Raw genomic sequence first — 131706 nt, 5'->3', positions numbered from 1 at the left:
TGTAAATTGTTCCTGATATGATAAATCTGCTCCTCCATGAATAAAGCCTTTGAACTCCAGAAACTGTAAGTGATTACACTAGTACCTCAGTTTTTGAACGTCTCCATTGACGAACATTTCGGTTTTCAAATGCCATAAACCCGGAAGGAAATGCTTCAGTTTTCGAATGCGCCTTGGAAGTTGAACCAGAAATGCAGCTTCCATATTGAGTTTTCGGTTTTGAGGCTTCTGAACTGAGTTTTCAGTTTTCAAACATTTCAGAACTTGAACGGTCTTCTGGAATGGATTACATTCGAAAACCGAGGTACCACTGTATTCCAATCCAATTCACCTAAGTTGCAAGGTCTGCTAACACAAATTTGGTAGGTTCAGCTTTACATTTGAACTGATTTAAGTTTCTTTCCCATCTCTGATGATATTCTTGCGCTTTGGGGGAGTCCCAATATTTCCTCCCAGACATGAATGAAGGAGGTAGTATATAGCCAGCATTTTACTTCTTCATTCCCTGCTTCCTTGATCTCCCTTAAGCCTCCTGTATTGCTGCTTAACCTTGGCTTCCTTTATATATTATCTGTATCTGTGCTAACACAGCAATATGTCCTGGAGCAGATTTCAGCAAGGAAGGAGCGAGGCTCTGGATACCAGCCAGCAAAAGACGGATTTATTGCTGATGGGAATGGCCATTGTTGGATAGGGGGTAGATTTTATGAAATGATAAATGCATCTGTGAAATGCATTATCTGATGGTTATGTGAAATCATTGGAATGCAAGGCAACAGTATTCCCTAAATATGGGAAGTGGGTGTTCTCTTGCACCCTTCAGCTGATTTTCATAAGTACCCTATGGCCTTTTTAAAGGCTATCAGTTCCCCACTGCTGGTGTAGACAATACTGACCTTTATGGACCAATGGTCTGGCTCTGTATAAGGCAGCTTCCTGTGTTCCTATGAAAATAATGCACATTGTGATGGGCAGTGGCAAGCACACAGGTCACCTTTGTCACAGTCAGGACGCCTATGTCCTGGCCAGGCCTGCACCCAACCTTGTTTTTGTACAATCTTGTTTGTCCTCAGTAACCAAAATTGTATTATCAACATGTACAAGCAGAAAGGTTGTTTTCCTTCATTTGCAAGGAATTGTACAAAAAAAGTGGCACTAATAAAGAAAAGTTCCAGGGTGGCAACAGAAAGCAAACTAAAAATGCTTTTGCAGTTCATCAAAAATATCCAGCAATATCAAGTTATAGGAAAACTGGTGCTATTAACAGTAATCCTTCTAGTTGGTTAATTGGTTCAGCAACTTCCATGCATATGGTAAAGGTAAAGGTACCATTAGGTACCATTAGGTCCAGTCGCGGACGACTCTGGGGTTGCGGCGCTCATCTCGCTCCGAGGGAGTCAGCGTACAGCTTCCGGGTCATGTGGCCAGCATGACTAAGCCACTTCTGGCGAACCAGAGCAGCACACGGAAACGCCGTTTATCTTCCCGCCGGAGTGGTACCTATTTATCTACTTGCACTTTGACACGCTTTCGAACTGCTAGGTTGGCAGGAGCAGGGAGTGAGCAACGGGAGCTCACCTCATTGTGGGGATTCGAACCGACGACCTTCTGATCGGCAAGTCCTAGGCTCTGTGATTTAACCCACAGCGCCACCTGCGTCCCATTTATGCATATGGTATGTGATGCTCATTATTTCTCCCAAGAGTTAAATGATAACTGGTATCTGGCGGGCAGACCAAAGCACTTGTCAGGAGAGCTGAGTTTCAGGTGAGAGTCAGATGCCTTGTCAATCCCAGCAGGTATATTAAAGGACAACCCGGCCTGCCCAGGCCGCAAAAGGTTTACAAAGTTCAGGTATTGCAAAAGTTTTTCAGTGTTAATTTTATGCATTTTTTAAAAATCACCATGGTATTTAACAATAATATCTTACGTCCTTTAGAGGAGAAATTGTGAATTGTAGAATTTTAAATACCCATCATCATCCTTGGGTTCACTCAATTTTGTTTATAACACTCTCCCATCTTCTTCTAGTTGTGAGGGTGGGGAGTAGCCTAGGGCCTCTCTTCATCTAAATCTGGCCCTGCTTCCTGCCTGTGTTAGGTGGGTAGCTTTATAAAGTGTGGGGAGCTTCCTCCTCCTTTAAAGGCAGCCTTTCCCAACAGGAGGCCCTCCAGATGTTCTGGACTACAATACCCATCAGCCCCAGACAGTTGCAGGCCAAAGCATTTGGAAGGCACCAGGCTGGGGAAGGATGTGTTAAGTCATCAAATTGGTCTGGGTGGGCTCCAGCCTCTCCCTCTCCCTACCCCCCCCCACAGTATCTCTGTGCCTTACCATGTGTAAGAAAACAACATTAACATTAATTAACAAACTTATTAATCACATTGAAACCAGCAACACAGGGGTAGAGAATGAAGACCTTAAAGGAGCAGCTGTCCAATTAGCAACGAGGCGTCTTTGATGTGCTCTGTCTGAGTTATTATACCACCGCTGCTGCTGTCATGAGCAATCCTCTAAAAGCTTTAAAACTGAAGCCAAGGGCTGGTTATTTGATTATCCTGATGAAATTCTGCACACTTCCCTCCCTCCTGTCTCAAGCCAATTCCTCTGTGTCAGCTCTGCAGCCTCCCCCCCCCCCTTTCTTTCCTTCTTGCTGTGGGGCCAAAACAGCAGGTCAGATCCTCCGCCTTCCTCTTCCCCTGCTGGGACGCCCCCCCCCCCCAAGACTCGTCATTAACATGCAGCGCCAGGCAGGACTGCAACACGGTATGGAGTGGAGATTCCGTTCCCGTGGTGCCTCCTGTTCCTTGAAATTCAGAAGGTGAGCAGCAGGGATTGCTTCAGCAGCAACATTTAACTTCTCTTGCCAGGTAAGAAGTTTTTAAACCTGTCCCCCTCAATTCTTCTTTGCTATGGTCCAGATGGACCAGTCGTATTTCTCAAGGTCTAACAGCAAAATGTTCAGTCTCCAAAATGCCCATTTATTTTGGGGGAGACCACCTTAAGCCTCCCTAAAACATGAATCCTCAACCTTTGCACCCGCAACACAAACTCCATCCCTTTCCCTGCCTTGGCAGGAGACATTTCAGGGTGCTCTGTCTGTTGGTCCCCAGCTATGCTCATGATTTACCGCAACGCATTGTAGAAATGGAACTCTAAAATTCAAAACGAGGAGGTGATCATCTGTGGCTTTTGCAGTCCAGCTGGATCAATGCTTTTCACAACCTCAAGGGACTTTAAACAACCATTTCGTTCAGATCAGGGTTGCCAAAACCCCAATGATTTAATCTGAAGTGGATTTGTCTTCTGCAGGTCTATGCGTACAACGGGTTTGTGCAATTTGAAGTAGATGTTTGAAGTATTAGGGTGACTCTGGAAAGAGTCAATAGGGGAAACTATGTTTTGGCAGGCTGTGCAATTGGTGTAAAAATGTGTCAGGACGGGATATTGTTTAGGGGTTGTTGCTGGAGTCAAGATTTATTTTGGAGGTGCATTATTTCTGCTCCATTATGCCATTGTATTAATATTATCAATTATCAATGGATTCGCTAATTGAACGGTATGTCTATTTGTAGAAGATGTCTTCATTAGCCTATTATATAAATGTTGTCATATCTTGCAACTGTGGATCATGCAAGCTTTTTGATGTTGCAAGCTGCCTGGAGCATGGCTTACGATGGAAGGGTAGAATGCAAGTAAATGTTGTTGATGATGATGGATGTGAGGCTACTGCACATGTGCTCAGGTGCATTCTGCTTGGTTGTGTGCCAGTGGAGGTTGGTCCATCAGGGTGAATGTGTCACTGCTCACCAACCTCAGCCTGCTCCAGCCTGTGTTCTTTATTCCATCCAGTCACTCATCAGCAAGGAAGAAATTCACTGCTCCATCCAGGTCAAATTCCCACAAGGGATGGGGGAGAGATCTGATTCAGTTCCTATTTAAAGGCAAACCTACCTAAGCTGCACTTTCCAAAACAATACGCAAAGCGAAACACAGCCATCCTGTGAAATTGGCACTTGGCTGAACTTTGCGATGCAATTTTTCAGTCAAGTAATGTGCACAAAAATGTATATACTGAAGTGGAGTGTGCATAGAAATGCATATATTTCTGAAAACAATATAAGACAAAATGCGTTAGATAAGGGGGAATTGCTTTGCAAAAATGTGTATACAGGGATAATTTTTGACTAAATGCTGGTGAATTTTCATTCGGAGTTGACAAACCGATGTGGAAATGTAGAGATCTGAGGGTAAGACTGAGAAAACACGAGACTGAGAAAAACCCGAATTGACAGGTTCCCACCCAGGTTTCCCAAGAGGCCTCTGGCTGACCACTGTGAGAACAAGATGCTGGACTAGACGGACCTGATCCTGCAGGCTCTTCTTATGTTCTTATGCTTTTTTCAGGCAGTAGCAATTTGGAAAGGTAGGGAGGAGTGCGCTCCTAGATCTGGATTAAGCATAAAAAATAAGTGATGTGTTAATCTGGTCGTCATTCAAACCACCTTCCTTCTCTGTCTCGCTCATCCTTTCTTTATTTGGGATAATATCCTAATAATGCCAGCAAATCCAACCAAGAGACGGTCCAGGAGACCGTCTTTTGAATCTTGTCAGCTCCCTAAATTAATTTTCCAGATCACCAACTGAATGCTCCGATAGCATTTTCCCTCTGGAAGAAAAAATATGATAGAATGACCCTATTGCTAATGAGAAGTTTAACGTTACAATGGCTTAACATCTTGCAAAGAACAAGGTGCATCAGAGAGAGATAGAGGCGTGGCTGGATTTTGATGCTGTGGCAATTATGGATGTTGAGAAAGGAATTAGGAGGCTTGGCCTAGGACATTCTTCTCAAGGGCCATGCTGTTTCGCAGGAAGTGTTGTTTCCCCCCCCCCCCCCAGTGCTCATGGACTCCCATGCAGCTGGCCTGGCTTGGGAATGAAGTTGGTGACATCTTGGGATGGGGAAAAAATTCAATTAAGTTTGCATTGAAAAGTGAACTTGACTCACTCGCACTATCTGAATCAAGATGCAAACCGAAATTTGCACGACTTCAAATTTTGCAGTGTGGTTCTCCAGCGAAGTACTCTGTATGAAAATGCATCTGTAAGAGGGTAAAATATCCATAAAAATGCACATATATGTGAAAATAACATACAAAAGGTATTATCTTAAGTAAAACTGCTCCTTTGTTTATTGTGCATCTATTTCATTTCATTTACAAATTGCTTCCTATGAAATGTCTTCTTGCAACAATTCAACAGGAAACCCCATCTACAATAAAAAAACATACTGAAACCAATTTCATATATGAAAACCATTTCAAACCGATACCAGCTAGGATTTTTTTTTTTAAATCCCCAACTCTGTTTAAGAGACTTGTTGGAAAAGGTAGGTTGCAATTTAATGCTGAATTTTTGTTATTGTTCTGTTTTGTGCTTTTGTTTAACTGTTATTTTATATTGATAGTTTTTTTTTTAAATCCAGTTGAATGCCTGCCCTGATAATTTTACTGAAGAGGGCACCATAAAACATATTTGAATAAACAAAAGGAAAAAAAAGATGAAAAAGGCTGATTATGACTTTCTTTCCTTTTAAAGGACCATATGTTTCTCCCCCCAAAAACTCACTTGGTTTTTAAATCAGTGTGGGGGAGCCTGTGGCAGAAGGGCCATAGCTCAGTGGGGGAGCACCTGCTTTCATGCAGAAGGCGCCAGGTTTGATTCCCAGCTTCTCCATGCAGGAAATTCCAGGGTCTGAAACCCTGGAAAGTGGCTGCTAGTCAATGTAGACAAAACTGAGCTAGATGGACCAATGAACTAGGGTGAGTCAATATAGACTGGTCTTACTTTGTGGGAGGCAGTTTTCAGGTTCATCGACAGCACTTAGGTCCAGTCCCTGGCATCTACAGGTAGAGGTGGGAGAGAACCCTCTCTGAAAAATTGTACAGCCACCGCCGGCGGTCAGTGTGCAGACAATAAGGATTATAATGACCAATTGTCAGGGCCTTCTGGCGGTTCCCTAGCTGCGAGAAGCCAAGTTACAGGGAACCAGGCAGAGGGCCTTCTCAGTAGTGGCACCCGCCCTGTGGAACGCCCTCCTACCAGATGTCAAAGAGAAAAATAACTACCAAACTTTTAGAAGGCATCTGAAGGCAGCCCCGTTTAGGGAAGCTTTTAATGTTTAATAGGTTATTGTATTTTAGTGTTTCGTTGGAAGCTGCCCAGAGTGGCTGGGGAAACCCAGCCAGATGGGCAGGGTATAAATAATTTATTATTATTATTATTATTATTATTATTATTATTATTATTATTATTGTTGTCTGACTCAGTGTAAGTCAGCTTCCTATGTTTCTACCTAGTTTCTACACACATAAACAAAGGCAGCATGCAGCCAGGGCATGAGGAGAGCCTTTCATAATTCGGAAATGAGACGGGAGCTCAGAAAGTGATCCTGGATGAGAATGGAGGATGCTGCAAGCAGGGCTGGTTAGGCAGGGTGCCCCAAGATGGCACTCTGGTGGACACCACACCTGCCCCACTGCTTTTGTTGCTGCTTCAGGTGGGAGCTTGCCAAAATTGCACAAGAGCTTGCAAAGCACACGAGATCTCACTTGACATAGGCACTGATTCTGGTGCTGCTTCTCTGCTGCAGGTGCTGGCAGGGTAGCATTTCCCATTTCACCTTAAGTGGCAAAACTGGATGCACCACCTCTGGCTGCAGGCACCTCCCTATTTCCCTCTGTGAAAAGTTGGAGGCTGTGCTTGATATTCAAATGTTCGGGCAACCCAAGGCCAGAGGAAATTGCTTCAGGAGACCAGATCCAGCACAACACCTGGATTATAGGTATTGGCTCTGCTGCTGCTTGCTCTGCTCACCAACCTGTCCTGCCCTTTGCTCCATTGACAGCTGTATGAACGGCACTGTGTGACGACAGCCTTAGATTTTTATGTATATAGGAAGAAATCATCTGCCAGGCCAGGAATTAGAAAGAGAATGCCTTTCTTTCTTTCTTTCTTTCTTTCTTTCTTTCTTTCTTTCTTCTCTCTCTCTCTCTCTCTCTCTCTCTCTCTCTCTCTCTCTTTCTCTCCCCCCCCCTTTCTCTTTGCATGAGACCTCTCCGTGTCTAGCTGAGCTGAAATGAAAAGGCCGAACCCATCTATATTTAGGTGAGGGCAGTGCTCAGGGTGGGTAATCCTCTTTCCCTGAATTATCTAGCTTGGGGGATTAGGCCCTTTAAACTCTTTGCCAAACCTCCCCCGCTCCATACGGACACTGTGGAAGAGATGGGCATTTGAAAACTCACATTTTGCAGAGGGGACGCCATGGATACAAAAACATAGGGTGCCCACAGAGTGGGGCTCTGCACTTGACTTGGTGGAAGGTACTAAGGCTGAAACAAAGCATATTGATCCCCTGCCCAGATCAGATGGTCAAAGAGGGCAGTGGTTTGCATAAAATTTACATATGGTAACTAATATATCCAGACACACATTTGGAAATAATGGCTGGAATTTACACAGAAATATAACACATCTCACCAGTGTGGGGGAAAAGACTGTGTCCAGGTGTTGCACCTCTTGATAGTCAACTTCCTGTTCTCCCTTCTTATGGTTCTTTAGCTTTGAACCAGACAGCCTTTCAAATCTAACAGAGGATATCTTCCAGCAGGGAAGCCTTCAGAATAAAAGAGGACTGTCCTCTGTAAAGCAGGACACACAACCCCAGAGTTTGTCAACATCTTATCTGGATTGCTCAATGGGATGGATCCCCAACCTTCCCAGAAAGATCCCTTGCCCATCACTCCCGCCCTTCCCTGCCATGTGCAACTCTGAGGAAGTGTTGGGTGGTTTCTAGGCAGTTGGTTCTCTGGTTTTCACCAGCTGACATCAGTGAAGTTCAGGAGGCGTAGCTGGCATCCCTGCACGAACTGACTGAGGCCTAGAACATGCTCCAGAACCCCTTGTAATGTGCAAGGGTTCCTCAGCACATCGTTTGATGTGAACATGGTTCCTGAAAGTAATACAAAATGAAACAGGGACATAGACTTTGCAGAGCTCCTGATGAAGGGGAAGTGAAAGGAAAGTCATTTGTCCCTCACTTACTCTGAACAGAGAAGATTCCTCCCCAGCCAATTCAAAACCAGGGTGGGTTTTGAATTGGTTCCAACTGGAGGCTGCTCCTGATCAGGCCTCCTTCTGACACTCTCCAACCAAATTCAGGCTTTGAACCTCAGCCCCAGGGTCAGGAAAAAAATCCTTCCTTGTTCTCCATGGTCAGATTTGGAAAGTCCAGAATCAAGCCAGACTACAAACAGATCAGGGCTACCCTTCACCCCAGACCCATCCTGGTGGGTCTCTCTCTAACACAGTGCTTCTCAAACTTTTTTTTCCCTTGGGCCATACTTTCAGAATATGCTCACACCATATCAAATTTTAAATTGAAAAGAAATACATTGGAAAACAAAAAGAAACAGTGTCTAGTGGTGCTTGATTTGTAACATAGAATGCAATTACTTTATTATATGATCGTGGGACAACCAGAAAGTATAAAACAATGCAGCTACATAGGAACATGAATCATTCCCAAAATAAAATATTGTTTGTCCTTGAATCTTCCTGCCACACTTGCCATCATCTCCTGCCACATCAGTGTGGCACGCCACATCCTTTGAGAACCACTGCTCTAACAGGATGGGACTCCTCTCCTTCTCTTTTCTTCCCTGGGAGGAGAAAGCTTTGGGACCAGGGCTGGCCCTACCATTAGGCAAAATGAGACAGCTACTTCAGGTGGGAGGTTTGAGGAGCAGGCAGCAGTGGTGAGGTGTTGGAGAAGAGAGCAGAGCTTCTTACACAGCAAATCATGTACCCACTAGTCTATTGCCCTCAGGTGTGGTAGAAGATATTGTCCCATCACCATTGCTCAGAGGTGTTGTGGTCTGGGGTTGGGGGTGTGTGTCAAAGACCCATTACTGTTTCTCCCTATCTACAACATCCTAGAGCTCCCCAATCAGCATGAAAGGGGAGTTTTTTTAGCCACCGAGAAGAAGTCTTATCAGCCTTTGTGCAGATTGGAGCCAGAGTGAAAGGAGACGAGTCAGCCATAGACGATTGGCTCATAGGTAACTCTGGAGAAGGTGCATGAGAACACTGACAAAAACCAAGGGGCTCTCTTTTAAGAGAATGGTGTGCAAGATATTGTACATAGGAGCAGAAATTGCCGATGTTCATTCCATGATCAGAACAGGAATCAATCCAGCCAATACGATCAGTATCTGCATTTGTTGCTGCTTTCAGTGCGTAATAACAATGTAATGTACGTAATTACTTAAGTAAATTATGCAAGCTATGCAATTTCAACACAGTGGACAGCTAGGCAAATAATTTAGTTGTGGACAGAAGATGAACTGCAGTGGAATGGAAATGGGGGTGCATGACACAAATACAGAGCGAAATGGAAATTGGTGCCCTTCTTATACCCCCAGGACAGAGGAAGTTTACCCCTGTTCAAATATACTATAAACTGCAGGAATCCAAATTCCAAAAGCAAACATTGGAATCCATATAATGAGCGGGAAAAGAAACTCAGAAAGACAAGGAAGTCCACTAACAGTACATTTTTGATTGCCACACAAATTAGACAATATCAGGGGAAGTGAGGTGGGTTTGCAGCCCCTCAAAATGTATTGTTCTTAGTGGAATGGACTCCCTCGGAAGGTGGTGGACTCTCCTTCATTGGAAGTTATTAAGCAGAGATTGGATGGCCACCTGTAATGGATGCTTTAGATGAGATTCCTGCATTACAGGGGGTTGGACTAGATGATCCTCAGGGTCCCTTCCAGCTCTATGATTCTATGACTCTCCTTTGCTTGTGTTGAGTCCCATATATGGGTGGTGCTTGGCGCAGATGAACAGCAGCTAGAAACCTATAGGTGGACCTCTCTCTTGACTTTCCACACCTGTCCTACATCTAAATGTTGTACCACACTGTCCTCGCGGTTCTCAAGTGGATGGAGACTGTCGTTTAATGGAAGAGATCCATCTGGCTCAGCCTTAGCAAAGAGTCCACCCCTCCAACACACATGTCCTGCTCCTTCGGATACCGGAATAAAATAGGAGAAACAAAGCAATACTGAAGCCTGGTGTTCCAAACTGCCTCCCTCCTTCTAATAACGACTATTGTCTCTCTCTGTCTCCCCCCATTCCCTCTGCGCCAAGCACAATCAATTTTCTGTATAAGTTAAAGTCAACACATCTGTTACGTTAGTCTTCCCTGACGCCCTACTCCCTCCTTCCCTCCTTCCCTCCCTCCCCACCCCTCCCATCTGTTCTGCCTGCAGCTTCCCCGTATAGCTTTGTTGTTGGGGTGTGTGTGTATGTGTGTGTGTATGTCTGTGGACGAGAGAGAGAGAGAGACTCCCTCTCTCTCTCTTCCTAGCTGATGGACTCTCTCGTTGCTGATCTCTCCTTACCTGGATGCCTGTCCTCAGTGGGTTGATCCGCTCGGCTCGCCAGAACATTTGGTCTGCTTAATCCCCCTCTGATGCCCACATTTGAGGGGCCAAGAGGCAAAAGGAGAAGAAGGGATGGGAAAAAAATGACCGGGGAGCAAATAAACAAATGAGTAGCAGCTCTGGAACGAAACATTGACTAATTCTGGTAAGAAATACTCCTTCTTTTCTTTTCCTTTTAATTCCTGGGTGCATTTGGCCCTACTTTGCTTTGGAAGTCCAGCTACAGTGCAGCAGTAAAGGATTCATCCGAAGAGCAAAGGCAGGGAACAGGAAGGGATGGCGGAAAGGGGAGGAGGGGAGAAGGGAGATTGCAAAGTCCCCTGAGCTTGTCAAGGGTTCGTTCGGGTGGTGCAGGTTCATCGGTGCCCCCAGCTCATATTTGGGGATGTGTGGGTTATGTCTTAAAAGAGCTCTTGAGTGTACCTGGACTACCGGAAGGGTTGCGGATGGGTGTGTTGCTTGGTTATTCCCCCTCCCCCAATGCACAGGACGTCTGGGTATCATTTGGAGACCAGCACTAGGCTTCAAAAGATGTTACATTGCAATCTGGTGCGTTTTGCTAGCCGCGAACTGGTGGTTTCTAGGAAATGTCCTGTTCCAGATTGGCCTTGGGGGCAGGTCAGAAGTGAATATCAGTTCAGAAGCAGATGTGGGGAAATCCATAAAAAAATTGAATGCAATAAACTTTTTATTATGCTAGCGAATTTATATTTTGCGTATAGTTGATCTCTCTGGGTCAAATTTAAGAGACAGTGAAAAAAGTACCAGGGGAGTGAGGGGTGAAAATGACCATGCGGGAACGTAAATTAAATGGAACTTTTAACAAAATGAACCCTCCCGACCCTAAATTATACACACCAGAAGTGCTCGAATGGACACTTTGAATATGATAATTTCCCAACCTACACCCCGGAGATGAGAGCAGGGATATTGAAAGGAACAAATATTTTGCCATCCCCATAAAAATAAAATGCAGTTGCATCAGAAATGAACTTGATTTATATATTTTAAATCTGCAAAGCCTGCTCATGTTGAGTTGGCAATGGTATGTTCCTAATGAGAGCACTGCTAGGTTTGTGCCAAACGTAAAGCTGTAGCTCCTTGGCTTGGCTCCAAGAACCTCAGCTGGCAGTTCCTGACACTCTCCTGTTACCTGATGACATGGATTTACTGGTGTGGGGTACAATCCATCTGCAATGATGACCTTTGGTCATAACACATGGACCTTGCCCACCTTGCATTTGGGGCTTCGCTTCTTCTTATGGATAGTATGCAAAGCTAGCACAAGTGGGACGGATAAGGAATAGGAATTCCCCACCTCAGTAACCGTTCTGAGATAGAGATGTGGGAGAAATGGGAACTAGTTCTCATTTAAGGCAAACATACATAATTCTCACTTTCAGAATCCAGATACGAACCGACACACAGCCATCTTCTGAAATTTGCACCTCTCCGAATTTTGCTCTGCCATTCTCTAGCCAAGAAATGTGTACAAAAATGCATATGCCAGGGTAGCGAAAACAACATAGAAAAAGGCATTTTATTAGAAGGAAATGGCTCTGGAGAAACGTGTGTGCCCGGTAAAATCGCAATAAAATGTGTCTATTAGGAGAAATTCGCAGTAAAAGGATGGTGAATTTTCATAAGGATTTAAAAATACATATAAATATCCAAAAATTGCTGTGGAGAATTAAGCTTAAGATTGGAAAAAAATGAGAAACAGAGAGAAACTGAAATGGACAGAGTCACCCATTGCTATTCTGAGATCAAAGTCCACTGTATGCTTATTGTTGTAAAGCACACCTCCCTTGATGGGTTGATATACAGGAGGAGGAAAATGTGCGAATGTAGCTTTCAGTTTGCAACGCTCGTTCCGTGTGCCCCTTTTCTCGCATCCCTACAGGCTTGTACTACGGTTACATTAAACCTTAATGTGAGGCTTCACTTCTACCAAGCAGCTGGGGTTTGCTAATCCTTTGAGTGGTTGCTACGAATGGGGTTCTCTGGCTAATAGTCTTTGCATTTGTGCTGGCAAGAATTTAAAGGGGCCAGACCTTTGAGTCCAATATAAGATGCAGGAAGGAGGGCAAGGGAAGAACTTGAGATGAGGTAAGCCGTTGCATTATTTTGGTTCAGAGGCAATGACATACGTGCATCTTAAAATGCTTTGCTCAATGGATCCTTAAGAATCCTAAGGACTCGTGTTCCCAAGAAACAAAGGCATCTAGGAAAAGGCATGATACCTGCATCTAAACTGGTAAAGTTGAACGAGGGTTTTTCTTCTTCCTGGATTGGTTGGTCCAAAGTTGATCATGAGCAAAGTCTGGATAATTTTATTTCCCCCAGTAATTCTTGTTTCATTTCTGCCTGTTTTACTGTATATCAGCCTTGTGGATAGGTGCATAAAATTACTAGCCCCCAAAACCTTACTAGTGCTCCTGATCACACATAAGACTATGTGGCCTTTGAAGGGCAAATTGGGAAAACACAATTTATAAAAAAGGGCGCTAGAACAGATTTTTGCTTGTCACATATGACCAGGTTAGTGCCTAATTTTCAGGCTTGTTAAGATCTGCTGATATGGTGGATTTGGTTAATTAGTTGATTCATTTGCCCAAACTACAAATATTAGCTACCTGTTTCATAAACATACCAACATTCTGAAAGTGCTGCTGATTCAGTGTTTTGATTTTATTATCTTATCACCCGTGAAGCCATGAATAACATCAGATACAAGTAACTCCAGATACAGTACGTGCGATTCTAAATTATTCATTCTGGCTTATTACTAATGGCTGATTCACCTGCAGGTATAACATATCAAGGTTGCTAAAAGTCAGGAAAGTGAGATTTTCTTGCAAGAAAGTAAACAAGGCGCTGCGATCTAAATCAGAAGGGTATAAAATCACAGGAGATTTACTTGTACAAAAGGCACAATATTTAATACTGTTGGACATATTCCACTCAAATGTATGCGATAGATGGGGTTTGGGTGTGTATCTAACAATAGTTAGAAGCAGTTAAGGCTGCAAGCCTATATCCACTTACCTGAGAGTAAGCCCCATGGAACTCAGCAGAACTTAGCTTTGAGTAAACATGTACTGGATATCACTGGCAGAATCTTCTTCTGTGTTGGTGTTAAGTCTGGGGTATTTGATGTTGTCAGGCTGAATACAGTCTGAGAAATGCTCTAAATTCTGTAGGTGAAATTTGCTGGTTAGGATGAGTGAATCTGTCTGCTTCATTTTCTAATTTTTCCAACCACCATGCCACATTTCTGCATGAGTTTGATTTTTTTAAAAAAGGCTTTTCAATATTAATCAGGAGTTTAGTAAGCTTTTTTCTTGTTATGTGTATACCAAGAGAAATGTATGCAAAATTTTTGCGTGCTAGTTCCCATACTATAATGCAGTTAAGTGCCTTACTTTCATTCACATATGCATTTTTCTTGCACAACTTCTCCTAAATCACACCTTTTTGTACACATTGATTTGGTTGGAGAACTGTATTGAAAAATTCAGAGAAGTGTTAAATTTTAAAAGGTGACCGTGCTCAGTTTTCATAGTGTTTTGAGAAGTGCAAATTAAGCAGGTTCATATTTAATTACAAACCAACCCAATTTCCTCTCTCATCCCTTGCTGAATAATCTGGAAAAGGATGTGTTGATGAAATTCTAATCAATGCTCTCAGTGTGATGTAGAAGCCTTTGTGTTACACAAAACTCTTCCATGCTAGAGGGGTGTGTGTGTGTGTGTGTGTGTGTGTGTGTGTAACAGATATAAATTATAAACATTTGTCTTCAGATAGTTTCTGTCTTAAGATGAGATGAAGGAAGTATTTACAAATGTACAACAGCATGGTTAGTACGATGAGAGGTCTCATTGAGTTCAGTGGGACTTATTCCCGATACAGTTGGATCTAAGTGCTACTTAAAACATTGCATTTCTTTGTCTCTATGGTATATTTTAAACTGGCCCTGTTTAAAAATGGGCGATACAATATTGCTGCATCATGGGATATGGTTCCATGATGCAGTGCATCTCAACACACAAGGGTTTTAAGAGGGAAGGTGAAAGATTAAGCCAGTTCTTGTGTGCCTCTCAGCTAGGGATGTGTGAATCTGTCAGTTTTGGTTTCTCTTAAATTTTTCATTCTCCCAATGAATGTTCTCCACATTCCTGCATCCCTTTGCAATTTTTTAAAAATAAAAAGTCCTCATGAAAATTCGCCAGCACTTTCGTGTGCGCTTCTCCTAAGATACATATATTTTGTAAACAATTTTGTCTGCCATACACATTTTTGGAAGCAGTTTTCCTTGATATAATGCATTTGTGTGTGCTATTCTCACAAATGCAGGCATTTTTATGCATGCTCTATCTCATATATACACATTTCAGTGCATATTATTTTGGTTGGAGGACTGCATTGCAAAATCCAGAACTATGTCCACATTTCAGGAGTTAGCTCCTTTTCAATTTGAGCATTCATTCGGGGAGTGGAAATTTAGTAGATTCACGATAAAATGCAACTCAAACTGAAATTCTTCACCAACTTAGCACACACACTAAGCATTCATTTCACACTCTACCCCCCAAAATATCTGGGGTGAGGGCAAAGGGGCTCCCAGGTTAAACTCTGCCCCCTGAAGGTGGAGTTGGGCTGTGGCGAGGTGAATTTCAGAAACACAGCAGCTCTGATGGCCATACCAAAATGTTTTTAAAGCTTATAAGCTCTACCCTTTTCTGAAAGTAAAAAGACGCCCCCCCCATGTTAAGTGCTTTCAGCATGGCAGGGCCTAGCTGAGCAAAAACACCTTCTCTGCATTTGTAGCTGCCTCATTAAAGATTGAGCTGGCTGGTGGAAACATTGACTGGCTTCTCTGTTGTGACGTTGTCAAGAGGAAAAACCTGCCAGCTTGCAGCTTCTTCGCTTTATCCCGGTCTGTTTTATATCCCTGCCCCATGCCTTATCCCTCCTCCCTGTGAAATGAAGGCGCCTCCCCCCCCCATTCCACTGCGCCTATCAACACATGCTTCTCCCCCACCCTTTCTCCTGGGACTTGATGCCTCAGCTGGTCCTGCTTAATAGCAGAAAACTGCCTCCCAGTGTGTGTGTGTGTGTGTGTGTGTGTGTGTGTGTGTGTGTGTTGTGAAAGCAGAGCATCATCTGACCCTCAGAATTTATTCACGATGCCCCTGTTGGCAATGATCTTGCCTAAGAGTTGCCTTTGGGAGAGGGGCAGGTTGTCAGTTTTGGTTTCCCATAGTTTCTCATTTTTCCAGTCTTCAGTTCATCAAATTTCTGCATCAGTTGGTACTTTTTTAAGAAATGATGATGATGGTGGTGGTGGTAACAACAACAACAACAACAACAACAACAATAATATCCTCCTGAAAATTTGCCAGTGATTTAGTGCACATTTCTCAATATTATATGGAATTTCCCCCCAAATACACATTTTTGCAAGCAATTTCCCCTAACATAACACATGCTGTATGCTATTTTCATTAACAGATGCATTTTAAAGCACACTTCCCCCTTGTAGATGCACATTTCGTACATATTATTTTGTTGGAGAATTGCACTGCAAATTCAGAGAAGTGTAGATTTCAAAGGAGAGGCGTGCTTTGATATTGGTTTGAGATGTGCAGATTTTGGTAGGTTTGCAAGCAAATTTCTCCCCTATCCCTAAAAGCCCTCCTGCCCCCCACCGGCAGCTCATGTAAAGCTTTTTGCAACTTTGTTGCTAGCAGGAAAAATCCACGCCATGAGACTCTTAATCTCAGGGTCTGGGGTCGTGCCCCACCTTGGGCAAAAAGATTCCTGCATTGCAGGGGATTGGACTAGATGCCTCTTGGGGTCTCGTCCAACTCTACAATTCTATGATTCTATGAATGTTTTGAACCGAACAGTGGCATCTAGTGCCTGTTGGACTTGCTAGGGGAGAAAGCAGGGAGCCCACCAGTAGGTGGAGCCAGAGCCAATAAGAGACAGAGCCAACTAATTCTAGTTTTGTCTAGATCCTCCTCCTTCTCCCTGCTGTGTTCTACAGAGGTGACACTGAGGCTAAGGAGGAGGAAGAAGTTGGCAGGCAGTGCCACCTCCTGGACTGGTTGTAAGGAAGAAGTCAATCAGGTTGACTGAGGGCAGACTGAGTTTAGTGGGGCAGTGCCCCACTTTTGTCTTAGTGCAGCCTTTCTCAACCTGTGGGTCCCCAGATGTTGTTGGACTACAACTCCCATCACCCCTAGCTAGCAAGGCCAGAGCTCAGGGATGATGGGAGTTGTAGTCCAACAACATCTGGGGACCCACAGGTTGAGAACCTATGGTCTTAGTGGATCACCCTGCAGGGGAACCAAATGTATAAATGCAGAATTTTCAAGCTTTGGTTCGTTGATAGCAATCGTACACCAGTAGAAAAAATGCTGGCTTTGCCCTCATACATCTCTTTGGGTTTCAGCTCACTCTCCTTCCTGCCCGCGAGTCACCTCTGCAGCCAATTCTCTTTTTATGAGAAGAACAGGCCGTGCTATTTGGATGAAATGTGTGAGCCCAGGATCCAGCCTCAGTCCTCCCTGGGGGAGAAATGACAAGCCAGTTTTTAATGTGGCATAAGCTGGTCTTGGCTTTGCAGAGAAACAATTACTTTAAAAGAGACAAGCAAATCACACTAATGAGATTAAAAGAAAAAGAAATATTAAAGCACTCTTTCAAATCCTTGTTTTTCATTCTTATTGTACTTCTGGATTCCAGCCACTAAGACTATTTTTCTCCACCCCCAGCAACAGTAAGTGCTAGAATCCATATTGAGATGAACCAATATGCTAAGTGTGCTGCAGAGGAGCGTTGCAAAAAGCTCCTCCCTCTGATCTCTGCAGATCAAGCTGTTGTTAGGCTATAAAAGTTGAGTGGCTGGTCCCATTTGGCAACCCGAAACCCCAGTGTCTTTAGTGCCCTCATCTGTCAGCATTTCCCCAGGAATATGTGCAAGGATGCCAATGTAGTGCAGTGGTTAGAGTGTCGGACTAGGACCTGGGAGACCAGGGTTTGAATCCCCACTCAGCCAGAAAACTCACTGGGTGATCCTGGGCCACGAAATGGTGGAGATTGTGTATAGCATTTTGAGTTCTTTGGAGGAAAAGTGGAAGCAAAATGTCATGATTAAGAGTAGGGGGGCAGAGCTGTGCGTGTTGCCCCTTTCCCAAACATCCTTATAGGTCCCAGTCCTACACACTCCACACCCAACCTTTCGACATAAAGCAGGAATGTCTGAATAGGGCTCCTAAATGCATTCAGACAAACAAACTTGGATTCAAACTGAGCATGCAGAGTTTCTGACCCTGGGAAGGTTAAGGAGTGTTCACATGCTAGCTTCAATGAGTGTAGCATGTGTATGTACACCTGTGCTCAGAAATAGCTGCGCTGTGTACATACATATAGTTATTCATATGTAATGCTCAATGAGTGTACAGTCAAGTGTACCCAAGTTGAGCTGTATAAACACACACTCTTTTACAAAAACACTTGCATGTGTGTAGAGACAGCTTGGATCCACCATAGGACACTGGAAAATATTTGCATGCCTGAGCAGCACTTGCCCCACTAAGCAAACCTAGCAGCCTGCTTTAGCCATGTATTAATGAATTATATATACAGAAACCAAACCCCTCCTACGAGCAGCTTGCATTTTAAAATACAAAGTTTTTATATATATAGGAAGCTGCCTTATGCCGAGGGAGACCATTGGTTCATTTAGCTCTGCATCATCTGCACTGACTGACAGAGGCTCTCCAAAGTGTCAGACAAGGAGGCTCTCCCAAATGTACCTGGAGATGCCGGGGATTGAACCTGGGACCTTCTGCATGCAAGGCAGGTGCCCTACCACTGGCCTACAGCCCTTCCTATCACTTGAGTGATGTCTTAGTGAGGTTTTTTCGGATTGTGGCTGTGGTGCTGAAGCCCACTTGGCCTTTTTGTTAAGCTAGGCCTGTCTACCTGTGTGTGTGTGTGTGTGTGTGTGTGTGTGCTAGGGGTAGTTTAGGGCTGGGGTGGTGAAACATTGAGAATGAGAAGGGGTGTGTGTGTGTGTGTGTGTGTGTGAGAGAGAGAGAGAGAGAGAGAGAGAGGTAAAGGTAAAGGTAAAGGGACCCCTAACCATTAGGTCCAGTCATGACCGACTCTGGGGGTTGTGGTGCTCATCTCACTTTATTGGCCGAGGGAGCTGGCGATACTATGCATGACTAAGCTGCTTCTGGCGAACCAGAGCAGTACACGGAAACGCCGTTTACCTTCCCACCGGAGTGGTACCTATTTATCTACTTGCACTTTGACGTGCTTTTGAACTGCTAGGTTGGCAGGAGCTGGGACCGAGCAACGGGAGCTCACCCCATCGCTGGGATTCGAACCGCCGACCTTCTGATCAGCAAGTCCTAGGCTCTGTGGTTTAACCCACAGCACCACCCGCGTCCCTGAGAGAGAGAGATACTCACTCTGTAAAACAGGAGCTCCTGCTTTGCTGTTTGAAAGCAGGGATTGTCTGCAGAATCTTGTTAGGTCTGTCAGCAACAGATGGCCTCAGTTCCCAACTGGTGGAAGGGATATTTCTGCCAAAGAAAAGTTGCCAAAGTGGTTGCACAGAACAGTAGCGAAAAGGGACAAAGGTTTCACGGCATCTCAAGTCTCATGCCTAGAAAGGTTTGTTGACATTCTAGCCACATTAATTTAAAGCCAATATACCACTTCAAATAGCCATGGTTACCCGCAAAGAATTCTGGGGGCTCTAGTTAGCTAAGGGTGCTGAGAATTATCAAGAGGACCCCCTAGAGCTACAATTCTCAAAGCAGTCTAACAGCCAATCCCCCTTCACAAGAAACTTAATCTGGGGGTTTGTGGGGAAGGATCTTCCACTAAGGAAGTGTGCTGGTCCCAAGGGTTAACTGTGAGGCAAGGTGCGAGTCCAGTCCAAGGTTGAGGGTGCAGTAGGGAGACAGTCCGTCAAAGCTGAAGCTGGGTCCAAGGCAGGGAGTCGGGTGAGGTCAGGAGCTATGGCAGAGAGGCAAGGCAGGGCGCAGGCAGGAACTGGCTACCAACAACGTTGCTCCCGCAGCTTGGGACTGGGGCTGGCTGGCTTTTATCTGCCCCGAGGCACAGGGTGGCCCCGGTCCACAGGTGACTCGCCTCTCCCGGCCTGGAGGTGAGCACTCCTCCTGCGGGAACTTAGTTCCCTCCACCTCTCTGCCCTGAGCCTCTGCAGCTCAGGCTCTCCTGGCTGGAGGGTTACCGGACCCAGAGGCAACCTCAGCGTCCCCTGACAGGGCTCTGAGTGGAGCACCTGCAGGCAATGGGTCCTCCATCACCTCAGGAGCCAGAGCAGACTCAGCTGGTGCCTGCACCTGAGGATCCAGCACAGGCGAGGACCCTTTAGGCTCAAGCCCCAGCCCCGGCTCAGCTGGTTATGTGCAGGCTGGGATTCCTCAGGTTCAGCCTCCGAGTCCAAATCCCAGGCCATCACAGGAAGCCTTTCTGAACCTGGTGTGTTCCCGAGGTTCTGGACTACAACTCCCATCATCTCCAGCCAGCCCAAGAAGCTAGCAAGGCACTCGCTCTCCAGGGTTTCTCATGGAAGTCCTACCTGGAAATGCTGGGGACTGAACTTCATGCAAATGACATCCACTCTGTACAATATTATGGCCACATATGGTATACCTCCTGCTGAGTGACTCCTGCAGCCCCGGTTGTAGTCCAAAATATCTGAAGGGCAAGCTGTCATTTCCAAAATGCCCTTCAATAGCAGTCTGGCAGAGAGCACATTGAAGCCGTCTAAGCTGCTATGAGCTGAGCATTATCCCTCCTCACCTCCAGACACTCCCCACACAGCTGCGTTTCCCACCTTGAAACTGAAACGCACCAACTGTTTCATCTAGCTATTGCCAGGAGTAGTTATTTGCATAGATTCCACCCCCCCCAGTTTTTACTAATTATGTTTATTGTAAATGTTTTCTGCATTCCCGTTGTTTCTGTAAGTTGCTTTGAGTCATTTATGTGAGTTAATAGCAGCAGCAGCAGCAGCAACAACAACAAGAAATTGGAGTGCCTGTATGTCAAAAATCATTTTTTTTTTGCAGTTTTTATGTTATTAAAAGCAGCTGAAAACAATTTACAGTCACAGGAATAAGATGGGTCCTAAAGATATACATCTTAAGTGTCAAAAACCAGGGGTAAAGAGCTGCCAACTGCTTGTGTGAAAGAGTGTTCACTATGTGATTTGTACAGCTATTGTGTACAGAGACTATACACCCATTAAACATTATACATGAATAATTGCACAAGTATAAACTATTTGTGTACACAGGTGCAGAGACTGTGCAGTCATTGAATGTAATGTGGGAACATGTTCCACGAACAGATTTCTAACACCATGGTTGTGGCTTAATGTTTCTTTTTTAAATTAGAAAGAGCTTACGAAAGTGGATGGATTAAGAAAGACCCCTCCTTTCGTCCTTTCTTTTTATAAAGCAGAGTGTAGCATAATTTGTACATGGAGAAATTCAGTGGAGCTTGGAACACTCTTTCCCCTATCTTGATAGACCTGCCCATTTAGACTGCATGTTCAGGAGCAAGAATGGTGCATATGAAGCAGGGAATGGAGTGGAGTCAATGTGGTGCCCTCCATCTGTTGTTGGATTCCATCTCCCCATCAGCCCCAGCCAGCATGGCAAATAATCAGGGATGATGGGGATTGTAGTCCAACAGAATCTGTGCGCCTTGTTGGCTCTAGGTGTTGTTGAACTCTAACTTTCATCAGCCCTAGCCAGCACGGTCAACAGTTAGTGCTGATGGGAGTTGGGAGTTCAGCAGTCATGATCCACAGGGATGTCCAGAATGGAGAAAGGCTGGTGGTTCATAAAGCTCCTTGTCAGAAGTTCCTGGTTCCCCAGTCAGGCAGAAGGGTGAGACAGGACAAGTCAAAAGGTGGTACCTTGGAGAGCAACTTAGATGTGAATTCAGGACCATGGACAGTGCTTTTGCAGCTGAATTCAAACAGGCATGCTATCTCAGCAAGATTCTGGAGTAACAGGATGAGTTTTATAGCACTGTGAAGGTAGTCATTAACTGGAGGTCCTCAACCTCAAGTTAAAGGGCAGGTGCTTTCTTCTGCCACTGATGGTTCAGTGGGATTCCCAGCTGTGCAATTCTCTCCCCAGGGCGTTCTTCATCTCCTGAGGAGTCTCCTGAGGCTGTTGTTATTGCAGGACTCTGCCTTTGAAGATTCAGGGGAATCAGGGCTTAGTAGGTGGGCTTTGGTACCCACCAACCCATACCAGACAACACATTCAAGGGTCATGCTATTCTTGAATATACTTTCAAGTAAATTTAGGGTGGGGGGGATGGTTCTTTAAAGTGGGAGTAGGGAATCTTCTTCAGCCCAAGGGACACCGTTCCTCAAGGGACACCTTCCAGGGATGACATGGCCTGAAACAAAAGCAGGTGGACTCTGTGCCAAAAGTGAGTGGGGCAGCAGATAAGACTGTTGCCAGAGGTTTCTACACACATACTTTCCTCCATCTTCTACCAAGGCAAGCGAGAGGCATTCTCACAGTTCAATGTTGTATTCAAGCCAGGGAAGAACCAATTGAGGAGGGTGTGTGGCAGGGCCCATGAAAGAGGGCAGGACTGGGGGGCAGGCATGGCCTATGGAGAGTCCTGAATGCCAGATAGAGTCCCTGATGGGGGGCTACATCTAGGCCCCAGTACCCAGCTCCTTTCAAGCGGCATCCATTTCTCCCATACCCTCCAACATTTCTCCAAAAATGAAAATAGGGACGTCCTATTCAATAATAATAATAATAATAATAATAATATAATTTTCTTATTTACACCTTGCCCATCTGACTGGGTTGCCCTAGCCAGTCAGATATAAAAAGATAACAAAACATATATAAAAAGATAACAATATATATAAAAAGATAGCAAAACAGCAAACATTAATAAACCTCTATACAGGGCTGCCTTCAGATGTCTTCTAAATGCTGTATAGTTACTTATCTCCTTGGCTTGGGGGGGGTCTCATAACTCCATACCCTCCAACATTTCTCTGATGAAAATAGCGACGTCCTAAGAAAAAGCGGGACATTCCAGGATCAAATCAGAAACCCGGATGACTTCTGTAAATCAGGGAAAATAGGGACACTGGGAGGGTCTGTTTTCCTTACTCTGCCCAGCTGGAGCCTGCCATGAGGGAGCTGCGTGGGGAAGGCAGTTACGGCTGGATCCTGTTTTGCAGATGTGAGACTGTTCGAGAGGCAGGACTGTGGTCCAGCTTGCAGCCGGCCAGCCCCAGCCAGGCCTGATTCATCCTCCTGCAGTTCTCCCCCACCCCCCTGCCCCACCCCCACCTGCCAAGTCCAGGATGAAAAATCCTTTCAATATTTAAACAGTACCACGGAACAAAAAACACCAGCTGGCTTCGACTGTGTAGGCAGAGAAAAACGAGGGTGGGGGAGAGGAAGAGGGGGGAGGCTTTTCTTATGCGTTTCACTAATGAGGCTCTTCCCTGAGGTAGCCAGGCTGGCGTGCTTTCATCCATGCAATCTTCTTGGAGGACATGAGGGCCATCCTGGCTTGTCAGCCACTCCCTTCACTCAGGAGGGTCTCGGGAACCTCATTAGAGATGCTGGCCTGTTTTCAGAGCAGCCTTCCAGGTGTAAATCTAACTTTCAGCACTTCAGACTTCTGGGATATTGCTATGCTAAGCTGCAAGCCTGATAAATCAAGATGGATGCAAGGGATCTCTTCCCACTCAGCCAACCTGGACTTTAGTGGTTCCATTCTTTTCTTTAAAAAAACCAAAAACACCCTAAACATGACCCAAAAGGACATGGGAAGATCCTTGGTTGCAGCGCACTGCAGAGCTGCCTGCCCGAAAAACAACCTTGGAAGCCTGCATGTAGAAATGTAGTCCATCGGGGGAAGGCTACACAAAGCTTCCTCCTACCCCATGATATGTTTGCTTCCTGTATGCAGACTTATAAGTACCTTGAGAGAACATTTTCATATCTTGGAACATAAAGCAATATTTTGCATTAAATCGTTGTTGGTTTTTTTGAGGTTTTACTTGTGTGTGTATGTGTAGCCACACTTTCTGCTTTTCATTTTTTTTGCACCCCTAGCTAGCTTTGAGGCTGATTCTTGGGAGGCCTCCCTTTCATCTCTGAATGCAGCGGAACATAATGTTCTGCTTTAGCATTGTGTGTGGATGGGGGCAGGCTAAGAGCCTGTTAGAAAGGTGCTTGATTGAAAAAGGAGAGGAAGCCAGCTTGAAAGAGGACTTTGAGGCACACTGGGATTTGGGGACTGATGTGCTAAACCGACAGGGGTTTCTACAGAAATGATGACAGAAAGAAATTGAGCAAACAGCCCCTTCCCACCCCCTATTCCTCCACCCTTCCTTCCTTGGCTACTAGCGACAATGGCTGTGTTCTGTCTCCAACTGTTCTGGACGCCACACTCAGAGCACACTGCAGTCATCCAGTCTCAAGGTAACCAATGCATGAACTACTTGTGCTGTTTGGTAGTGAGGAAGTGAGTGATGGCATACAGTGAAGATTACATTCTTTTCCCCTGTTCCAGCCCCCCAGGATTCTTCATTCCATTCCCCTTCCCATTTTCCACCCCCAAAAGGCATTCAGTACTCTGTGGCCATGGAGCATATGCAGAATGTATTGTGCTTTTTTTAGGGTGGGGGGGGGAGTTGTGCCATTACAGTTCCCCCCCAAAAAACCTCTCTTTTTGGGGTATTTCTGCAAGCCCCTGTGGCTCTCTAAGCCTGCTCCTTGTTTCTCAGTGACTCTGTTTGGTCTATAACCCTGTCAGTACTCACTACTCGAGTTTGTTGTTAGGAGTGATACTGAGGGGGGGGGGGAATTAATTAGCAGCTTTTGTAATTAATTCCTGTCCTTGCTTTTGTGTTAATTAACTGCAGTCTGTCCAAAAGAAAAAGATGTTACTAATGTGGCGGGGGGCAGCTCTGAGTTGAAGTGGATGTGTCTAAATTGCACTGGCTTCTTCTTCTTTTTAATCAAAATAATTTCGGCGTAAATTTCAGGCAATGCCTGGAAGGGGTTCCTCTTCCTTCTGCAATGGTGTTTTTTGTTTAAAGATTGAGCATTCAATATCTTGACAGCCTTGCAGAAGGAAGGCCCACCAGTTTGGGGGAAGGGGAAGGCATGGCTGTGTAGAGACATTGTTAGATTCTGCTGGTTGATGACCCTTAAGCTAGAAGCAAGCAAATATCTATCAGAGCGGGAGAGTGCTCTTGTGCTGGCCAGTTTCCTATTGGGGCATCTGGTGAGCCATTGTGAGAACAAGATGCTAGACTAGTTGACCCCACTTTGGCCTCATCCAGAAGGTGGACTCTTTGCCTGTTCTTACGAGGGTGGCGTGCAGTTATTTCTCCAGCACGCTGCAGCCTCCCTGCCTGCCCACAGTTCCTGATTTGAAAATGGACCCATATGGGGAGTTACCTCACAATGGCCTCTGTAGTTTTTAACCACAATTTAAAATACAACAGAACAATGCAAGATTTGTCCCCTCCGGATGTTGCCAGACTACAACTCCCATCAGCCCCAGCCAGCATAGCCAATGACTAGGGAGTTGTAGTTCGGCAGCATCTGGAGGGACAAAGGTTAAACAGGCTTTCAAGGTGAAGCCTCGTCAAATGAAATCGCGGGCAGGATTTGAGATGGAAACAGCGGAAAGAAAATGATAAAATAATTGTAACAGATTAACTTTTTTCTAATAGATAAAAGATTTAATGCAGTAGGGAAGAGGAAAAACACTCTGGAGGCAACGGTGGGAAGTCAACTTATGAAACAATGTAATTATCTGGTGTGAAGGTTATTGTGAAAATGTTTGGAAAATGTTAGTACTCACTGGAAGGACAGATCCTGAAGCTGAGGCTCCAATACTTTGGCCACCTCATGAGAAGAGAAGACTTCCTGGAAAAGACCCTGATGTTGGGAAAGATGGAGGGTGCAAGGAGAAGGGGACGACAGAGGAAGAGATGGTTGGACAGTGTTCTTGAAGCTACCAGCATGAGTTTGACCAAACTGCGGGAGGCTTTCCCAAGAGCCTGGTGTAGCACAGTGGCTGAGAGTGAGTGAGCTGGGAAGTTCCTGGTTTGAATTCCACTACAGTCACAAGCCCACTGGGTGGCAAAGGCCACCATCTCTGAGCCGAGCAGTGTAAGGATTGGTGGTGGAATCTCCTTCCTTGGATGGTCGTCTGTCTGTGGGGACAGGGGCTGCCACCTGAGTCAAATTGCTTCACTTTGCCTCATGCAAGCACCAACCTTTGGATTCCACCCACTGTGGACAGTGGGTGAAGTGCTTTGTCCCTCTGGAAGTATGCCCACAAATGCCACCCAGGAGGACAGAATGAAGCACTTGGCGGCTGCAGTCCTTTCTACATAGACTTAAGTGAGTGCAATTAATATTGAACTCAGTGAGACTTTCATCTGAGTCGACACACATAAAACTGCTCTTTTAAGTAGCTGCTTCTCATGGGTCTCCAATAGGCTTCAATACCTTACAAACCAAAATGCCACCACCTGGTTATGGAGAATTTAGAATTAAAAAAATAATACAGCAACTCCTAATTAGCAGAAAGAAAGTCTATCCTCAATATAGGAGAAATTCACATGAGCCAAAATGGCTCTTTTAAATAAAATAAGTGTTGATTTTTAGTCTCTTTGCTTCCACCCATTCACCACCATAGATAGATGTAGGCAGAAGTTTCAGATCCATTCCAGCCTTTTTATTCTGCCTATGTCTCTCTGCCTCTGTCTGCTTCGCTCTCCTCCCTTCCACATGGGTTGTGGCTGCTGAAGGAGCCAGGTTGCTGCTCCATACAACATTAGAGTGTGCCTGGGCATACCTAACACATCCTGTGCACACACCTATGGGAAATTGTCAAAAATTGTCAAAAAGCCGCTCAGAATGGCTGGGGAAACCCAGCCAGATGGGCGGGGTATAAATAAATTATTATTATTATTATAAAAATGCATATATTATGCAAAAGAAGATGTGCATATTAGGGAAAATTCACATGAAGATGCTGATGAATGTTCCCGAGGCCTTTCAAATAACACCCCCCACCCCTGCAAATTGATATGGAAAGGTGGAGAACTGAACATAAAACAGGAAAAATAAGAGACCAAAAGAAACTGAAAATGACAGACTCATTCATCCCTATTGTGGTTTGGGCTGGATTGGGACCCTTGGGAAGGTTAAGACCTCTTTCCCAGTACTCCCAAACCATGCTGGGGTTTTTTTAATATAAAAAAACACAAATTATGTTCTGTACCCTACCCTGGACTCTGCATTGATGAAAGGCAGCTTATACTGCATTTTAAATAAATTCATAAAGTTGTGTGATGTAATTGTTTCTGGACTGTACCAGTTCAGATTGTTGGGTGTGGATAAAGCTGTACTGGAGATTTCCCCAGAGTGAAAAAGACAAAGTGACTTCCTGCGCGTATAAATCTAGCATGCCAGGAAGAAGGTTTTCAGGCTAGCCGCCTCTCTCTGGCATGTTATTTTTGTATGTTTGCACAGGGAAAGAAATGCTTCCCCTTCTGAAATGCCGTATTTCCAGGGGAAAGCATGTTTTTTTGTCTTCCCATTGCCCACTGTGGATTAACTCACTCCTCGCCATATGGCATTGCATTATGGCCTTTAAATACAAAGGAAGCGCAATCTCGACACAACCTATTCTCCAAGGAGTCATTGAGGAGGTCACTCGGGGATTCGGTTTCTGCCTCTTAATACCATTTGTGCTTAGAGTCTAAAATAGGAACCATCTGATCTCGCACTTCAAGGAGAGAACTGGCCTCCTTTGCTTTCAGCTGTGTTTCATGTAGACTATTACAGGGCAGGTACATTTCTAGATACCTTCAGCTTCTTTGAAAGAGGTAACCCTTCTGAATAAACCAAAGGCTACTCCGTGTGTTGAGCGGAAGGGATGGGAAGGTGCCTCTCTCCCAATATTCTTCTTGTAAAAATAATTCTAATTTTATTTATAAATCCATGACATCAACATGAGGCCCTTCTTCATGTGCCTTCTCCTCGAGGGGTCCGGAGGGTGGCAACACGAGACCGGGCCTTCTCTACAGTGGCTCCCCATCTGTGGAATGATCTCTGCAGGGAAGTTCGCCTGGTGCCCTCATTCTACACCTTTAGGCACCAGGCAAAAACATTCCTTTTTAACCTTTTAACCTTTGGTTGATCTGATTTCCATCCTATGCCCTTTTAAAATGTGTTTTTTGGTAGGGGGGCTATTGGGTTGTTTTTGTTTTTATTATGTATTTTGTGGTTTTATATCTTGGTTTTTGTTCTGTGAACTATCCTGAGACCCCCCCCCCCAGGTATAGGGCGGTATATAAATTAAATAAATAGCAATAATAACAATGACAATAACACGTGCACAACAGTTCACTACATGTTAAAAGAGAGAATTCACAGACACACTAAATATACCCGCTTGGAAACAACCATAAGCAGGGGCAGCCCATTCTGTTTTGCTGCCTGAGGCAAAATGGGAATTGCCCCCCATCCACCACCACAACTGCCACTGCCGCAGCGCTCCAGCTCTCACTGAACTGGGCAGGAGCTGGGGTGTTCCTCAAAGCATGGCCACTCAGCTACTTCCCTGGGAGGGAGTGGGGAGCCAAGCGGCAACACAGCGTACGGGAACAACCCAGCTCTTGCCAAACTTGGCAGGAGCCGGTGTGCTCCTCAAAGTATTGCTGCTCAGCTTCTGTGTTGGGGGGTGGGGTGGGGAAGATGAACAGCAATGCCACACACTGGAACACCTCCCTCGTGGTGGTGGAAGTGATGGGAAGGGCAGAGTGCTGCCTCTTGCTCTACTACCATCTGAGACCGGTGTTTGACTCCACCTGATGGGCGGGTTGTCTTTGACCATCAGGAACTCCTTAGCCAGGGAGGTGTTGTTGGTTGTTTTGGGGTGGGGGTGGCTAGCTACTGATGTCATCAGCTTTAGGTATACAGTGGTACCTCAGGTTAAGAACTTAATTCATTCTGGAGGTCCATTCTTAACCTGAAACTGTTCTTAACCACTTCAGCTAATGGGGCCTCCCGCTGCCGCCACACCGCTGCACGATTTCTGTTCTCATCCTGAAGCAAAGTTCTTAACCCAAGGTACTATTTCTGGGTTAGTGGAATCTGTAACCTGAAGTGTCTGTAACCTGAGGTACCACTGTACTTTGGGATGTGTATTGGCCTGTTGTTGGTAAACCTTATGCATGCTTAATTTTCCCTGATGCATTTGAAACAAATTGTTAATTGCTGAACTGTTAGTACTGCCACGATATTTTAATCATTACCATGTAATATAGTTCCCAGGCTAGTCTATTTAGTCTTTTTAAACTGCTTTGAGTGCAAAGGTAGCTGTGGAAAATGCAGCAGACGACTAGACACACTCTATGGAGAGAAATAGAAATTCAGGGAGACAAGATGGGAAAGAGGTGAGGAAGAGAGGGGGCGAGGAGGGAAGTGCTTTGTCATGGTAACCCTCAGCTTCTTCTCTTTGCCAAATGCCTAAGACACAGGGCCATCTTACCCATAGGTGCTAGGGGTGCGGGGCACACGGGCGCGGGCTCTCAGGGGCACCAGGCTGAGAGTCCAGGGCCCAAGAGTTGAGTCTGGGGAAGAGCCCATCCGTCGGTTGGAGCACCACAGTGGGCTCTGTGTCGCGAGTTTGCGGGCAACTGAGCCAGCGAGATGCTGAGGCAGCCATCTGGCTCCGCCCTCCTGCGTGCCTGGGACTGGGCAACTGGGGGGGGGGGGGCACCAGGCAGGTCTTTGCACCTGGTGCTGCATATGCTTAAGGCAGCCCTGCCAAGACATCATGTCAGCATTGAGATGAGGGTGAGACGGACAACTGGCTGGCTGTAACTGGACAGGCAGGGGTTGGGTGGGCTGGTGGGCTAGAAGGATAAGCTGTGCCATGCTTAGAAAGAATGGGGTCCAAGCGGTTTGCCACTTGACTTATGCTTTCTAGGCATGGGTCTAAGCATTTCCCCCTTGCCCTGCTCCTTTCTAAGGGAAAACCTGCTCTTTAGCTCTAAATCAGAGCAAATGTCAATCCAGAGAATACGAAGGAGTGGTTTTCTCTGGGGGAAAGCAGTGGGACAAGAGGAAGTGTGGATAAGCCCAGGGAAAAAAGACAGCAGGAGTCAGGCAAATGCATGGGTTTACTCCAGCGGAAGAATAAACCACCTGATTGGCGAGCCGAGCCAACTTTTTCTCTCTCCATGACATCATACTGCAGGGAACCCCCTCACTGCGGATTCTCAGGCACGGACTCTTGTCTGACATTCCATAAGAGTAGAGATGGAATGAAGCAGGCAGAAAGGCAGGGAATTAAGGGGCTCAGATCCTCATGTTGCTGTGAGACTGTCAGAGTGGGAAGACAGATTTTTCACTCTCCTGCAAAATGGTTGTGTTGCATTCGCTGGGCACTTGTTTAAGCCTGTCGATGAGGGACAGTCTCTCTCAACCTGATGCCCTCCAGATGTTTTGGACTAGAACTCCCATCAGCCCCAGCCAGTATGGCTGTGCTAAATTCTGTGACTAAATTTTACCTAATATGTTTTAGCTATAATGCTTAGATTCGTGGCTCATCAGCATCTATGGCTGGGATCTTGCTTTTGACAAAATTGCTGACACTCTTTCTCTGTTTTTAGATTGTCAGAGTAGTGGGAATATGTGGACGGACTATAATTCAGTTCCAAGGCTACATTCCTCAGAATCAGCCTTGCAAACAGGTCCAGAAGTCTGTCGCTCACAAAAATTGCGAATAGCCCTCTCCACCTGGTAGCATATGCTGAAAAGCAAATGATTCCGGAGGAGGCAAGATGGTTTTTGGTAGTTCTCCTTCCCCACTCCAGCCCCTACTAGCACCACCTGAAATGAGCTCCAGAAAGTTGAGGTCTCTGGAGAACAAGGTTGGAGGTGGTGTGGGCAGCTGCAGGTGGAAATAACAAAAAACCACCAACCTTCACTAAAAGCCCTGCTGTGAGTGCAAGAATACCAGCTGGATCCTACCCATTGGACATAATGAAAAATTAAACAGCACAATGGAAAAAAGAAAAATTCAATAAAACCAAAGAGCAAGTCTGCTGGAGGGGGTGGGGGGAAGAAACCATACAATGCATGAAGGCCCAAGATAGATTCATCCATTATTTTGTGACTTAACGCTGCAATCGTATATGCACTTTATCGGGTAGTAAGCTGCGGGCAGATTTATGTCTTACTGTGTTTTGCAGTACAGTAAGCCTGCAACTTACATACATTTAACTTGTGCAAATTCAGCATCATACACATGACAATTTTGACAGGGGATGGGGTTCTGGGGAAAATGACTTTGGCAATCCCACCCACAATTTAATCCAAGGTGTTTTGACTATACACAATTTGGCTTTAAGCACGATCCCTGGAATGTAATCCCTGCATAAACCATGAGCTTCTATGAATTGGACTCAACCCTCAGAAATTTTGGGAAATGGATGAAATGGGGACCATTGGTGTGTGTGTGTGTGTGTGTGTGTGTGTGTGTGTGTGTACATGGAAAAGGGAGAGACATGTTTGTGTGAACTATTTGCTGAATGGGGTTGTGACTTTGCCCCTGACATTTTTTCTCCTGCAAGCCAGAGCTTTCAAACAACTGCACAATTTCCCCAGCATTCTGGCTTTGAAATAAGGCTTCCAGTAAGACCAATGGGATCTGTTTGCATCGCCTGTTGCAGGAACATTCTGCTAACTTATTGTTGGCCATAATGCTGTTAGTCAATCTTTTCAAGTATTCACACTTCTAAAATGTCAGACTTAAAAATACCATAATTCCTTAAAAATCAGACAAAAACTTCTGCCACTCTTTTCTAATCACAAACAAACAACCTCCTCCTCCACCACCCAACCAGCTCTTACTTTTCTGCAAAAAGCTGTTCTTAAAAAAAATTAAAAATTAAAGTGATGTGGAATATGAACTTCTTGAAATAATAATTGGGGGAGGGATAGGAAAGTAATTACATTCTAAGAATCCCCTTTATACTCGAAGAACCCCCTTACTCACATGGCTCAGGATTCCTGAAGTATTAGACGTACATGTAATTGAAGGAAACCTGTCACTATATTAAATTGAATTATGACATCATTCATTGGATTACACTGTTTTGGAGAGGAAATGTAAGGTATCTATGGAGGTGCCTTTAGTACAGATTGGTTTAAGAGACTCAAATCTAACATTGGGTTGAATGGTTATAATACCTATTTGGGAATATGAATTCATAATAATAATAAAAATATGTAAAGGACCCCTGGATGGTTAAGTCCAGTTAAAGGCAACTATGGGGTTGTGACACTCATCTCGCTTTCAGGCCAAGGGGGCCAACGTTTGTCCACAGACAGCTTTCCGGATCATGTGGCCGGCATAACTAAACTGCTTCTGGCACAACGGAACGGCATGATGGAAGCCAGAGCGCACGGAAACACTGTTTACTTTCCCGTCACAGTAGTACCTATTTATCTACTTGCACTGGCGTGCTTTCGAACTGCTAGGTTGGCAGGAACCTGGGACAGAGCAATGGGAGCTCACCCCATTGCAGGGATTTGAACCGCTGACCTTCTGATCGGCAAGCCCAAGAGGCTCAGTGGTTTAAGCCACAGTGCCACCCGCCGCCCTATAAGAAGGGTCGTGCTGGTTCAGCTCAAAGGCCTAGTGTCATACAGTGGACATCTAGATGCCTATGGGTAGCTCACCAGCAGCAATACTCTCCCTCGCTGTGAGTCCCAGCAACTGACATTCAGAGGCACCCTGCTTTTGACAGTGGAGGTGGAACATAGCCTCATCCTCTGTGAGTTTGCCTAATTCTCTTCTAAAGCCATCTCAGCATTCAGCTTCATTTGAAAGCCCTGGGTTCTATGGGAGATGCAATGCTCAGCTGAGATTCAAACTGAACATTATGGGGCAGTATCCCTGGAGTATTAGGGTTTTATTTTTACTTGAAATCTATGAGAAGGGGAATGCTTCTGTTCCCACCTCCCACTTCTTCAAATCATTTTCTATTTTCTTTAAATAAAACATAGATATCCAGGTTTGTGACCTCTCTTTCCCACCGCTTCATTGTTGTTCTACAATACTTTGATGCCTGAAACACATTAAGAGCTATTAAAGGGGAACTGGCTATTAGAGCACATTCATTGAACAAATATAGGTGAGCCTCATCCTGCACAACAGCACTGATCATGCGATCAGCAGTATAACAACATAATTAACAGCTGCAGGTATGCAGCTTAATGAAGAGCATGGATGATCATCATTAGTTTTTGCTTACTTGTGACTGATGATTCATGCTAGTATATGGCAATTTCCTAAAATACCTATATTTGTTCCCTGTGGATACTCCCACTGCATTCATGAAAGAGAGGGATCACCTTCAGTCAGTAGAAAGCTGTTTCTAGATAGGCTGTTTATATGTACAAAAATTTTGCTGTTAACTTGCACTATCTAATACTAATATTCTGTCAAACCCCCCCCCCCCATGTTTTGTGTGAATGTATCAGAACGAATGCTCAGTAAATAGCTCCTGGACTCTACAAGAATATTTGTGGGTGCAGTCCCATAAACTTGGGGGAAGGGTTGCCCTTTGAATGTGTTTTAAAACCCAAATTTGCATTACATGTTTTCAGTACCATTTAGTATGGATGTGCAATAATTATGAGGGCTCCCCCTCCTCTAGAAAGTGCTTTCTTTCTCTGTAACCCCACCCCTTGCATGATGGTAGCGATGGAGGTAGGAGACCATGAGGAAAATTACAGCACCTAGGACTGTATCTGATAGGCAAGTAGCTTGCTTGTAGCTTTAAAAGTTTTTGTCAAGACAAATTACTCCTCCTCAGCTGTGATCACTTGTCCTTCAAGAAAACAGATTACTGTACTGCAACAATAGCATAAAATACCTCATTATACTTGTCATACTCCCCCGTCCCCCCTACACACATACAAGAAAAATGATCAACAAACATGGGTTCTTCTAGCTACAGACTGGCATTTCAGGCAAAATAATCTCTGCAGTGATATTTTTGGTAGCAAAATGGCTCCTTTAAATAATTCATGGACTCGGTTTGCTAATATATTCCAGCAGGATTTGAGCTCTGCCTCTCTCCTCACTCCCTTGCTTGCCTACCTTGCCAAAGATGCATCTTCTTTGACCTTCTGCCAACCTGTAAGTTGAACCAAGGGAGTATGTGACTCTAGCTGTGGGAGAGCTAATACAGCGTCTTAAAAAGCAACTTGGTGATACTACAGCGATAAATGGAGCGATGGCCTTCCTTGTTTTCCCATTTCTCTAGGCACGCAAGTACCCGTCCACTGTCCATGGTGCTGAATTTTGCCTCTTGGAATCAGCCCGTGTCATCACAATGACCTTCAAATGCCTTTCGGCTCCTCCAAACTGTATCACGCAGCTACTAACATAGGATCTTATAGCACAGATAGCTCACTTAATAAACCCTATGGAGAGTTCTTATAACTGGCAATATCACATCCATCAGACACATTACTTGCCTTCTTCTACTGTTATTTAAGTACTGCTGGAGTAATCTGAGGTTTATATTCATTTTCGCTCTTCAGCCTGACAGCAGCCACAAAAAAACTCTCTTAGCCAATATTCAAAGCATCATCTTGCAAGTGCAAAATCTATCCCTTATGACTGGGTTTTAGCAACCTACTCAGGAAGTTGCTGCCCCTGAATATTACCTCATATAACATATCTGTCTCCAATACAGGCTGTGAAGGGTTCTCTGCTATTGGGTCAATAATCCAAGAGTTACTGTCTGATTGCACCCAGCAGTCAAGCTCTGTGAGGCTATTTCTGGGAATGATGATCAATAGATGCAATTTAGTCACCATTGAAATAAATAAATAAATAATAGATAAGATAAAATAAGATAAATCTAAGATAGAAAAGAGATCAAGAAACAAACAAAATAACTATAAAGGGAGTTTTATTTTGGGGGAGGGGAGGAAGGTCACCCAACTTGCTGACACTATTTTTGCTACATCTTTCAATAGGGAGTGATTTGTAGGTCTTCATGGGACACGGGAGTAATGTGAGCATCTAAAGTAATTCCTGTTGGTAATGCATTATGCAGGGTGGTATAGGGGCCATGCAAAGTTTAAATGGATTGGTCACATGAGATCAATCTCCCTTTAAAAAAAAAGATACACATGAATATTGGAGGAAAGGCGTCTGTTTGCAGCTTGCCTTTCTCTCGCAATGCTGGGGGGAAAGCGGAAAGACAGAACTGGAATAATAATAAAGTGCCGGTCATGAGCTTGCGTACTGAGTGACTTCTGAATATGAAACTTTCATGGACTAGAGCAGTCTTCCCCATCCTGATGCTAGCCAAGAGGTTTTTTGGACTCCAACTTCCATCAGCCACAAGCAGCATGGCCAATGGTGAGGGATGATGGGAGTTGTAGTCCAAAAGCATTTAAAGGTCACAGGGATGGGGAAGGCTGAGTAGAGACACATGAAGGGTCATCTCCAATTGGTGCATCTCTCTCTCTCTCTCTCTCTCTCTCTCTCTCTCTCTCTCTCTCTCTCTTACACACACACACACACACACACACACACACCTTTTTGGTGCCGAATTATGGCATTTCTGTTTTCTCAGGTATTTTAATTTGCCTCAGCCTCATATTCTTGCTCATGTTATGCTTTTATTGTATATTTTAGTAATTCATGACTTATAAAATTCATGATTTATAATTCACCTTCCCTAGGGTTGCCATATTTTAAAAAGTAAAATCCCCAAATATAGTGATTTTAAGCTTTTTGAGCTGTTTCCACTGCTTTTTCCATACATCTGGGTTTCCCCTGACATTTTGCCAATTCGGCAAAATTCCCCCCTGATGCTACTTTTATACCCCCAAATCAGGACATGTCATTCATTCATTCATTCATTCATTCATTGAATTTATATACCGCCCTATACCCGGAGGTCTCAGGAATTTTCCTGACCTATGGCAAGCCTACCTCCCTGGAATTGGTTTGGTAAAGGGAAGCATATACATATTTTAAAATGGACAAACAAAATGCATGAGGGGTCAAAGAAAGGGGAAGAAAATCTTAACAGGGGAGTCAGATGCAAAAAATGATGTTCCCAAATTAAACCGTGCAAACTAAGGCTGCATCTGCAATATACATTTATAGCAGTACGCTGCCACTTTAACAGTCATGGCTTCTCCCAAAGAATCCTGGGAAGTGTAGTTTGGTAAAGGTGCTGAGAGTTGTTAGGAGATCCTCATTCCCCACACAGAGCTAAAATCCACAGTGTTATGTACTGAAGTCCTCACCCTGGGCCGGCAGGGGGATACTGTGGATAGTTCAGGTCCACATATGCAAATAAGAGATCGAAAGTGACGTTCAGTGATTGGATAGTTACAGAAAATGGTTCCTGTTGCATTCTAGTGGAGCTCTATATAAGCAAGCTGGCTGAACCCTTCAGTTCAGTTCTGTTCTGGCCTGTGAATAAACAAGAGCTGTTTGAAGAATCACTGTGTCATCTGATATGTTCACCTGCAACTTAGCACACAGAGTGGTTTAACAACCAATCACTCTTCCTGGGCAATTCAGGGCATTACAACAGAGGGGATGGCATTCCATACTAGCACAGGAAGGGTAGCAGAAAATGCCCCTTTTTAGGTCACAGCAGGCTCAACATTTCACTCAGCTGTCCACTATCACCCCAAGATTTCTTTCCTGGCCAGTCTTTACCATTTCAGACTCTTCTGTGTGAAGTTAGGATTGTTCCGTCTCAAGTTGCTACCAAAATAGAACTCTACTTTTAGATGATTCCTGTTGCATGACCAAGGTTTCCTAGGCTTAATTTAAAGATCTCAGAACTCAGCTAGTAGCAGGCACCTTTCTCTCTACTCTGAATGTTAACAAGGGCTACAGTGCCTCCTTTTTAGGAAGAGAAGCATGTATTTAACAGAAAAACAACCTAGCATTTTTGGAAGCAGTGATATGAATCCAAAGTGGCAGGAAGCAGGAATCAGCTGCTCATGCTCTGAAAAACACAACCTTTTCCATGGTTCTTTCTTTTTCTTTTTTTAATTGATGTTTTGAAGAAACCTATTGCTTCACCTTTAAAAACCCAAACAATCCATTTTTTAAAAAAAATCAGAAAAGCCACTGAAACGACAAAGGTTGAATTTAAAGGCTAGAAGGAATGTCGCTTTGCTGACTGCTTTTAAGCCAAGCTGTCTTTTTCTTATTTTAAAAAATGTTATTGCTTGAAGCTATTTTATTTTCTGCCATCAAATCCACCCACAGCCCATGTCAAGTTCCAGGGGTTGATGTTAGGGGCAGAAAGCAAGTCACGAGGGGTTTGAACAGGGCAGGAAACTCTGTAAAGCCCAAGTCAAAATATGCCGCTGTTTGTTTTTCTTTCATTTCATCCAAATGAAATAAACTACCCCAGGGCACTGCAGAAGCATCCCAAAAGTCATTGGTTTTTCAAGGAATTGAAGGAAGCAATCACAGCTCATCAGCTAACGTTGTTTTTTGCAGATTAAGAGCTGAAAGCTCAAGAGAAGGGAAGAGCTAGATTCCTCACCCGCCCCAGTAATAAACCGTTTGCACATTTTCTCCTCTCTCTTCATCTTTCTTCCAGCTATCCTACGCAAAGCAGGACTTGCAGGGTGTTAATCAGTTTTGCTACAATTTGCTTTCCACTATTCACAGGCCTGATTGAAATTCATTATTTCCAGGGCCGGTGGGGCACTGGTAATGAAATGGGAGTTGTACTTACCTGCTGTGTGTGTACAAAAGATCAAAAAAACAAAATACCATAAACAACAACAACAACAAATGATTCTGTCTTAGAAAGCAATTTAATTACACCGAACATGCTTCTGCTCCAAGCCACTGGCATGGTTGAGTCAGGGCCTGGATCTGCTGAGTGCCAACACTGTCGTCTTTTCCCTCTGTTTGCACATATTCCGTGCAAAGTTTCTCTCTGTGTGTAGAGCTGGATGGGTCCCAGGGGTCATCTAGTCCAACCCCCTGCAATGCAGGAACCACAGCTAAGCTACGTTTCCGTAATGTTGTGATGGTATGCTATCTAGTGTGTAGTTTGTACTAGGGCTGAAGAACAGAGAGACAGGCCTCTCTGTCAGGTCCCCTGGACTACCCTTAGGCTATGTCTGAGAGGCAGTGTGTTGTAGTAGTTAGAGTGTCAGACCAGGCCCTGGGAGACCAGGGTTCAAATCCCCCCTTGGTTGTGCAGCTCACGAAGTGACTTTGGACCAGTCATTGCCTCTCAGCCTAAACTACTTCACAGGATTGTTGTGAGAATAAAATGGGGAGGGAAGAACCATGTACACAGCGTTGAGCTCCTTGGAAGAAAATGGGGAATATAAATGCAGGAGATAAATAATAAATAACATCTTATGTTGCCTCCTCTTATTGGGCCTGCTTCGTCCCCCTTCCTTCCTTCCTTCCTTCCTTCCTTCCTTCCTTCCTCCTTCTGCCACTCCAAGGATGCCAGATCTATGGGGCCAATAGGTCCTCTCAATGTTGAGGGAGTGGAAGAGGCCTAGCACAGAGCTGAGCCTGGCACATGCTGGGCTCTGGGCTCAGCCTCCTCCTGATGATGTGATGTGTGATTGTCATGTGTTATGCACATGACATCACACATGAGCAATGCACGCCGGGCCCCCTCAATCTTGAGCTCAAGTTGGAGCCTCTGCCCCACTCTCTAGGTATAAATCTGGTTTTTGCGTGGATGGAATATAACCTACTATACCGAGGGAGTTCCATCCATTGCCACACCAATTTTACTTGTCACCCACCTTTTGAATCTCCTCCCTGCCCACCACTGGCATGCAGCCCAGGGGACATTACCCACAAGGAAATGCAGCCCTCAAACTGAGGAAAGCCTCCCATGCAAAGACCTTCATGTCTGGTCTGCCCTGGACCTGTGGGTGGCTGCACCAGAATCTAGATTTAGGAGGTGTGTCCTCAGCTCCAGAGCCATAGGAGCACAGGAAGCTGCTTCCTGCTGAGTCAGAACTTTAGCCCATCTGGCTCAGTTCTGTCCACACTGACTGCTAGTGGCTCTCAAGGATTTCAGGCAGGGAGTCTTTCCCATTAAAAAAGGACTTCACCTTGTTTCTCTGCTCTTGCTGCAACTAGGGGAAGAATAGCTTTCATGGAGCCTTGACAGTTATTTTGTTCTGCACTCAAAACCCCAAAGTTGTCATTATACTGTTAGCCATTCTTAAGCGTTTCTTCTTCTTCTTCTTCTTCTTCTTCTTCTTCTTCTTCTTCTTCTTCTTCTTCTTCTTCTGTTTATAACCTCCACAATAAAGCATTGCATTCATTCCTTGTGTGCCTTTCTTGGAGTAAGCTCAGGTCTGAATCTGGCACCTGCCCGCCTAGTCATACGCTAATGAGTAATTTGTGTTCTTGGGGCTCAGAAGACAGTGACTGGACTGCTTGGCTCTTGTCTTTGTGAATCCCAAGAACATCCAGAAACAACCTGAGCTTTCCCTGGCTCAGGACTGAAGGGTGGTGGCCTTACTACCGAGCAGACTTGGCTTTCCCTGATCTGCTCCACATGCTAGCAGCTTGGGATAAGCAAATGAAATTCTGTACATGCTGGCAGCAGGGAGATGAAAAAGTAGACCCAAACTTCTTTATGTGCAATTGTGTTCTTGATTCAAAGATTTAGTCTGGGGACTGACTGCACAGATTCTGCATGTATGTGTAGGATTTTAGACACCTAGAGCATAATTTGTGCATGCCAGCAGAGCAGCGATGGGGATGGGGTGCTGACTTCATGTTGTAGGGACCCCATGGATTAGGCATGGATCACCTAAAACACCCCATTGTTCCTTCTTCTATATTTCATTCCCCAACCTTGCTCACAACTTGTTTTTAAAGACTGCAGAACATCCGGCTGGTGGTAGGACTTGGACTTCTCCCAGTGTTCTGGGGACAACTGTGCTGTACTGAGATGCTGTGCTTGTAGTAGTGAGGGAAACATGTAAGCAATTGACAAGCTGTCTCAATCATTTATTTTTGTCTTCTTGAAGATGCTGCAGAGTCTGTGGAAAACATTTCATCTACCCTGATTCTCTTATCTGTGAGCTGCTCCACAAAGTCTAGCTGAAACTCTCCTTCCTTCCTTCCTTCCTTCCTTCCTTCCTTCCTTGACTGTTTCTTCAAAGCTACTGCCTTTGAATTCCTTGTTGGCAGAATTGGACTTATTTTGCACATGATTTCTGTTCCTTTTGCTCATGGAAGGAGTTACGAAGGGCAATGGAACTTGACCACCCCACCCTGCTACCAAGAAACCTCTGGAAATCACCTTTGGTCCTTCCTTTCCCTTCAGATAGTTCATCATTCATTGTAGAAACACTTGAATGTCTATTGAATGTCTATTTTCCTGGTCTTATAAGGAGTAGAAAGTTGGGGGTTTCTTTTGAAATAGAAGCAATGATACCTAATCTGTTGAATTATTACAGACACATAGAGGTCCTTCTTTGTGTGCCCCCTCCATCAGAGGTCTGGAGGGGGGGGGGGCAACACAGGCCTTTTCTGCAGTGCCTCCCCATTTATGGAATGCTCTCCACAAGGAAGCTCACCTGGTGCCTTTATTACACATCTTTAGGCACCTGGCAAAAAAACCCCAAAACTCTTCTCCTAGGCCTTTGGCTAATTAAACAATCTATGGTCTTTCAAACTGTGGGTTGGTGGGTATTGTTTCATTTATTATTATGTTATGCATTTTGTGTTTTTATACTGTAAACTGTAAGCTTGACATATTTTTGGTGTGTGTTTTTATGTTGTAAATAAATAAATAAGTCACGCAGCTAGGTTACCAAGATAACTAGGAACGAATATATTGGTCCACTTACAGTTCATGTCACTTTTGTAGTTGTATTCTGTTGTATTTCATAATCAATCTGGAAATGGTTTTTTTTTTTTTTTAATAAATCTGCATGAAAAATTGTGTTGTGCTCATATGCATTTCCCACCACAACATATGTGTTTTGTGAAAAACGCACACTTTCCTAAAATGCACATTTTTTTGGTATGCATCTTAGCCCCAAAATATGCATTTGATATGCTAATTGAGGTGAGAGCTGAAAAGTGGTTCTCTTAAAAAAAATATGAACCAGATGAATTCCTTTACTGTCTCTACCAATAAGATAAATGCACCTTTATGTCTGTGTGCCATAATATTGTGTTCCTTTATGTGCCTCTGCAATTAAAAACAAGCTTGCCATCAGATGCAGCCTGCCTTTTGCTGAGACCTTTCCTTGCATTTTCAAGTCATTGTTGTTTTCTTTTTCTTCCCCAGGGCTTGACCTTCCATGGCAGAATGAATCAGCAAAGTCAGCAACCTCCCAAACTCCACCGGTACCTGGTCATACCAAATTGCTGATCCCTTCCATATCTCTTGATAGCTGAGAGAAGTAAAACAGATGATAAGGCAGCGTTGAGATTTTTAAAAGTACTATACAATGGTTCTCTGGGAGGATACCGTTCCTAATTAACAACAACGCCAGCAGAGAGCTTTCTCAGAATCGTGGCATTTTTATTGCACATCAAGACAGTCTCCAAAGGAGAAGCTATGATTGTGTAGCTAACAGCACAAATTGGACAACTTAAAAAAGAAATAGCGTATAGTACATTAGAGTATAAAAACCACACACTGTGCTAAATATATCTTGACATATAGACTCAAAATGGATGATGGCCAAAGAAACAAAGTGAACCAAGTTTCCGATGATTACCGGTACCAAGATGGCGGCTATGGAGGTTATGCTCCCAATGATGGATATTATCAAAGTGGGGAGGAGCCTGCTCAAGAGGAAGATGCTCAAAGTGATGCTACCGAAGGGCACGATGAAGATGATGAAGTCTATGAAGGAGAGTACCAGGGCATCCCTCACCCAGATGACCTCAAGAAGCAGAAGAAGAAGAAAGCCCCAGAGGTGGCTGATGAGTTCAGAGACCATGCCGACCTCATGGCGGAGAAGATGGAGGATGAGGAGCAGCTGGCCCACCAGTACGAAAACATCATTGAGGAATGCGGTCATGGACGCTTCCAATGGATGCTGTTTACTGTCCTCGGCTTGGCACTGATGGCAGATGGGGTGGAGGTCTTTGTGGTTGGCTTCGTTCTACCCAGCGCTGAGAAGGATATGTGCTTGTCACGCTCCAACAAAGGAATGCTAGGTAAGTCCCTCTTCTCTTCAGGCATATGCCAAGAGGCTAGCTGTAGGATAATTTGAAACTGCTTGGAATAGCACCCTCTATTTGATTCTTAATGTCCTCCAGCTCCCAGTAGGGTGCAGACCCACTAGGAGTCAAAGCTGAATGAACATTCTCTTGGTGGTTTCCTCAAAAAAATTCTCCTTACAGATAAAATTTGGGTGGGGTGGTGGGAGAGGGCAGATGTTTCTCTCTCCCTACTTGTAACAGGCCAACTTTGACAGCGGGTGGGTCGCCCTCATGTCAATCATATGGTACCATAATTACACCTGCCAAAGTTCAGAAGACATTGCTATATCACAACCTCTTTGGAAGATGCATGGGAGTGCATTTCAAAGAACCCCACTGTTACCAGTAATCAGCTGGTGGTCAATTAAAGGGGGCCTCTTTGAAGTCTTTGCAGAAAAAGGAATTTACATTCAAAGTGCTGGAGGGAGTGCTTTGAATATAAACCTCCTCCTTAGGAAGGGGGAAAATGCTTTTTATAAAAATGGAGTGTTTCTTCTCACGAATGGAACCCAACTATTGTGCAGCACTTGTATATGTATATACATATATCAGGATAAGGTGTGGCTTGGCTGAAATGGCCTTGCAGGCCAATTGAGGATGCTGGTCAGACCAACTTAAGCCTGTGGGTCAAAGGTTACCCACCCTGCTTTAATTAACCTTCCTTCCTTCCTTCCTTTCCACGAAACATCCTGAAGTGATTATCTATGAAAAAAATGTAAGTTGTTGTAAGGTTGATTGTTGATAATGTATTTGAAAAGTTTCAGGCAGGTTGGGCTGGTTCATTAAGCCAAATTCTACATATGATTATGAATGTGGGGACAGAACTCTGTTTGGGAAATCTGGTGTGACACATATGACAGGAATCAACAGGTATTCAGCTCGATCCCAGCAGCTAACCAAGTAAAACAGAAGAGGGGCCAGGCTAACTGGCCCTTGGGAAATATTTCCAGGCCACCACCCCTCTCTTCAGGCCATGCTCTGCACACTCCTTGAGTGTTTTTGCCAGGGTGAAATGTATCCTTGAACTCTGAGAATGCTTGCTAGTTGCCTGGATGGAGGATAGAGAGAGGTATGTGAGTGTGTGTGGAAACTTCTTAGTTCAAGCCTTGCACATAGCAAGAAGACATTCAGCCAAACACACATAGGAAAATCTCCCTCAGAACTATATAGCCAATGGGGTGTGTGCTACCTCAGTGTGAAGATCTTCCCATTCTTTCTGGTTGCTAAGGAACACTTTCACCCATCCTCCTCTTGGCTAGCTGACTTTAACAGTAAGAGAATTAACCCTTAAGTCACACACCTAATGATCCCTGCTCTTGCGCTTCCAACAATCCGCACAATGTATATGCTAGATTGTCCATCATGCCAACAAGACGTACACAAACACACCAGGGAGTTGACTAAACAAGAAAGCAGATGGCCTGATATTATAAATAGATTTTCTCCACTCCTTCTCACTCTCTCCTGGGGGCGGGGGTGGGGGGGAGAGAAACTGCATATCTCACAGTGAACATTTTGCATTTTTTCATGGCACACAGGTCCAAACTGCAGATCTTTTTCTCCATGGCAAAATATTAAATATTTAGTAATGTGTGAAAATAGGTTTGCCCCATCTTCCCTCTTCCAATTTCCAAACATGGCAAGTTCGATGAGTTCAAATAATGTTTGTAGTTTGAAGATGCTGTTCCACAAACTAATCAACATTTTAAAAAACATTTTTTTAAAAAAAGAAAAGAAGAGCCTTGCTTGATCAGATGAAACGGGGAACCATCTGGCCCAGGTCTCTGTCTCCACGAGGATTCGGCCATGATGGCTATGATCCATACCCTCAAAGTGTCCCTGTTTTGTAGGGTCAATCCCAGAATTACAAAAGCCACCATGGCTTCTGATCTGATCCCAGAATGTCCCTGTTTCCCCCACCAGTGCCATTGCCACCAGGGAGGTGGATGAGCCAGTGCTTGTCCTAAGTGGCAGGGGTGGCAGTGGTGACTGTGAATGAGCTCCCCTGTTGCCTCTCCATGGCTGCCGCTGCCAGCTTCCTCCCTTGGGCAGCTCACAGTGGCTGCTGGAGAACAGGCAAGGGAGAGGAGAGGCTGCCACAGCCAAGGCCCAACCCTGCAAAATGCATATATATAGCTTCTGCAGCCCTGAGTGCTCACTGGAAGGACAGATCATGAAGCTGAGGCTCCAATACTTTGGCCACCTCATGAGAAGAGAAGACTCCCTGAAAAAGACCCTGATGTTGGGAAAGATGGAGGGTGCAAGGAGAAGGGGACGACAGAGGAAGAGATGGTGGGACAGTGTTCTTGAAGCTACCAGCATGAGTTTGACCAAACTGTGGGAGGCAGTGGAAGACAGGAGTCCCTGGCGTGCTCTGGTCCATGGGGTCACGAAGAGTCGAACACGACTAAATGACTAAACAACAACAACAACAACAACAAACCATTTGACTGGATCATTGCAGGAACGAACATGATTAGTTCTGCATGGCTTTCCCAAGAGCCTGGTATAGCACAGTGGCTGAGAGTGAGTGAGCTGGGAAGTTCCTGGTTTGAATTCCACTACAGTCAGAAGCCCACTGGGTGGCAAAGGCCACCATCTCTGAGCCGAGCAGTGTAAGGATTGGTGGTGGAATCTCCTTCCTTGGATGGTCATCTGTCTGTGGGGACAGGGGCTGCCGCCTGAGTCAAATTGCTTCACTTTGCCTCATGCAAGCACCAACCTTTGGATTCCACCCACTGTGGACAGTGGGTGAAGTGCTTTGTCCCTCTGGAAGTATGCCCACAAATGCCACCCAGGAGTTTGACCAAACTGCGGGAGGCAGTGAAAGACAGGAGGGCCTGGCGTGCTCTGGTCCATGGGGTCACGAAGAGTCGGACATGACTAAATGACTAAACAACAACAAAAGCTTCTGCATCTTGATTTCCCACCCCCAACGTCAAAGAGTCTTCGGTATTGCCTTACAGTGGATTTTGGATTCCCTCGCCCGTTGTAGCAAGAGATAGTCAAATCTGTCCATTTTAGTTTCTCTCCGTTACTCAATCTCCATACCTTAAGATCACTTTGCACCCTTTCTCCATTACTGTGTTTGAATGACTGTTGCATCTCAGTGCTAGACGTGCATGGCTTCTTATTCCTTACCTCTTTTTCACACCCAGGAGTTCATTTGGTATAATACTCTGCACTGGCCCCCTTTCAAGCCATATTTTTGATTAGGAGGCAGGACTGGTTCTGTTCCAGCTGGAGAGGAGTCAGCCTTCTGGCTTTGTCCTCATGTTAATGCATGAGAAAGGCCTCTCTTTGCCCAGACCTGAGAAGAAAGACAAAGTGAGTAACTTAAGATGGGCTGTAAGTGTGGGGAGAGAAGAGGGAAAGAGCTGACTGCAATGGATCTTTGTTAGAAGAAGGAACAATGGAATGTTAGAAAAGGTCTTCTGTAAAAAATCAGAAGCAAGTATAACTAAAGGGATCCATTTATTTTTAGACAACATCTTAATCAATCCTTTACTGATGGAGATGATTTACCATCACAATGTAATTGCTACCATTAAAAGTAACAATAGATATACATAGATAGATGATATATGATAGATGATAGATAGATGATAGATGATAGATGATAGATGATAGATAGATAGATAGATAGATAGAGGTGTGTGTGTGTGTGTGTTTGTGTTGTGTGTGTGTGTGTGTGTGTATTTGTGTGTGTGTGTGTGTGTGTATTTGTGTGTGTTTCCAACTAAGTCATAGAATAGACCCATTGAAATAAGTGGACTTGGGTCCATAAATTTCAGTAGGTCTACTATGAGCATAATTTTGTTGGATATCCCTCTATATCTTTCTATCTTACCACATCTGCACTATACAGCTGAAGCAGCATCATGCCACTTTAAACAGCCATGGCTTCCCCCAAAACAGTTCCTGTAGCAATTTGTAAATGAAAATTGGTCTGCATTTTAGTGCATTTTCTCCCTGATAAATACATTTCTGTATTCAGTTTTGAGTCATTTACACACATTTTTTTTTGGCAAGCAGTTTCCCCAAATATAACACTTTCGAAAGTTACTTTCACTATTTTTCCCCAGTGCATGCCTTCCCCTAATATATGCATTTTTGTAAAAGTTGCAAGGTTGGAGAAGTGTAGTGCAAAATTCAGAAAAGTGTGAATTTTGAAAGGTGGACCATATGGTGACTGTGTTTCATTTCTTGTATTGTTTTGGAAAGTGTGAATTAGGTCAGTTGCCTTTAAATTCAAAGTAAATTGAACGCCCCCCCCCCTGAATTGCACCTTGAACCACAAACATATGATTTCAGGTTGCACTACTTCATTTTCTTCTTTTACCTAGGTTGCAGCAGGTCTTTAAGTTTGCATCCAGCTCTGTTTATTCAAACAAAGAAATGCTAGTGAATCCAAGGCCTTTCCATTTTTATGCTCTCCCTTTCAGAGTCTCATAAATCAGTTGGATATTTCCGCACCTGGCAGGGGCGATTCAGCCCAGCTTGCTTGTCCCAGCTGGGATTATTTGTGTTCCAATCTGCCAGATGTCACTGTCTCCTTCGGCCCAATGCTAAGAGAACAGTCTGCCCAGCATTGTTTTATGTGTGGCCCTGGCAGGATTGCACTGATCAGGCTGTGAGTATGAAAAAGAATCTCCATCCAAGGCTGAACAGAGGCAGTGGAGAAAATGAAAAGAGAGAGAGAGATAGAGATAGAGATAGAGATAGAGAGAGAGAGAGAGAGAGAGAGAGAGAGAGAGGTGGTGGTGGAGGTGGAGAAGAGCTTTGTAGAGAAGACTAGAAACCATTGTTAGGTCAGCTGATTAGGGCACAGACTTCAGATTTGTCAGACCTACTTTATGTTTTTACCAGAACTCCAAAGTCAGGTACAAAAACCAGAGAGTTAAAATGAAAGACCGCTGTGTCCCTGAACACATTCTGAGCCCAGGTATTTGGGGGGTTTTTTGACATCAGAACTGAACTGAACTTATGGCCTTTTCCTGCCCAAGTCCACTCCTGGAGTTTTCTTTGTTTCAGTATTCTGTGGAAAGTTGTTTCATTGCTATTGTTAAATAATAAGGAATAAGAAACCGTCTCTGGTCTACTGCAAACCAGCAGAGTGTTCTACCAGAAGTTGGTGCCACTTTCCGTGTTCTGCCTGAGAAACAGAGTGTTGTGGCACCTTAAAGACGAACAGATTTCATTATGACATAAGGTTTTGTGGACTAGGTCAGAATCAGAGGCACAAAGTATTATTCTGAGCCAGCAGGTTTATGCATTGTGTGTGTGGAGTGAAAGTAGTGAAATCAGAGGGAAACACACAGGGTAAAGACAGTAATACTTACATTGAAGCTCAAGTGTATGCAAAGTCGCAGTCTAATCAACCCAATGCTAGTCTTACATTTTTTAAAAAGGGTTTATTTTTTGCTTACCAACTTGAAATGAACAAGAGGGGAGTGCTCTTTGGCCCAGCAGAGCCTTCAATGTGGGGTTCCTCAAGGTTCAATTTTATTCCCCATGCTGTTTAACATCTACATGAAACCACCGAGGGGGTTATCTAGAGTTTTGGAATATGTTGTCAGAAATATGTTGGTTGTTGTTATTATTATTATTATTATTATTTGAATTTATATACTGTCCCATACCTGGGGGTCTCAGGGCAGTTCACTGAATAAAATCAAGATATAAAAACCACAAAATACATAATAAAAATAAAAACAATATCCCTATAGCCCCGCCCCCAAAAAAACACATTTTAAAAGGGCATAGGATGACACATAGCTTTGCTTTTCCAGGTGGGGCAATGGATGTCTTCCCTTGGTAATGGTCTGGATGAGAGTTAACAAACTGAAGCTCAATCGGGATAAGACTTGAGGCACTTTTAGTGGGTTGTTCCCTAAACCAGATAGATGGGAGGTCGCCTGCTCTTGATTGGGTTACACCTCCTCTGAAGGAGCAGCTGTGTAGCTTCAGTGTACTTCTGGATCCTTTGCTGTCGCTTGAGGTTCAGGTAGCCGCAGTGGTGTGCAGTGCCTTCCATCACCTTTGGCTGGTGGCCCTCTGTCTGCACAGGGTAGCCTAAAGTTAAGTGTTATATGTGAGGCTGCCTCTGAAGATGGTTCAGAAACTTCAGCCTGGTGAAGAATTTGGCAGCCAGGATTCTCACTGGGGCAAGACAGTTTGAGCAGATTACACTGATCCTGCGCTGGCTGCAAATTACAGTGGTACCTTGAGTTACAGACGCTTCAGGTTGCAGACTCCGCTAACCCAGAAATAGTAATACCTTGGGTTAATAACTTTGCTTCAGGATGAGGACAGAAATCGATGCGGTGGCAGCGGGAGGCCCCATTATCTAAAGTGGTACCTTAGATTAAGAACAGTTATAGGTTAAGAACAGACCTCCAGAATGAATTAAGTTCTTAACCCGACGTACCACTGTAGTTTCAGGGCCCGATTCAAATTGCTGGTTTTGACCTATGAAGCCTTAAATGCCTTAGGCTTGCAATACCTCAAAGGACCCCCTCTTCCCATACGAAGCAACCTGGACCTTACAATCACCATCTGAGGCCCTTCTTTGGGTGCCTCCTCCATGAGAGGTCCAGAGCATGACAAAAAGAGAATAGGCCTTTTCAGCAGTGGCTCCCCATTTGTGAAATGCTCTCCTCAGGGAGGCTTGTCTGGCACCTTCATTATCTTCAGGTGCCAGACGGAAACATTTCTCTCCAACCAGGCCTTGTGCTGATTAAAATTCTATGCCCTTTTAAATGTGTTTGTGGGGTGGTATGGGTTTGTTGTGTTTTTGTTTTTTATTATGTATTTTGTGTTTTTATTTTCTATTTTTATACTGTGAACCTCTCTGGGATCTTTGAATGAAGGGCGGTATACAAATTTGTAAAAACCAAAATGATTCCCAAAAGAATTCTTTTGGGAGTTATAGGGACAGAACTACCTAAACTGTATAGAAACTTATTCATGTATGCTACTACAGCGGCAGGAATGTTACTTGCCCCAAAATGTAAAGAAGTAAAAGTCCCAGCAAAGGAAGAATGGATACAAAAACTTATGGAAGATGCAGAAGTGGCAAAACTTACTGGAAAAATAAGAAATCAAGATAACAAACTTTTTATAAAATAATGGAAATGGTTTATTGAATATTTACAGATAAATTGTAAACAGATAAGAACATTGGCAGGATTATTGTAATAACCTGCCGTTTCGTAAGAGTATATATTTAAAGTAGATGAATAAATGAACAAACTAAGTTAATCTGGATATGCAGAAGATATTAAAAATAAATTTAAGGAACTGTAGAAAGAGGGGGAAGGAAGCCAAGTTTTGAAATATTAAAATGACTGTAAAATTATTGAAATGTATAAATCTGAAAATTATAAATATATATTTATTAAAAACCCTCAAAATGAAATAAAAACAACGAAATGCATGAGCAGAGCAGTGCTGAGATAGTGAGGAGGTCCTGTGGTGCAGACATGGCCTCTTCTAGGGCAGGCAGAAAGTGAGGGAGTGCCCAGACCTGTGGAGGTATGAGGATTGAATTGGTTGCAGTCAGGAGTCCCAGTCAAGCAGAGAACTTTCAGGACCTTGGACAGCTCCAAGGGGCCCTGCTAAGGCAGATACAAGAGATGTCATGTCTGCAGGGCTGCACAGCCAACTGAAGTCTTCTGTAGGCCCACCAGGGAAGTAGGCAGTACCTTATCTAAATAGACTTCCCCTGAAGTTTGTTGGAAGAGCAAAAAGCCAGGAAGGGTGGCTCCTGAGCTCCTGAGACCAGTGTACTCACTGGTTTTGTTTTTAAGTCTGTAGTTTTACCTCTTAAAAATTAAAATCTTTCCAAATTGATTTCTTAAGAAATAATGATTAAAGACTACTCAAAACAGCAATGAATAGCTGTCAATGGCACTGTGGCAGGCTCCACATTTTACAAGAAAGGCCTGCTGAGTGCAAGGGGGATTTCAGGGGAGGCAAGGATGTGGGAAGGCTTCAGAGTGTAGAGCACTAGAGAGATCATTAGGAAAGGAATTCCTGTAGTCTGGTCACCTCACCTTATAAAGGATCTTGTAGACGAGGACAAGATTCAGAAAAAGTCAACCAAAATGATGAAGGGGATGGAGCCACTCCCCTATGAGGAAAGGTTGCAAAATATCGGACTTTTTAGTTTAAAGGAAATGCAAAGGATAGGCGACACGGTAGAAGTTTATCAAATTAGGCACGGCATGGAGAAAGTATCTCTCTATCTCTCTATCATCTATCATCTCTATCTATCATCTATATCTATCAATCTATCAATCTATCAATCTATCATCTATCTATCATCTATCTATCTATCATCTATCTATCTATCATCTATCTATCTACCATCTATCTATCTAATCTATCTTTCTATCTATCATCTATCTATCATCTATCTATATCTATCTATCATCTATCTATCTATCTATCTATCTATCTATCTATCTATCTATCTATCATCTATCATCTATCTATTTATCTATCTATCTATCATCTATCTATCTATCTCTAATCTATCTTTCTATCTATCATCTATCTATCATCTATCTATATCTATCTATCATCTATCTATCTATCTATCTATCTATCTATCTATCTCTAATCTATCTTTCTATCTATCTTTCTATCTATCATCTATCATCTCTATCTATCTATCTATCATCTATCTATCTATCTATCTATCATCTATCTATCTATCTATCATCTATCTATCTATCTATCTATCTATCTATATCTATCTATCTATCATCTATCTATATCTACTTTTTAGTTTAAAGGAAATGCAAAGGATAGGCGACACGGTAGAAGTTTATCAAATTAGGCACGGCATGGAGAAAGTATCTCTCTATCTCTCTATCATCTATCATCTCTATCTATCTATCATCTATATCTATCAATCTATCATCTATCTATCATCTATCTATCATCTATCTATCTATCTATCTATCTATCATCTATCTATCTATCATCTATCATCTATCTATCATCTATCTATCTATCTATCTATCTATCTATCATCTATCTATCTATCATCTATCTATCTACCATCTATCTATCTAATCTATCTTTCTATCTATCATCTATCTATCATCTATCTATATCTATCTATCATCTATCTATCTATCTATCTATCTATCATCTATCTATTTATCTATCTATCTATCATCTATCTATCTATCTATCTATCTATCTATCTCTAATCTATCTTTCTATCTATCTTTCTATCTATCATCTATCATCTATCTATCTATCTATCTATCATCTATCTATCTATCTATCTATCTATCAATCATCTATCATCTCTATCTATCTATCTATCATCTATCTATCTATCTATCTATCTATCATCTATCTATCTATCATCTATCTATCTATCTATCTATCTATATCTATCTATCTATCATCTATCTATATCTACTTTTTAGTTTAAAGGAAATGCAAAGGATAGGCGACACGGTAGAAGTTTATCAAATTAGGCACGGCATGGAGAAAGTATCTCTCTATCTCTCTATCATCTATCATCTCTATCTATCTATCATCTATATCTATCAATCTATCATCTATCTATCATCTATCTATCATCTATCTATCTATCTATCTATCTATCATCTATCTATCTATCATCTATCATCTATCTATCATCTATCTATCTATCTATCTATCATCTATCTATCTATCATCTATCTATCTATCATCTATCTATCTATCTATCTATCTATCTATCTATCTAATCTATCTATCTATCTATCTATCTATCATCTATCTATATCTATCTATCATCTCCCTCCCTCATAAGGCTAGATCTCATCCAAGGAAGCTGAATGTTGGGAGATTCAGGACAGGTAAAAGGACATATTTATTCACACAACACATAGTTAAACTATGGAATTCACTCCCATAGAAGGCAGCAATGGCCACTGGCTTGGATGGCTTTACAAGAGGATTGGACAAATTGATGGAGGTTAAGGCCACTATGCTCTGCCTCCATGGTTGGACATGATAATAATTCTGAATACTAGTTGCTGGAAGCCACAGAAGGTGTACTTGTGCTTGGGTCCTGCTTGTGAGTTTCCCATTAGGGCATCTAGTTGGCCACTGTGAGAACAGGATACTGGATTAGAGGGGCCATTGGCTTGATCCAACAGGTTCTTCTTATGGTCTTATGAGATGAGTTGCAGGATAAAGAAAGGACATTCACAAACACCATTTGGCCACTTCAAATGTAAGATAAATACCATGAAACATCAAACCCCACCATTGAGAATTTCACCATTTTTTTCTCTTCACCTTTGATAATGTTTGATTGCCATTTCCTGTTCCATTAATTGATGAAAAATAGTTGGGGAAGGTGGGAGGGCTGGAGGAGGGATTTTCAGCATAGCAGTGCTGGAAAAAAACAGAGCAGGCAACAGCTGATTCAGGATAGCCCATCCCTATTAATTTATATTGGATTTCAAGTGACTTAAGTGGCTGGTTTAAGCATAGATGCTGTTCTCAGCCAGTTTGGAAGAAGTTCCCCTGCATTTTGCAAGAGGCAGCTGCCCTCCCCCCATCCAGGCTTCTTGCACAGAATAAAATGACGAAGAACGAACCTATGCTTAGTTAGAATAATTAGTCATTTCAATGTGCCACACAGCATGAGTGGGGGAGAAAACTTGGATTGTAGAAATAACATTCCTCCAGAAATCTGCCCTGTTCTGTTCCCACCCACCTTGAAATTTCAAATGACGCAAGTGCTTTAGGCTATGCCTGGCTAGGGAGTTTTTTCATAACTGCTCAATGTCGATACAAAGTATATATATGGCAGGATTTTGAATAAATAACAAAATGGGTCCTGAACTTCGGTTGCTGGCCTCAAGGGCATATAACTAACCCAAATCTATTTGTAGAGCTGATAGTCAGTGTGCTGGGGCCTATGTATGTTTGCATGTATTCATTTTTATCTTGTTCTTCTCGTGTTTGTGACATACTGATGTCCCGACGTCACACGCATGAGGTCAGGACATCCGGAGGAGCTTGGGGCAGAGCCAAATGCAGAAGCCACATGGCTCAATAGCCTGCAGCTCCTCTTCCACCTTCTCTTGGTGCTACCACCAGCAAGAGGGTGTTCCGACCCTCCTTCCCCTCCATGGCAGAAGGAGGAGGAAAAGGAGCCAGCTGCTGGAGGCATGCTGCACTCAGATACACTCTTTGGCCCCATGCTTTTGAGGCAAAGGGGCCCCCAGCCCCTACCCCCCAAATATAGATACCTCTAAAGCAGAGTTTCCCAAACTTGGGTCTTCTGCTCTTTCATCCCCAGCTAGCAGGACCAGGTCAGGGATGATAAGAACAGTTGGAGACCCATGTTTGGGAAACCTTGCTCTAGGAAGTCCTGGTGTTCATGCAAAAATGTGTGTAATGTGAGGGAGGCCAGCTTGTTTTGAAATGTATCCATCATGCTCATGATGTAAATGAGAAAGGGGATGAGAGGAGACCAAGGGATGTTAGTGAGAGGAAGGAAGGTTTTCTTCTCCATCCACGTGCATGTCTACCAGGAAAAGCAATAAGAGCACAGTGAGATCAGAGTGCCAAATAGGGTCACTCAGGGGACCATGTGAAGCTGAAGACTTTCCAGTTGCTGACCTCTGAGATCATTAGAAAAGCATTGGCAGATCAGACCAAAGGCCCATTTAACTATCCAGATGCATTTGGGAAACCAATAAACAGGACAAGAGGACAACTACCCCTTCCCTTTCTGCATGAGAAGCATGTGCTGAATCATAGAAGAACCACCCTCCTTTTAGAAACATACGTCCACTGAATTGGACCGCTGGTCCAACTAGGAATAGCCAACATGGAGCTAGCCGGATGTTGTAGCACACCAGTTCCAAGCATCCCTTAGCATTAGCCATGCTGGCTAGAGCTGATGGCAGTTGGAAGCCCAACATCTGGAGAGCACCAGATGTTGATAACCCTCCCAGGGACAGGGGCTTTCCGGGGTTTCAGACAGTGACCTCTGCCGCCCTATTTGGAGGTGTCAGGACTTGAACTGGGACTTCAAGAACATAAGAAGAGCCATGCTGGATCAAACCAAAGACCCATCTATTCATGCATCCTATAATCACCAAGTGGCTGTGGGAAGCCCACAAGTAGGGGAAGGGGCTGGAGATTGCACAAAAAACCCAGGCTCCCTAGATTATTCCCTGACAACAACCTTGGACAGTATCCACATAGACTGCCAGGGAAGCACATTAGTGTTCGAATGAGAACGTGTTCTTTTGTTAAAAGCAAAATGGATGGGTTGGCTCACTGGATCAGATACGTTTGTGTGTTCTTCCGTTTTTAAGGAGCTTAGGATGAACAGCTGGGAAGTTGGATTTTCTCTGCAGAAAGCAATTTATCCAGCCTGGCCGTTCAGTTTTTAATCTGGGAGCAAGAGCGTGAACTCAGGCAGAATGCATGAACTTCCTTGATGGCATCAGGTGATGCTTCTGTACAGCTCTTCCCCAGTCTGGTGCCCTCCAGATACTTTGGGCAACAGCTCCCAGCAGCTGTCTTAACTGAAAAAGGTGCTTCACATAATTATATGTGCACGGCAGTTCACTGTTGACAGTGTTTGACAGAGTAGGACAAGCAATAGGTGCTTGTCTCTGCCCCAAGGTACTTACATTTTATTTTTCAACAGTAGGGGAGGGAGAAGAAGGAGGGGAAAGGATGAGTAACAAGGGATGAATTTGCAAACTTTGGTTTAGTTTCATGTTGTGTGTGTAGGGGGAAAGCCAGAGGCATCACACAAAGCAAACTGCAACAAACCAAGGGAGACAAACCTCTGGACTTCCAGAGGTTGTTGGACCCCAACTCCCATCAGTCCCAGCCAGGATGGTTAATTGTCTGGGACTATGGCATCTGGAGTTCAACATCTGGAGGACACCAGTGTCCCCACCCACCCAGTAAACATTATAACAGCCCTGACCAGTGGGCCACTATCCCTGTATTGGAGAGGGGTTGGGGCAGAGGTTGAGGGATGGAGTTTTGGCACATAAACATGAGAAGAGCCTGGCTGCTGGATCAGAGCAAAGGCCCATCTAATCTAGCACCCTGTTTTCACAGTGGCCAACCAGATGCCTGAATGGGAAGCCTGCAAGTAGGACCCAAACCTGAGTTATCCCCATGCAATTCCAAGCAGCTGATAATGAGAGGCACGCTGCTTCTGAAAACGAGGAGAGAACACAGCTCTGGTGGCTAGTAGCCTTTGATAGCTTCATCCCCCATGAATCTCAGACCAAGTTAGACCACTGATCCATCAATGTGGCTTGTGGACTTCCCACATGCATCCGGTTGGCCACTGTGAAAACAGGATGCTGACCCATTGTACTGACCCAGCAGGCTTATGTTCTTAAGCTCTGCATTGTCTACTAGAACAGAACTGAGGTCACAGAGAAAGGCCTCTCCTGGCTATCTTTTATCATTTTAGCTGCCTAGCTTGTGGGGCAATCATAGAATCATAGAACTGAAGAGTTGGAAGGGATCCTGAGGGTCATGTAGGCCAAGTCCTTGAAATGCAGGAATCTTTTGCCCAATGTGGGTCTCGAAGCCATGACCTTGAGGTTAAGAGTCTAATGTGCTAACTGCTGAGCCAACAGTCCCAGGAAGAAAGCCCCTTTGATGTTACTGTTGCTAAACAACTGGTGTTGGAAGCCAGTTTGTTGAAAATCTTGCAGACTTCTACTAGGACATCCCAACCTGACTTCTGCCCACCCCTGTCTCAAAAAGACATTCAAGAAGCACCAAACAACAATGACGGCTGGCCACTTCAATAGGGAGAGGGACAAGTGGCAGATGGCATCTCTCCAAGGGCTGAATTTAGCTTGAGGGTTGCCAATTGCCCATCCCCAGGGTCCAATAATCCATACAGTGATCAGGACCCTTTTATGCATACAACTTACAAACCAGCTGTGAATTGAGTTTCAAGATCTCATTGCAGAATACACTCTGTAATGGATGTGTTTGCTTGTGTGTCGTCTATAGTTGCATGCATGATCAATCCATTGACTAACAATCCCCTTGGAAAAAAAGTGGAATAATGAATAAATGAAAGGGAACTGCAGCTGGCTTGCTGCCAATATCCTGAAAAGCTTAAATACTGTGTGATTCACTATGAAGGGATTTGCTTACATTCTTATTAGGAGAAATTACAGTATTTATGGATTCCTCCAAGGTCTGATTACCATGAGCTTTAAAGGCTTTTGTTATGAAATCATCCACTGTTTCTCTTATATATTATTATTGTTGTGCTGCATTGCTTTTTAATTTAGCAAAGCGTTTCGGGTTTGAATTTTTGACTAGTCAGGAGAACTGAATTCGTTCCAAAGCCAGCATTTGATGCAGAGTAAGGGTGGGCAACACATCCAGCCAGACTTGACCCTCAGGCCTCCCCATTTGGCCCATGATGCATCAGGAAACATCAGATGTGGAGCGGGTAGCAATGTGGCTGCAGGAAACATGATTGAACTCCTCACCTCCACCCCACGCATTACCTGGTGCACAGGTTGTTCATTCCTGTTCCGTTCTGGTGCACCAGCGAGATTCTGCTGGAAACTGGCTGGAATGTATGAATGATGAAGAAAACAAGGTTGTCCCATCCCACCCACTGCAAATCAGCAGGTATGCAGGGAGTTCAGTCTAGGGTTACTAGATTTTTTTCAATGAATCTCAGGACACAATCAATCAATCAATCAATTAAAAAACGTTCGGGGTGTTGATGCTGCAGCAATGTTGGAGGCAGAGGGGCGGCCTTTCTCCATGAGCCTGGGCAGCCCCTGAGTTGTTTATTCGTCAGTGCTAGTGGGGAGGCGGTGCGCGGTGGGTCAGGCATGGAAGACGAAGAAGGAGGGCTGAGAGCGGCATTGGCGGTGGTGAGGCTCAGGCAGCACGATGCCTCCCTTCCCATTGGAGCAGCCCCAATCCCATTCCTACTTGCATGCAAGCAGGAGGGGGCAGGGATCCCTCAGCTGGGAAGGGAGGCTTCCTGTTGCCTAACTGAGAGATCCCTGCCCCCTCCTGCTTGCACGCAAGCTCCGATAGGCATGTAGCCTCCCTTCACAGCTTAGTTGCTGGGGTCAGGGAAGGTGGAGGCAGCCTAGAAGCTGCATCTTAGAGCCCCTGCACCACCATCACATGGGGACTTCTGAGCAGCTCCTGAAGCCAGCCAGAGCCAACTGCTCTGGGCTGCTGAGACTGCCGCTGCTGCATTTCCCAGGGACATTAGATGAAATCCAGGGACATTCCAGGGATGGAGTTTGTCTGGGGACTTATTCGCAAATCCGGGGACTGTCCCCGGGAAACGGGGACATCTGGTAACCCTAGTTCAATCCTGCTGGGAGCTGCCAGGCATACCCACACCCTGCAGAAATCAGGCTAGAATTACAGCTGATCCATGGGGAGTTCAATGGAGCTTGTGCAGTACAGGCAATCCCCCATTTACGCAGGGGTTACGTTCCAAGGCATTGCATGCTTGTTTGCTTATTTATTTATACATACCCCACCCATCTGGGCAGCTCCTAATAGAATATTAAAAACACAATAAAACATCAAACATTAAAAACTTCCCCAAACAGGGCTGCCTTTAAGTGAAATCATGTGTATATTTGAAACACCACTGAAGAAGAAGAAGAAGAAGAAGAAGAAGAAGAAGAAGAAGAAGAAGAAGAAGAAGAATTTTTTATTTATACCCCACCCATCTGGCTGGGTTTCCCCAGCCACTTTGGGCGGCTTCCAACAAAATATTAAAATACAATCGTCCTTCAGGTATTAAAAGCTTCCCTAAACAGGGCTGCCTTCATATGTCTCCTAAAAGTCTGGTAGTTGTTTTTTCCTTCGACATCTGGTGGGAGGGCGTTCCACAGGGCGGGTGCCACTACCGAGAAGGCCCTCTGCCTTGTTCCCTGTAACTTCGCTTCTCACAGTGAAGGAACCGGCAGAAGGCCCTTGGCGCTGGACCTCAGTGTCCAGCAGAATGATGGGGGTGGAGATGCTCCTTCAGGTATACTGGACTGAGGCTGTTTAGAGCTTTAAAGGTGAGCACCAACACTTTGAATTGTGCTTGGAAACATACTGGGAGCCAATGTAGGTCTTTCAAGACCGGTGTTATGTGGTCTCGGTGGCCACTCCCAGTCACCAGTCTAGCTGCCACATTCTGGATTATTTGTAGTTTCCAGGTCACCTTCAAAGGTAGCCCCACGTAGAACACATTGCAGTGGTCCAAGCAGGAGATAACTAGAGCATGCACCACTCTGGTGAGAGTGTGGGCAGATAGGGTTTCAGCCTGTGTACCAGATGGAGCTGGTAAACAGCTGCCCTGGACACAGAATTAACTTGCGCCTCCATGGACAGCTGCGAGTCCGAAATGACTCCCAGGCTGCACACCCAGTCCTTCAGGGGCACAGTTACCCCATTCAGGACCAGGGAGTCCTCCACACCTGCCTGCCTCCTTTCCCCCCAAAAAAGTACTTCTGTCTTGTCAGGATTCAACCTTAATCTGTTAGCCACCATCCATCCTCCAACCGCCTCCAGACACTCACACAGAACCTTCACCGCCTCCACTGGATTTGATTTGAAAGTGAGGTAGAGGTGGGTATTATCCGCATACTGATGAACACCCAGCCCAAACCCCCTGATGATCTCTCCCAGCGGCTGCATGTAGATGTTGAAAAGCATGGGGGAGAGGACAGAACCCTGAGGCACCCCCCTGCAAACACCCTGTTTTGCTTCCACCTGTTTCTACCCTTTTTGTGACATCTTCGGGTCACTTCCATTTTCCCCACGATGTGCATGTGTGCAGTCACGCACATCTTGAACGAGTGTAAATGGGGGGGGGGGGGTTGCCTGAACCTCACCACCCAGGGCCAACATTGAAAGGTGAATGGGTGAGATCAAGCTACCTATCAATCACCTGACATCATTATAATGTCAGATGATTGGCAGGCGAGTGTTCTTGCCCACCTGTCAATGCTGGACCACCAGGCTGGAGAAGATCAGGATTTGGCCCACCGGGAATTGCTCACCCATTTTACATTCATGGGTATAGACATGAGGACTAGCTGCTTGCTGTAAAAGAAAGAAGGAAGGAAGATGCGATTGCTGGGAAATTGAATTTTGCACCCATTCCTACAGTCTGCCCCCCTCCTTTAGCACTTTTCCAAAATCCAGGATCTAATAGGAAAGTGTTGAAGGAACTTGGTAATCTTTCCGAGCAACTGATTCAACATTAACATTTTCTCCCCTCTCCAGGATCCATCAGAAACGCCTAAAATTATTGCTTGCCATCCAATCACAGAATCAAAGAGACATATTAACATCCCTTTTTAAACTCCCACCTCCTGGTTTTCAACACAACTGAACTCTCTTCCCTTGCTGATCTTTCTGCAGCACCAGTTGCACTGGGATGAGTTAGCAGGGCTAAGATGCCAAACACCTGCCCCCGTCACTGGTGGCACGTACAGAGGACACGTGCGCCCTTAAGCTGCTTAGGCCGCCTGAGGCTCACGGCATTTCTGATCTCTCTGAGTGTAGCAACAACTAGTCAGGCAAGGCGTCGCTGATGACTCAGCTCGCAGCGCCCTCTTGTGGGCACGTAATCTCACTCAGAGCTGAGATGAACTCAGGCTGAAAGTCTATGCGGTTAACACTTGGGCCGAAGGAGAAATGTGATTTTGTTTGCATTCACACTTCTCAAACCGGTACACAGACTGAAACGCAACTGTCCTTTGAAATTAGCACCTCTCTGTGTTTGGGAATGCTGTCCTCCAGCCAGTGTGTACAAAAATGCACGTAGCGTGGGGTATCTGTGAAAAATAACATACCCAAATGCATCATGTTAGGGGAAATTGCTTGTAAAAATGGGCATATCAGGGCACATTAGCTAAAATGCATACGGAGAGGCATATGAGGAGAAACTGGTGGCCTCCTTCCACCTGCCTTGCCCCACCCTCCGGCCCTGGGTCTCCTCATAAGGAAGCTGTGCCTGGAGGAAGAGCTGTGAGGGGAGAGACTCCATCAGGCAAGGCCTCCTTCCACCTGCCTTGCTCCACCCTCAAGTCTCTGCTTCTCATTTTGTACTGTATTATGTTGTGCACTGTGGTTTGCTGTTGTTTTATTGAAATTACTTATGGTAACTGTTGAGTGGATTTCTGTTTAATTTTAAAATGCTGATATTTAATATTATTCTATATTGTTTTAATGAATGTTGAATGTTATTTTATTCACATATTGTATATTGTATTATGCATATTGTCTTATTTATATGATGTTAGCCGCTCTGAGCCTGGCTTTGGCTGGGGAGAGCGGGATACAAATAAAATCTATTTATTTATAATTCCATTGAAGCGTGATGAATTTTTGTAAGAATTCAGAAGGGAAAAAGCAAATGGCAGCAGAAATGGAGATAATTGAAATTGACAGATCCATCCATCCCTATGTGAGCCTTGGCAACACCACAATCACTAGGACATACACAGGCCCACTCCTAGTCATACACACATCTCCTTGGGCTTTCTGCTGGAATTCTCAAGTTACCCAGAATGCTTTATCAGTCTGGAAGTACAGTCCCTTATAAACTCGTGAAGCCTCCTTATATTGTTCGAGTCCATTTGCCCAGTAAATGTGGCACTTCTATTTTTTGCAGTTCACAACAGCTCATGGCAGTCTTGGGTGCAGAGTCTTGCAATCTAACACCCTTTTTACCCAGGATTCCCATATTCTGGGAACCTCTGCATGCAAAGCAGGGATATGAAGATGTTTTCAGCATGAGGGCCACTTCCCCTGGTAGGCAACTTCCCAGGTAGGCAACATGTCAGTGATAGGTGGGGGCAGAGGCAAAAGGGGGTGGAGCAGTGAATGCATACCTTCCAACCATCAAATTTTCCCCTCAAGGGGCAGATTCATGCTTACCCACAACATACACAAACACCCTGCCCTAGCTGGAACCACCACCACCCAGTCCATTTTCTCCCTTCCCTGCTCTGACTATTTTGGCTTCTTTCAGTTTCTCCTTTTTTCCAGTCTTAAATTCAGTTTGCACCCTTTCTGCATTGCTTTACTTTTTTTTAAAGTGTGCATTTTCATGCAAATTTTTCATTTGCACAATATATTTGCATTTTTGCAAGCAATTTTCCCTAATATTTATGCAATATCGTTATCACTAATACACTGCTGTGCATCTCCCCCTAACACGAACTATTTTGCATGCAGTTTGGGGAGTTGGAGGACTACCTTGCAAACTCCAGAATTTCAAGAGATAGCTATATTGCTTTGGTTAGATACAAATTAAGTCATTTCCCTCTTTTGTGTGTATAGTTTTGATTAAATTTTCTGTTTTACAATTTAAAATATTCATTTAAACAACCTTAAAGTTGACTTCCTTTCTTCTCTTTCCATGGTTCATTTTTCATATCATAAATCTCTGCATATTTTACATAAACTAAACCATTCAGTTTTCCATTATTACATCCATCGAAACTTGTTTACACTGTTGAATTTATCTTAATGCTGTCAGCGTTTTCAAGTGTACACAATCCCCCCAATATATTCAATAAGCATTTTTGAATCTTCTTTAAAAGTATGTTCTTCTTGTTCTCTTATTCTATAGGCAAATTAAGTCATTTCCCAATAATGTGCCAATAAATAAATGTCTCCTTTATCCATATTTCTGGAGCAACACGGCTACACATATCTGATTTTTGTCTTGTTTTGCTTTGCTTTGTCTGGAATGAAGTAGGTTCATTTCTTCTTCTTCTTTTAAACCTCCCCCTTGTCTTTGTTTCTCCCACAGGACTGATTGTCTACCTGGGCATGATGCTGGGGGCTATTATGTGGGGTGGCCTGGCAGACAAACTGGGCCGGAAGAAATGCCTCATCCTGTCTCTCTCCATCAATGCATCTTTTGCGTTCCTGTCCTCGTTTGTACAGGGATATGGATTCTTCCTCTTCTGTCGCCTTATCTCTGGTTTCGGGTAAGTTACACAGCGCCCAGCTTGGGAAAGGGCCAGCTTGCATTAACGAATAGGTCTCTGTATCAGAACTGAATCAGGCCCATTTTGTGGCATTTGGATATTGGCTGGGTTGGGAGGCAATAGCCTTTGATCGCTCTGCGTCGGGCTTCCTGGAGCAATCTGGGGCTGTGAATGTGTGGGCCATTGGGCAGGGAAGAGGCAGGCAACAGCAGAGCATTTCCCACAGGGAATGCACTGGGCAAGCAGACGCAAGCAGGAGAGAAGCAGATGCCTGCAGCCAGCAGAACTGAATCCTCCTTCGCCTGCTGGTCCAGACAAGCCATTTATTGATCACTTATTCTGATTTGCTTGTGAGAAGGCTAGGCTGCATTAAGCCATTGTCGTCTCACACTTTCCAGGACATTTCCATATCACTTCCTGATTTTTTTATTCATGGAAGTGCCACAAACCATCTTTAATTGTGCAACTTGAATTTGCTGGTATGGGATTGAATTCCCCGCCCCAACAAAACAGCATCTGGGGTCTTGGCTCCAATGCTAGTCTTGCATTTATGTTTGTATGAATTAATAGTTTAGATTTATTACTACATTACACACACACACACATGCACAATGTATGTATTTATTACTACAGTGGTACCTCGGGTTACATACGCTTCAGGTTACACACTCCACTAACCCAGAAATAGTGCTTCAGGTTAAGAACTTTGCTTCAGGATAACAACAGAAATCGTGCTCTGGCGGTGTGGCAGCAGCAGGAGGCCCCATTAGCTAAAGTGGTGCTTCAGGTTAAGAACAGTTTCAGGTTAAGAACGGACCTCCGGAACGAATTAAGTACTTAACCCGAGGTACCACTGTACCTTTATGTTCCACCTTTCTTGCAAGTGGTCCCCTCCTTCCCCATTTTTGTAGACCAAGAACATTCTACCCACCAGGATAGGCTTGCCTAACAAAAAATGTTTTTAGCAGGCAACCTAAAGAGTACAGTGAAGGCACCTGTCTGACAGAATTGTAGAATCGGAAGGGACCCCAAGGGTCATCTAGTACAACCCTCTGTAACACAGGAATCTTTTGCCAAGTGTGGAATTCAAACCCACAACCCTGAGATTCAGAGTCTCGTGCTATACCAACTGTGCTATATATTAAGCATTCTAGGTGGGGGGTTCCGAAGGGTAGGTGCTGCCACAATTTCTTGCAAATGTAGATTGAGTATTACATGGCACTTATAGCAAGGCCAGTCCCAGTGGTCAAGTGGGTAATATAACCACACAGGTAAACTAGAGTTGCCATATTTCAAAAAGTGAAAATCTGGATTCCAGGGTTTCAGCCTGGCTGTGTCCAGGAAATTCCAGGCATATGGAAGCCCTAGGTAAACTGATCTGAAGCTATTCAGGGCTGAATGTATTAAGAGCAACACTTTGACCTGGTTTTTATTCTTCCTGCCTGTTCTCCCGCCTCACCTGCTTCCTCAGAATTGGAGGGACTCTCCCCATTGTCTTTGCCTATTTCTCCGAATTCCTGTCTCGTGAGAAGAGAGGGGAGCATCTGAGCTGGCTCTGCATGTTCTGGATGATTGGAGCCCTCTACGCCTCCATCATGGCCTGGAGCATCATCCCGCATTACGGTAATCAGCTCTGGATTCATGGCCTTTATCCATGGGTGGCATTCAGGCTGAGGATTTGCTTGCTGTCTATACAGCGATGCTCCCTTACGCCTGGTAGGACTGGGAGGTGGGGCCAGACTTAGCAAGGCCTAGGTCTAGGAATGCTTATACCGAGTCAGATCACTGGCTGATGGGAGTTAAGCCAGTGACACCTCAAGAACACCACATGGCCTGATCTAGCTCAATACTGCATGCTCTGGCTGGCAGCAGCTGTCCAGGGTCTCAGTCAGGGGTCATCCCTAGCCCTACTCCCTGAGGTGCTCTTCAGTGAAGATACTGAGGATAAGGAATGGCCAGATCTATCTATTTCCAGTCCATCTTACTTTTGCATATATTTTTTTAAAAAAACCACAATTCCACTCCATTTCTGTGTTAATCTGCATTCTTAAAAACAGATTTCCTCAATGTACATATTTAATGACGTGCTTTAATATATTTTTACATGGGCATCTTCTCCAAAACAGTTGCATCAAAGCACCTGTTTTGGCACACAAAGACTATTAAGAATGAGGTTGCTATGTCAGGGGAAGTGCAGAATTTGGAAGGCAAATATTTCCCCGAGAAGGGCAGATTAGGCCATGTGGAATCTTATCAAGGAGGAATCCCTTGAATTTGCAAAGGCTGGATTCCTAGATAGCTAACTTCACACATTAGTCCATGAGGTGAAGTCATTTGGTACAGGAATTCAAAAGGTCAAATCCCTCAAATTCAAATCCCTGGATACCTAAGTTCCGATTTGAACATTAGTCCAGGAGTTGCAGATCAGGACATTTTGTATAGTAATAGTAATAATAATAATAATAATAATAATAATAATAATAATAATAATAATAATTTATACCCCACCCACCTGGCTGGGCTTCCCCAGCCACTCTGGGTGGCTTCCAACAAAATATTAAAATACAGTAATGCATCAGACATTAAAAGCTTCGCTAAACAGGGCTGCCTTCAGATGTCTTCTAAAAGTCTGGTAGTTGTTCTCTTTGACATCTGGTGGGAGTGTGTGCCACAGGGCAGGTGCCACTACTGAGAAGGCCCTCCGTCTGGTTCCCTGTAACTTGACTTCTCGCAGGAATTTGCATCCCTCCAGCATCCCTGTTGAGGCACCTTCACTACCTAGAACACCAGATGTGCTCTGCCATCTGGGAATGTTGGAGAATTCTGATGAAAACAGGAAAAAAGGAGGACATTGTTGGTGTTTGCATATTTGTTCCCATGTCCAGGATTCCAGAATGCAAATTGACCCATTGGTATTTGCTGTCAATTGGTTGCTTTCCATCAGCAAATGATCTGCAACTGATTATACTGCCCCCCCCCAAAAAAATTGCATTGTGTTTCCCTTGCATTGAAATGAATGTGGTGGAATTGCGGCATGGCCAGGTAATTTACATAATTAATTACACAAATCACGTAAGTCGCATAAATCTGCCACAGTGGGCAGCAAGACAAATAATGCAGTTGATGGGGGAAGACAAACCGCAGTAGAACGGAAACATGACTGCATGGGACAAATTCAGGGTGGAAAGGGAAACAATGCCGTCTTCCATCCCTCACTGTAGCCCCTTTCCCTTGCTTATAGGATGGGGCTTCAGTATGGGGACGAACTACCACTTCCACAGCTGGAGAGTTTTCGTGGTTGTCTGCTCTCTGCCCTGCATCGCGTCTCTGGTTGCCCTGAAGTTCATGCCAGAAAGCCCACGGTTTTTGCTGGAGGTAAGAACACATGTCTGAGAAAACAGACCTTTGCATTGTGCAGATTCCTCTAGAGGATATGCTATAAGCAAAAGAAACCAAAGGGACTGGGATTTGTTTGGCATAGGCTGCAACACCTAATGCATTTGCTCGGGTCTGGGAGCAGTGGCTCATTCTCAGGGCCCTTTGGAATATTGGTCAGTGCAGGATTTTGAGCTTACCATATCATTGCAAAATAAAAAAAATCCTTCCAGTAGCACCTTAGAGACCAACTAAGTTTGTATGTTAGAGACCAACTAAGTATGAGCTTTCGTGTGAATGCACACTTCTTCAGATACATGCATGCACACGAAAGCTCGTACCAATAACAAACTTAGTTGGTCTCTAAGGTGCTACTGGAAGGAGTTTTTTTAATTTGTTTTGACTACAGCAGACTAACACGGCTACCTACCTGTAACTATATCATTGCAAGGCAACCAGCAGTAGGCCCCACTGAACTCAACAGGACTTGTTTTTGAGTACATATCGTTTAGAAAATACTGTTAATTGTGTAATTGCATTTTTTAAATAATAAAAAAGGCCTAGAAACTTGCATAGAGTTTCTCAGGATGCTTCATTCTGTGGCTAAGATGAAAATGGGGACCCCTTCTCACATTATCTGGCATAAATCAGGGAAAACCTTCCACATCATCACTTTATCTCCCTGCCAAGTTTTGCCTGCTATGCATTTTGTGTTGATGCTAAAGATCCAGGTGTGAAACCATCCAGAAGACAGCAACTCTGGTGTCCATTCTGTTATAAAACAACATGCCCAATGTTGAACAGCAGCATTGGGGAGCTCCTCTTCAGCCCAAGGGCAACATTCCATTCTGGTTAACCTTCTGAGGGCCACATGACACTGGGGGGCAGGGCCAGAGGTACAAGTGAATGCTATTTTCACCTTTCTACAGTCAGATGGTTTCTGTACACACTCACAAACCCCTCTCCACTCAGGCAAGCAAGAGGCATTATTGGAATTCAAGGACTGGTTCCAGCTAGGCAAAAATGCTCAGGGTGTGGGAAGAGGGTGTGTGGCTTAGGGAGAGTTTCAGGGGCCACATAGAGAGGTCTGTGGGGCCACATTCAGCCCCTGGGCCAGAGGGTCCCCCCCTCACATTGTACAGGTATTCTCCGGGAGAATCCAGAACTTCTGCCCTTGGCTAGGACATCATCCCACTGTGGTTAAACCCATGTGACTTCCGATGGAGCCATAGCATAACTGGAGAGAAAGAGCCTGGGATCTTAAAAACATTTTCTGAAGGAAGTGCTCTTTCTGACATCCTTTGCTTTGGCCTTTCCAGATAGGCAAGCACGACGAAGCCTGGATGATCCTCAAGCAAGTCCACGACACCAACATGAGGGCCAAAGGCGAGCCAGAGAGGGTGTTTACGGTAAGCATGCTTTCTTCCTAGGAATGCACTTCCCCTCAATAGGAGACTTTGGTCAAAGTTTCGAAACCTAATTGGGTTTTTTATATACATTGCATAAAGCCCACAATCCACCTCTTTCTTCTCCCAAAGATTCAGTATGATGCAGATTCTAATTCAAGGTTATTTTCCAACTGGCAAACATGGTTGCCATCCAGGCAAGAAGAGCCTATTCTCCCCGACCCAGAAGTTTGGGGCTAGAACTCCCATCAACTCCAGCTAGGGATGGGCAAATCTGCCAATTTTGGCTTCTCATTTCTCCAGTCCTATGTTCCACATTTTGCCACATTTCCATGTCATCCTTGCATATATATTTTTAAAAGACCATGTGAAATGGCACACACATTTCATAGCATTTTAGTGCAAATTTCTCCTAATGCATGCAATTCCCCCCATGCATTTCTGCCCAATATACACATTTCTGTAAAACAATTTCCCCCAATATAATGCATTTGTGTATATTGCTTTCGCCAAGATGTGCATTTTTGTACATATTACTTGGCTAGCAGACTGCATTGCAAAATTCAGAGATGTGCAAATTTCAAAAGATGGCTGTTTCGGTTGGTGTGTTTCTTTCAGAAAATGAGAATTAGGGAGATCTGCCTTTAAATGTAAACTGAATCAGATTTCTCCCTCATCCCTAAACCCAGTCACTGCTGGGTTCAAAACACCCAGAGATGTTTCATCCCAAGTCAGAACATTGGTTCATCTAGCTCAGTATAATCTGCACTGAATGACAGTGCCTCTCCAGGGTTTCAGAAAGAAGGGCTTCCTTGCCTACTTGGAGATGCCAGAAATTGAACATTGAACCTTCTACATGCAAAGCAGTCGCTCCACCCCGAGCTATGCCCCTTCCCCACGTCCAATTATTTGGGAATAAGCCTCCTTCTACACTGTGGGACTTGCTTCCAAGTAAACGTATTCAGGATTGGAATGCAGAGGTGTTTATTCAGGTGACAGTTGACTCAACCCTCTGTTGTGCTGCTTCTGCGCAATTGCTTACAAGAACCAAGCTTAGTGTGGTTGCTGTGAAGTCAATGGCTGAATTATTATTATTTTTTTTGACAAAATCTGATTTATTTCTAGAGGCAAAAACACTTTGTTAAAAATGTATAATTATAATTAATAAGAGAAATTGGACATTAGGGCTGTTAGATGGATTCACAGTATTCAGCTGAAAAATAAAATCATTATTGCTTTGTTGAAAGCTCCCTGGAGCTTACTTGGTGACTTTAAATTATATATTTTTTACATTTATATTGACATTTTGGGAATGTTTTCTCCCCTTTTTTGAGTTTTATTTATTTAATAACGTTCTTACGTTACATCAGTAAACATTATCATATTACATTACAAGGCTTATTATAATATAATTTAGGGCTGAATATTTTGGCTTGTTTTTCTCGTTTATTCAGGTAGCCAACATAAAAACTCCAAAGCAGATAGACGAATTCATTGAAATACAGTGTTCCACAGGGACGTGGTACCAGCGTTCTTTTGTTAGAGTGACAACCACCCTCAAACAGGTATGGGAGGGGGATGGTGGTGGCACCTGAATGCATACAACAACCAGTAATGATTGATTGCCTAGATCTGTCATTGTGCTACCTGCCCACACAATGAACAGGTCACGGGATTGCAATCTTTCCTGATTACATCTGGGTACAGTACTTTGACCACCCAGCCTATTAATCAACAAATATTTGGTTTCATGTAAGGCTCTCAACTCAACAGAGATTTTTAAGTGGATCAACCACCTGCGTTTTTACCAAGCGATTCATTGCATATAGATTATGTTATATTATCAGCTTCGGTAAAGGTGTCTTCCTGACATACTGAAATAAGTGTAAGTGTAAAGGTAAAGGGACCCCTGACCATTAGGTCCAGTCGTGGCTGACTCTGGGGCTGTGGCGCTCATCTGGCGTTATTGGCCAAGGGAGCCAGTGTACAGCTTCCTGGTCATGTGGCCAGCATGACTAAGCCACTTCTGGCGAACCAGAGCAGCGCACGGAAACGCCATTTACCTTCCCGCTGGAGTGGTACATATTTATCTACTTGCACTTTGACATGCTTTCGAACTGCTAGGTTGGCAGTGTAAGTGTGCATTGGAATTAATAAATAACACTTTCACTTGCTGTTAAGTGGGGGGGATGGGACTAAATTTGTTGGAAGATCTTTAATCCCATATTTAAGGCAAAGTACCTTTCATATTTTACTTTTTGGTTCCCTATTCCAGTGATACACCAGAACTTAATTGCCTCTGACAGTGACCTCAATTTAAATTATTTAAATTGCCCCATAGATTAATCAACCAAGCTTCAGTTGATTTATGTCATAGTGGGTTTTAAAGCAAATGTAGGATTTGAGATAAATAAATCCTGCTTCACTGAATCTAGCCAGCTAGCTACAACGTAAAAACACGGAATGAAAATACTCATAATAAATTATTCGCCATTTCCACAAACAAACAGGTATTTGTTTTTCGTTTTTGGAGATGATACATTAGAAGTTAGTTTTCTTAGGACTTTTTCTGTAACTGATTCTTTGGACAATCCTTTTCTTTTAGGTTATGGACAATGTAATATACTGTCTGACAGCCCAGTACAGACTGAATACGCTGTTCCTGGCAATTGTGTGGTTCTCAATGGCCTTAAGGTATGTGCCTTGGAATTCACAAACCTGTTATTAACCAGAGAGTTGGAAGATCACCCAGTCCAACCCTGCAAGAAATCTCTTAGTACAGCATCACTCATAGCCGACTATCCAGCGTGTGCTAAAAACCTTAAATAAAGGAGGACCCACTGCTTTCCAAGGCAGTCTGTTCTAATATTGATACAAAGGAAGCTACCTTATAGTGAATCATACTGTGGGTCCCTCTAGCTCAGTGGTTCTCAACCTGTGGGTCCCCAGATGTTGTTGGACTACAACTCCCATCATCCCTGAGCTCTTGCTAGCTAGGAGTGATGGGAGTTGTGGTTCAACGACATCTGGGGACCCACAGGTTGAGAAAGGTTGCTCTAGCTCAATATTGTCTACACTGACTGGCAGTGGTTCTTCCAATTTTTAGAGATGACTCTTTCCCAACCCTCCCTGGAGATGGATATGATTGAACTTGGGATGTCTGCAAACCGACTGGGTGTTCTACCACTAAGCTGCAGCTTATCCCACAAGCAGAGGCTCTCAGGTTTCATCTCCAGCATCTCCTAGTAAGGACAAAAAAGACTTCTGCCTGAAACCTCAGAAAGCCGCTGGCAGCGAGTCTAGGCTATGGTTACCAGATGTCCCCGTCTCCCAGGGACAGTCCCTGGATTTACAAATCTGTCCCCGGACAAAATCTGTTCCCAGAATGTCCCTGTATTTCATTTAATGTCCCTGGATTTATATTTTAAGTGTTGTAGATTTATTAGTAGGGAACGAATGCTGCGCGATTGGTTCAATGGCACAAGACACAGCATATGGGAACTTCAGGCAAGGCAAAATGGCGGGCGCCACAGCAGCTCCTGAAGCCAGCCAGAGCCAACTGCGCTACCAGGCTGGCTCCGGGCTGCTGAGACTGCAGCTGCCACTGCCGAGGGTGAACTGGGGACGCCCAGTGCGTCAACTGGGGGAACTACTGACACACACACACCCCGTGACCCAAATCAAGCCAGGAGCGAAAGCACCCAGCCACCTGGCCGACTGCCCAATGGCACTCTGCGGCCAGAAAACCCCAGAGCCAAGGAAGGGAGAAGGAGGAGAGGAGAAGGAGAAGGAAGACAGAGAAAGAAGAAGGAGAAAAAAGGTGGAAGCCCCGACCTTGCAGCGCTACTTCCGCTGCCGAGGAGAGGTAGGAGAGCACCAGAAGGGCAAGGATATGTGGCCGAGCCGAGGCCCGATCCAAGCCTACTCCATGGTGGCTAGTACTTTAAGAGAGCAGGCTGTGCAACAGAAGAGACCACAGAAAAGAAGACATTACTTCTTAATTATTTTTAAAAATAACTTTTCTTTTAATAACTTTTCTTTTCTCTTTTCAAAAAGAAAAAGTGTCCCCGGATTTTTTGAACAAAAATCTGGTAACCTTAGTCTAGGCAATACTGAACTTGAAGTACCAATGGTTTGACTTGTTATAAGGGAACTGCCTAGTTTCCTGTGGGTAAAGTCTGCCTGAGACATTTCGCCAGTCTTAGCAAAACAAATATTTGCTCCTTTTGATAGACTTTGCCTGTTTCCTCAAGAGCAACAAACATTCAAATCAGAAATACAGGAAGCTGCCTTGTAACCTTTGCAAGGCTAAATAAGAGCAGCAGGAACCTGTCCTGAACATTTCAGAGATAGTTTATTTTCCCACCATTATCTTTTGGGAAGGTTAGGAACTTAGGAAGCTGCCATATACTGAGTATTGATTGGCAGTGCCTCTCCTGGGTTTCAGGAGAGCCCTGCCAGAAGATGAACCTAGACTGAACCTGGGATCTTCTGTATTCAAGGCATATTCCACATTACTGAACTGCAGCCTTTCCCCCAAAGACCTTGTTTTTGTTGTTTAGTTGTTTAGTCGTGTCTGACTCTTCGTGACCCCATGGACCAGAGCACGCCAGGCACTCCTGTCTTTCACTGCCTCCCGCAGTTTGGCCAAACTCATGCTGGTAGCTTCGAGAACACTATCCAACCATCTCGTCCTCTGTCGTCCCCTTCTCCTTCTGCCCTCAATCTTTCCCAACATCAGGGTCTTTTCCAGGGAGTCTTCTCTTCTCATGAGGTGGCCAAAGTATTGGAGCCTCAGCTTCACGATCTGTCCTTCCAGTGAGCACTCAGGGCTGATTTCCTTAAGAATGGATAGGTTTGATCTTCTTGCAGTCCATGGGACTCTCAAGAATCTCCTCCAGCACCATAATTCAAAAGCTTCAATTCTTCGGCGAAGACCTAGGCTTAGACCCAAAGACCTAGGAACATAGAAATCTGCCTTATACCAGGTCAGACCCTTGGTCTGTCTAGTCCAGTAGTCTACACAGACTGGCAGTGGTTCTCCAGGGGTTCAGGCAGAAACCCAGCCCTAGAATAGAAAAAAATTCAGCAGGCATTTAAAAGTTGAAACAGAAGGCACCTGCTGAATCTCCACAAAACTGGGCTTATGACACAAGAGGCTCAGTTTCTTGTTGTTGTCAAATGGGACTTGTCAACTTGGGGGGTGACCAATGATGCTTCTGCAGATGACCTCAAGCTGGGAGGTATGGGTTCAGGTGGTACCCTGGACCTAAGTTATTGGTATTAATACAAAGACCCTCAACCTGGGTCAGTAGTAGATGGGCAGTCAGTGCAGATGTTTTAACACTGATGCCACATATTCTTGGCCAGATGCCTCCTTCAGCAATCTGGCTGCCACAGTCTGCACCAGCTGGAGCTTCAGAGCCAGGTCCAAGTGCAGCCCCACAAACAGCTCATTGAAGCAATCTAGTCTTGAGGTGATTGAAGCATGGGTAACAGTTGTCAGTTCGCTGTGTCTCAGTTCTCTTCTCCCTCTTGCAGTTACTATGGCCTTATCGTCTGGTTCCCTGACATGATACGGTACTACCAAGAAGAAGCATATAAGTCCCGCGAGAAAGTATTTAATGGGGAATCAGTGAAGGATATCACCTTCAACTTCACCTTGGAAAATCAAATCCACCGGAATGGGACATATTTCAATGACAAGTGAGCCATCACACCCCACCTCACCCAAACAGATGCAAATGTTTGCTTATATGCGCAGCGTCCTGTGGGAGCTACTATCCCACTGATCCTGGCTGTGGCAGCACCTTGGAACAACCAGAGATGATGGAAGTCACTTCATGATGGAGATCAGTGAGAGATTACCCGTGTGGTGCCCTTGAGCTCCCTTGAGCACCCTTGAGGTTTATCTCTGGTGCCCACAGAGACTCTGAACCTCTTATTGACCCTTTAGTCATGAGGGAGAGTGTGTGGCTACTTTTTCTCCCTGGAAAAATATAGAGAGCTGAAGGAGGAAGTAAGAAGGAGGACATACTTTCCCACTTCCTCTTTCAGCTGTATGTGCTTTTCAAGGCCCAGATCCTTTGGGAAAGTGGTTTGTATATTCATACTTTCTGTCTACCTCTCTCTCTCTCTCTCTCTCTCTCTCTCTCTCTGTGTGTGTGTGTGTGTGTGAGAGAGAGAGAGAGAGAGAGAGAGAGAGAGAGAGATCTCCAGGGGACAGGTGAGAGGAGTGACCAGAAGGGTTGCTGCCAGGTAATGGTGGCTGGTGCTGATTGGGACGGGTAGGGTGGAAGGCAGTGAGCCCAGCAATAAATGGAGCCAGAGCAAATGGTGTGCAGAGCCCACTAAGTCTAGTTTCCCCCTCCAGCCTCCTCCCTGCTGAGTTCTACAGGGGTAACACCAAGACTTTGCAGGAGGAAGCTGATAGTCAGTGCCACCCCTGGGCTAGTTGCACATAAGAAGTCGGGCAGGTGGGAGTAGGCAGAGGTTGGGAGGATAGTGCTTCATCTGCCTAAGTGGCTTAGCCTCCAGTGGCACTTGCTGAAAGAGTCACATCCATTGCTGTGCCTCCTTTTGCCTCTTGGCCATCCATGTTTGCCTTTGGCTCTGCCAGTCGATGATCTGTGGCCCCTGGAAAGGTTCCATAGGAGAGAATATGGCCCTTGAGCTTTTGTCCTTGTATGAGATAAAGAGTGACCCATAGACATAATAACAGCAGCAGCTGATGAAAATACTGTTTTTGCTAATTCAACATCTATACTGGGAAATCAACTTGGATATCTGTTATGATCTAAATGAATTAAATTACACATGCTGATAAACTTTTCTTCAAGGAGCCATAATATTTTAAAATCACCTTTGGACATACTGACATCCAGTGGTCATGTAAGGAAAGGCACATCTAGGGCCAGTTCCCACATTACTTTTTTCTGAAATATCATATTAAGGCATATATTGCAGCTGAAACCAGGGATGTAGAAATTTGCTTGGTTCTCATTTTTTATGAGAATCAAGCAGATTGGAAATTCCCAAACCCGTATGCAAACCAAAACACAGCACTCTTTTGAAAGTTGCACTACTCTGAACTTTGCAATGTAGTTCGCCAACCAAAGAATGCAGGCAAAATGCATATATTAATGAAAAGTGCATGTAAAAATGTGCATATTTAGTGAAGAGAGCATAGAAAAAGGTATTCTATTATGGAGGAATTGCTTGGACAAAAAAATTCACACATACCTATTATTATTATTATTATTATTAAAAATTGCAACTGTCCACATAAGAAGGCTCTGTCCATGTTCACTCTATCTTGGCTATATTTGGTTGCATCAGTTGTCCATCTTTTTTTAAATAATATTTTTTATTCTTATTTTTCATAGTACAAGCAAGTAAACTTCCACCACATTGACAAGTTCTTCCCTGTTGGTAAGAATCAGGTGCAAGATAGTCAATCCCCTTGTTGCTTCTTACAACCTTCTGGGAAATGAAATTGTCAGCAAGGCAATTGAGGAGTTTGTTGGGCCTTACATTCTTGGCAGACTTTGAGTTTCAGCTATCCTGGCATCTGTTGGGACTCAAATCAATAATCAATAAGAGAGAAATCACACAGAGGTATAGAGAGATACCAAATGGAGTCTTTCTTTCAACATATTCATTTTTGTTCACTGAAAGTACCCTCCCCCTAATGAGCCATGGGTAGTAAATGATTTTGGAGTGAAGTTAAAGTGTTTGCATATGAAACAAAGCTGAATTAGATTGCATCAAACTCACTGTCTTGGCCTCTGGTATCTTAAATTGTGTGTTTATTTTATTTTATTTTAAAGTTCAGGGATAGGCGCTTGCTTCAAATGAAGATGATGGTGAGTTATTTTCTATGTTTCAGGTTCATCAAAATGAAGTTTCGAGATGTGACTTTTGAGGACTCTGTGTTTGAGGAATGCTACTTTGAAGATGTGACATCGAGCGAGACCTTTTTCAAGAACTGCACCATTATAAAGACTGTCTTCTTTAACACAGGTAACGCAGGAGAGTGTGTGTTTCTGTGTTGGCAAAGTGCATCTGCTGGCTTCTGACTGTGTTTTCATTTATAGAAAAGCGGAATGAAGTGAAGAGATAAGACTGGGAAGAAATCATAATAACTTTGATCTGGTCTGTTTTTGCAGTACACAATAACTTAAGCGCCATTGTTCCCTGTTTATCAGGAATGGTAACAGATTTTTGGTATCTGGTCCTGCTGCTGCCTTTGGCGAATATTTTCTGAACAAGTTAGTAAGCGTGACTAGGCCTTCCATTCTTCAGATTTCAGATACTTCCTTTGGTCTCGCGAAGTTAGATGGGCATGTGTTATATCTTAAGGGCTCCCCTCTGTAAAGTCACTTTACTTACTTCAAAAAAAATCTCACATGTTGTTTGGGGACCCTGCTGTGCATTTTTCTGAATGGTGCACTAGACATCTGCTCCAAAGTTTAATAGGGGACACAGCCATGTCAGTGTGCATCACACCATGTGACAAAATTATGTACTTTATTCTGGCATACTTTCCTGCCTTTTTATGGGTGAATCATGGGAGAACAGAAACCTGCTTATATGGAAAGGGTTGTTGTTGTTTAGTCGTTTAGTCGTGTCCACCTCTTCGTGACCCCACGGACCAGAGCACATCAGGCACTCCTGTCTTCCACTGCCTCCCACAGTTTGGTCAAACTCATGGTGGTAGCTTCGAGAACACTGTCCAACCATCTCGTCCTCTGTTGTCCCCTTCTCCTTGTGCCCTCCATCTTTCCTTGTGCCCTTGTGCCCCTTTTATGGGTGAATCATGGGAGAATAGAAGCCTGCTTATATGGAAAGGGTAGGGGAGTAGCAACATTGTCCAATGACGTTCGTTGGGATGCCCACTGGTGCAAATGAAATTTGCCGTGACGTGGCAATCTATCCATCAAAAAGTCACACTTCCAGGAAAAGTAAGACAGTAATTCCCATGTTTGAATGCAGTATGAGTTCCATCCATCCACCCATCTTTCTCTCTCTCCCCGCCCCCCCTAGACCTCTACAAGCACAAATTTGTCGAATGCAGGTTTTTGAATGCCACCTTCTTGGAGCAGAAGAAGGGCTGCCACATGGATTTTGAGAGGGACAACGACTTCCTGGTTTACCTTGTCGGCTTCTTAGGCAGCCTCTCAGTCTTGCCAGGCAACATTATCTCAGCCCTGCTGATGGACAAAATAGGTCGGATCAAGATGATTGGTGAGTGGGGAGGGATGACATATGTCAATGTGGGAGTGGTCAGAAAGGTCCTCTCCCCACGTGGTTTAGTTGGTCTCATGCCAAAAATCTTCTTTCCTATTTCTCAAAACTCTTCCTCCATTGAGAAGGAGGTTTTCACTTATTGTGCCTTGCCCTCAGGGCACTTTAGAATCTGTGTCAGCACAGGAACTTGAGCTTACCATCGCATTGAAAGGTTTGCCAAGAGTGGTGGGGGCTGGTGCCCATTGGAACTGGTAGGGCAGAAGGCAGGGAGCCCAACAGTAGGTGGCGCCAGAGCCAATGGCAGGCAGAGCCAACAAGCTCACCCCTCCTCTTCCCTGCTGAGTGCTGCAAGGGTCAACACTGAGACTAAGGAGGAGAAAGCTGACAGCCAGGGCCACCCCCTTTATCAAGTGTTATTCCTTCACATTTGAGCTTGTCTTATTTCTCTTCTTTATATTTTTTTATTAAATTTTCTGTTTTACAATTTAGAATAATCATTTAAACTACCTTAAAGTATCAAAAACTCCCCTTCTTCTCTTTCTATGGTTCATTTTGCATAACATAAATCCCTTCATATTTTATATAAACTAAACCATTCAGTGGGACGCGGGAGGTGCTGTGGTCTAAATGACGGGGTGAGCTCCTGTTGTTCGGTCCCAGCTCCTGCCCACCTGGCAGTTCGAAAGCACGTCAAAGTGCAAGTAGATAAATAGGTACCGCTCCGGCGGGAAGGTAAACGGCATTCCTGTGTGCTGCTCTGGTTCACCAGAAGTGGCTTAGTCATGCTGGCCACATGACCCGGAAGCTGTCTGCAGACAAACGCCAGCACCCTCGGCCTATAGAGTGAGATGAGCGCACAACCCCAGAGTCGTCCGCAACTGGACCTAATGGTCAGGGGTACCTTTACCTTTTTAAACCATTCAGTATTCCATTATTACATCCATCTAAACTTATTTACACTGTTGAATTTATATTAATGCTGCCAACGTTTTCAAGTGTACACAATCTCCCCTCACCATATATTCAATAAACATTTCCCAATCTTCTTTAAACATATGTTCTTCTTGGTTTCTTATTTGGCGTGTTAGGTCTACAAGCTGCGCATATTCCATCAGTTTAAGTTGCCATTCTTCTTTGGTTGGGACCTCACTCATTTTCCATTTTGGGGCTAACAAAACATGGGCCGCAGTAGTGGCATACATTAACCTTGTCTTATCTCTCCCTGCCTCCTCTTTTGTTCTTTCTTGCAGGGGGTTCCATGCTGATCTCTGCCGTGTGCTGCTTCTTCCTGTTTTTTGGCAACAGTGAGTCGGCCATGATTGGCTGGCAGTGCCTATTTTGTGGTACCAGCATTGCTGCCTGGAATGCCCTGGATGTGATCACTGTGGAGCTGTACCCCACACATAAAAGGTGACTCTTCCCAGCAACCTCCCTTGGGGTCAGGAAGGAGGGTGGAGACACACACAGGGACATTTCCAGGGGCGGGAGATTTCCAGCATGGTCCTTCACAGTTTGAGAACAATCCAGTGTAAATCTGGAGCTGTTGGCAGTGGCATCATTGGGGGGATGGAAGTAGGTTTGGGGTGAAGCACTACTGCTTATTTCACAGCGCAGGAGAGGACGTTATTATCTGGCGCTCTGTTTGCTAATCTCCTGCATGCCAAATTGTTTTTAAAAAGCCCTTTCTCAGCAAAGAGAATTCACTGTGCTGGTCTGCAAACCATATCAATATAAAACCAAGCAAAAAAAAAAAAAAAATCATAAAAACCACTTGAAAGCAAATACAGTGGTACCTCAGGTTAAGAACTTAATTTGTTCTGGAAGTCCGTTCTTAACCTGAAACTGTTCTTAACCTGAAGCACCACTTTAGATAATGGGGCCTCCCACTGCTGTTGCGCTGCCGCTGCGCGATTTCTATCGTGAAGCAAAGTTCTTAACCCGAGGTACTATTTCTAGGTTAGCGGAGTCTGTAACCTGAAGTGTATGTAACCCAAGGTACCACTGTATATATATTTAAACCAAGGATGCACCAATGTGGTGAACTGAACTAAAGATTGGGAAAATAAGAGCCTGATCAGAAGCCAAAATTGACATATCCGCCCATCCCTACAGCCAACTTGGCTGACTGTAAAAGAGGCCAATTCATGGGGGAGAAGGCTATCAATGGCTACTAGCCACAAGTGGAGGTACTAGCTATGCTCTATCTCCACTGGGAGTCACCAATGGGGAGAATTGCTCTCAGGTTCTGCCTACAGGCTTCCTGTTGGAGCATATGATTGACCACCGTGAGAATGGGATGCTGGGCTAGATGGACCTTTGGCTAGATCCACCAGGACTCTTCTAACCTTCTTAGGTGGCTGTGTTGCTTTGGAGGTTAATATGAAGAGGTCCTTCCCTTCACAATGGACCACTGGACCACTGCCTCTTGGACCGTTCCTATTTTAAACTCCCTTTGCTTTCTCTCCCTTCTCCACAGAGCCACAGCCTTTGGCATCCTCAACGGGCTCTGCAAAATTGGGGCCATCTTCGGGAACGCTATCTTTGCCTCCTTTGTTGGGATAACCAAAGTGGTCCCCATCCTCCTGGCATCCTCTGCTCTGGTGGCAGGAGGCCTCCTTGCCCTGAGACTGCCAGAGACTCGCGACCAAGTCCTGATGTGAGCCGCCCAAAGGAAACGTCAATAGACAGGGACGAGATGCGTTTAGAAGAAAATCGGGGGAAAGCCTGTCAATATTTCTCTGCCGATACCTCAGATCTGAGGAGGGAGGGGGAGGAAGAGGCACCCCGCTGAGATAATGTTAACCCCTTAGTTCTAGGACTGTTGTGAAGTGGTGATGGAGCCCGCCTGTCTAGGGCTGCACCCGCACGCGCACACCCTGAGCTTTGCTCATTGCTTCAAAGCTATCACTTGTTAGGGGGTGAAGCCCCATTTCCCCTCTGAATGTGTGTGAACATCTCAGGCACTAAACCAGTAACAGAAGAAGAAGCTGCCTCTTGATCGTGCATGTTTGTCTAGATGTGTGCATTGTGATGGGTGGCACTGGGAAGTGAGCCATTCCTCACACAAGTGACCCTCTCAGAGCTCAGCTGAATGGCTTGATGTCTACATTTCTATAGCTTTCCGGGCAATTAGCAAAAAGAAAAGGGGGGATGAATATAGTTTTAAAACTGAAGCCCATTCACCAATGGTAGCTGGTCCTCAAGAGAGATCAAAAACCAGATGGTTTATTCAGGGGCAAGGCTACCCTTCTGGGGAGTCAACAGCCATTGACTTACATTTTGCAGAGGGCGGCCTCGTATTTCAAGAACCAAAACTGAGACGCCCAACATAGCTTGTTGTGTTTCCTCAAGGAAAGCTGCTGGTCCTTTCATACATTGGATTTCCAAGTTGTCTAAAGCAACCATCACCACCTCTCTCTCATAGGTATGCAAGGGAATCTGTAGGAGATTCTGCACACACACTTTCCATTTCATTCTCATCAAGTAGTTTTCAAAAAAACAAAACAAAAAAACAACCACAGAGATATTCCAACTGTCCACAATAATTTTAACTGGATCTTGGGAGAGAGGAAGGCTAACACAAGTTTAAGCCATCAGTCAGTATTTCAAATGCGTTGAGTTTGGGGGCATCACTATATTAAAAGAGTATAAATTGTTGTTGGTTTTGATCTAGTTTCATTCATGTCCCATTCCTTGAGCATCTTATGACTCCTGAAACCAAATATGTACATATCCTGCAGTGTAAATAGAGTGCTTTCTGGGGGAGGGGGATATTTGATCAAGTATAGAGTACGGTATCTGCAGGAATTTACCAGTATTATAGCCATATTAACAAATGATAAATGTCTGAGTTACTTATATGTAGACTGCCATCTTACTGGAACACTCTAAAGCACAGTTTGGGGAGTAGCCATTTAAATTGGTTTTTTTTTTTGAGATTTGCACTCAACAGAAGGTTGTCATATGGCATGGCTGGATCTGCCCATTCAGCCAAGGTTGAAAGAATAAAAAAAAAAAACCTTCAGGTTTCAGGACTTGTTGGTCTCGAACTGTCTTATACTCAAGAGATCCAAGCTTGGCTGCAGAATGGAACGGACCATGTTTTGTGGCAAAAGCAGAGAGCAACATCACTGGCATCCGGCATCAAGAATGGCTGGATGGTAGACCAAAGGATGCTGAGCACTGCTTTGAGCTGTTGTTGATGAGGCCATGAGGACTCTGAGGAAGAAATGATGGAAGTTACGATGCACCTTGATGCTTTTATGAAATGTCCGTTCCCAACAGGGAGCCAAAGACTCTCCCCAACAAAGGCTTTGCTTCTATACTAATTCATCTAAAATGGACGGAGGCTTTGCTACGAAGGATTTCCTTCGTTGGAGATGATAGTGTTTTAAAAATAAATAATAATAATCAGGAAAAATGAGCCATCCTCAGAGAGCTGCAGTGCAAACTAGCCTCTCATTACATAATAACTCTTCTCCGGGCATAGACAGAGTTGAAAATCAGCTGATTTATGCACATTCTCAGATTGCATGGACCACATTTTCTTCTTCATTCTACTCAATGAGCTTTAAAGCCCTGGTTGCTTCCTTCCTGGCGTTAAAAAGAAAAAGAAAAAGCCATATTGTCTTTTCCAACCTTAGAGAAAAAAAGGACAGGGCTGATTCCAAATGCAGACCTGCATTTCTCTGTTTTCCTCTTCTGACTCTGCATCTATATGGACGCCTTCATATCTGTGTTGACACTTCCTCCTGATAGCTGTGGGATCTGGGGCTATAGCATAATATGTACAGAAGACATGTATTCAATAGATGTTGTCACCATCCAGGAACCTGCATTATAAAATTCTTTTTTGGGGGGTGGGGGAAGGATCAATTGTCATGAAAACGCTGTTTTGTAATCCTTTGTCAACCTCCACTGAATGTGTCCACTACTTTGAAGAAATTCATGTCATGCAATGAAATTGCAATAAATGTAAACCAAACGTGGTGTATTTGAAGGTTAAATTTATCTGTAGTTTTCTTAAGCCATATTCACAAGTAATTCTGGCTACCAATCTTTTTTCCTGTGCTGAAACAGGTTTGTGTCCTCCTCTCCCCCACCAAAATAATGGGGGGGGGGATAAGGGGGAGAGCCCCAAATCAAGGCCCCATGCACACTGCACATTTAAAGCAGTATCATACCACTTTAAACAGCCATGACTTTCACCCCAGAACACCCTGGGAACTGCAGCATGTCAAATGTGCCGAGAAACTACAATTCCCAAAGTTCCTTGGGAAGAGGGATTGATTGTCAAACCACTCTGGAAGCTTTAGTTCTGTGATGGCTGGTGGGAGTTACAGTGGTCCCTCTGGTTACATACTTAATTCGCTCCGGAGGTCTGTTCTTAACCTGAAACTGTTCTTAACCTGAGGTACCACTTTAGCTAATGGGGCCTTCCGCTGCTGCCATGCCGCCGCCGCCTGTTCTCATCCTGAAGCAAAGTTCTTAACCCGAGGTAGTATTTCTGGATTAGCGGAGTCTGTAACCTGAAGCGTCTGTAACCCGAGGTACCACTGTATAGTCCAAAACATCTGGAGGAAACCAGGGCTGAATATAGACATATGTAAAAAAAACACGTTTTAAAGTCTTTATTGAATTTCCCATTAGCTAACCATTGCCATCTAGTGTTACATTTGTATAATGCACTTAAAACATATTTGCAGCTGTATAGCTGAGTCCCCGGTTGAAGAAGGCTGCTGTCCATGGTAGAGTCAACAGGATTGGACCTTCTGCAGAGAACTCGCTGGGCAGAAAGTTGTAGCTGGCATACAGAACACCTCAAGTGCAATCTCTGCCTTTCTCCAGTCAAAGCATCTTGGGAAGAAGTGTTGGGTGAGGTCTTAGAGAGAAATCACCAGTCAGAATAGAGTAGGTCACTGGTAGAACTAGCCCAAGACATTTTGCTTCCCGAGGCAAAGGACCAGAAGGCATTAAAATGACAACATACCGACCATGGAATTTACCTAACTTATATAATTAATTACATAAACTGTGCAAGTGATGTAACTTCACCACAGTGGATGGCGAAACGAATAACGTTGCTTTTGGTAGAAAGCAAACCGCAGCAGAAAATAGACACTGCTGCATGTAACAGCTACAGGGTGGAATGTAAGATGATACCTTCTTACCATCCTAAATAATAACCAGCATAGTGTCTTTGATATAATTTTTCATTTAGGCACTCCTTAGAGGTGATTTGGTAGGAGTGAAATCGTTTCATTTTATTTCCTTTTTTCTTAAGGTTTTGCTTTGCTTTCTTCTTCAGCCTTGTCTAATTGTCCCTGGAAAATGGAATCATTCTTCAATCTGTAAGATTAAATGTTGCAGGGCAAGGGAGAGCACTTTCTGTGTGTACAAATGTATGGCTGTGAAATCCACTGGAGGGTTTCAATTTTATTTATTGGTTTGCTTTATTTTTTTGTCTAGCCCTTCCTTCAAAGGAGCCCAGCGTGGAAGAAAAACGAGACTTCACGCTGTGATTAGGGCAAAGATCTGCCCAAGACTCTGTTTATTAAAACAAAGCAATTGCTTTGGAGAAGACCCCAGCAGCCAGAATCTCTTCTGAACTGATCAGCAGGGTTTCTGCTTGCATACAGAGCTAACAGCTTCTTGTTGGGATAACAAAGTGTCACAACCTGGTTAATAAGAAACTACAAGAAGCCAGATTTACAGGGAAAGCAGCCTTGCTAAAGTCAAGAAGGCATTCATGCAATCCAATCTAATAGCAAAATTAATTAAACATTAAAAACCTTTATGTAACAGCTATGGTATAGCAACAGCTTCTCAGAAAGCAGAGATAATAGAACATCAAATCTGATCACCCTTCCTTGAAGTTTTGGACCAGGGATGATGATGATGATGATGATGATGATTTATTATTTATACCCCTCCCATCTGGCTGGGCTTCCCCAGCCACTCTGTGCGGCTTCCAACAAAATATTAAAATACAGTAATGCATCAAACATTAAAAGCTTCCCTAAGCAGGGCTGCCTTCAGATGCCTTCTAAAAGTCCGGTAGTTGTTGTTGTTTTTGACATCTAGTGGGAGGGTGTTCCACAGGGCGGGTGCCACTACCAAAAAGGCCCTCTGCCTGGTTCCCTGTAACTTGGCTTCTCGCAGTGAGGGAACTACCAGAAGGCTCTTGGCGCTGGACTTCAGTGTCCGGGTAAAATGGTGGGGGTGGAGAGCTATATTCAGTCTGAGGGCCACAGTCTCTTCTGGGAAACCCCGGGGGGGCGGGAGCAAAAATGGGCAAAGAATGTGACTTTTGTCTTTATATAGTAGGCTACTGTTTTTATAAACACACCCCTCTCTGCTGTTCATCCAGGCGTGATCAGAATTCAAGACCACAGTCTAGCCAGGCAAAAACACTCAAAGAGGAGGCAAATCAGGGCTGGTCAGGGAGGTACCCTGGGAAGAGGGAGTGTTGTTGGGAGGATGTGTCTGGAGAGAGCTCCTGTAGGATGCATCAAGCTCCCAGCCCTGAGCTTCCCCATCCTCAGCTTGGACAAAGAAGTCTGTATTTTAGCTGGCAGCAAAATAATGCTAGTGTGGGGGGCCTAACACAGCTCTCTCCGAGTTTTGAGGGGGCACCACAAAGAAGACCGGGCCAAATGGGCTATTTCCCTTGGTGGGACCATGACCACAACCTCTCCTGGAGACCTTAAAGTCCCTGCATCTGCTGCCTGAGGCAACTGCCTTCCTCTGCCTAGTGGTAGGGATGGCCCCGCTTTTGATTCTTTTAGGTGGAGGTCAAGTTCAATGAGAAGAAGAAGAGTTTGGATTTGATATCCCGCTTTATCACTACCCGAAGGAGTCTCAAAGCGGCTAACATTCTCCTTTCCCTTCCTCCCCCACAACAAACACTCTGTGAGGTGAGTGAGGCTGAGAGACTTCAAAGAAGTGTGACTAGCCCAAGGTCAACCAGCAGCTGCATGTGGAGGAGCGGGGAAGCGAACCTGGTTCACCAGATTACGAGTCCACTGCTCTTAACCACTACACCACACTGAGCACATGCCTTGTATACGGAAGGTCCCAGGCTCAGCCTCCAGCATCTCAAGGTATCCGCTGCCAGTCAGTGCAGGCATTCCTGAGCTTGATGGGACTGAGTAATCTGACTCAACACGAGGCAGCTCCTTACATGCCTAACTTGAAAGCAGTAAGGTGCTTTCAAGTATTTGTGTGCTTCATGGGATTTCACATGGCACCATTGGCCTCGACAGCCACAAGGGGGCATCGGTTTCACACAAAACGATGCTGCAAGGCCAGGGTTTGATGCAAGCACTGCTCAGAGAAGAAGCGACAAGGGATGGATATTCTCTTTTGTCTGAGAATGAGGAAGGGTGCTTGCTTGAAGGCTTTCGGAATGGAAGTGTGGAGCTGCTGGACCCGACGGAGGGTGACTCCAGAGTTCCCTTTCTGATGGAAGCCAGGCAGGTGCCTCTGCAAAGCTTGCAGCAGAGGAAGAGATGCATCACCATCTTTTCCCTGCTTCTCACAATGCAGCCAAACAAATCTATGGGTTGCTGTGTGCAGTTCTGGTCACTACACAAAAAAGTAAGGTGTCCTCATGGGAAGCCTAAAAGCAGGACCACAGCTCTCTTCACTTGCGATTCCCAGCGACTGGCATGCATACCGTCTCCAAAAGTGGAGGTAGAACATAGTCATCATCATGGCTAGAAGTTGTAGCCTTCACCCCTGTAAATTTGTAGCATCCTCTTTCAAATCCATCCGAGAAACTCTGGTTACGTGCATGGTTTTCTCTGGTGTCATTTGGAATGCAACGAGGAGCAAACGAGACTGGAGGGTAGGACTCGAACCAATGGCTTCAAGTTACAAGAAAGGAGATTCTGACTAAACATTTTGGGGGAAAACTTCCTGACAGAAAGAGCAGTTCAGCTGTGGTTGAAATCACCACCATGGCAACCTCTTTCCTAAAAACATTATTCCCCAATGGAACTAGGGGTGTGATGCTTTCTTGACAAGGGGAAAACATTCCTTCGAAGTTTCTGGAGTGGGATTGCTACTTACTTTACTGGGCTGTCCCAGGAAGAACAGCCGGGGTGGCGAGTGAGAACTCTGCTCCACTTCCCACTAGCGCCTCTTCCCAGCACCTCGGGAGTGACATGGTGATGCAGAGACAAGGCAGCATTGCTCCCAGTGCAACCCACAAAGGGCAGCTGGCAAGAAAGGCCTGTAAGAGTTTGTTCTAAAAGGGTGGGAGGAGAGCAGAAAATCCTTGGCACCCTTTTTATTTATTTGATTTTCTCAGCTGCTTGTCGCCCAAAGGGCTCCAAGTGACTTACATTAAATAAAAAGAATGCAAATACGTTATACCCTAGGGGGAAGTCATATATCACATCAATGTTCCATACATCACACAGAACAGCAAAAACAACACACCGCAAACAATGAACAAAGCAATATTCCCAGCCATCAGCTAGCAGATAAACAAAAACTCAAGCCCCATCCCTAGTCCCAAAACCTTTCCCATCAACACAACAATCCCTTAATGTTCCCACCCACTCAGAAGTCCAGCGTAAGGCCAGCTGCTGAAAACCGGGGTGGGGGTGAGTCCGGGGTCCCCCCGGAGATGGTCCAGCACCTCTTCTCTCTCTTCAGCAGGGAGCAGCATCAAAAGCAGAGCAAGATGGTGGTGTTTTAACTGCTCTGCCAAAAGCCTGGCTATTGCTGCCCGCCTCCTGCAGCAAGGTTAAGTAAAATAAGGAGGAACCTGTCTTGAAAAGTTCAGAAACATTTCTTTTCCCATTGTGCAGCTCTCCGGTGTTTCAGGCAGGGAAACTCTCCCAGCCCTACCTTAAGATGCTGGGGATTGAATCTCCAACCTTGTGCCTGCAAGACATGAGCTACAGCCTTTTCCCAATGTCTTAGAAAGCTGCCTTATACTGATTCAGAACATTGGTCCATCTAGCCTAGTATTGCTTACACTGACTGGCAGCCGCACTCCTGGGATTTCATTCCCAGACTTACAAGGAAGTGTTTGGGAGAAAACTTGGGGCTTTTTGCATGCAGGACAGATGCTCTGCCACTGAGCTAAGGCAACTTGGGAGCATTCTGAAGAGAGACACACGGTTTTATTCTGCCCCCACCTACACATTCAGAGACTCAGAAAAACAGTTCTAGCAGAGAAGGCGCTTGTCACTGCAGGCTGCAGCCCAAGGTCATCCCAGTGAAAATACAGTGGGTATCTTTCAAACAAGAGGAAGTAAAATGGCCATACTATGATACACCACTAATTACCTGCCATCGAGCGTTTTTCCCTGACTTAGTGACGGGAATAATTCTTCCTCTCTGTAGAAACAGCAAGGGCCTTCAAATAACAGAGGCTCTCTTAAATCACAGCAGACTTTAATTTAAATTGCAAGCACACAGAAAGGACCATAATATCCTGGCTTGGCTCTCTGTCCAATATAGCTTTATAAACATATCAGAAAACAGACCCCGGTCACTATGCTAAGTACGGTACTTAGAATAATAGAACGGTGTAGTTGGAAGGGACCCTGAGAGTTAACTAGTCCAGCCCCTGAAATACAAGAATCTCAACTAACAGCATCCATGACAGATGGCTGACCATCCATCATCTGCTTGAAAACCTCCAAAAAGGAGAGTTCACCATCTTCCGAGGCTTAAGAGTGCCATTTTCTTAAACATGAGAAATGAATGAAAAAATAAATAAATGTCCAATCGTAGCAACATTTGAAGAGCTTAGGCTTGTGAAAACAAATCTATCAAGTCACCACTTCCCCTAGTCTTGCAGCTGGGCCTAGTGCTTTGGAAATCAGGTGAGTTTATATGTGTCGGAAGCTGCCTAGAGTGGCTGGGGCAACCCAGCCAGATGGGCGGGGTATAAATAATAAAGTTGTTGTTGTTGTTGTTATATGGAAACCCTGGACTTACTTCCAGCCTTACAGTTCTAGAAACCGTGACATTCTGAAACGAGCATCATAAGAGCTCCAAGCCAGCTTGGAGCAGCTGAGTGGAAAAAATATGGAAGCTGCTTCTCTCAATCTGCATCTGAGCAAATGAGCTGGAAATTAGTCTTGGGGAATCTTTCAGGGAGGCAGAAGAGCATCCCCCAATCTTTGACTCTTTGGACATCAAGCTCATCAATGGGTCTTTGATCTTTGAGCTAGTGTGGTGTAGTGGTTAAGAGCGGTAGTCTCATAATCTGGGGAACCGGGTTCACGTCTCCGCTCCTCCACATGCAGCTGCTGGGTGACCTTGGGCCAGTCACACTTCTTTGAAGTCTCCCAGCCCCACTCACCTCACAGAGTGTTTGTTGTGGGGGAGGAAGGGAAAGGAGAATGTTAGCCGCTTTGAGACTCCTTAAAGGGAGTGAAAGGCGGGATATCAAATCCAAACTCCTCCTCTTCTTCTTCTTCTTCTTCTTCTTCTTCTTCTTCTTCTTCTTCTTCTCTGTTCTGTGACTTGATCACAAAAGGCCCCATGAAGCTTTGCAAATAAATACCCTTTTCCTCAAGGGCTAGATTGTGCAAGTGATCAGAGAATAATAATTGCCACATCTTTAAATGAATCCAGTAGGCGCATGGCAAAGGGACTGGCCCGCTGTTATTCCCCTATTCTGTTCAGGTTGATACTAAGACATTCTTCCCTGTAAAGATGCATAAGGAAAGCCATTTCATTCCCCACCCTCACCCCTTGTCACGAACTTTACTCGCTTCTCACGCATTGCTTGCAGTTTCCAGGCTGCCAAGAGTTTTGCTCGGGGCCAGTGGTTGACCTTTCAATTGATGCAGAATGTGTTAAACGCTCGCTTACATTACTCCTTCTGCTGCTCCTCAGTTATTCCATCCGCTTCCCCTTGCTGCTTGACAGATGCCCCCAACGCCAGTCCCTAGAGTTTCAACTAGGAATGGGAGAGCAGTATGATTCAGTTAACATTTAAAGGTGAAGCTGCCTAATTTGCTTTTTTTCTGAAAGAATACATGAACTCAGGAACCTTTTAAATTTGCATTCCTCTGAGCTTTGCATATACTGGGGTAAAGTGTGCCTAGGAATACATATTATGATGAAAATAACACACAAAAATACATTATATTCTGGGAAATTGCTTTACAAAAAAGTGCATATTGGACAAGATTATATACAAAAGTGTGCTTATTAGGAGAAAGCCACAGTCAATTGTTGATGAATTTTCATGAGGACTTAAAAACAACAACAAATTTAAACTGATATACAAATGTGGAGAACTGAATTTAAGATTGGAAAAATGAGTAACATAAATTGACCGATTCTCCCATCTCTAGCTGAAATGTATAGGTAGCAGAGTATGACCCTTCAGCCTTAATTTCCTCCCCATCTTGTTCCATGTATGCACTCAGCAGAATGGACAGAAGAAAATTCAAGCTTTGCACCTCTGAAGCTGATGCAGCAGAATCAAACTGCCAAGCATTTATTGGACTGAATCACTTCAGCCTGGAGGCTGAGTGGGACTTGCATGCTGATCCCAGGGAATACAATGCCCAGCCACTGTGGAATAATCAGCTTCATATAATCAAGATGCTTTCGTCTAATTAGTACACAAAGGGGTTAATACCATAGAGTAAGCTGTCCTGCCAGGCTTAGCGAGGTCACTTCCCCTTGCCTTGGGAGGAAATTGGTAATCATGCCTATTGTTCAAACCCCAGTCTATCTGAGAACCTCAGTGTGTCAGGATCTGGCTGCTCCAAGCTTAGACCGCATGACTTTCGCAAATCACTTTTGAGTTCCTATACCAGTAATTTAGGAACTTTCACCACTTTGAAACTAAGCCTAGTTTTACTGCCTGTGTAACTTTCTGAAGCACATGACTGACCTTTGGAGAGTTTGTAAGTAAACCAGTTTTTAACTTACCAAATGTGTGGCCTTTTTCTATGCCAGGAGAAGAGGGAGACTTCAGAAGAAACTTGGAAGGGCATATTTTAAAGGTCTAACAGCCTGTATTTCCATGCTTTACTTTGCTCTATGTTTGTTTGTTTTTTTAAAAAAAATCTCTGCTGGGGTTATCTCACCAAAGAGTGCTTGGATCTTGGCATCCAGGAATTCTCCTTTCTATATATACCTATTTTTCCTTGAACCAACTGTCACAACATAGAAAACTAGCTAATCAAGGAGAATGGCCCAGCCTGGCCTTTTCTCGAGAAGTTAGTTTTCTACATGACCAACATTGATTTATTATTTTTTTAATGGCAGGAAACATGGAATGTGCAGCCTTAAGTGGTCTAGCCTAGGGAAAGCTTTATTACATGAGTGTGCTGATTGTATAATCTGGTCTTGAAATCATAGAATCATAGAATCATAGAGTTGGAAGAGACCCACAAGGGCCATCGAGTCCAACCCCCTGCCAAGCAGGAAACACCATCAGAGCACTCCTGACATATGGTTGTCAAGCCTCTGCTTAAAGACCTCCAAAGAAGGAGACTCCACCACACTCCTTGGCAGCAAATTCCACTGTCGAACAGCTCTTACTGTCAGGAAGTTCTTCCTAATGTTTAGGTGGAATCTTCTTTCTTGTAGTTTGGATCCATTGCTCCGTGTCCGCTTCTCTGGAGCAGCAGAAAACAACCTTTCTCCCTCCTCTATGTGACATCTTTTTATATATTTGAACATGGCTATCATATCACCCCTTAACCTCCTCTTCTCCAGGCTAAACATGCCCAGCTCCCTTAGCCGTTCCTCACAAGGCATCGTTTCCAGGCCTTTGACCATTTTGGTTGCCCTCCTCTGGACACGTTCCAGTTTGTCAGTGTCCTTCTTGAACTGTGGTGCCCAGAACTGGACACAGTACTCCAGGTGAGGTCTGACCAGAGCAGAATACAGTGGCACTATTACTTCCCTTGATCTAGATGCTATACTCCTATTGATGCAGCCCAGAATTGCATTGGCTTTTTTAGCTGCTGCGTCACACTGTTGGCTCATGTCAAGTTTGTGGTCAACCAAGACTCCTAGATCCTTTTCACATGTACTGCTCTCAAGCCAGGCGTCACCCATCGTTATAATTAAAAGCATTCTTGGGAGAACAAATGCACTTGTGATCTCAGCACCTCAACACCCACAGTGACACAGAACTATCCATTTCCCAACATGAGTTACAATGCTGTGGTTATGAAACAGAAAGGGCTCCTGGGGTGTTTCACCACAAACAATTCCCTTGCAATCCCTTGGTGAATTTATAGTTCTTGTTTGTAGCTCCAGACTAGGGTGGGCAGAAGGAAGATCTGGGTGATGGGCAAGGATTTCTGACTCCCAAGTGCTTAGCAATGGCAGAACCTATATACACACCCCATTCCTGCATTCTGCAACTGAAATGAAACAAGCTTGGAGTAATCAGCAGCAACTTTTCTATGAAAGGACAGCGAGTTCTATTATGTTCTGGTGCCGTGCATAAATCTGTGCACTCATGATTTGTTCATTCTAAGTGTATGGCTTTTACATCAGGCTCAGGTTCATAGTTTTTTGGGTTCTAGTAAAAATCAAGAGAGAGCCAACAAGCCGCATGTCTGCCCACTGCTGGTCCGGACTATGGTAGCTCACTCTACACCCCATGGATCTCAGGGATTTCAGATTCCTGGGTAAGAAGGAAACTTATATTTGTGGGTGTGGGGACGATTTGCAAGGGGATTCCATCCTTCCTGGCTGATGTCAATTACATTTTTAAAAAACTGTCACTCTGAACCAAGCCACTGAGTTCATTTCAAACCCAGATCTCCACAGGTGTGAAAACTCCCCCAAGGCAGGGATAGCCTACATGGTGTCTTCTAGATGTTGTCTGACTACAGCTCTCATCAGGCTTGACCACTGGCTATGCCAGATGGGGCTGATGGGAGCTGAACTCTGACATTTGGATGTTCCACATTGGACATCCCAGCTTTAAGGTATTTAAACATTCTCATTAATGGAACACAGGTGGCGCTGTGGTCTAAACCACTGAGCCTTGGGCTTGCCGATCAAAAGTTCGGCGGTTTGAATCCCCGTGACGGGGTGAGCTCCCATTGCTCAGTCCCAGCTCCTGCCAACCTAGCAGTTTGAAAGCACGCCAAAAGTTCAAGTAGATTAATAGGTACCACTCTGGTGGGAAGGTAAACGGCGTTTCCGTGCGCTGCTCTGGTGTCAGTGTTCTGTTGCGCCAGAAGCAGCTTAGTCATGCTGGCCACATGACCCGGAAAAACTGTCTGCAGAGCGGACAAACGCCTGCTCCCTCGGCCTGTAAAGCCGAGGTGAGCGCCGCAACCCCAGAATCATTCACGACTGGACTTAACTGTCAGGAGTCCCTTTATCTTTACCTTTAAACATTCTCATTACCTTTGCTGGAATGCTTAGGGCTCTTTTAGTCATCCCTTGACATTCTGGGCATGCATTTTCTGTGCTCTTTCCTGGGAACAATTTTTCTTTAAAAACAAAAACAAAAAACACTCTTTTATTATCAATGCCATGATCATTACTTAGCCCTTACCATACCAAGTAGCTCTTAAAAACACAGCACAACCATTTGGTTAAATAATTAAAATGTGTCTCCCGGAAAAAAGGGCTCTCTCTCTCTTTTAATATCTGGATTTACGACCAACTGCATCTTTATGGTGAAAAGATACTGCACATAAAATTGGAAATGCTGACTGAGCCTTGAAGCAGAAGCTGGGCAAGGAAGAAGGTGCTTTCTCAAGTTGTCAGACCCGGTTTAGCATGGGAGGAAGGGACGATTGCTGCTGCTGTGCTGCTATTTATCCCCCTTTCCCACCTGAGAACACCAGTGAAAATCAGTAGCTCCCAAGAAAAAAAGAACACCACCACCCCAATCCTGGATAATAAGGGTCTCCAATAGGCTTTTTGTTCTTTGATTAGCAGGAATGTATGGACCTGACAGAGGCTCTGCCATATATTGCACAATTATAGGTAAAGGGACCCCTGACCATTAGGTCCAGTTGTGACCGACTCTGGGGTTGCGGCGCTCATCTCACTTTACTGGCTGATGGAGCCGGCGTACAGCTTCCGAGTCATGTGGCCAGCATGACTAAGCCGCTTCTGGCGAATCAGAGCAGCACACGGAAACGCCGTTTACCTTCCTGCCAGAGTGGTACCTATTTATCTACTTGCACTTTGACGTGCTTTCAAACTGCTAGATTGGCAGGAGCAGGGACCGAGCAACGGGAGCTCACCCCGTCACGGGGATTCAAACTGCCGACCTTCTGATTGGCAAGTCCTAGGCTCTGTGGATTAACCCACAGCACCACCCGTGTCCCTCATTGCACAATTATAAGTGCACACAAATATATGAAAGCTGTTTTTCACACACAACCCTTATATCTGCCGCCTCCTCCTAAACTGGACAAATGCAGCATTTTCTCAGGAAACCATATTCTAGCCCACTGAAGAACCAATCAACAATTATGAACTATTAACAAAAAACATACGAAACCAATTTTATGACTGTCCCATATAAGGATGAGTGAACCTATCAATTTTAGTCTCTCTCGGTTTCTCATTATTCCAGTCTTCAGTTTGGTTTTTCACATTTCCACATCAGTTTGCAATATTATTTTTTGTAAAAAATGTCCTCATAAAAGTTTGTCAGTATGTGAGTGCAAATTTCTCCTCATACACATATGAGCAATTTGTCTGCAATTGCTCCTAATCTACACATTTTTGCGGAACAAAGTTCCCTAATGTAATGCACGTGTGTCTTGTTATCTTCACTAATCTGTTTATTTCATGCTATTTATATACTGCTTGGTTGTTAAAAATGAAACCCCCCCCCAAAAAAAACCCCAAATGTGATTTACAAGTGGAATCAAACAATGAAATTACCCGTTAAAACAAAAACCCAGCAACAACTGTTTGAAACGTTCAAAATGTAATTAAAACCAAGGATGAGCTTTAAACTAGATTATAGTACATGCCAACATTCTACATATCTGGTTAGGCTTGCCTAAAGAAACATGTTTTTGGCAGGCATCAAAAAGATTGCAGTGCCTGTTGTCCAACTGTCAGGGATTCTTTAGCTGTGATTCCTGGATTACAGGGGGCTGGATTAGATGACCCTCGTGGGTCCCTTCCAACTGTACAATTCTATGATCCTATGTCAATAGCAGGGAGTGCTAGAGGAATGGTGCCGCCACACTAAAATATAGATACCAAAGGAGCAGAAACGATTATTTATGTATGTGACGACAGCAGGGCCGAATTTAGGTTTGATGAGGCCCTAAGCTACTGGGACGTGGGTGGCGCTGTGGGTAAAACCTCAGCGCCTAGGACTTGCCGATCGCATGGTCAGCGGTTCAAATCCCTGCGGCGGGGTGCGCTCCCGCCGTTCGGTTCCAGCGCCTGCCAACCTAGCAGTTCGAAAGCACCTCCGGGTGCAAGTAAATAAATAGGGACCGCTTACCAGCAGGAAGGTAAACGGCGTTCCGTGTGCTGTGCTGGCTCGCCAGATGCAGCTTGTCACGCTGGCCACGTGATCCGGAAGTGTCTGCGGACAGCGCTGGCTCCCGGCCTTTAGAGTGAGATGAGCGCACAACCCTAGAGTCTGTCAAGACTGGCCCGTACCGGCAGGGGTACCTTTACCTTTACCTTTAAGCTACTGAAGGTAATAGGGCCCTCTATATGTCCAACTGTCCTTTGTCAACAACAAATTGTTGCTGTTTTTTGTGTTGAACATATGCTCATACCCTTAGTCTATGTTGTCTGATCATCAGTCTACAATCACTCTTTAATATTAGATAACAGGTACAACAGCTTGACCTGCATTCAGCTGCATTCAACTGCAGCTGCACGCTACATGTTGCCATGCACCCAGTCCATGCTGGCTAGCAGGTGGGGCCCATTACTTACATCATAGGAACCTACACAGCACAAAACACTGTTGCTGTAGGTAGGTTTTATTTTATTTGTTTTTTATCTTAGGTTTTGGAAATGTACCAGTACATCCAGTTTTTTCCCTTTAATTTTTTTGGGGGGCCCCCTAGAGAGTGGGGCCCTAAGCTACAGTTTGTCTAGCTTTTACGTAAATCCGGCACTGGATGACAGAAGCACGGATACTACTAGCCCAGAGATGGAAAGACAGTAAAGTCCCAACCAGAGACGAATGGCTGATGAAGATGTTGGACTATGCCGAAATGGCAAAAATGGCCAGGAAAATCAGAAACCAAGAAGAGAGGAACTTTAATAAGGAATGGGGGAAATGTACTTAAGAGAACACTGTAAACAACTGAAAACTTTGGCAGGATTTGCGTAACGTTTGTAATGTACTAAAAAATTAAGGTAAAAATTGGACTATTTAAGAAAAATAGAGAGACAGTAGTCAGTTTGTAATATTTCTGTGTTTTGGTGTTGTACTTAATTTCTTTTTTTGTTTATGAGTTATTTTTATGGTTTTCTGTATGTATTGTTTATAAACTAATAAAGATTGATTTTTTAAAAAAAATAAATAGAGAAAATATGTGAGGCAGTTGAAAAAGATTGAAGATGATAACCATGGAAGGGTGGAGGGGAATCTAAGAATTCAGGGAATCCTAAATGCTGATGATGGTGTTTAATGTTTGAATTAAAATGTGCAGTGTAAAACTCAATAAAGAAGATCATACAAAGAAAAGTAAAATAAAATAAAATATTGATTTTATGCATACTTTACTGTACGGTATGCCTTTTTATTCACATCCCTTGGCTGGAGAACTGTGCTGCAACATTCAGAGCAGTGCTGATTTTGAAGGAGAGCTGTGTTTCTGTTTGCATATGGCTTTGGAAAGCACTGGTTAGGCAGATTCACTTTAACACGTAAACTTAATTCTCCAGGTTGTTTTGATGCCATGTGGATGACTGAATGTTAGACTTGACAAATGTACATGTGTACCTGTCTTGGAAGACAGCACTTTGTGTTTGGTAATTGTTTTAATTTTTTCCAATAAAGTGCATTAAACAACAACAACAACAACTCTCCTCACTCCTGGTCCCATCATATAAGTTCTCTGAGAAGCTCACAAAGCAAATTTGCCCAGAATCTGCCATAAGGATTTCATAGTTTAATATTGCTACATTTTTATATATATATATATATATATATATATATATATATAAAAAACCCCCACACATTTTGCACAATATCGTATTTTCTTATTGTCACCTTTCGAAAGCCTGTTTTGGACAGCTCCACTTCATTTCAATGGTACTGTCATGGGATAACTGTCTTTAAAGAGAAAATGCCAAAGAGAACAATATTTAAAATGTTATTTTCTTTTCCTCCATGGCTGGCTGATTTCTTGCCTTCCTGGGGCTCCATTTCCAGAGTTCAGTCTCAATTTTTCAGTTCAGTGCCACTTCTGTGAGCTTGAAGATTGAATTTAGTGCGATAAGAAATGCGGTGGTGGTGGGGGAACACCACCAGTGCGCGATTAACCTATCTGGCTTGCACCTTGCGGTCGCCTTCTGATGCGTTTTAAGGACACCTGCTGGAGGTGCTCAGCAGAGCTTTGAATGAAAAATGTGCAAGGCTAAGTAGCTCTTCTGCTCCCAGCTCCAGGGAGATACTTTAAAAGCTTGCTTAAAACTAAGAGCTTGTTTGTGAAGGGTCCCAGGCAGACCCCTTCCAGTTGCCGACAGGGTGTGATGTTCAGCTCCCTCCAAGAGGACTTAAACTATGGAATTATTATTATTATTATTATTATTATCATCATCATCATCATCATCACCATCATCACCGTCATCACCATCATCACAGACCTAGGGTGGTTACAACATAAAATACATAATAAAGAAAGATAAAAGGAACCCAATAACACCCCCCCAAAAAACCCCCCACATTTGAATGTAGTGGCATTGCAACAGGCGGTGGGGGGCAGTACGCCCCAGGTGCCATGTCTGGTGGGTGACAAGAAGGCACCCCATGGGTGCTTGTCCTGCTGCCACGGCACAAGCAGCCATCGCTCCACCACAGCTGCATGTGGAGGATCCTCTGTTTGTGGCTGCAGCTGCGAGCAAAGGATCCTGGCGCCGGCTGCAAACCGCTATGTACAGCGTATGTGCGACATCACATGCATGCACTGCACATGTGCTGTACATAGCGGTTTGCTGGCAGCACCACTCAAGCGCCATACGGACGGCAGTGGGATCCCTCCATCGCCACAAGCAGTGGATCCCGGCACCATCTGTACGGCGCTGGAGCGGCGGTGCCGGCAAACTGCTATGTACAGCACATGTGCGGCGTCTCTACCTACGGCGCATGCGTCATACATAGCGACACCACACATGTGCCCTACATAGCGACACCCAGCCTTCATTCACCCCTGATTGGATGTCAGTGAAAAATTTGCTCCCATGGGAGGTGGTGATGGCTACCAACTTGGAGAATTGGACCAATTTGTGGAGAAAAAGGCTTTTGGGGGCTACTTAACCAGGTTGGCTTTTTTCTCCAGGCAGTGATGCTTCTGAATGCCAGTTACACAGGAGGGGAGATGGCTGTTGCCCTCAGGTCCCACTTGCAGCCAACCCACAGGCCTCTGGTTGGCCACTGTGAGAACATGATGCTGGAGTATATGGACCGTTGGCCTGATTTATCAGGCTCTTCTTCTTATATTCTTGTGTTGGGTTATTTTTCTTTCTGTGATCAGCCAGTAATCTGTTCCATTTCAGCAGCCAAAGAACAATTTGTTACTAAGCCTTATTTCCTAGGCAGAAATGCCAAGTGCATTTGTGCTGCTTCATCTCAACAGCTAATTAAAACAGACATGCCCACCTTTTAAACTCTGCATCTTGTAAACTGATCTCATTTTGCTTTGGGGTCAGTTGTCTGCATATGGGGAGAATGTGGTCTGAATGGAAAACGAAATGGGCACCCACAAAAGTCCTCATTTTATATTCGCACAATAATCCACATCGCACAAGAGACTGCTTGATCTTCTTGCCCAGTTCCTGTTTGTACTGTCTCCACTTCCTCCTACATCGAGCATGCTCCCTTGAAACATGACCACATTTCATTGGATGTCATTATTGGACACCTAGCCTCCCTTCCACTGTGAAGAAAGAAAGGTGTAAAAAGCCTTTCCCCCCTTTCATGGGGTGTTGGTAGGGCATGAGACACATTTTGTGGTCTGCTGTCAGGAGAGAGCCAGCAATAAATCACATGGAGTAAGTGAAGTTAACACTTGATTAGAAGAAACAGGATCTGCTCAGGAGTGCCAAGCCTACTGAACACAGCAACACTTCTTTGATATGTCTTCCCCCTATGAGGCAGCTGTATAAGTTTCCTTCTCTCTCCGGTCGTTTTCAAGCAAACTGAGACTATGCTGGCCTGCTGGCCTTTGCTCCTCCCACTTCATGCCTCTCCTGGTCCTGAGAGACCAGAAGGAGGGGAGTTTGTCACAGCAGGAGGGGGAGACACCCTGGCTTCTTCACCTACCTGACTCATCACTGCATCTGGGCCTCCTTCCTCTGATTCTAGACTTCTCTCTGCCACCGACTCTCCCTTCTCACTAAACCCTCTTCAGCTTCTGACACCTCCTCCTCCCAATCTTCTTCCTCATCTCCCTCTGATCATTCATTATCTTCCCACCACCAATCCCCAGGCTCTGAGTCTTCTTCCCTTGGCAGTTCCCCCCCGATCCCTCCCACCATTCCTCTGTGTCCACTCAGTCCATGACATCTCTATTTTTCTGCTTATTTGAATGTGGCAGCCATTTTGTGTTCTGCCATGCCCCCACACCAGCCATTTTGTAACTGGTGCCTGTGGCACTTTCTCAAAATTCCAAACCTTGGCATTCTTAGTTTAATCACCTGGTCCTTACATGCAACTAAGGGTATGGTCATGGATGGAGTTGGGGATTGTTAATTTACTGACCTGTTTTGATATATGCACAGGCCTAGTTCCTAAAGCTGTGCAAAAGAGTGGTCCACTTCCTGGTGTTCATTAGAATTAATTAACAATATTCTGTCTCTTGGAGACTCAAAGGGAGTCTGGGATTTACAGCTGTTTCAAAAATGGATTTGACACGCAGGCTAAAAGGAAGCATCTGCAGGGACTCGGGCATCTTTCATTTGAGCAGAGCAGGAGCCACAATTTGGCTTGATGAAAACTGCTGGTGAATTATAAAGGGGAAGAAACAGCCTGGCTGACAGATTTACAATGGTGAAAAAGTAAAGGCAAAAGTCTCCAGCTCAAGAGTTGCTATTTTTTAAAATAAAAAAGACTTATTGTTGGAGTAGCGTGAACTTCATTGTTTTCTGTTATAAAAATGTGGCTGGCTTTTTTTAAAAGTCATTTTTTTCTAGCAGGGATCAACAGATTTAAAGAGCCTTCACCTGGTAAAGAAAAATGGAAGGTTTCTATGCCAGGGAAACCTCTGAGAAGGTGCCATCATTGAAAATTTTCTTTCTTGCCAGGAGCCATCCCACAAAGACATTCAGTGGTGGGCCTCCCAAAATATAGTCACCATCCAGGCTGGCTTCAATGAGAACATAGCAACACAAGAAGTCAACCAGACAGGATTAGGGCATAGAGAAACCACTGCTGAGGAACCCCTTGAGGGGCCCTCCAGTCTGCAACCTGCTGCAGAACCCCTGGAGCTGTCGGAGGAGGTGAAACCACTCCTCAGTCCTCAAAAATGCCATCACCAAAAGGGCTGGATCCCTGCCAAAGAGTGACACTATAGCATATATCAAAAGGCTCAGAGCTGCTGTGCTATTGGAAAGTACAGATCTACATGTGAGTAGACAGACCATGAAACTCCTTTACTACCAGCAGTTGTGATCAGGGCATGGTGCAAGAACCAGGCCAGTCCTGTTTCACCATTTGAGGTGAGATGGAAAGCTGCTGTCTGCTCCTCACCAAAGCCTTGCCTTAGAGGATCAGCTCTGGAGAATTGAGGAGAAGTAGTGGCAGCAGTAAGGTCTCACGAGAGCTCCGTGAGATATCTCAGGATCTTGCCAGAAGCCACCATCATTCCTTGCTTCTCCAGCAGCAGCAGCAGCAGCAGAGGTAGGTGGGGTGCTTCTTACTGTGCCACCCCTTGGGATTTGCCTCATGCGTGGGCCGGCCATGTTCAAGAAGCAAAAGTACATAAGGTCTCCCTCTTAAACCTTCTAGTCACTGGAAACAACATAGGTATTTGATTCCTTGTTGGTATGTGCTCGCATCTCGGTCCCCTGGCTTCATGTGGTGTACCTTGCTAAACACCCTATGATATTGACCTTGGGCTGGATCAAGACATATTTAAAAATGCATTGTGAAGCTCATAATGGGAAATCACATTGCCAAAGGATTGAGCTCTACAGGGCCATCTAGCGTCGCAGTGTTATAACACATTTAAAACACTTTTTTTGACTGATGTAGCTGAGTCCCTGGACTTTTTCCTGTCCTTACTTCAGGACCACATTTGGAACCTGGACTGATTCCTTATGCTTGACCTTAGTCTGTTTGGACTGTGCTGCACCAGCAACCCAGCCTGGGTTGGTGGGTATTTGGTGAGAGGCTTGTACCAACCCTTGGACCCTAGCCTCTGTGGGTATCCACTGGAGTGTAACACTAACTCAAGCCCATGGCTCACCTAGTCCAGCATCCTGTGGCCAGTCAGATCCCCCAATGGGAACCCATAAGCAGGACCCCAGCACAACAGCACTCTCCACACCTGCAATTCCCAGCAACTGGTCTTCAGAGGCATACTGCCTCCAACAGAGGATGTAGAAGCTAGCAACTGTAGCGGGTGGCTGTCATTAGCCTTATCCTCCATCAGATTGTCTAATCCAAGTTGGCGGCCATTACTCCGTCGTGTGGGTGCAAATTTCAAAGGTTGGAATTCTGTGCTGTGTTAAGAAGTCCTTTGCTTTGACTTGGAGCAGGTGATCCTTAAGTGTTGTAACCTGCCCTGGGACCTTAGAGTGATTAATAGATAGTGATTAATTAGTGCTATACTGAAAGTTACCTGTGCTTGAAAAAAACAAAACACCATTCTCCATCAATTAAAGTGAAAAGAAACAGCATTCAAAGTTATGAAAGGAAAGAGTAAACACATCATCAGTGGTGTACAGAGTTGTTGTTGTTATCTCTGTCTGTCTCATCCCCTAGACTTGGGTCTTATTGGGCGCCGTTTCGTTGTATGTCACTCTCCATGTTTCTCAAGAGATTTCTCTGGCTTTCCTCAAAGGATGACACACAGAGCAAGACCTGTCTGTCTCCTCAAATTTATTTTTAAAGGGAACAAAAATGATCCCGAGCTTCTGTCTGTGGGGAAAAAATATGCCACCACCCTACAAAAACAGACACACAGCACAACACTGTTCATAGAGCTGGTTGTGAATGCTTAGATGTAGTTCCATGGAGACATCCCTGCCCTAATAAAGACGTAAGTCTACAGATAATGCTGGTTTATTGAATTAGCTGCCCATCTGGTAAACCTGAGTCACAGCAATTTCTAATTTTCTAATTTTCTGAGAGCAGAAGTGCTTTTGGGCAAGGGCTGTAGCTCAGTCATAGATCACTTGCTCTGCATGTAGAAGGTTCCAGGTTCACTTTCTACCATCTCCAGGTATGGCATGGAGAGAGAAATCCTGTCTGAAACCCTGAAGAAAAGGCTGTTTCTCAAAGCTAAACTGAGCTAGAGGTTTTGCATGCAAAAGGTCTCAGGTTTGTTCCCTGGCCTTTCCAGGTAGGGCTGAAAATGTTGCCTGCAGGAAATCCTGGAGAGCTGCTGCCGTCATTTGGTGTAGACCACATCAAGGCAGATGGGCCAATGACATGAATCTGTATGACAATGTGATAATAAGACTGAAATTCTAGCAGCAGTCAAATGGAGTCCCTGAAATAGTTCAGTGAGTTGTTTTCCTGATGATTTCAACCAAGCAAACAAAAGGGGGGAAAGATGGGAGGTTGGGGGAATCAGTCCCATGACCAGGTTCCTTTGATGGATAAGGGCTGGTGTGTGTTGCAATGTGTTCTGTTATTCAGGCCATGTTTTCAGGTCACATTTGTGAATTAATCAATCTCCTTACCTGGCTTTTCAGAGACTCTCTCTGGCCCTGGGCACATACTTCTATAATGAGCTGACTTTGGTACTGCTGCCCTGAACAGACGCTGACACCAGGATGCAATGGGTTAGCTCTTGCTCCAAGGAAAGTCCATGACCAGCGATAGGTAGAATTTTCATGCAGTTAGGTTGCATTGCAGTGCCATTTTATTCTTGGTAAGTGAGAAGGGAGTTGCATCTTCTGACCTTTGCTCATGTCTGATGGCTTGAAAGAGGCCTGCACAAAACAAATCACTTTTTAAGGGTCTGGAAGGTACAACTTGATTGCACACAAGTGTCTGTGCAATGCAAGGCTGGTGCAAATTGCCAGAGGTTTTGAAGTGGAGGTGCTAGTCGATGGAGTCAAATACCTTACTCTCTGATCCTGTGGCAACTTGCTGCAGTTTGTGCGTGGAATTGCTGCTACCCTGATCTCTGCTGTGCTGATGCACTACCACTGCATATGAATTCCAGTTGCCAAATCAGCAAGGATCAGGTGACATAAGGGACTCAGTCTGGGTCCTAGAAAGCAGGGGTGTGAAATCTGTGGGCCTCTTGGATGTTGTTAGATACACCTCCCACCATCCTTGGTCATTGGCTATGTTGGCTGGGGCTGATGGGAGCTGTAGTCCAACAACTGTGGAAAGGCATTGGCTGCACCTTGTTTGGACCAACCTGAAAGCATTTACAGCCAAGCAGGTACAGGTGGAACCAATGAGCTGCCTAACAGAATGGAGCCATGGCAGAAGCAGGAAGCACAATTCTGCTTTTGTGATCTTTTCAGCCAGTGTGGTGGCTAGAACATTGAACAAGGACCTGTAAGACCACAAGGAAAGGTGGGATGTAAATTTCCTACTGGAACTAGAGAGATCAGGGATTGAATCTGGAACTGTGGTGGTTGATGCCGATTGGGACTGGTAGGACAGGAAGGCAGGGAGGCTAACAGTAGGTGGCGCCAGAGCTTAGTGACAGAACCAACCAATTTTAGATTTGTCCCCATCCTCCTTCCTGCTGAGTTCCAGAAGGACAACACAAAGGCTGCATCCACACAGTAGTTTATTTTGTTTCCCTGACATTTCCCTAGCTGTTAATTTCCTCATTATGTTTGAGCTTCCACACAATGTAGAAGTCACTTTTAAAAAACTAATGGAATACAGTGATGTAAACCTCTCATTTCCATCTAATTTGATTCCAGGGAAAGAGATGTTTTGTAGCCCTCTTAACCCAGAGAACGAGGAGGGGTGTTTTCATGGGGAAATCCTGGGGAAGCAAAAGCACACAAAGGTGGAGAAGATGGGAGAGTAGCAACATCGTTCAATGATGTTCATTGCTGTGCCACAATCATGCTCAGTGATATGAATAAAATTTAGCACAACAGGCTGGTGTATCAGTCAAAAGGTCACAGTTCCAGAACACAACCTGTGCAACAGGTGAAAGGAACATTATAAAACAATACGGACGCTCCAGTGCTATAATTAGGGAAACCAACACAATATTCTGTATGTCTGAATGCGCTCTAAGGCCAAGGAGGAGGAAGCTGACAGCCAGTACCAACCTCTGGTCAGGGTGTAGGTAAAAAGGCAGGCAGGTGAGGGCTGGCTGCAAGTAAACTGAGACCAGTGGGGGCAGTTCCCCATTGGTTGAAATGGACCAGCCCCCACTGATTTCAGGCCTTCTACAGGTAGAGTTCCTAAGGTCTCCTGGACCCAGGTTGTTCAGGGCCTGATAAACTTCTGTATCAGGAATTTTTAAATGTTTGACATTTTAATATGTTTTTATATGTGTTGGAAGCTTCCCAGAGTGGCTGGGGCAACCCAGTCAGATGGGCGGAGTCTAAATAATAAAATTATTGTTGTTGTTATTAGAGTGAACGCTCTCCCACCAAGCTGCAATCCCTCCTCTAGTGTGTTACCCCTAGAATGTTGGTTTCTCCTTTCTCCAAAACTATCAATTTGTGAGGTGTGTGTGTGAAGGTTGAGGGAGAAGTGGAGAGATCTTTTTGCCTCCCTGAATCCTGCAAAGGCAAAGCTGTGAGGTGGAGATAAGACAGCGAGTTGAAGCGCTCGCAGATGGCAGTTGCTATAAAACAGGACAAAGAACCCTTTAATTAAGTCTTCCTCTCCCCGCTGATTAAAATTCAGAAAAGATTAACCATGGCATTTGTACTGTACCAGGAAAAACGAATCATAACAATTACCCCCAGCCTGCCCAGTGCTGGCTCAAGCACAGTTCATTATTCTGGCAAAGGCTGGAGATATCTGCATATGTGGGAAGGAGGTTTTCTGTAGTCAGCTGAAGCCCAGCCACAAAGATTGGCTGGCTGTTTGTTCCTTTAGAGCAGGGATGCTCAACCTGTGGTACTCCAACTGGAATGGACTCCAAATCACATCAGCCCTAACCAGCAAGGCCCATAGTCAAGGATGATGGGAGTTGGAGTCAACAGAGTCAACATTGAAGACATTTTCAGATGAAGAGGAAGGGGGTGAAAACAGTTAGTTTGGGGAAGGAAGTGCTGCTGTTTATTTATTTAGATATGCTTTGAGGGCAAAAGTCATCTCAGGGCAGCTTCCAAGATGAAAACAAACAACTAGAGACAATTCATGCAGGTGGAATCAGATCTTGGAGAGTTCATTTTTTGAAAAAGGAATGGGCTCAGGTTCAACATGTCCCCAAAGGAACTAATTCCAGTCCACGTTTGTTCCTTTACAGAACAAACCAGTTTGGCTCTTGTTAAGTTGACAGTTTCATGCAAGTGCATGCAAACGAACAAACATCTATCTATCTATCATCTATCTATCTATCATCTATCTATCTATCTATCTATCTATCTATCTATCTATCTATCATCATCTATCTATCTATCTATCTATCATCTATCTATCATCATCTATCTATCTATCATCTATCTATCATCTATCTATCTATCATCTATCTATCTATCTATCATCTATCTATCTATCTATCATCCTATATCTATATCTATATCATCTATATCTATATCTATATCTATATCTATATCTATATCTATCTATCTATCTATCTATCATCTATCATCTATCTATCTATCATCTATCTATCTATCATCTATCTATCTATCTATCTATCATCATCTATCTATCTATCTATCATCTATCTATCTATCTATATCTATCTATCTATCTATCTATCTATCTATCTAATCTATCTATAGCTATCTATCTATCATCTATCTATCTATCTATCATCTATCATCATCTATCATCTATCTAGCATTCAGAAGCTGCTGTGCTGAAATGACCTAATGTATGAATTTTGTTCTCAGAAGAGTGGCAGGTAGTAGGGAAATGGACAATTCATGCAGCTTGGCTCTTCATGCTTTCCATGCTTTCCCTTATAACATTTTAATACCACTTAATGTAATAATTAGCTCTAAGCAGTTTGCAGTTAAATTATCTCAATAACATTCAGCAGCATTTCCTATAAACTAGATGAAAACACAGCAAAAACATATATCATAAATAAAACTGTTATTTTATTATTATTGTTGTTGCTGCTGCTGTTGCAATTATTTATTATTATTACACTTTGTGATGATGTATATATCCCACTTCGGCAGCTTACAAGTGATGTTCAATGACATATTTTTAAAGCACAACAAATAATACTATCATATTAAAAGGCACCAGGAACCATCGCACAGGGGAATTGATGGTGGATCATCCTGGGAATGTTGTTGCTCTTTCCGTAGTGGTTCTGGAGTTCAATCCTTGGCATCTTTAGGTAGACCTGGGAGCGTGCCCTGTCTGTAAGCCTGGTGAGATACTGCCAGTCAGTGTGGGCAATATTGAGCTAGATGGCCCATTGGTCTTCCTCAGAGTGGGGCAGCTTCCTATGTCCCTATCAGAGTCTACTGCCCAGGCTGTTCATAGGCTAGTATGTATGTAGGTATGTATATCTATAGGCTGATGCCACATGATCTTATTTTTTAAATGTGTCTATTAACTTTGCTTTGTGACAGATCAATATGTGCAATCATTAATTCAATGTATATAAAGGCAGTGCTTTTATGCCCATGGATAGTGTGGAATAACTCTTTGGGGGAAAGCCCTACTTTAAAAAGAAGAAGGCAATTCACTTTCTTTTCTTGGTTGTGAAGAACAGAGTCAAATCCTATTCTACGTTCCCAAAATATTAGATTCAAAAACAAAGACACCTAGCAGATGGTATTTTAACATGCAGGTAACTAATTCCAAAATGACTGCTACTTATCAGCAACACTGCACTCTATTGATCTGTTGAAAGACAAGCCCATTTTGTTTCACTGTCCCTGGTGGCTTCTTAAGATGTGATCAATACTTCCTCTGCTAAACTGAGGCCCCTCCTCTGCTTTTTTCAAATGCAAAGAGAGAACACAAAAAAGTTACCTCATGTGTGGTATAGGAAAGAATTCTGGGAGCTGTAATTTGTTAAGGGTGCTGAGAACTGTTAGGAGACCCCTATTCGCCTCACAGAGCTACAATTCGCAGAGTGGTTTGACCTCTTCTGGAAATTGTAAGGTAAAGGTAATGGAACCCCTGAACATTAGCTCCGGTCGTGGCCGACTCTGGGGTTGCGGCGCTCATCTCACTTTATTGGCCGAGGGAGCTGGCGTGCAGCTTCCAGGTCATGTGGCCAGCATGAGTAAGCCGCTTCTGGCAAACCAGAGCAGCACGCGGAAACGCCATTTACCTTCCCGCTGGAGTGGTACCTATTTATCTACTTGCACTTTGACGTGCTTTTGAACTGCTAGGTTGGCAGGAGCAGGGACCGAGCAACGGAAGCTCACCCCATCGCGGGGATTCGAACCGCCAACCTTCTGATCGGCAAGTCTTAGGCTCTGTGGTTTAACCCACAGCGCCACCCGCGTCTCTCTGGAAATTGTAGCTCTGTTTAAATGCATGGTGTGACTGTGACATTCAGAATTTGAGGGAGTGACCTTGTCCCTCCTTCTTGCCCACACAGGATTCTGGTTGCAGGCTGAAACCATAACTCTGTGAGAAGCCTGCCGAGCAACCACAACGGCTGTGAATATGCCATTTCTTCAGGTTCTGAGCAGAAGCCACCGAAAGAGGGTCACTGTATGTCCTTCCGCTCGATTACCCACAACAGGCCTCCTGTGTTCATGTGGACACATCGCTGTGCGCTGCTAGCACTTTTGAAAGCCAGCGCAATGGAATAACCCAATTCCACATGAGCAGGCTAAGAGGCCCAGAGAAATTTCCAATGAGAAAGAGGTTAGTTATCCTGAAACATTCATAAGCAGGGCCAGCACAGCTGCCGGATTCGGGGAAAGGCTGGTGGCAGCGTTGCTGCTGTCAGCTCAGTGGCTGTCAGGTGAGGTGAAGGTTGACAGGTGTGAGAATAAGGATGGGTGAAAAGCCCTGCTGGTGCTGAGTCAGCCTGAGGACAGGGAGAGAGTCCTGTTTCAAACTGTGAATGTCCTGTTGTGCCTGGGAAGCTCGCAAGCAGCACACAAGAGTGATGGTCTTTCCCTATGGCTTGTGTCTAATAACTGGTACTCAGAGGTAGTGGTTGGGGAGAAATGTTATTCAGTTTGCATTTAAAGGCAAACCTACCTAATTTGCGCTTCCTTAAACAGCATGAGAACCAAAACACAGCCCTCCTTCAAAACCCACATGTTCCCCAATTTTGCAGTGAAGCTCTCCAGCCAATTAATGTGTACAGAAATGCATCGACTGCAGTAAAACTTGCATTAAAAAATGTATCTATTAGGAGAAAAGGCGCACTGAAATGCTGGCGAATTTTCATGAGAACTGTCCTTAAAGAACTCCCCACACTGGAAGATTGGCAGATAAAAATGGTCGAATACGTGGAGCTGGCAGAGCTGATGGGGAAGATCCGGAATCGGTGTGATGAATTGTTTCAAAAGGACTGGAGCAAATTTATACTCTATATGAAAGAAAATTGTAAACAGTTGAAAATGTTTGTAGGTTTGAGTTGAAATGTTTGGTAATGGGTAAATAAGGAGATGATTTACACACAAGAAGGTAAATGCTAAAAGATTGACATAAGGTAAAAAAGTGATTATAGGAATGTGAAGAAATTGGTAAAATTGTGTGGAAGTCAGATAGAGGGAGGGAAGGAGGTCGATGCTTTATTTAAGCAATGTTTTAAGTTATGGATTTTTTATTTTTGATATGGAAATGTAATTAAATATGTAAAACTTAATAAAAATCATATTTTTAAAAAAGAGAACAGTTCTTTAAAAATTTCAAATGAAGAGGACTGAAATTAAGTATGGAAAATGCAACTGGTTCCACTGTACTAGGCGCTGAGCCTAGGGGGTGCCACAAGGCGTCACAACTATGATGTAGTCATATTGAACAGAACAGAAGGTGAGAGGCAGGGGGCACTGAATTTTGGCTGCACACAGGGCGCCGCTGAACACTGACAGACCAAAGTCTGCTTCTGGTTTGATGGCGGCAGTGTTCTGTTCAGAAAGGAAGGTTCTTTACGGATTCACCATTCAAAGAGCCCTAGGCATCTTCTTGAGAATCAACTAGTGGTGCCTCCCAGGTTAGCAGTAAAAGTGCCTGCAGTATTGCCTGTTGCCACTTATTTATCTGCGCAATGACTAAATCGATCACCCATTTATTTGTTGACATGGCAGGAGATAGGTCTTCTCCAGCATATTGTCTCTCCTCCTCCTCCACTGTTAAATTCTTAACTAATACTGTGCCCATTTAGTTCCCATGCTAGGTGGATAAAGCAGAATTGAAACAGAGAGAGAGAGAGAGAAATTCTTTATGATAAAGAAATTCAGGGCAATCTTCCTTGGAAGTTAAGTGTTTCTACCTGTTCCAATGCCTTCTCCTCTCTAGGGGTCTCTGCCAAGCGAGAGTAGAATAATGGCAGTAGGTTAAGAGCTATGCATTCTGTTATTTCCAAGAGGCGAAGGACTTGCAGTTTTATCTCGAGGAAGCAGATTATTAAGAATCAGCAAGTACTATTCTGAAACTGAGAAGATAAAAATGCCTTGCTGTGACGGAAAGCAGTGCTCAGCCCTGAACCCCACAGAGGCAGGTGGAATTCTGGGGTGGGGGGCAGGAGGGATGTGGGCCTGGAGGAGGAAAAGAAAAAGGATTAGCACGAGCTGCAATTGCTTTTGCCATTTGACTTTTCATTAATCCTCCTATGACATCTCATATTTATTTTTTCTATGTGTAGCCATGTGGAGTAGTAGCCAGAAGTATAAAAAAGAGACAGACACACACACACAGAGAGAGAGAGAGAGAGAGAGAGAGAGAGAGAGAGAGAATGCTGAGGGGAAATAAAGATGAAACAAAACAACAGCAACAACAACAACAACAACAATAATAATTTTTATTTATACCCCGCCCTCCCCAGCCAAGGCCGGGCTCAGAGCGGCTTACAAGCAATAATAAAAACAAGCTGAATGATTACAACTTAAAAACAAAATTAAAATACAACATTAAAATATTGAAACATTAAAATATTAAAACTATGAAGCTGCTTGCTGAAATTTTGAATGTATGTACATGAGGTACATTTTTTAAAATAATATTTCCAATTATGGATGGTGGCAGACATGGTTTAAGGGTGTGTGTGGAGAGAACAAGGTATAAATGATGGAATTTAACAAATGAATCATTCATTGCCTTACAGTTCATGCATAAGAACTTGACAGTTCCAAGCAAATATTTACGAATCATTGCATGACCTCGCCCACCTTGCTTTCATGTGGCATCCCAAATGCAAATTTTTAACCTCGGTATTTTCTCTTGGAATATTTCCTAAATTCTGAAGGGTGAAGGATTGGTTTTCAGTGTCGTGTGTGTCTGCTATGTGTGTGTGTGCACCCCAAAATTTTGTAACAACAGAAAGAAGGGAAAGAAAAAAAATGACTCGGTCTACAGAATAGGTTTTCACAAGTCCCTCCTGTTCTTCCTTGTTATGGTGCTGTACAGTGGTACCTCTGGTTACATACTTAATTCATTCCAGAGGTCCGTTCTTAACCTGAAACTGTTCTTAACCTGAAGCACCACTTTTAGCTAATGGGGCCTCCCGCTGCTGTTGCGCCACCGCCGCACGATTTCTGTTCTCATCCTGAAGCAAAGTTCTTAACCCGAGGTGCTATTTCTGGGTTAGCGGAGTCTGTAACCTGAAGCGTATATAACCTGAGGTACCACTGTATGCCCAAACCCAACTTGGACCAGTCAGTCCTTTAGTAAGTAAAGGTAAAGGGATCCCTGGCCATTAGGTCCAGTCGTGACCGACTTTGGGGTTGCGGCGCTCATCTCACTTTATTGGCCGAGGGAGCAGGTGTATAGCTTCCGGGTCATGTGGCCATCATGACTAAGCCGCTTCTGGCGAACCAGAGCAGCACACGGAAATGCCATTTACCTTCCTGCCAGAGTGGTACCTATTTATCTACTTGCACTTTTTGGGGTGCTTTCAAACTGCTAGGTTGGCAGGAGCAGGGACTGTGCAACAGGAGCTCACCCCGTCACAGGGATTCGAACTGCCGACCTTCTGATTGGCAAGTCCTAGGCTCTGTGGTTTAACCCACAGCGCCACCCATGTCCCACCCAGTCCTTTAGTAGAGCATGGGAAACTGCCTTATGCTAAGTCAGACCATTGGTCCATCTAGGTCAATACTGACCACTGTGGCAGGTAGCAGCTTACCAGGGTTTCAGGCAAGATGAATGGGCAGTTCTTCAGCTATAGAACTGTCCTCTGTAAAGATGGTAGCAAAAATGAGCAAACCAGGTTATATCTAGCTCAGAATATGAAGACCAAAGCAGTATGCTATTTGTGTGTGTGTGTGTGTTTTAAAGCAGTTTGTTTAGACAAGTTTTGCATAAGCCTCCAAATTTCTCAGTGATTATCTGCACACTGCTAAATCCAAGCAGGAGGGAAGAATGCTCAAATTTCCACAGAGTAAATCTGCTCCTAATCTCCAGCTGAGTGACTGCAGCTTCTGTCCCTCTTATGAAGAGCTTGCAAGAGAGGCATACAGCTTTTCTTTGAAATCTGAGTATCTGTGCAAAATAATTATGTTTTGTTCAGGACTATTGGAGTGGGGGGGGGAGAGAGAAACATGCTTACTTTTCCATTTTGCCCTTTTGTTGAGTTATTTACTTGGCTTTATGATATTTTGGCTTTATGAACTGCTAGACTCTTCAGGGAGCTGCGGCAAACCTCCCGTCAGTTACTCACTTTAAGCTTTTAATCCAAAATGCAAGCAAGTTAGATAGAAGTGGGGGGCGGGTTTCTTTGGATATAAGCAGAATGGAGTCAGTGTGGTCTAGTGGTTAGAGGGTTGGAGGACCCAGGTTCAAATTCCCACTCACTATGAGAGCTCACTTTGAGCCTAATCATCGTCATAGGGTTGCTGTGGGGATAATAATAATAATAATAATAATAATAATAATAATAATAATAATAATAATAATATTGTATTTATATCCCGCCCTCCCCAGCCGAAGCCGGGCTCAGGGCGGCTAACAACAATCAAATAATCAAACAATCAAATAATCCAACATTCTAAAAACATTTCATTATAAAAATTAATTAAAATAAAATTAATGGCAACTGTTAAGCAAAATTCTGTGCAGGTTGCCAGAGGAGGGAGTCAGGCTGGGCCCTGACCAAAGGCCTGGTGGAACAACTCTGTCTTGCAGGCCCTGTGGAAAGATGTCAGGTCCCGCAGGGCCCTAGTCTCTTGTGACAGAGCGTTCCACCAGATTGGAGCCGCGGCCGAGAAAGCCCTGGCTCTAGTTGAGGCCAGCCTAACCTCTCTGAGGCCTGGGACCTTCAGGATGTTTTTATTTGCAGACCGTAGGTTCCTCTGTGGGGCATACCAGGAGAGGCAGTCCCGTAGGTACGAGGGGAGGGTAAGAATCATGCACACTTCTTTGAGTTCCTTGGATGAAAGTTATGGAAATACAGTGGTACCTTAGGTTAAGTAGTTAATTCATTCTGGAATTAATTCATTCTGTTCTTAACCTGAAACTCTCCTTAACCCGAAGCACCACTTTAGCTAATGGGGCCTCCTGCTGCCGCTGCGCCACCAGAGCATGATTTCTGTTCTCATCCTGAAGCAAAGTTCTTAACCCGAGGTAATATTTCTGGCTTAGCGGAGTCTGTAACCTGATGCGTATGTAACCTGATGCGTATGTAACCCAAGGTACCACTGTAAATAAAATGGCACCTAATGGCAGCTATTCAGGCTCACCAATTCTCACTCTCTCCATCCTTTCCACCCAACCAGGTCAATCATTAACCATACATTATCTTTTCCAACCAACCACTCAGTTCCAACAATTCTACACCCCACATGCAAAGAGTAACTGCCAAGTCCACACATTTAAGATATTGTACCCATCTGTGAAGCACTAACACCCCTCTCTTCCATCTCTCACCTGGAAGAGGCCCTGTTCTAGACCAGTGCAGGATCTTAACTAGAACATTCCCCTAATCCACTTTAATAAACCTACAGGATCCCCTGTTAAGTCATCTCTCTTCTTTCTGATGCTCCAGAGTCAAAATGATCAGAGGGGGAGAAGGGGTCTGCTTGGGACCTTTAGAGACGAGAGGGCTAATACGTTTAATAAAATGTTCTGCCAGTGCAAAAATGTTTCATTTCGTTTATCTTTATCCCTTGAAAGTGACACGTTCCCATTATGGTTCCCATTATGCTAAAACTGACTGATCCCTCCCTTACAGAGCTTCATGGGGGGAGATTATATGGCAGCAATATGGTAGGCTGCGGTTACTATGGCAACCCTCTTCCTCGCTCTGGGAATTCAGGGACTAAATTTATTTCAAGACAGGGATCTAAAAACAGCTGACAGTATTCCAGCTGAGGCGCACTTTTAGCCACCTAAATTAACCTCCATTTGCAGGGCCGATACGGATTTAATTGGGGAGGGTGGGTTGTTTCACACATTGCAATTTTCCCACATAGAGATAATCCTTGTGTGAGGAGGAAACACTTCAGCTGAGCTGAACCGACTTAGCCAGCTCTGAGCTTGTTTTGAGGGGAGTGTTCTATTTCTTTGAAACTTGCTGGGATCATATTTGGGGGTAGAGCACTTCTGTTACATGCAAAAAGTTCTGGGTTCAGCTGGGCATGTCTCCCACCTGAAACCTTGGAGAACTGCTGCCGGTCAGTGTAGACAACACTGAGCTGGATGGTGACTCAGCGCCTTGAATGGGTGATGGGAGTTGGTGTCCAAAACATCTGGAGGACAACTGATGGTTTAAATGTCCCCAGTGTAATGTATTTGCAGGCAAAGATGCAGTGATGGGGTGTGCAGCTGGCAAATTCAAGGAGGTATGTATTAGTTTCAAAACAGGACACAACTTTATTGATTGCAGCTGAAAACAGGTTTGATATAGGCATTGGGTGCGGATGCAGTGATCAACCAGCCCATCTGGGGATGACCAATATTAGGGTCTGCTGATGGTGTGAACTGCATCTGGTGAACCCTGACTTGTCACTGGCGGGGGGCATTGTGGCCCTGAGCCCTGAAGCTAGGTGTGTGAACAGGAAGTACCACCTCCAGGGGTGCCAATTTGAATAAAATATGGGGGGGCAGGTAAGCTCCATAATCAATTACGAGGCGCAACACACACACACACACCATTTGAATAGCAATGCACATCAACTTGATGGGGCAGCCCCCTTCAGTATTTTAGTGTGGAGGCTGAAGGGACCTTGGCCTCTAGGGACCTTGGCCTCTTGTCTCCTATGTCACCAACCTCCCACCCACCCCCCCAAAAAAAACACTTAGGAGGATACTCCTATGACATGTGATGGGGGCACCTTACCCCACCCACTCTCACTAAAGATGCAGCCCAAGGCCTCTTCTGCCCTAAAGCTGTGACAGTTCCTCTGAAGTGGACAAAATGTGCCAACTCTGTAGGAAACCAGTTTGCAGGAAACTTCCTCCCTGGTCCTGAAAACAGTGACCAACAGATTTCCATAGCAAGGTATGTGAGGAGAATCGACTCATTTCCCTTGAATACAGTGGTACCTTGGGTTACAGACGCTTCAGGTTACAGACTCCGCTAACCCAGGAATAGTACCTCGGGTTAAGAACTTTGCTTCAGGATGAGAACAGAAATTGTACAGCGGCCGCGCAGCAGCAGCGGGAGGCCCCATTAGCTAAAGTGGTACCTCAGGTTAAGAACAGTTTCAGGTTAAGAACAGACCTCCAGAACAAGATAGGTGGGTGGGAGGGAAAGTCTGAAAAAGACTGGGGTGCCTGAAAGCACCTTTCACCTCCTTATGTTCCCTCACAGCAGACCTGGACAGGTGAAGTCTTCACCCAAGTCCGCCCTGAAGCCCCACCCTTCAGAAGCCTGGCTTGGATGCCAATTGGCTCCTGGGTCCTTGTGGATTTTCCCTGGCTCCACCACAGCCATGAGAACTGCCAGGAGCAGAGCCCACCTCCAGGCTGTGAACACAACTCCTGGTAAGTGGGGGGTGGGGGTGGGGGATGGGAATTGACAACATCATCTGACTGCGTATTTTAATGATTGTTAGTCATAGTTACCCTCTCTCCTTTTTACGTCTGTGCTGGAGTCTCAGCGCCACTGAATCATCCCATTTATTTTATTCATCTCTAAGTGATGTACAACATAAAAACAATAAACAAAATATTATTATTATTTTAAAAAGACAGAATATTAAAAACCACTAGAACGGCAGTAGAACAAAGAAAAATGGGAATCAAGGGGATTCAAATAAAAAGTCTGATATAATGAGTCACTGAAAGCCTGGGAAAGTGATAGATCTTTACAAGACATCTGAAACCAGTTGATGCTTCATGTGCGGCAGAAGGAGAGGCATGATAGTAGAAAGCACAAATTTTGGGATCACTGCCCTAGGATACTCTCTAGGGCGTGGTACCACGAGCAGAATTTAAATGAATGATCTAAGTGATCTGTCAGCAACCTTTGCTAACTTAGTACCCTCCAGATGTTTTGGACTACAACTCCCATCAGCCTCAGCCGGGACAGCTGGGGTTGATGGGAGTTGTAGTCCTAAACATTTGGAAGACAATGGGTGAGGAAAGATTGCCTCCCAGGTCTGTCGAGCGGCAAGAGACCTGTGCAAGGTTCATCCATCGTTCTATGCTGTGCATCTCACGATGATTTATATGCCTCTCCTTTTCTTAATCTCAGCTAGAATTCAACCTCAGGTGTTTCCTCCAGCCCTACCAAGGCGAAAGGTAATGACTCTGAAGGGAGCCGTTTATCACCTTCCGCTTGCTTAAAGTTTGGCTCCCAAAATAGCAAGGAAGGATAAATATGCTTACCAGTCCTCTGACCAACTTATGTATTCCCCCCCCCCCCCCATGAGAGGTAGACAAATTATATCTGTAAGTTTATATGTAAAACACCATTTAACACATTAAGAGCTAATTAGTATGATGTATTGGAACATTCCAGAGTGCAGGCTGTGCCCCATCTTTTTTCATTTGCCTCGGGAAACCATGGCTATCTTACAGGAACCTAGAAAGCTGCCTTATATTGAGCCAGACCATTGGTCCATCCAGCTCAGCATGGTCTGCAGTTGTCCATGTCCTTGTGACCTACTGTCTGGACTACTGTAATGCACTCTATGTGGGGCTGCCCTTGAAGATGGCCCAGAGGCTGTAGTTTGTGTAGAATGCAGCTGCTACGCTGGTAAGGTGAGCAAGCTGAAAGTGCTGCACTGGTCCCAATTCAAGGAGTTAGTACTGGCATATAAAGCCCTAAATGACTTGTGGCCCAGATACCTAAAAGAGTGCTTTGACCAGTGAAATAAACTCGGAGTCAAGAGTGGATTTCATGCTCTTTATTCAGCTCATAGTGGTGAGGAGGAATGAAAGTTCCCTCAAAGTATCTGCTTTATATACATTATTTACACAATGGGCTGCACGTGATTGGCTGATTCTCCTGTAGGCCAATCAGGTTGTGGATTCACTTCCCTCTGGAGCTGGATTGGGTGGCTCCTGCGGATCAATCATACTGCTGTATTGTTCTAGGACCAATCAGACTGCTGCATTGTGAATCCTATTGTTCTAGGACCAATCAGACTGTGCATTTTCGATCCTATTGTTCTAGGACCAATCAGACTGCTGCATTTTGGATCCTATTCAACTCAGTACATAACAACCAGCATCAACTATCTACAATTTGCAGGAGAGGCCTGGTTGATGGTGCCACCACTGGGGCTGCCTGGTTGGCACAGAACTGGGGCAGGTTCTTTTCAGTGACAATGTCCCATTTTTGGAAAGCAAAGATTTGTAGTGAGGTGAGCCTGTCTCTTGCATAATTAAGGATGAATGTAAAAACTTTCCAGTTTACCAAAGCATTTGATGGTTGAAAGACACTATTCCTGGCAACTATGAGATCACTGGCTGAAAGAACCATTACACTGTTAATAGAATGTTTTTAATTGTTATTAGAATGTTTCTAATAATAATTTTTTTAAAAAAAATTGTATTTGCTGCCCTGGGCTTTTTGGGGAGGAATTATTATTATTATTATTCATTTCATTTCTATATTTTGAAGGGGGGGAAATCTCAAAACAGTTTAGAACCTACATTAAAACAACAAATAATCCAGAATAAAACCTTACTTCAGAAAGTCAAATATAAAGTATACATTTAAATACAATTAACATCCATTCAAACACAATAAACAGGAAACTAAAATATTATCCTAAACTTCTTCTTTTCTTTTCTTTTTTTTAAAAAAACCACTACAGAGGAGGTCAACTGCAGAATGCACATTTAGTAGAGCAAAGTTAACAAAAAAAATATTTCAATGTCTGGAATCAGACATCATGGAAACAAATGCTAAACATACACTGTATTCTAATAATTTTCCAGAAGTGTTTCTTTACATCATGTAAATATGATGCAGAAATTAACAGTTAAAGTAGAGAAATGTCAGGGAAATGGAAGAAACTGTCGTGTGAATGGCGCCTGAATCAGAACGTGCTCCATCTAGCTCAGTATTGTCTACACAGGCAGGCAGTGGCTCTCCAGGATTTCAGTCAGAGGACCCTGCTGTGTTTAGGCAGTCACAATTAAGACTCCTGTAACTGATGAGCATAGAATTGTAGAGTTGGAAGGGACACAAGGGGTCATCTAGTCCAACCCTCTGCAGTGACGGATCACAGCATCATAGATGGTGGTAATAATAGCAAGAATAACACTTGCTATTTTAGCACATTGAACATTTGTTCCTTAGTTTCACTCTCTTAAGCTCCGTTGAAAGGGGGAGAAACTATTCCTGCTGCTGCTTTCTTTGATGTTGTTGTGCTGTCTGATATGCTTAAGCTGTTTTGCTTGCCTCGTTAGAGTGTTCTAAAGCTTTATGCTTTAAAAGGCAAGAGCTAGAGATATCAGGGAGAAGAAACTGCATCTGGGGTGACAGGCCAGCATTAGTATCCCTCTAGTCGCTTGCTGAGCACCAAAGACAACGTTTCTCGTAACCTGTGGCGTCTCAAGGGCATTTTGTTTTCGAAAACCTTGTTGGGAAATAAATGCAGGTGAATATTTCCAAAGATATATTTTACCAGCGGAAACCTTGGTTATTTTCCATGATGGTTTTCCTTCCCAGGAACAGGAAGAGATAAGAACATAAGAAGAACCTGATGGATCAGGCCAGTGGCTCATTTTTTATTTAATCATTTTTATTAGTTTTCCAATAAAAACAGCCAATCAACATATTCACATCATAATCCAATTAAAAACAATAAGCTAAAATTGAAAAACGACCAAATGACAGTCCAAATTGTTAATGATTAATTTTTCCAGGCTCCCCATAGTCTGAACTTCTGAAGAATAGCTCCAATTTCTTTGTTCCTGCCTCTTCTCCAGGCCAGTGGCTCATCTAATCCAACATCCTGTTCTCACAGGGGCCAAGCAGATGTCCATTATGAGAAACCCCACATGCAGGACCCGAGCACAACAGCACACTCCTGCCAGCAACTGGTATTCAGAAACATTGCTGCTTCAGACTGTGGAGGCAGTGCATATCCACTGTGACTAGTAGACGTGGATAAACTTGTCCTCCATGATTTGTCCAAGCCTGGATCTAGACACATCAAAGAAGTGTTGTAAACTTCATAAAAGGAAATCACATTGGCGAAAGACGGGACTCCACAGCACCATCTGGTGTCACAGTGTTGCAAAACATATAAAGCGTTTTTTCTTTACCAGTGTAGCTGGGTCCCAAGCCACTTTTAAATCCTTCCAAGTTGGTGGGCGTCACTGCCACACACACAACCTTCTCAAAGTGGTCCTCCAGTGAAGCCAACTACTGATCAGGGCTGAAGATTCGTAGCTGCATTGAGGAGGAGCATAATTTGTGGAGAACCTCCAAGAACTTGTTCCATGGTCTTTCAGCATGATGCTGAGAGCCAGGATGAGCTCCTCCTCAGTCTCCTGTACAGAATTCTACTTTGAAGAGTGATTGCTTAGCGTGGGGGTCTTGTAAATGGCTGTTGGGTTAGCAGAGCAAGGGCTTAATTAAATGCATTCTGGCAAGACCCAGTGTGGTGTAGTGGTTAAGAACAGTGGACTCGTAATCTGGTGAACTGGGTTCACTTCCCCACTCCTCCACATGAAGCTCCTGGGTGACCTTGGGCTAGTCACACTTCTCTGAAGTCTCTCAGCCCCACTCACCTCACAGAGTGTTTGTTGTGGGGGAGGAAGGGAAAGGAGATTGTTAGCCGCTTTGAGACTCCTTCGGGTAGTGATAAAGCGGGATATCAAAATTTAAAATATCACCATCCAAACATGGGATTCGGAAGAGGGCTAGCAACTCTCAGCACAGAGTTCCTGCTGTACCTGTGTGCTGCAACAGAAATGACTCTCACTCCTCCCTCACTTGCCTCCTTTGTTATGTAACATCCTTGGTTCTAACAGGGATGAACTAATAGCTCACAGCTCACATGGAAAACTGCATATACTGGCAAGTTTAAGTGTTCTTACCTCCCAACCAGAGCCCCTCACTCACCCATTTCTTGAAGGAAGCGCATCTTTCTTATTTATTTATTTATTTATTTATAGAAATATGTGCCACAATTTTATAGAAAAATATCAAAGGGGTTTACAACAAAAGGGCATGTGAATACACACACACACACACACACACACACACACACACCCTAAAGCAATAAAAATGTTAAAACCAAAGATCGGCAGCTAACTTTTGCTGTCTTGGCTCCCATCCCAAATGCTGTGACAGAGGTTCCTGCACTGAGTTAGAAAGAAAGCTTGATTTGAGGCTTTCAACCGTCAGGCTATGGGTACAGATTGTACAAGGTATGGCTTGGGAGTTCAAGAACAGCATGAGGCGTCTGAGACTGGTTGAAGTTTCTGAAGGCGTCTTGCCAAACATCTGCGCCCCTTCCACCAGCTTGGTTTCATGTGTCTGTCAAAGGAGCCTCACCAACTTGGGGCATGACCAACGATGCTCCTGGAAATGATCTCAGTGATGGAGCTGGGGTCCCTAAGGCGTTGGCTTTCTGATAACAATCTGTTTGCCTTGCCTCATTAAGCAGCAGTTGGGGGCTCGGGAGACAGGCTAGTATTAGCAGTGAGAGTAAGAGGAAATGTTTTCTGCTTCCCATATAGGAGACTGCTTATATTCACACTAACTCAGCATTGGCAACATGGATGGTCTGCTATTCTTCCCCAGTTTTATGTAGAGATTCTTCCACGGTTCTTCCTTCATGGTCGGAGGTATTACATCTCTGAATTCCACTTGCAGGGAACTGCCGGCGGGCAGAGTGCTGTTACCCTCATGTCCATCTTGCAAGCTTCCCACAGGTCAGCCACTTTGAGAACAGGAAGCTGGCCTTGATAGGCCTCTGGCCTGATCTAGCAGTTTATTCTTATGTCACGTCAGGGATCAAAAACTTGGAGCTTCTGCGAGCAAAGCTCTGTCCCTGAGCTGTGACCCTTCCTCCTAGAAATATCGCAAGCTGCCTTGGATTGGGTCAGACCAATCCATCTAGCTCAGTATTATCCATGCTGACACAAAAGATGTGGTTTCAACAGGGACCTTGAATCAACCGAAGCAGGCAGTATCTGGTCCAAGCAGATGGCAGGCAAGATCAGGACCTTGGCCAGCTCCTTGCTCTTGGCTGAAGCATTATCTTGCTCAGGAAGCTAGTGCCAACCAAACCCTTACATAAGTCTGACCAAACCTGAAGTGTGGAAGGCAATGCCTACCTGGAGGAGCTGCCTGGGTAGTTACAAGCTGCCCTTCCCTTATTTTGTAGCCCTTGGTTTCTGAAAGGCTGGGGAGACAAAAGTACTGCAGCGGATGCATTCCTTGAGTCAGAGGATTGTGGCAGGCCTGAGTCCTCTGGTCAGAAGAGTCCAGAGTAAGATACTGGTGGTTTTGTTCTGGAGGAAGCACCCTGAACCTTGTCCTTGTCAGAGTCCTCCATGGGGGAGGCTACAGCTGTTTGAGTGTGCATGCAAACCCTTGTGTGTTCACACAGGGGGAGTTCTTTAGGCCTTGGGGAATCAAGGGAGTATTAAGCCTATTTGCGAAGATTGAGTTTGCATATGTAGCTGTATTTGATTAGGTAATAGCAAGGATTAGCAGCACTTATAGCACAGAAGTTAATTGTACGCTAACAAGGTAATTAATTGACTGGTGCTTTTGTACCCAGTTTTTGACTTCTACTTTCCCCTGAATTAAGAGCCAAACTACAAGAGAGCTCCATGACGAAAAGCCCTGTCTCATTTAATTTAACCTGCTGCCTCCAACCTGATACCCTCAAGATGTTTTGGGCTAGCTGGGACTGGTGGGAGTTTGAGTCCACCTGGATAGCACCGGGTTGGGGAAGACTGTGTTAAGCAAGCACCCAGTTTGGATTTGGCCTCTGAGCCCTAGGAGAGGAGCCCAATAAACACAATCCTTTTGCCCAGCATGATTTGCCTAAAGCAAATTGCCCCGTGAAGTTCATACATGCCCTGTTAAAGTTCGCACATATAGACATTTTAAAGCCAAGAGTCTTTGTCATCTTGTCTAGTTAGGCTCTAAATATAGTTGCTGTTCAGGGAGGGTGGGAGCAGTCAAAACTCCATGGCTGTCTGGTGCAATTCAACACAGGCATGGTCTGAAGCCCTCCCAGGAGGGAAATAAAAAGGAAAACTGGAAATATTGCTCTGGCTGGGAGGAAAGCAGGAAGGAAACAGAGAAGGTAGAAGGCAGGAATGGGGTAGATCTCTCTCTTCCAAGGAAATAATCTCAGAGTTTGTTGACCTGGAAGAGCAGAGACATCATTTTCCTTCTGGGAGATAAAGTTCTGTCAGCAGAGCAAATCAACAACAACAACAACAACAACAACAACAACAATAATAAAATAATAATAAAATTTTTATTTATACACTGCACTCCCCAGCCAGGACTGGGTTCAGGGCGGCTAATATCAAAGTATATGATAACATAAAGACACCATAAAGTATATGATAACATAAAGTATATGATAACAAAGTATATGATAACATAAATCAAACAATCAATTAAAATACAGCTTAAAAATCAAATTTGGAGCAGAATAAAATCAGATGGCAACCCACGGATAATAACTATAGGGGTTGGGAGCATTGAGTGCTCAGCAGGCCCAACTGTTTGTGCTAGTCTTATATGATCTGGTGGAAAGGGTTAGGGAGGCCACTTACATACAGGGTCTTATTAAAAAGAACAAAGAAAAAAAGGGGGGGTCAGACTGGGCCCCAACCAAAGACCTGGCGGAACAGCTCCGTCTTGCAGGCTCTGTCAAATCCCGCAGGGCCCTGGTCTCTTGTGACAGAGTGTTCCACCAGGCCGGGGCCAGGGCCGAATACTCTCTGCTTTTATGTTCTTTGGGATTTTACTGCCCCAGATCTCCTGGGGGTACTTATTGGGACTGAAAAGCAGGGTGATGATTAAAATCAATCCATTAGAAAGCACACCGTCACATCAAGGATAACTGTGGGTGGGGTCCCAAGCTAGAACTAACAGTGGCCAAAACTCTCTGCAGGATTTGGTCATATAGATCAGTCGAACCCAGAACCCTGAGATGAAGAGTCTGGCTGAGCTATTTGGGGGCCCAGAGCGTTCCTTCTGTAAAATGGACTCGCTGTGTTCCCAAGGGCAAAACCAAGAGAGATTCAGGCAAATAAATGCTGTACTCATCTCACACTGAGACAAAATACTGAAGAAAGCACAGACAGGGGGATAAAACAATTGTGCAGCTTGACTGGCTTGTCTGTGTTCTCTTGGGTGGGAAAAGGAAAGTTGGCGATCAGATGTCTTGTGTAATGCAAGAAAGCCATTCACACAACTGCAGTTTGCTTACAGCTGTTGTGCTTTTGTGTACAAGTTTTGTGTTTTGTTTTGTTTTGTTGCCCTGGGCTTCTCCCCTGAGTTTTCTGAGTTCTGGGTAGCAGACTAAAACCTTTTTGTTTGTCCCAGCTTACTATATTTAATGGATTTAAGATGTTGGTTTTTGGTTTTTTAAAAAAGTTTTATTGCATTTTTATTACTTCTTTTAATGCCCTTATTTTATTTTTAACCATTTTTAACCAGTGGTAAGGTAGATTTACCATTTTAAATCAAATAAATAAAAAATGAAGTTTTCAGTAAACCGAATTTGTTTTTAAAGATATTTTTTTTAAAAAAAAAAATCCTCTGGTGGCTGAACCTGACACTCACTTGTGACTGATTCTGAGCTCTTTGGAGAGGGTTTTAAATAACTAGCTAATGAAATAAAACAGCATCTGAGCCAATAATGTTGACTTGGCTTCTGCTTCATCCATAGCTTGTGCAAGCTGGTGGATCAAATTGAATGGGCTGCGTGGCTTCCTTCCATCCCCCAGAGCCAAGAAGCTGCAAAAGCTCATTTCGCTCACTGCAGGCAGATGAAGCTTGGAGAGAGAATGAGAGGGCAGGCAGGGAATTGTGCTTGTAATGTAGCTGAATATATCTTTATTTGCATCTTTTGGGCAAAAAAAGGAAGGGACAGTGGATACAATCTAGCTGACACCTCATTTTAACTTCTCCAAATCCCCAGCAATTCCTCCTTCGGCTTGCAAAATTATATTGGCAGAGTTGTTTTGGAAGACTGTGCAGGGTAGGGAGTCTTAGTGTGAACATTTGATGGAGAAGCCCAGAAATTATTCTCAAGATTCTCACATTGCGGTCAAGAGAAGGATTTTTTGTGTGTGTTTATGTGCGAGTGGAGCAGGGTCCTAGACAACAGATCACAAGGTCTAGCTGAAATAATTAAAAGCTGGTCACCTGCCTGACATTGTTTGGTTCTGATAGTGCATTTACATACAACTACTATGCTATAAGTAAGGCAATGATAATAGTCAGCATTTACCCAGAATTACATTTGACTGAAGGACGCAGGTGATGCTGTGGGTTAAACCACAGAGCCTAGGACTTGCCGATCAGAAGGTTGGCGGTTCAAATCCCCGTAACAGGGTGAGCGCCCGTTGCTCGGTTCCTGCTCCTGCCAACCTAGCAGTTTGAAAGCACGTCAAAGTGCAAGTAGATAAATAGGTACCGCTCTGGCGGGAAGGTAAAGGGCATTTCCGTGTGCTGCTCTGGTTTGCCAGAAGCAGCTTAGTCATGCTGGCCACATGTACGCCGGCTCCCTCGGCCAATAAAGCGAGATGAGTGCCTCAACCCCAGAGTAGTCTGCGACTGGACCTAATGGTCAGGGGTCCCTTTACGTTTACCTTTACATTTGACTGAGTCATATTCACTCATTGAAATCAATGAGCTTAAATTAGCCGCAATGATTTCAGTGCATCTATGCGGAGTATGTTTTTGGATGTCATACACACACCATACATTTAAAGCATGATTAATGCACAAGATTTGTCCCAAAAGAATCCTGGTCATTTTACTTGTTAAGAGTTTTGGGGATTGCAGCTCTGGGAAAGGTAAACTACAGTCCCCAAGACTTTTGGAGCTAAGTCATGCACTTTAAATGCACGGCGTATATGCAGCTCTTGTTGTTGACAAGCTGTAGTGTTTTAGAAGGTGAATGATCTCATCAATTCCTACCCGGAAATATTATATGACCATCTCCATATTGGGCTGAGATTGCCTACAGAGCTCTGGGTTAAAGGCCAGATTTGAAGCAGGTGGTCTCTCAAAGAACCAGTGTGGTTTCTGCATTTATAGTTCGGTTTCATAAGCTCCCCCTAACCTGAGAGTAAGTTCCACTGAATTCAACAGGCCTTGCTTCTAAGCAGACATAGTTTAGACAGCAGCATAGGCCAAGCAGATGTCTATGGGAAGCCCCCGTGCAAGACAGGAGCACAACAGCACTCTCCCCTCTAGTGGCTTCCAGAAAATAATATCTGCTGCCTTTGGTGGTGGAGGCAGAGCATAGCATTGTAGCTGGTGGCCACTAACAGCAATATCTTCCATGAAGTCGTCTAGCCTTTTAAAAAGCCATCCAAGTTAGTGGCCATCACTAACTCCTATGGGAAGGAGTTGCATGAAGACGTCCTTTCTTTTATCCCGAATCTTCCAACATTCAGCTTTGTGATAGGAATTTTGAGGGCTTAGATATATGGTAATGTTCATAAGCGTACCAACCAAGCACATACATAGATCAGCACAGGAAGACCGACCGGGAACCATTTTGATTCCTAAACTGAGCCAATGTTTTCTCTGCAAGGTCAAAGTGGGAAACCTCCCATTGTCTCTTTCCTCACAAATCCTGTCTTAAGGGCACATTTAAGATATGAAAAGAGTGTGAGCCTGTGACTGGCCCAGGAACTAAGTATTTATCATTACAAAAGATTGGCCAGGCTCCCCAGGAAATCCAATCAAGTAACCTGCCAGACAGGAGATAAACAACGACAGGAGAAAAACAACATTCAAATTCCTGTTTTAGACCGCCTTTTTTGTGATGTAGGTACGATGTATCTGGGGGGTGGTCTTAGGTTACACCCCTTCTGTGATGGATGTATGATGTTTCTGGGGGTGGTCTTGATCTACAGGGTGGCAATTTCAAAAGTCTTTATAAGGCCTTGTGTGCCATTGTTCTGGGTTCCTCCTCCTCTCCTGCAACAGATCAATAAAGATCAAGCTTACTAGCTGCTTTGCCTCTCAATATTCTCTGGTTGGCCTCTGTTATCTTCTCCTACCAATAGGGAACCTATGTAAGGACTCTATACGGTCTCTTGGATACCCCATAAGGGAAAAGGGCCATTTTTGTTTACAACAGCTTCCTTGGATGTCCCTGAGTTCTGGTGTTATAAGAGAGGGGGAAACACTTTACTCTCTCCAACTTCTATCATGTCACCTCTCACTCGTCTTTGTGTGTGCAGCAAATCAACAAAAATATTTAAGCAGGAGGGAGGGGACATCTGAAGGGCAGCAGGTTGGAGAAGCCTGGCTGAGCCATTTGGCAACCCCTCCACCTGGAAACGGCTCTTTTTATTAAGGCATTCAGTCCTAGATTCTTCACCCAAGCCAGATGAGCATCCCTCGTGGACCAGGTGTATGTAACAGCTTCCTGCTCTTTGTAGTATGGCTTTCTTGCTGATCCAGAATAATGCCTCAGATAAACAGTATGATGTTAATGGCTGGGGAGTAATTACGCAGTGTTTGGTCTACAAACAAACCGTGTTTATCGAGGAGCTTTTGCTTGTTTGCCACCAGCTGCAGGGCCAGCCAGCACTGAAAGCTCTCAGCAAACATCCTGCCATTTGTTTAGGGAGGGCCTCAGGTGTGGTGGGTTGCCTAATATGGTGGATGCAAAACTGTGCACCAGATACAGATGGGTATATCTACCCATTCCTTTCATTTTCTCATTTTTCCAATCTTATGTTCAGTTATACACATCCATGTGTGATTTTCTTTCTAAAGTCCTCATGAAAGCTCATCAGCAGAATTTCTCCTAATATACACATTTTTGAAAAGCACTTTTACCAGATATGATGTATTTTAATGTTATTTTCACTAACATATGCATTTTAACACACACTTTACCTTAGTGTATATACATTTTTGTTGGCAGTCCTTGGTTGGAGGACTGCACTGCAAAATTCAGAGAAGAACAAAAAAAATGGGGGGGGAGCTGTGTTTTGGTTTGTGTATTGGTTCAAAAAGTGGATCAAGTAGTGTCTCACTGAAAGGTAAACAAAATGGAATTTCTCCCCTGTCGCTAGAGGTAACTAATCTGTAGACCTCCAGGTGTTGATGGGTCTCAGTAGTGCTTTTTTTCCTTAAAAATGTTTAAGGGTACTATCATTCTCCTACTCATATTGAAATACTGCCCCTCAATGAGGCCAAACTGTTTAGTACCCCTGCGTACCCCCAGAAAAAAGCACTATGTCTCAGCCAATCAGACTCCAAGATTCTCCATGACAGCACTTCCCACCTTTAGATGGAGCCTCTCGAAAAGGTAAGCAGTAAGGACCCAAATAGATGTGAGTTTTCATGACTCTTGGTCCAGGTTCCAGCTTCATATCTCAATAGAAGGAGGACTGACCTGAGGGTGCAGTGATATATCCTGTTCTTAATTTTATCTGGAAGAAAGTGGTTGGCTGTTTAGTGCTACTGCCAAGACCACTGCTAGTAAATTTTAGGACAAGGGGATGACAGGCCAAATTTGGCCTTCAGGCTGGTAGATGACCACCCCTGCTTAATTTAAATGATTTAAATGAAAATTCCATTTAGGAATCACTTCACATAAAACATCTCAAAGCAATTCTGCGGTAAAAACAACAGTTAAAAATGGTTTCCATACCTAAGACCAATTCCATATGTACAGAATTAAAAACAATTCCATGCATTACAACAACTAAAACAGTTTCACACATAAAAACAAATAAAAACCTCCACCCAAAAGGCTTGTAGAAAACGGTAGGTTTTCAGCAGGCACTGAAAAGATGATGGAGACATCTCCTGTTTGGCAAGGAACAGGCTCTGATGCCAAACCCTCCAACTCATAGCTTCCACTACAGTGGTACCTCGGGTTAAGAACTTGATTTGTTCTGGAGGTCCGTTCTTAACCTGAAACTGTTCTTAACCTGAGGTACCACTTTAGCTAATGGGGCCTCCCGTTGCCGCCGCGACATCGCTGCGCAATTTCTGTTCTCATCCTGAAGCAAAGTTCTTAACCCGAGGTACTCTTTCTGGGTTAGTGGAGTCTGTAACCTGAAGCATCTGTAACCCGAAGTACCACTGTAATATGTTTTGATCAATTTCATACTGCAGCATGGGCTTCAGATTGTTTGTTGCCTAAACGGAACTGCTGGCTACACATTTCTCAAAATCAGTCTGTGATGCACAGTGCTTCTGCCCCCCTCCCCCCGAAAAATAGGTGCTGGAACTCACCATGAAGTCGTTACAGTAAATCACTGGGCAGTCCTGAACAGATGCTGGTTTGGCAACAGTCGTGTTCACTGCCCATGAAGGTGCTGAAAACTACTGCAAGCTGTCTCCCTAGTTAGTTTGGTGCAGGTCTTGGTTCTGGTGCAGGTCAAATAAATGTTGTCGCAGGAACCCCCCCCCCCCCCAATCATTCAGTTTGTACAAACTTCACACACACACACACACACACACACACACACACACACTCATACTCACACACTACATATGCTACGCTTCTGTTATAAATTCATAGAAAATCAACCACACATCAGATCTGCACTGTTCCACTTTTATTTTACTCCATGAAGGAAGGTCTACAAAATGGGGAAGGTTTGATACAGGGCAGCCATAATCCCCTGAGCATACCAGCACATACACAGGAGCCCTGCCCAGTCGCTATGCCAACCCTGATGGTCCTAGACAGAAAACCATCAAGATCACAAATAACTTGCATATGGGAGTGGATTCAGCACGGACTGGAGCAAAGGACAATGATTAGCCCTTCCCTCTGGGGGCAGGAAACTGCAAGCTCCCCTTTGTCATCTGGAAAGTACTCATGGGGAGGGGGGAAAGGAGGAACCAGCCAGGTGACAGGACACTCAGGTTACCACCACAACTCCTCCCTCAACCCCTCCTTTTTGTGATGTAGTTGTGATGTAGTTGTGATGTTGTCTTAGGGGTGTAGTTTGGGGGATTAGTAACTAATAAAAGTTGGGGTCTTCTTTTTTTCTGGGCTTCCATTTTGCTTCATCTTGTTGTGGGTGGGAGTCCTGTCGCGACAGTATTCAATAAAGGCCAAGCCTACAGGCTGCTGTTTTGCTCCAAGTTATCCTGGTTGGTGTCTTTGGTTTTTTTCCAAGGAAGCCCTCAGATTTTTCCGTTAACAATGTGCCCCCGTCTCCCTCATTGTCTTAGATTCAGGTGGAGGGCTAGGGCATCTCGGAAAGGCCCTCGCACAAATCCCCATGTGTGCAACGGTAGAGGCCTGGCTGGAAGGCTTAAGGCCCACCACTGCTACACAGGAGAAGGATTGAAGTAGAGGAAATACAAATTGGCTTCACCCCATAGCTTTACCAATCATGGCTAGGAGCGGCTAGAAGCTAGGTGGAGTTATAGATCTAAAAAAATGTGTAGACTTGCACACACTGGCCAGTTTCCATTTTGACATGACAATGGCTCATTTTGGGCTTCTCAGAAGGCAAGAACAGGGCGGGGGAAGCATCGGCTTGCAATGGCACCCACCTGAGAGGTGCCAGAACTGTGCTCTGGCAGAGAAAAAGTGCTGGTGACACAGCATTTGAAGCAAGGTGCCAGGTACCTTGGCATGAAGAACATTGTGAAGCAAATCTGGGTACACGGAATGCCAAAGGAGAAGAAGGAAGCTATAAAATTGGCCAGAACCCATCAAGTTTTCTCATCTGTTTTGAAAGTGCTGCCCATTTCTCTTTTTCTCACAGCTGCATCTTGATATGAGGTTTGTAGGATTTTCAGATGTGAAGTGAAGCTGAGATCAAAAAAACTCCTTGAAGCAACTGTGATTGACTTGCATAGCAGGGAGAGTGAAGACACTGTGGATTCCAGTATACTACTCAGCTGTCAGAACCTTTAGATTTGACCCATCATTTTTGTAATTGTGAATGTAGGTGACTACACTGGGTTACTTGAAAACCTGCCTTTACTGCTAAGAGATGGAATCAGTCACCTTTTAAAAAGAGGTGTGGAGGGAAGAGCTCTTTGGGGGGGGGGCTGCTGCCTTTGATATTCTCTTCAGAAAGGCAGGCAAAAGCTTATCTCTGGTTCCTTAAAAGATTTTTTGCTAACTGCTTGACAGCGCTGCTCTGTCTTTTTCTCTGTCCTCGCTTCAGCAAGGATAATAACTGTTGTGAGCAGAAGCTCAGACACAAAAGTGGTGGAAGCGTCATATCGCGTTGAATCAGGGGAATAGGTAGGCAGCACTCATTTCCCCGAGAGGCAGTAGGAACAATGGCATTACTCACCCACGTGGGTCACACCATTGCAAAAACCTTGGGAGTATTTCTAGTTTCCAGCTGGACTAGTTGGAAAGGGACAGATTAACCACCCAGCCCCAACTTTGCTGCCACTATGCCCCATCCGAGCACCATCTGGGCAGGAAGAGGCTATTCATGGCTAAGCTCTGTCTCCACGGTTTCAGTCTGTAATGCTTCCCAGTTGCTTGGGAACCATAGCAGAGAGATTGCTCTTGTCCTCAGATCCTTCATGTGGGTTTCCCATAAGGGCAGCTGCTTATCCACTCTGAGAACAGGATGCTGGACTAGATGGGCCATTGGCCTGATCCAGAAGGCCTCTACTTATATCCTTATGTTAGGTACCTCTAAAAACTAGGTGCATATTATAGTCAGGTGCGTCTTATGGTGTGAAAAACACGGTAAGCTGCAGTGGTGCCAGTGCAGAGATGGATGAATCTGTCCATTTCTGTTTCTCTTTGTTTCTCGTTTTTCCAGTCTTCAGTTCTCTGAATTTCCACATATGTTTTCACTTTTTAAAGGCCTCACAAAAATTCACCATCATTTTAGTGACAATTTCTCCCACATTTTCTATGCAATTTTGCCTAAGGTACACATTTTTACAAAGCCATGATTCCTCTTTGTATCTTTTTTTGTGTGTGGGTGAATCTGTGTGATTTTTATACATGCTTTATCCTAGTATATGTGTTCACGTACACAACATTTGGCTGGAGAAGTGCATTGAAAAATATGGGAACATGTAAATTTAGGAGGATTGGTTCATCTATCATTGTGGAAAGTGCAAATTAGGGGAGATTCACCTTTAAATGTGAACTGAATCGAATTTCCACCCATCCATAGTTGAGGCTCATCAAAACGCCTTCTTCAAAGCTCGAAGTAGAAGCAGCCACCTGTAGTTGTCTTAGCACATACTCCTGCCCTGTGCCCAAGGCAGCTGATGGAGCATTTTGGGATGACCTTCGGAGCTCACCATTTTTGCAGGGCTGTGCTGGGCAGCCCAGGGAACAAACCCCAGCAGGCCATTAATCATGACCAAGCGTGAGATTTGTGATGGTCCGGCTTAATAGCATCCTGGCAGCCCTTCCAAGATTTAAGTCAGCACTTTCTGCTAGCAGAGCCTCTCTCTAGCTGGACAGCGTTTTACTGCATTTTACATTTCACAGCACCAAGAGGGCAATAAATTTTGGGAGCAATAAATGATTAGCTGCTAAGGTTCTTTCAAGTTTACATTTGCTTTGCAGTAATCACCGTTAGGTAACAAGGCGGTTGCATGTTGCTGGTGGCGCCAAGCATACTCCTTTGTAAATTACTCATTTCTTGCTTTTACCATTTTCCTTTACTTTGTGGTAAGGGGTGGACAGGGGCTTGCTCAGGACGTTTCAGAGTTCCTCTACCAAAGAAAGTGGGGAGTTGAATACCAGTGATGTAAACAACCAATCTTCTGGGCTTTAATGCATTCCTAATGGTCATTCAGAAATGCAATGCATTCCTAGGACCATTCGGATGGAACGAATATATTTCAGTGGCCATTCTCAGTCCTGGAAGGTCAGGAAGGATCAGGTGGGACACAGACTCATGACACAAATTTGCACAAAATGTGCACACACATTTATAGACAGGCAGACATTTTAGGCAAATTTTCAGAGAGGGAGGAAAATCCCCACTAAACTATAACTGAGATGTAGCCAATGTGGTTCCCCCTCTGGATGATGCTGGTCTACTTTCCCCACCAGTGCTAGCCAATGGACATAGATGATGTGGGAGTTGTAGTCTAATAGCACCTGGAGGCACCATGATAGTTATCCTGCTGCCCAGGCTATCTCGGCCATGAAGATTTCATAGAACAACAGAATTGTAGAGTTGGAAGGGATCTCAAGGAGTCATCTAGTCCAACCCCCTGCAATGCAGGAATCTAAACAAAAGCATCCATGACAGATGGCCATCCATTTGCCTCAGGGAAGTGGAGGGGAGTCCCATCAACACAGCACTTCACAGTTTAAAATTAAATTAATTAAAATAAATAAGAGAATTAAAAGAGAGAGAGAGAGAGAGAAAAGGACAGGAGAGCCAGAGCCTCAACACAAAAGATTCAGGACTCTCCTCAAAGACAGGCAAAGGGGGACAGCACAGCAGCTTTCTCCAGCAAAGAGCCACCCAGGCTGATGGAGTGTAGCACATAGTGGATCTCAGGTGATGCAGGGCCACCTCTATCATTAGGCGGGGGGGGAATCCACTTGAAAAACATATTTATTTTAGTGCCCATTTCTCCTCCTTTTAAAGACTGCAGGCAGCTCTCAGGCCAGGAGAGCAGGTAGGGGAGCAGAGTCAATGGACAGGTAAGCCGGGCTAGCTTTCGTAAGCCTCCAGATGATTCTGCTCCTTTGCTGAGACACCATATTCCAAAGCTCAGCCATCAGGGCCCACAGGGAGCTGTCCAGGGTGCTAATGTGCCTTTCCTTGAAAAGACTCCAGCAACTGCCACCACTTCCCTGGCAAACAGTAAGCTCTAGCACAGTGGTTCTTAACCTTGGGTCCCCAGATGTTTTTGGCCTACAACTCCCATGATCCCTAGCTCACAGGACCAGTGGTCAGGGATGATGGGAGTTGTAGTCCCAAAACATATGGGGACTCAAGGTTGAGAAAGGCTGCTCTAGCAGATGAGATAGAAGAGACAATTGGCCCTGGTTTATACAATCAGTAGAACTGCAGTAACATTTAAAAAGTCTCTAAATTTCACACATGATTCTAAGTTTCCACATGATTCAGTTTGTATGGGGAGACACAGTGGGATCATGCAGGCTGGCTGTGCCCCAACCATTGCATCCTGCAGTGACCCCATGCTGTCTGCGGGTGGGTGGGAACTGGCTGGGGGGGGGGACTACTTGATACATGTGGTCTGTCTCCCCACACCCCCATGATCTGGAACCCAGCCCAATCTAGCATCTGCCACATGGTTTAATGAACATTGACTGCTGGTAAATGATTGCAAAAACCCAGTTCCTTAATGCTTATTTCTTTTTGGAAGCTTTGAATGAATACCTCACATCTTTCCTCACCTGTGCCACGCACTCTGCCTCCAGCAAATCAAAGGATGTAACAAGTGGAATTGACAAAGGGAGATTCTCTCTGCAGGACAAATGCTCATAGGTTCTGAAGCAATGGCTCTATTCATCTACTCACACTTCCATTGTTAAGAATGACCCTCCTTACCACCACCCACCATGATCCCTCTCTGTGTCCTCCCTGGAACTTAATTACATTGACATTCATGTCTTGAAAATGTACTGAAACAGGGAAGTGATAAACTA

At 44.3% G+C, this 131706-nt stretch overlaps 1 protein-coding gene across 1 annotated transcript; it reads left to right on the top strand.

Moving 5' to 3' along the window:
- The first annotated feature begins 10344 nt into the window (after positions 1–10344).
- SV2B (synaptic vesicle glycoprotein 2B) lies at positions 10345–80942 on the top strand. Its single transcript, XM_083412007.1, has 13 exons — positions 10345–10659; positions 40969–41849; positions 61726–61906; positions 63378–63529; positions 65148–65281; positions 66601–66690; positions 68142–68252; positions 69293–69381; positions 72229–72393; positions 74576–74709; positions 75733–75933; positions 77187–77346; positions 78413–80942. The coding sequence occupies exons 2-13, from the start codon at positions 41357–41359 to the stop codon at positions 78594–78596; spliced, it is 2094 nt and encodes a 697-aa protein (XP_083268133.1). The 5' UTR covers positions 10345–10659; positions 40969–41356; the 3' UTR covers positions 78597–80942.
- The last annotated feature ends 50764 nt before the right edge of the window (positions 80943–131706 follow it).

The sequence above is a fragment of the Podarcis tiliguerta genome (genome assembly GCF_965153285.1).
Source record: "Podarcis tiliguerta genome assembly, chromosome: 14".
In the NCBI taxonomy this organism is placed as follows: domain Eukaryota; kingdom Metazoa; phylum Chordata; class Lepidosauria; order Squamata; family Lacertidae; genus Podarcis; species Podarcis tiliguerta.
This window is presented reverse-complemented; position numbering and strand designations above follow the sequence as displayed.

Excerpts from the sequence above, each read along its gene's own strand:
- SV2B (XM_083412007.1), top strand. The coding sequence starts at position 41,357 with ATGGATGATGGCCAAAGAAACAAAGTGAACCAAGTTTCCGATGATTAC. Across the intron at positions 41,850-61,725 it reads CTCCAACAAAGGAATGCTAG|GACTGATTGTCTACCTGGGC; the intron begins GTAAGTCCCTCT and ends TTTCTCCCACAG. Across the intron at positions 63,530-65,147 it reads GAGCATCATCCCGCATTACG|GATGGGGCTTCAGTATGGGG; the intron begins GTAATCAGCTCT and ends CCTTGCTTATAG.